This window comes from Cyprinus carpio, chromosome A8, assembly GCF_018340385.1.
Source record: "Cyprinus carpio isolate SPL01 chromosome A8, ASM1834038v1, whole genome shotgun sequence".
NCBI lineage: Eukaryota > Metazoa > Chordata > Actinopteri > Cypriniformes > Cyprinidae > Cyprinus > Cyprinus carpio.
This window is the reverse complement of record NC_056579.1, coordinates 12,909,758-13,031,111: the sequence shown is the minus strand read 5'-3', so window position 1 is coordinate 13,031,111 and position 121,354 is coordinate 12,909,758. Positions and strand designations below refer to the sequence as shown.

General features: G+C 36.8%; 7 protein-coding genes across 15 annotated transcripts; all 7 read right to left on the bottom strand.

Moving 5' to 3' along the window:
• Window positions 1-17,026: 17,026 nt before the first annotated feature.
• Window positions 17,027-29,225, bottom strand: LOC109095384 (acylamino-acid-releasing enzyme-like). 4 transcript variants are annotated; one of them, XM_042762327.1, is made up of 27 exons: window positions 29,142-29,224; window positions 28,928-29,030; window positions 28,535-28,706; window positions 27,990-28,309; window positions 27,482-27,548; window positions 26,370-26,764; window positions 25,880-26,012; window positions 25,641-25,767; window positions 25,456-25,531; window positions 25,302-25,377; window positions 24,830-24,960; window positions 24,589-24,723; window positions 24,341-24,432; window positions 24,133-24,170; window positions 23,620-23,741; window positions 22,400-22,460; window positions 22,189-22,283; window positions 21,964-22,033; window positions 21,741-21,826; window positions 21,510-21,648; window positions 21,336-21,419; window positions 21,177-21,257; window positions 20,998-21,086; window positions 20,728-20,921; window positions 20,513-20,615; window positions 19,984-20,090; window positions 17,027-19,693 (listed from the first exon to the last, which is right to left on the bottom strand). In XM_042762327.1, exons 2-27 carry the CDS (start codon window positions 28,958-28,960, stop codon window positions 19,591-19,593), a joined length of 3,129 nt encoding a protein of 1,042 aa, XP_042618261.1. In that variant the 5' UTR covers window positions 28,961-29,030; window positions 29,142-29,224; the 3' UTR covers window positions 17,027-19,590. The 4 variants fall into 4 exon arrangements, with proteins under 4 accessions (XP_042618261.1, XP_042618263.1, XP_042618262.1 ...); XM_042762329.1 differs by lacking the exon at window positions 28,928-29,030 and having other exon boundaries at window positions 29,142-29,225; XM_042762328.1 differs by lacking the exon at window positions 29,142-29,224 and having other exon boundaries at window positions 28,928-29,098.
• Window positions 29,226-29,542: 317 nt separating this feature from the next.
• Window positions 29,543-40,992, bottom strand: LOC109095385 (interferon-related developmental regulator 2-like). Of its 2 annotated transcripts, XM_042762347.1 has the most exons (13): window positions 40,331-40,992; window positions 36,155-36,214; window positions 34,196-34,309; window positions 33,984-34,065; window positions 33,756-33,880; window positions 32,970-33,127; window positions 32,820-32,873; window positions 32,550-32,728; window positions 31,700-31,808; window positions 31,490-31,624; window positions 31,186-31,314; window positions 30,606-30,698; window positions 29,543-30,434 (listed from the first exon to the last, which is right to left on the bottom strand). In XM_042762347.1, exons 1-13 carry the CDS (start codon window positions 40,377-40,379, stop codon window positions 30,354-30,356), a joined length of 1,368 nt encoding a protein of 455 aa, XP_042618281.1. In that variant the 5' UTR covers window positions 40,380-40,992; the 3' UTR covers window positions 29,543-30,353. The 2 variants fall into 2 exon arrangements, with proteins under 2 accessions (XP_042618281.1, XP_042618282.1); XM_042762348.1 differs by lacking the exon at window positions 36,155-36,214 and having other exon boundaries at window positions 40,331-40,986.
• Window positions 40,993-41,762: 770 nt separating this feature from the next.
• On the bottom strand, window positions 41,763-46,110 carry LOC109094921 (aminomethyltransferase, mitochondrial-like). Its single transcript, XM_042762352.1, has 9 exons — window positions 45,818-46,110; window positions 44,503-44,670; window positions 44,229-44,309; window positions 44,001-44,132; window positions 43,656-43,734; window positions 43,348-43,493; window positions 42,446-42,626; window positions 42,221-42,376; window positions 41,763-42,114 (listed from the first exon to the last, which is right to left on the bottom strand). Exons 1-9 carry the CDS (start codon window positions 45,923-45,925, stop codon window positions 41,936-41,938), a joined length of 1,230 nt encoding a protein of 409 aa, XP_042618286.1. The 5' UTR covers window positions 45,926-46,110; the 3' UTR covers window positions 41,763-41,935.
• Window positions 46,111-51,406: 5,296 nt separating this feature from the next.
• LOC109095271 (hyaluronidase-1-like) lies at window positions 51,407-58,718 on the bottom strand. 4 transcript variants are annotated; one of them, XM_042762350.1, is made up of 4 exons: window positions 58,657-58,708; window positions 53,189-54,126; window positions 52,052-52,141; window positions 51,407-51,859 (listed from the first exon to the last, which is right to left on the bottom strand). In XM_042762350.1, exons 2-4 carry the CDS (start codon window positions 54,122-54,124, stop codon window positions 51,599-51,601), a joined length of 1,287 nt encoding a protein of 428 aa, XP_042618284.1. In that variant the 5' UTR covers window positions 54,125-54,126; window positions 58,657-58,708; the 3' UTR covers window positions 51,407-51,598. The 4 variants fall into 4 exon arrangements, 3 of the variants coding, with proteins under 3 accessions (XP_042618284.1, XP_042618283.1, XP_042618285.1); XM_042762349.1 differs by lacking the exon at window positions 58,657-58,708 and adding an exon at window positions 57,825-57,898; XM_042762351.1 differs by lacking the exon at window positions 58,657-58,708 and adding an exon at window positions 57,825-57,898 and having other exon boundaries at window positions 51,407-51,793.
• A 6,574-nt stretch (window positions 58,719-65,292) lies between these two features.
• LOC122145924 (cAMP-dependent protein kinase type II-alpha regulatory subunit-like) lies at window positions 65,293-84,134 on the bottom strand. The gene is made up of 6 exons (XM_042762364.1): window positions 82,636-84,134; window positions 68,962-68,996; window positions 68,286-68,422; window positions 67,051-67,157; window positions 65,598-65,751; window positions 65,293-65,396 (listed from the first exon to the last, which is right to left on the bottom strand). Exons 1-4 carry the CDS (start codon window positions 82,886-82,888, stop codon window positions 67,058-67,060), a joined length of 525 nt encoding a protein of 174 aa, XP_042618298.1. The 5' UTR covers window positions 82,889-84,134; the 3' UTR covers window positions 65,293-65,396; window positions 65,598-65,751; window positions 67,051-67,057.
• Window positions 84,135-86,337: 2,203 nt separating this feature from the next.
• LOC109095269 (monoglyceride lipase-like) lies at window positions 86,338-103,444 on the bottom strand. Of its 2 annotated transcripts, XM_019108961.2 has the most exons (8): window positions 103,246-103,444; window positions 101,796-101,940; window positions 94,281-94,387; window positions 93,326-93,462; window positions 91,041-91,151; window positions 90,111-90,200; window positions 89,469-89,684; window positions 86,338-88,364 (listed from the first exon to the last, which is right to left on the bottom strand). In XM_019108961.2, exons 2-8 carry the CDS (start codon window positions 101,918-101,920, stop codon window positions 88,248-88,250), a joined length of 903 nt encoding a protein of 300 aa, XP_018964506.1. In that variant the 5' UTR covers window positions 101,921-101,940; window positions 103,246-103,444; the 3' UTR covers window positions 86,338-88,247. The 2 variants fall into 2 exon arrangements, with proteins under 2 accessions (XP_018964506.1, XP_018964504.1); XM_019108959.2 differs by lacking the exon at window positions 103,246-103,444 and having other exon boundaries at window positions 101,796-102,552.
• A 2,021-nt stretch (window positions 103,445-105,465) lies between these two features.
• On the bottom strand, window positions 105,466-113,954 carry LOC109075794 (solute carrier family 26 member 6-like). The gene is made up of 19 exons (XM_042762340.1): window positions 113,452-113,954; window positions 112,586-112,725; window positions 112,360-112,470; window positions 111,877-112,052; window positions 111,635-111,799; window positions 111,258-111,410; window positions 110,973-111,055; window positions 110,691-110,838; window positions 109,940-110,053; window positions 109,709-109,786; window positions 109,469-109,564; window positions 109,185-109,291; window positions 108,743-108,812; window positions 107,234-107,326; window positions 106,879-107,019; window positions 106,554-106,778; window positions 106,417-106,471; window positions 105,882-106,000; window positions 105,466-105,734 (listed from the first exon to the last, which is right to left on the bottom strand). The coding sequence occupies exons 1-19, from the start codon at window positions 113,598-113,600 to the stop codon at window positions 105,711-105,713; spliced, it is 2,247 nt and encodes a 748-aa protein (XP_042618274.1). The 5' UTR covers window positions 113,601-113,954; the 3' UTR covers window positions 105,466-105,710.
• Between the last annotated feature and the right edge of the window lie 7,400 nt (window positions 113,955-121,354).

Here is a 121,354-nt window from a genome sequence, read left to right as displayed (position 1 = left end):
ATTCACACAGCAGCAAAGACTAGGATTAATCTGCCTTTACAGTATTGAACTGCCAGTCAAGATGGTTTGGCTTCTTATGAGAGTATATCACACACATTTTTACTACTGTAATTTCCCACGGGACCCTGCAGCGTCCTTCACGCTGTCTTGCTCTGTGTCACCCCACAGACACTGATCCTTTATTACAGGCCAGAATAATTCATTCTCTAGCCTGAAAAGACAGACAAAGAGAAGGAGGAGGAAAGAAAAGAGAGAAGTAGGACTAGTCTCTAAGGAGTGGTAGACATGGATCCTATGGAGAGTTTACTCTCGGCCAGACTAGCAAAAATCACAGGAAATCACACATAATGTTCTGATTCAACATCCCTTCAGCCCTTAGAGAATGAAGCTCTGAACTCACTGCAGCATCTTTCAGAATTTCTTGTGAGATTTGGCCAGGTCTAAGATTTTTCTCCTGACTAAAAATAAAGAAATAATTTTCACACAGCTATACTTAAAAATTTGAGGTGGGTAAGATGTTTTTGATAGGAGACCCCTATGTCTTTTTTTTTTTTTTTTTTTTGATCAAATAAATGCAGTCTTGGTAAACATAGAAGTCTCCTATCAAAAATATCTTACCCACCTCAAATTTAAGTATATCTGTGTGAAAATTATTTCTTTATTTTCAGGCATATTTATATTGAAATATTACAATTATTATTTTACAATTTAAAATAAATGTTTTCTATTTTAATATATTTTTATTCATGTGCTGGCAGACTTGTATTTTCAGCAGCCTTTACTCCAGTCTTCAGTGTCACATGATCCTTCAGATATCATTCTAATATATGCTGATTTGGTGCTTATGATTTTATTATTTAAAAAAGAAACAAATTAATTTATGGGTGAATCATCTAAATCTGTGTTCGTACTGTTACTGGGTTTCTACTGTAATAATGAATGTCATGTGCAATAGTTTTCCAGAAGCGTTTGGCAGGCAGATGTGTGGGTTTACACACCCACACAGTAGGAGAGAAAGAGATGGGGTGGAAGATGCAAAATAGGTCTATGTGTGTGTGTGTGTGTGTGTGTACTTAGCGATTGTGTTTCTGTTTTAGTTAATGGTCAAGTTCCGGATGAGTATTTACTTAATGCATACGCGTAATTCCCTAACTGATCCCCTGCAGAAGTCACTGCATGTGCTCAAACATCTCACACACTACACCTACACATACACACACTCCGTGTGTCAGTCAGTCAAATGTTGAAAGAAAGATGGAGAGAGGGATTTACATGAGAAAAGAAGGATTGGAAGATTACTGAGGATGGAGGGATAAGGGAGAGAAGGACAGGTTGTAATGAAACAAATCTCAATGACAAACGAGCATTCTCACTCACTCAGCACTCCCTTCTCAAAGCTTACAAACACATCATCATCATCACATACACACATACATACACACAACCATCCTCACACATCCTCCCTTCAGCAATCACATCTGAAAGAATGTATAAAACACATTCTTACTCCTGTGTGTGCTGCACACACTTGCACAGAAACCCCATAGTTCATAAAAACGTAATTCTGTAATAATATCTTACAGCCTCATAATTCTGTCTCTTTTGTGTTTGAGGAACATCTCATCTCACCTTGGGCCTGTACATCTGCTCCCAAGCTTTATTTAAACTAGGAAAGAACAGTTCATCTCACGGCTAGTTGAATAACATGAACACTTTTCTTTTTGGCCCATATCCTTTTTCCAGTTTTTTTTCCACACTAAATTCAATCTCAAACTCTCTGATTAAACCAGAGCTGGAATTAGACACCCTAGTTCTGGGTTATTTAGCTTCTTTGGAACATGATGAAATTTCTATGAAACACTATTGCTGAATTCTAATTCCAGTTTAAGATTACACAACAGCTGTTTGTCTTTCTCGGGCTAATTTCATAACTAGCATTTTATGTATTCTGAATAAACATTAATATTTTAACACTTTTTGCATACATTTGTACTGATTGAGTTAGAGGAATACCTTGAATTTACCTTTTATGTGTTTTCTTATTATTATTATTCTTTGTATTACGTTTAATACATGTCACATCCTTGGTAACAAAGTACACTTATAAAACTATGCCATAACTGCGGGACAGTCATAATTAAATGAATAAAAGAAAACATTAATATCAGTGTTATTCATCTAGCCATGATGGATGGATCGGGTCACGGGTTTCGAACAGTTTAAAGTAGAGAAAACTGCTGATTGCATATCATTAGTGTGGTTTGGGTTATAGAGCTCATGTATCTTGTGATTTAAGCTTTGGCCGCTGTGAGGACTTCCATCTGCATAACTTTGTCCAAACACAGCCAGATCACATCAGACAGGAACAAGCACACACAATGAGAATTGTGAATAACTCAACATCAACAATCTGTCTGCTCAAACCTCTCCACCTGAAAATGAAGAAAGCATATTCTCTATTCTGCACCCTTAGCCTCTTCGTATGTGTCCTATCACACAAATCCTTTGGCCAAAAACTCACACACCCATGTGCACGTACACATAAAGTACGTAGACAGACAAGAATGCAAGACATTTTTTTAGGGAAAAAATAAAAATCAACAACATACATACTTTCACGTACTTGTCAACATGGATTTAGCAGTGACTTAAAGAGCGAGCTTACTCCAACCTACCAAAATCCAAGCCAACAGATGTCACTTATGCTTAACATCTGACTTTTACAAATGAAACATGCTCTACCCATACATAGGGTAGCAAGGCGCTTTTGTGTCTACTGGCTTTATTCATTTTCCTCCCTCAAGAGTATTTAATTTCATCTCTCTTATAGTCCATTCATTTCTGCCCAGTCTGCAAATTCAAATTCAATGTGGTTAAAAAAGGGAAGACGTTCTCTTGCCTTCCAATTTTTCTTTCCATTCAAAATTATGAGTATTCCACAAACTCTACAGTTCATCCATCAATAAAATCACCCATCTACATAAATACCATGAAAACGCCATACAGAACAACATTGTTGTTGTCAATTAAAACTACTTAAAACAGTGCTATTTTTGGTAACTGAAATAAAGCTGAAATAAAATAAAATATAAAAATTAGAAAAAAACAATAAAAATAAAAAGTAGTCTTTTGCAACTAAATGAAATAAGTTTAGGTACTAAAATGAGTAAACCTAAAAAAAATAAAAAAATAAAGCTTAATACAAATATATATATTTAAAAAACTAACAAAATTACTAAGTAATATTAACATAAAAATGAAAATATAAAAATGAGAACACATTAAAAATCTAAAACTATAATAGTATATAAATAAAAATAACACTGATACAGACATGTTTTTATATTTTGAAATACCTTAGAGCAGGGCTTCCCAACCACATTCCTGCATTTTTTTTTTTGCTCATATCCCTTTCTCTCTCTCTTGTGATTTCTCATATAAACAAACAAATCAGTGAAGAATATATAAAATGATTGTGTCAGAGAGACAGAGAAATCCATTCAGCAAAATATGAAACAGTTTTGGAAAACAGGAAAAATATTGTTTTATATTTTACACATACCAGACCAGCAGCAGAACACTGTATATGTGCTCTATTTAGAGCTAGTGCTGTATCATGTTCTCAAAGACATAAAGCGCTCAATCAAACCACTGACCATCTAACAAAGCACACACAAAATCAGAGCCAGACTGCACCCAGGAGTGTATTTGGTGGATAAGAGTTGTAATTATAGGTAATTTTAGGCCTTCATTATATTATAATAAAATAATGCATGCGTAATTGCACACTGAGAGAGAGAAAATGTGCTAAGAAAGTAATTTCACTCTTTCCTTAAAATTGTATGTGGTGTGAAATGTCTGCCAACACCCACACACACACTTCACATAACACATTCCACAACACTATATCAAATTATGGTGAAATAACACATACTCATACCCATGAAATTCAAGCCCCTTCAAAAACTCACATCAGCCGTTCCGCATATTTTTTTTGCTCAATTTCAAAACCTGAGCTTCCTATGGAAGCAACATTTTAAGGCATCATTGGTGCACTCCTGAAATGTTTTAGCCAAATTCTTATGTCCCTGTATCCATGTATCCCTGTGTTTCTGTGGTGAATTCAGAATCCAAAAAATGGCAATTTAGAGAAATTACTGTTTATAAATAAACTTGCTTATTACAGTTTTGTTAGCTTAGCTACATGCTAACACTAAAGTTTCAATAAAAATGCAGATCTTTTCCTCTGCACTGTGATGTACCAAAGTGTAATGCATTATTAAAAAAGATAAATGTAGTACGAGGACTTGGTTCTACACATTGGTTTTTGTTTTGATTTTGAGATGTTACTCAAAATTGAAGGCAGGCTTTAAACTCATTTCTAAACTGAAGTGTGTTAAATCAGTCATTTAAGAGGTTTCACGAAGGTTAAGATGCTGCCTTAGAAGTCAGCAGTCTATGTGAGTAGTAGGCAGTGAGGCGGCACTCTAGGTTTTGAAACAGAGCTTTTGTGTAATCGCTGGAGCCTTTGTGGTTAAGTGTAGATTTATGTCGGTTTGGTTTGGCTTGGCAGCTCGCTTTCACCACAGTCAATCAGTCACACACACACTCACAGTGGGACATGAACACATGGTGGGCACATGCACTTGAAAGAATTGCATTTCAGCTCAATTCATCTTGATGATGGGGAAACAAAGAGAATGAAAGAGAGAGCAGTAGAGGGCAAAGGGACAAATGACATTGTTAAATGAAAGGTTTAATTTCCATGTAATTATTACTCATCCTGTGTGACTGCACTGGAGCCTTGCTGAGGCTGAACTGTGATTTATAGAGTGAGTGTGTGTATGCAAGTGTTGTAATTCAGTCTGGCATGAGTTTATCTCTGTGGTTTCTTCCAATCACAATCTAGCCCGGTAAAATGATTGGGGTCTGGGGGGGTGGGGTCAACAGCACAGCCATTGTCACAGTGACATGATGACTGATGTTATCGTGACATCATACAAAGAACAGAAGTGCATGGGAGAGGCACCTGCAATGACAGTGCAGCACATTCCACAGCCATCCTGTCTCCAATCTCGTTCACACACATCACTCACTCGACTAAAACCAACCTGAAAAATGAACAGAGTTTCATATAAACACATTAGGGAGCATTCCATCATACCGTACCCCCTTTACCGCTTCACATCTGTCTCTCTCTCTCTCTCTCTCTCTCTCTCACAAGGTTTCAGTTCTAAACCACTCTTATTTTTTCTTCTACCCTCTTTCATCGCTTTTGAAAAGCAATTTTATGGACATTACTGTACTGCACATAAATATATTCATCCCCCCCCCCCAAAAATGATTAAAAATAAATGGTTATTACAGTGTCAGTCCTTAGTTACATGTTAACATTAAAGTTGAGATGAAAGTGACATCTTTTCTGCTGCACTTTGATGTAACAAAGTGTAAACAGATTATTTAAAAAATATAAATGTAGGGCAAGGACTTGGTTCTTCAAATCAGTTGTTGATTTGAATTCAAATGGTACTCAAAAGAGAAAGCAGATGAACACAAGGTTGCTGGGATTTAAGTGGGCTTAATGATTGGGAAAGTCCCTGCATATGTTACCAGAAACAAGTCTGACATTTGCACTGGAAACATATAACAAATTATGTGATATAAATAATAATAATAATAATAATAATAATAATAATAATAATAAATTAAAAAGCATATAACAATAAAAAATGTGTAACTAAATAATTTTAAGTAAAAAATGAAAAAGAATGATGATTAAGTATTGTTATTAAATGCATGTGCCAACACATTAACTTTGGCAGCTTTTAAATATTAATTATCAGATGAATATCAGTGTTTTTAATAAGCTCATCTATACAGCTCATCATGGCCAGTCTGTTCTACCTATTGGGAGAGAGAACAAAAGAAGTTTTGATAAATGAAGTTAATAAATGTAACAAATTTGAAAAAAGAAAACATTTTATAACAAATAACTAGTGCTTCTCACTTGAAGTGAAATGAAATGTTATTTGCAACCCATTTTACTTCTGTAATGCGACATAATTCAGAGAAAAACAGGATATACAAAAAAATATAAGGCAGAACTGATTGGACAAACTCTAAAGCCATTCCAGAGGTGGGGCAAGTTATTACATTTTGATGAAAGATTACAAAGGCATTTTTCCTTTGAAAAAATGTACCGATGAATCATTCATAATAATACCTGTGGAGTGTATTAATAAAGTAAATATGGTCAACTTTGTATTTCATAATGTTTTATAGCTCGTTTTTAGTTCAATCAAAAATAAAAATTTGCCAGAAATGCATTAACTCTCAGGCCATCCAAGACACAGACTAGTTTGTTTCTTTATTGGAACAGATTTGGAGAAATTTAGCATTTCATCACTTGCTCACAATGTGTTTAACTTTAAGTCCATAACGCTTCTTCCAATCAAAAATCCTCTCACATTAAAATCCATCAACATATTTGTTTTGGACTGTTTTTGCTCAATCTGTGCATATTTCTCTTCTGACACGCTGACATTAATTGATGACTGAAGTCATGGATTATTTGTGGTTTATCATGTTTTTATCAGCTCTCATTCAGACTCTCATCCTGATGGCACCCATTGTAAGCAAGTGATGTAATGCTGAATTTCTCCAAAAAGAAGAAAAAAAAAAAAATTTACATCTTGGATGGCCTGAAAGTGAGGGTGAACATTTTTGGTGAACTTTCCCTTTAAACACACAAAAAAAACAACACTTCTCGTGTGAGGATTTCTCCGGTTTTTCTTCACACATGGCAAACATATGAGTGACCCCAAACATCCCTTTCTCCTCTCCTCCTCAACCTTTAGTCCTCTTTTTCCGCTCGGTCTCTAAATGAACTAGCTCTCACTCCCTGAGCGTTTCACTGTTTCCACAGCAGGTTGCCTATCAGACAGTGTGTGCTCAATGACCTGTCAGTTTGACCACCGTGACCCGCCCTCTGTAAACCCAAACCACCAATCACAGCTTTCTTGTTACATCTCTGTGAATCTGTCATCCTATTCTCTGTAAACCCTGTTGTCCCGATGATGATGTTTTATGGGGACATTCCATAGACATTATGATTTTTATACTGTATAAACTGTATTTTCTATCCCTTTACCTAACCCTACACCTAAACCTACCCCTCACACAAAACCTGCTATTTTAGATTTTCAAAAAACTACATTCTGTATGATTCAAAAGTTCAAAGTTTGACCTTCAGATGAACACAATGAAACACAATGGGGGAAAGCCTCTGTAAAGCTGAGAAAAATATCAAGATAGAAAAAAGACCCGGGACTGTGTTTCAAGGAATTAACTGATTTGATAAGAGAAACAATGTGCTCATTTTAAACAGAACCAATAGAATCTTTTATCAGCAATCAAAACACATTCACACGTTTTTTGTGGCCAACTATTTTCAAATAAAGGCCAAATCTCTTTCCCTTAAGCAACTCTATTGTATGACCGGATATTGACTTTACACAATCTCTCTAATGCACAAAGCTGGTCTCAATACAGCGTAAGAGAACCAGTGAAAAACAAATTAGATAAAACAGACAACAGGCCAAATCCAAACGATTAAATCCACAATAAGTCCAAACTCCTGTCACTAAATGTAAATATTAGAACACATACTATTACAAACAGGTGTTTAGCAGTCAGGAAGACTGTGTGTGTGTGTGTGTGTGTGTGTGTGTGTGTGTGTGTGTGTGTGTGTGTGTGTGTGTGTGTGTCTTCATGCTAGAATGGGGCCCTCTTGAAAGTTTAGTGGACCCTGAAATACTCAGTGGCCCCAAAGCAGTCATCATAGAGAAAAAAGACTCCCAAAATTACAAACTCCTGAGCCCAGTAACCCTGAGGAGAGCCACGAGCTGCAGGACCTCCATGAAGGAACTGGGCGTCTCCTTCCAGCTGAACAGAAAGCAGAGGGGGAGAGCAAAGAAAAGGAAAAACAGAAATGATCCACAAATAATGGTGAGGGAAAAGAGGGGATGAGAGATGGAGAGATGAAAGGAAAGACGGGAGGTGTGCTGAGTGAAGCTGTGAGCCATAGGATGTGGTTTCAAACGTCTGAATGAGAGAAATGAAGAGAAAGCAATGCTAACCAAGCAAGAAGGGATGACATCTCGTAGCAAGCAGTAATACAGTCCAGCTTTACCTATCTTCCTAACACCTTCCATCTGGCCATATTTCATCTCTCCCTGTAATCTCAGTTTCATCATGACAGTATCCTGTCACAGAATATGTTCTTAAAGTGAAAGTTCACCTAAAAATGAAACTTCTGTCATCATTTATTCACCTTCATGTTATTCTAAAACCAGTATGACTTATTTTCTTCTGTGGGACACAAAAGAAGAAAAGACATTCACCACAGAAGCACCAATGACCAACTGCAAAGTGAATTATTCGTTCGAATCTGATCTTTTCGATTAATCAGTTTGTCCAGTTCATCCTGGTCTGAATGATTAATTCACAAAATACACGGATCCAGTTCTTCTCACTGACTCAATGATTCGTTCACAGCAGTTACAGCTAGAACCATCATATGGCTTCAGAAGACTTGAAATACAGTATACCAGACTAGTAGATCGTGTACATGATACTTTTATGTTGTTTTGCATCCTTTTTGAAGCTTAAACACTTCAGTCGCCATTCATTGTAAATGCATGCAACCAGCTCAGTCTGGAAGAGAAAAAAAATGAAAATAGATTTGCAGCAACCTGGTGGTGAGTAAATCATGATAAAGATTATGTCATTAACATTTGTGAGTTATCTATCCCTTTTATTGAAGTAGGGTTCTATTTCTCTCTTGTAGACTGTGGCTAGCACTAGAATTTGCCGTCAAGATCAGATGGCACGCATGGATTGTAGTGCAGCAGGGCTGTGGAGCGCTGCCAAGCGGCATGTCTGTGATGTGGTCATGCACTGCTTATCCCAAAGCCCTAACAAAAACAAGCACGTAACTCATATTTCTCTGAAACGGGTGCTACGGTAACCCTGCTAATTAGCAGCATTCAAAGCTAATCTACAGAAATGCTTTAAAACTAACAAGCATAAAATAGAGAACCGGGCAAATTTACCCATGAATTCCTCTCCCACATAAACACATTTCAAACTATGTTATCCTTTATTTTCCATTACCAAATCCACAATCAGTCCAGCATTATCATCAGGTGTTTCTCCTCAAGACTGTACATTTGAAAAGTTAATATGACAGCTTGAATTACATGTATAAAAACAGGACTTTCTGTGACATTTTATAAGAAAAACATCCTGAAAGAGAGCAAGATCTTGGTTTTCAGGGTCATATAAATGACAAAAACATTCTAGTGCAGCCACTGTGCAGGTTTCTCTTTGTGAGGTTTGGTTAGCAGTGACTGAAACGCAGCTGTCAGTCTGCATGGAGAGGATCTTGTTTGTTTTGATGCCTTTTGTAAGACATTGCATTTTTTTATACTTTTCATCTTCAAAAAGATCTTTCTTCCTCACCATATTTCATGAGAACTGTGACTTGCTTAATAATTTGGAACAACCTCTTTAAGTAGGGTTTCCATTTACCTAAGAAGACCTGGCAAACCATTGAACATACCTGTCTGAGATTGATACCAGTTATCTAAAAAGATGTGACTCTTTATTGTACCAAAATCCTATTGATATATCACTTGCATAGTAATTTGGAACGCGGTGTATATACATACATATATTATATGTGTATATACCTTGTACTAAAATGCACTCTTTAGGGGTAAATAAGGTACAAAAGTGTACCTTCTGAAAAGGTACCTCCCTAATGACAGCTTTTGGACCTTTTTTTCTGAGAGTGTAGTATCAAATTGGTTTCCTGTACTGTTTTTCTACATGTCCCCTTTAAGATCCGCTGTCTGTTAGAAGCTCTGCAAGGATGCAGTGAGAGAGAGTTTCTCTCTTTGTACAAGGCTGGTTTGTGCTCTGCTTTTTGTGTTTGGAAAGGAGATGACAACTTGGACAACTCCAAGGTCAAGGATCATGACCCCCATCTCGAGTCAATGCGTGGTTTTAAAGACTCTCTGGCCCTCACATTCTCTGTATGACAGTAGAGTATGAAGCAAGTGTCTCTCTCTCACACACACGCATAATTAACCTGAATCCGACACCCACATTTTCAGCGCTGACAGAAAGACAAACCAGAGATGCATGAATTATGAGGATGCCAGCACATGTGATTCATGCATGGGTATGTAATATATGTGTGCTGTGCTATCTGAATCTGATTTCACAATGCAAACATGCTCAAACTAAAATGTTATCATCATGGAACTATTGATGCAAAGTCTATGTGGAAATAATTCGATTCCTTAAAACTCAGGTTTAAAGGGATAGTTTACCCAAAAATCAACATTGTTATCATTTACTCAACCTCATGTTGTTCCAAACCTGACTTTCTTTTTTCTGTTGAACACAAAAAGAGATTTACCGAATATTTAGTTAGGTGAATGCAATACAAAGGCAAAACATCATGACTAATTTCGATGCTTAATAAAGCACCCCAGAGTCTCGCACTTCATTTTCCAAGTGCTTTGGAATGGTTTTGGTGTAAAAACACTTGCTATATTTAATCAGTTTTAACAGAAAAATTCTCCTGTGCACACCCAATGTTTCGTACTCTAGTTCAGCAGATGAACTAGAAATTAATCTTTTCTTTTGTCATTTTAATGCTAGTTGGCAAACCAATGAAAATGAGCATTTCTTCAAGTCTTAAAACATTAAAATGATTTTCCTCACTGAATGAAAAAAATTCATTTTGTTCAAAAGTTTGTGGTTGGTAATATATTTAGATGCTTTTGAAAGAAGTGCATACTCAAAGCTGCATTTATTTGATAAAAAAAACAGTAACAATATTGTGAAATAGTAATACAATTTAAAATAATATTTTTCTATTTTTATATATTTTAAAGTGTAATTTAATCCTGTGATGGCAAAACTGAATTTTCGGAAGTTGTTATTCCAGTCTTCAGTGTCACGTGATTCTTTAGATATCATATTAATATGCTGATTTGATGCTTAAGAAACATTTCTTATTATCATCAAGGCTGAAAACAATTGTGTTGCGTCATCATTTTGTGGATGTAAATGGTTTTTCAAAACTCTCTCTAAAATATCAGTTTTCTAAAGTCTCCCCTCCAAACCCACAGCCCCCTGTGAATCTCTGCTATATGTTAAAGACCACAAATAGATGCCTAAGTGATGTTTGCCCTCAGTTTTTATTAAAAAGACAGAGAACACACACATACACAAAATAATTTTTTCCCTTTGAGCCCCACAACAAACAAGCCAAATGGTGATGTGAGAGTTGAGCAGAAAGAGAAAGAGATCAGCTTGTCAGATGTGCCGTCTCGCTTTTCTCTAGCTGGGATGAGCATGTAGTTATAGACAGTCTTTGTTAAGCTTCAAAAGCAGATAATTAAACCATTAACCATAAATCATTTGGGGCAAAGTATCACCTCTACATCCTCTTGTTCAGCCTTTTTCTTTTCACCCATCACCATTTTCCTTCCCTCTCTCTTGCTCCTCAGGAGGCGGCTAATTGAGAACACATTGGTTTGTCTTTTCTGTGGTTTTTCATTCTGCCTACTGATTTATTAGAGCGAGGGTCGCTTGACGGGGTGCTAAGTGAATTGATGGGTGTTAGCTGGTGATGGAAGGGGTGCAACTTTTTATGTTTGACCTTCTTTATGTTATCTACTGTTTTACTCCCCCCTAGCTGTCTTTTTCTCTGTCGTTCTCATCTTTGCGTAGTTTGGGTATAAGCTGCTGAAAGAAATGTGTTTTTGTGGGACAGCAGACATGATTGAGAGAGATGGGACCCTACTTAACAGGCACCAAGCCAAATCCAGATAAATCTATTTTCTTATAGTTTTATCATAGCTGACACCATACTGCAAACGCTGGCTGCCGGCTTTAACTTCACCCAGACACCCTGAAAGAGGTCATGTCATAATTTTTATTTACATTTATAATGTAAATAAGTTTAAGTATAACTTTCTTGCACCTAAAGCAGTAGTAATTTCCTTCATATATTCCAACCTCTCTCTGAACCGCAGAATTAAATTCCCTTTGCAGGTCAAATGAATATAGTTTGTGCTGCCAAATACTTTAATAACTCCTTTTGCAAAGCCTGTGACAAAACCACTAACTTTTCTCATTGAAATCCACACTGAGCTGTTTTTGAAGTCTAATTTCAATAAATGGTGTCTTGGTGGATTCAGAAAACTGTTTGAGTTCTTAGCAGAGGAAGACCTGAGATTATAAAGATTCTATTCAGAGAGTAACATTCCAGAACACACTTCAAGATTTCGGCACAACACCTCATCAGAGAGAGAGAGAGAATGATGGCCCCTCACTGATCAAGCAGCACAACATGGGCTGAGCCGATCGAGTGGGAGTGATGAAGGGCTGGAGAGGGTTTCATAATTTCAATTTTTTTTGGTATTGGAAAAACTGGCAGACTAAGAGGGATGGAGCGAATAAAAAAGAAAGGCTGCATGTGTATTCAAGGCTGCATTCAGTTAAGAACCTTTTGACCAGTGATGAACTGTGTACATTAGGTGGGTAGGTGTGTAGAATCAGGCTATAGAAACATACAGCACATGTGCAGTCTGACACTGACAGATAGCATTTAGAGAAGGAACAACCTTAGAAAGCCTCTGAGACCCTCTTCTAGTGAGCACTTTTCTGAATCATTCAGACATTCCAACACTGATATTTATACTCCTCCTAAAACAACAGAACTGCTACCGTTAAGCTTTACAAAACTGTAAGAACAACCAATCACCAACTACAACCCAAACTCCCATCTTACTTTATCACACAGCTGTCCTGCAGAGAGAGCGCAGCTGTGAAGTCTGGGAAATTTTAACCTGATAAACACTAGGATAGCTACTCATGCTATTTCTGTGATAACATGCTACATTTGCCAAAACAATGTAACAATGTACTAAACTAAAATATTTTAAATAGTATTAACAGTAATATTAAATATTATTTTAATATTATAAATAAACATTCTTAATTATCAAATAATAACATGCTTCTAACTAATGAGTAATTATATATAATAATAGTATTAGTAATAATAATAATAATAATATGTAAAAAATATATATATTTTTAGAAATAAAAAAAATCTAAATTATATTATAGATATAACCCATTTTTAAAATGTTTGTTACTAATTATTTTATATTTCAAATTGGATTTAAACTACAAAATAATCATATTCATTCCTGACAACTAGATGCCAGAAATGCTGTATCGCATGTTTTTTTAAAAAAATAAAAAAATAACACCAGAGTATGCTCTGTGCAGAATGCATTATACTAGTATTCTGTCAAAGCAAAGCCTTTATGTAAAAGACAGGATAATAAGCTGGGATACAAATTTCATGGCTAAAGTACATTATAATGTATATTGTATATTTAACTGTTTAAATGTGCCTCAGGGCTGAAATAAGCAGTGCTTTGACTTCACCAGTGTAAAGCAGCCACTCAATCTAACAGCTGTGGTCATTTAAATTAGGATTATGGTGTAATTCCTGCAGATCTGTGATCAGGAACATGTGGCAAACATTACAGCCGGTTCGTCGCTGTTTGTTACTGGCATCTGACTAAAGGGAGATTGCGTTCACACTCACTAGGACTGTTTATCAGCCTAAACATTTAAAATTGAACAAAGGACATGAACTTAAACAGTGTTTAAATATATGCAGAAAACTATAGGACAGAGTGACCGACAAAACATGTTGAGGGTGTCAAGAGCTCAAAAAATGCTGGATTAATATATGGAGCTTTGGTCAAAAACAGAAATACCAAAAAGTACCACCATTGTTTGTTTAGATTGTAAGACATCTGTAAATATGATGGGACATGAATATGGTAATCATTCACTGCAGTGGTATGTATCAACTAGCTCGACAGGGTAGTGATACATTTTGGTAGCCCAGCTGAAAGACTCAGTAGGCCCGGGACGTCGGGCTAGTGATTTTGTGAGCTCTGTAAATGCTCACATTTATTCCAATAATGTTTGGTTGACTGAACTTTATATGAGAACTATATACGAGTAATTTTTTTTTTTAAATACATCCTGTCGTCCCTGGTGCAAATAAATCTTGGGATAGTTTAGTCCACAATTGATCCCTTTGTTGTATCCTTCATGGACTTGGAAACGAAGGATACATTTCAAGGCTGCATTTGAAGATTTATCTATTTTTAATAATAGACAAGATTCAGTGTACTGTACATAGTATACTGGTATTCTATTCTGAACATAGTCCAGTTTTAAGTGAGCATGTACAAAATCAGACTCTGTTTAAGATTTTTTTTTCTTTGCTCACTGGTGAATTGCTGGATTTGTTGTTGCTTGCAGAACACACACACTGTTTCAGCACCCCGTCTCACCCTAATGCCCAGTCATAACACTCAAACGCTGAAAGGATATGTCAGTTCTTTGTAAGTGACCTAATATTCTTCAGCTCCATCACTCCCAAGAAACAACGGAGTTAAATGGCAAAACGGTGGAAGGGAGAAAATCATGGGGGACGGCAGAGAGGAGAGACTGGAATATATGGGTGTTGGTCATGTGTGTTTATCTGAGGGATGGAGGGAGAAAAGTGAAGCACAAGAGAGCGTGTTAAACACATTTCATCAAGTAAAGTGGTGACGCTATTAGCTTAAGTTGTTTGGTGACAGTTTTGCCCTTTTTACCCAGTTTACTCTCTGACCAATCACCTCCCCTGCCAGGGGCAGCTAATGGTCTCATCCATTACAGTGACAACTGAGCAGAGCGCTGCGGACCGGCCCATGAATGGAAGCATGAGGGAGGAAAAGTGAGAAGAATTAATGATTTTCAGTGGCATGCTAATTACCCCAAAAGTCAGTTAGCCTCCAGGCCCCTGAACACATAAACACAAACACACCCTTCAAGCCCTATGAGAGTATAGTAATGTTTTCAGGCTTGCACAAACTCATATCACACACATCCCTCACACTAAGCAGTATCGTATTTCCTATCCAACACACTAAATCACAAGCAGGTGAAAATGCATCTCCTCTACTCACTCTAATCCCATCCAGAGCCTTCTGTCTAAACACACTGATAACCACACACGAGCAACCCTTATATTTGTATATTCTTCCTTTAATGGGTATGACTGGTCTGTTATGTCCCTCCTTATTCAATCTTACCTCTATCTATTAACAATCTGTCTTTCTCTTGATTGGACTTCTACAGTCTTCTTTACCTTTTTGCTCATTTTTTCATGTGGTTATATAAGCAGAGACCTGGGGACTTATATAAACTTACATACTAAAACAAGATCCAAAACTACATGGCCCTGTGTGAAGAAGTGTTTGCCCCCTAAACCTAATATTTGGTTGGGCCACCCTTAGCATCAACAACTGTAAATCAAGCATTTGTGATAACTTGCAATGAGTCGGTTACAGCGCTGTGGAGGAATTTTGGTCCACTCATCTATGCAGAACTTCAACCATAATTCAGCCACATTGGAGGGTTCTCGAGCATGAACCCTCTTTTTAAGGTCATGCCACAACATCTCAGCAGGATTCAGGTCAGGACTTTGACTAGGCCACTCCAAAGTCTTCATTTTGTTTTTCTTCAGCCATTCAGAGGTGGACGGGTGTGTTTTGGATCATTGTCCTGCTGCAGAACCCAAGTTCGCTTCAGCTTGAGGTCACGAACAGATGGCCGGACATTCTCGTTCAGGATTTTTTGGTAAGCAGCAGAATTCATGTTTCCATTCATCACAGCAAGTCTTCCTGGTCCTGAAGCAGCAAAACAGCCCCAGACCATCACACTACCACCACCATATTTTACTGTCGGTATGATGTTCTTTTTCTGAAATGCGGTGTTACTTTTACGCCAGACCTTCCAAAAAGTTCAACTTTTGTCTCGTCAGTCCACAGAGTATTTTTCCAAAAGTCTTGGGGATCATCAAGATGTTTTCTGGCAAAACTGAGACGAGCCTTTATGTTCTTTTTGCTCAGCAGTGGTTTTCGTCTTGGAACTCTGCCATGCAGAGCATTTTTGTCCAGTCTCTTTCTTATAGTGGAGTCATGAACACTGACCTTAACTGAGGAAAGTGAGGCCTGCAGTTCTTTGGATGTTGTTGTGGGGTCTTTTGTGACCTCTTGGATGAGTCGTTGCTGTGCTTTTGGGGTAATTTTGGTTGGCCGGCCACTCCTGGTAAGGTTCTCCACTGTTCCATGTTTTTGCCATTCATGAATAATGGCTCTCACTGTGGTTCGTTGGAGTCCAAAAGCTTTAGAAATGGCTTTATAACCTTTTCCAGTCTGATAGATCTCAATTACTTTGTTTCTGAATTTCTTTGGATCTCGGCATGATGTCTAGCTTTTGAGGATCTTTTGGTCTACTTCACTTTGTCAGGCAGGTCCTATTTAAGAGATTTCTTGATTGCAAACAGGTGTGACAGTAATCAGATCTGGGTGTGGCTAGAGAAATTGAACTCAGGTGTGATAAACCAGTTTTAACGGGGGGGGGGGGGGTTAATACAAAATATAATATATAATACATGTATATATGTATATATGTATATCTGTATATATATGTGTGTGTGTGTATATGTATATATATATATCTTTATATATATGTGTGTGTGTGTGTGTGTGTGTGTGTATCTGCTGTGTGGAAATTCCAAAAATATTACAAATTGCTTTCGATAATTGAAATAAAAAAATAAATATTAAATAATGTGTTTATAAAATATTTGTTTAAGCTGTGAAAATGACCCGACCGCGATCCGACCCAATTAATTACAGCATCGTATAAATGACATTGTCACATATGATGCTCATAAGTTTCTTCATATTGTCACACCAAATCAGTAAAAGAAAAAAGATGGCACTATGAAAAATCTCCATGATTAGCCTGTTTTTGAGCTTCCTGCTTTTCCTTGCTTGAAAATTTCAGTCCATAGAAAGGATGACCTTAGCACACGTGTGGTTTTGTTTACAATTTTTGGTTAATTTACAAAAAAACCTCAACATTGTATTTTTGTCTGGACCAAGGCAAGTGAAATAGCGGACTTTCCTGTGAATACACCGGGGCCTTTTGGTGCGCACCCGGGTTTGATTGATGTCTGCTCGCAGAAAGTGATTCCTGCGTTCCTTTGAACCTTTTCATAGTCATTACCTAGTAACAGGGGTAAACAGCTACCACTCTGATGAAGCAAATGTTCCGTGGTTCAGAACCCAAAAAACACAATATGAACACAAACCAGTGGAGCCAGTGGGACGGGGGAGCAAACGAATTCAGGCTCGGAACAGGCACTCGAACCAAAAGTAAGAGCACCCTAAAACTAAAAATAGATATTATATTTAATTAATATATAAATATTTGAAATAACAAAAACAAAACAAAAAAAATGGCAAAGCCTTAAAATTAATAAAATTAAAATTAAAAGTGAAAATATAAAAATAAAGCTAATTCAAAATGTAATAATATAATATATAAATAATACTACAATAACTGCTTTGAATAGCTCATTGTTTAATATTTCAGACATCATAAAGTCTTTTGGCACCGGTGGCACTGAAATAACCTAGAAACTAGTGTATATGATGGACATTGACAGACATCCTATTGAAACAATGCAGAGCCAATCACATACGCATAGTCCAACAAATGATCTAACAGCCAATAAATCAAAAAGACATATGTGAAAATCTATGCTAAAAATGAAATTTGACTTGTTCTTTTGGGTGGGCACCCGTTTGGATAGACACTGTCCACTAGCCAAAGCAACACCCAGGTTTAGCACAACTTTGGGCCTGTGGTAAGCTGAGCCGGTTTGTGTTGTTTCCTTTTTCTGTTAAATAGGTGAAAACAAAACAGAGTAGAGCTGTTTATCAGTTTGAAGATCTTTAAAAAGGGATCAAAGAAAACAACTTATATAAGACTTGTAATATCCAAAAGCAACTGAGGCAACATGAACCAAAATATAACAAAAATGTCTGAAGGATGTAATTTATGCTGTATTATACTGCCAACTCAAATAAATTCACTGCTTCAAGCGGTGTCATATTTATGACCGTTGATTCAATGTACCCCAAGCCTATTGGTTCTTACCCAACTCCAAGCATTCTGGGAAAAAAATGCTTGAGCCATCAGATAACTTTTGTGTTTTCATTTAATGTGTCACATCAGAGCTCATGAGATCACCAAGGAAGCTGTGGCTCATTTTACCCCAGAGTGACCTTAAACATACTCAGATTTTTCTCCCTATCTGCTTCTGCTTTTTATCTGCTTTTCACCCACTGGCAATGATTTTCTGTTTTTTGGGTGTTTGTGTTTATTCTCAAATTCTGCCTTGCTCTTTAATCCTCCTTTATGAACATGTCGTCCAGCATCTAGGCAAACTGAGACAGAGAGTAAAGACTTTTAATGATATTTGACCTCCCTAAGACCCAGACACCTACACCAAACCCGATCAAGGGGTGAATAATACAGACCATTCTTTCTTTCTCTCTTAAACACACACACACAGTGGCAGTGGTCTCAGGTGACCTGTTGTATTCTACTTCTTTCTCTGTGGGTCATTAGCAATACAATCTTAACAGGGTATAAAGCAATCTGCCCCCTAAGACTGCCAGAATATTGAAAATCCACATGCTACAATTGGCCACAAAACACTAACTTAAAGCTGGCTGGTGTTCAACATGCCACAAATGGCAAACCAAAAGTTCATGACAGAAACACAAGAGCTGAATGAATCTGTCAAAGAGGATTTGGAGATTAAGTGCAAGGACAAAAATGCTGCTATAAACTATGAAACAAAGAAATCTTTGAGGTAAATACCTTTCTTAAGCGGCTGTAAGTGAAATGGACACAAAAGTCTTAGACATGTGAGCCGGTACAGCTGCCACTAAGGCTAGCATGCGCACCGGGATCTAAGTGCATAAACACTGGCCAAAATTAATGTCACACATTTCTGACTCGCATCATGTTTATAAATATGGAATGTTGAAGATCTCTATCGATACTTTTCACAGAAACTATAAAATAGGGTTTTGTATTTTTCTTCTACTTTCCACCCTAAATGTACTTTTTTCATAATAAAACTAATTTAAATCTACAAACAATCACCATGTATTTGTATTTAAATTCAAATAGATTTGATCAAAAAAAAAAAAAAAAAATGGCAAGACCATTACTGTCCATTAAAAACATAGTGAAGAGTAAACATCTCACAAAAGAGTTTGAATTTTCAGATACTGACTCTGAAAAGAGAAGTTCAGTATCACAGTACATGAGCTCTGATTCCTAAATCACTTCATCCTTTGGCATTTGACCCCTTATTATAGCAGTGCTGATTTAACATGGACAGGTCTGTCCTCTAGTGGAGAATGACCTGCATAACCTGTAGCTTCAGCTTCACTGCAACATTTATGGACATTTACAGTTTTGGCAAGAATGTCAATCACAACATGTGCAGACAAAAAAAAACATCTGATGAATATTTTATATGCATTTCTGAGAAATGCTGTGTCAGTTTAAATGTTCTTTAAACCACAGAACGATGTTGAGGAAGCAGTCAGACTGAGTGTTGACTTTAGACAGCGAGTGACCCTCATCACTGTACCACAATAACCTGAGAGACAGAAAAAGAGAGAGAAAGAGAGAGAGTGTTTGATAAAGACAGGAAAAAAGAAAGAGCAGGCTCTTTCTTTTTTCTTCTGAACACTTCATAGTCGACTTCTTTCAAAAAAAAAAAATTCTGATCCCAAACTATCATATTCTGCAAAAAGAAAAAGTTTATTATCCATTGACAAGGTTGTTGTAGATGCCATTAATGGCCAATATCAACAATATCAGCCTAGTGACTAATAATATCAGTATAATATGTGTGTTTATTAAATGCAGGTGTTTGTTTGTGTGTACCTGACAGGTGTGCTCCTGCTCTTGAGTGCTCTGTAGAGCTCCAGACCCTGGTGAGCTGATACCCTCCTGTCTCTCCCACCCAACATCAACAACACAGGAGCACGGATCTAAACACACAGGTACACAAACCATATTAAGCTCTACTATTTAGATATTAAGCTTATGCTACACAAAGAAATACTACATACTAATCACTATTCCTGTGTGTTTGTGTGCAAGTATAAGTTAGTGTGCACCTATCTGACCATGTTATGGGGACAAAGTTTTACCCAGAAGTGAGTTAAACCTAACAAAGCATTCCAACAGCTTTTGGGGATGTTCTAATTTGTAAAAAAAAGTATAAAATAAGTACAGGGTTTTATTTAATTGTAAAAATGTCGAAGTTTTTCTGTTAGGGTTAGGGTTCAGTATTCATAACTAGCTGTTTATAAAAATAGAAGTCTATGCAATGTACACATTTAGATTAGGTTAGTAAATGTGTGTGTGTGTGTGTGTGTGCGTGCATGTTTATGTATGTGTTTGTGTATACCTGTGCAGCATGTATTATAGGTGACTTCTCCAGCATGGAAATGAGGGACTGTGATGTGGGCAGCCGGTCAAAATCATACTGAAGCCCAACAGAGAAATATCTCCTGTAGGGACAGCATAAAAACATAACACCATTACAGTCACCTTCAGCCACTGCAAACACTTATTCATCTTTAATAACAGGGTTATTAACAAATGTAAATGTGAGTGCATTACCAATCTACAATATCACTGGTTCCAAGCAGTGTGGCTGCGTTGATCACAGGGTTTCTTGCCGCACATGCTCTGTAGAAATCTGGATACTGACCAACCAGGTGGCAGGCCAGAAAACCACCGTGAGACCCGCCCATCACTGCCACCCTATCAGGATCAAGGGTCGTCTCATTCTGCAAAGTCCACAACACTGCCCTCTGGACACGAAAAAATGACAAATGAACTAATGAAATACTCTCTCAATATGTGCACATTATTTGTGCATATACACACATGAACATCTTTGACATCCTGATTGCCAATGTTTCCAAGCAGAGACTCTATGCCATCTTGACCGAAACCTGTGGAGCCCCTGTAGTTCACTGTGACACACAAAATCATACCTTAAATCAGTGCTCGTTCTGTATTTTTTCTTGTGTGTGACAGAACTAGAATGCCACATAAACACTCACCCATCAGAACAGCAAATCCTAGTTTGGTTAAAGCAGCGGCTGTGGCGTTCCAGTCAGCAGCAAAATGAGCATGAGGACCACCTGCACAGACAAATACTTCACTGATCACTGGCGTCTGAGAGATAATGATGTCATGGACAAAAAAATGGTCAGCCTTACCATGTATATTTACCACTAGAGGAGTTTTCCTTCTCTCTGGAGGATTGTACGGCTTTAACAAAATTGCTCCAAAATTTAGTCCAGCTAAATAAGTAGAAAGGAGGAAAGAGTAAAATCACAAAGAAATATTGCTGGTAGCAGCTGTAAATCTGATGATACATCCATGTTACTCACAGAAATGATGGTTCTCCTCTTGAGAAGGGGGTGTGATCAACATGGGCTGCCAATCGAATCCCTCATACACATCTGCTCCGCCCACATTACAAAGTTGCATGTCCTCAGCCTGATCCACTGATGAGAGGAAGCCAACTTTCTACAGAAAACACACAGTGTTACATTTAATGCAGTTTCTTCAGTCAAAATTAATTATTAGAAAAAAGTGTGTGCATGTGTGCGTGGTTGTACAAGGCAAGGAGGTTGATTTGGAGATGAGCAGCTCATCACCATCAGGTCTTTTTGTATTGCCAACAGCTGCACACTTCCAAAATCATCTACCAAACCCAAACACACAGAATTAATGACTGTCACAACTGGCAAGAAACATGGTAAGGACGCTGACAGTAAAGTGACCAAATGGTCTTAGAATATCTTTCTTGAGCAGTCATGACATCATCCATATTTACACTACCTAGTCTTAGTGCATCCAGTCTGCACACTTGTGTTACTCTTTCTGTGGTTCTGTCAACTGAGAACACTGCCTAGAAGAACAGATAGTGCAAATCACAAAATCGTAACACTAAGAATCAGAAATACAGAATCCACACAGTGCAGACATGAGATACATCCAGGTTTTCTATGAAAGATATTTAACAGCATGCCATACATTTTTTTGTGTGTGTGTGTATTTGTTTACCTTATTGTTTTCACAGGCACTGCTGAAGAAGATTCTCTCATTGTCTGCAGACCAGCATTGAGACGGCAACGACTCGTATATACCAGCAAACTGACCTGTGAAGGGACATGACATCACACCTGAGCTCATTGTGAAAAGCGTATATAAATAAAAATGACTTCACGTCACTCTTTAATGTGTGTGCATGTGTGTTTTCATCCACAGCAAGTACCTTTTTCCGCTCTCCGGACCACATCTACTAAGACCGAAGTGCTTCTGTTCTTCATGTCATACTAAAAAACATGAAAAAAACAAAGTAGTCTAATAAATAGTCTGATTTGTAGTGAGTAAGATTAATCTTATTCAAATAAGTCTCTTATGCTCACCAAGGCTGCAATTGTTTGATTGAAAATACAGTAAAAAGAGTAAGATGAAATATTGTTTAAATTTAAAATAACTTTTTTATTTTAATATTTTTTTCAGTAGCCATTAGTCCAGTCTTAACTGTCACATGATCCTTCAGAAATCATTCTAACATGCTGATTTGGTGCTCAAGATACATTTCTTATTACTATTCATTTTAAAAAAAGTTGTGCTTCTTAATATTTTTGTGGAAACCATGATACATTTTTTTTCAGGATTCTTATTGAATAAAGAGTTCAAAAGAACAGCATTTGTTATATAGCATTTAGTTTATGATATATTAAAGGGATAGTTCACCCCAAAATGAAAATTCTGTCCTTAATTATTCACCCTCGTGTCATTCCAAACCCGTAAGACCTTCGTTCATCAGAACACAGTTTAAGATAGTTTTGATGAAATCTGCAAGCTTTCTGACCCTGCATAGAAAGCAACACAACTGACACATTCAAGGTCCAGAAAGGTAGTAAGGACATCATTTAAATAGTCCATGTGACAGCAGTGGGTCAACCGAAATTTTTAAAAGCTATGAGAATACTTTGTGCTCTAAGAAAACAAAAATAACGACTACACAAGAGTACCAAGACGCATATGTGTGATGCTGCTGACACAGGAGCCGGCGTTCTGACGTAGAACCCGGATGCGCTGCGACTTGTTTGCAAGCAGAATAAGGGACACGCATGCATTGTGGTGCTGTTGTGAATACGCATTGAAGACTGGCACGGAAGAGAAGAAACTGTTGAATAAAGTTGTTCTTTTTGTTTTCTTTGCACACAAAAAGCCTTCTTGTAGCTTCATAAAATTACAGTTGAACCACTGCTGTCACATGGACTATTTTAACGATGTCCTTACTACCTTTCTGGGCCTTGAAAGTGCAGGGTCAGAAAGCTCTTGGATTTCATCAAAAATATCTTAATTTGTGTTCTGAAGATGAACGAAGGTCTCACGGTTTTGGAACGACACGAGGGTGAGTAATTAAGGACAGAATTTTCATTTTTGGGTGAACCATCCCTTTAAGCTGTATGTTCTCACCAGCATCATTCTTAGGCATTGATGATGTGGTCCAAACACCTGTCCCTGCAAGTAGACGATCCAGCACGAGTCTGGACTCATTCGAGGGCTTGAAACAGACACGCCTTCAGCTGACAAGCACTCTGGCCAGGACAGGTCATATTGACAAAGAGAGGTTATAGGACCAAGAGTTCTAGTTTCACAAAACAGCATATAAGTCAAAGCCCAAAGAGTCAAGAAAAGGTACTTAAAAGGTGCTTAGACATAATCCCACCCATAAAAAAAAAACATAAAACCAAACCATATACTCGACATCACAGAAAATATACAAACTAAACTGAACTGAACTATAACATGACATCACTTAATTCAGTGATGAACTGCCTTTAACTGAAAATTGAGTGTTTACTATTGTCATTTTGCATTATTGAAAAACTATTTTCCTATTTAATACTGTAAAGTGCTTTGACACAATCTGTATTGTTAAAAGCACTATATAAATAAAGGTGACTTGACTTGACTAAAGATTCTTACCACAGTTCCCTTTCATATCCAGGTAGTAGAGAGCTGATCTGGAAAAAGAAAAATATCAGCAAAAATTTGTATTAAATATTTATCAGAATTCTCTGATATAAGCATTTTATTAAATAATAGCGCTTGATGGATTGTGGGATTATTACTGAATCAATATTTCGAAGGAAAAATTATAGCTGCCGAAGCTATCTTTAACTCCACCCCTCACCTACGATTAGAGCAGAATTTCAGGCCCAGTCTGAATGGCTCATTCCATTGGCCCACAAACACCACGCCCCTTCCATTAGGTGCCCACAGAGCTTAAGAAAGAATAAGGAGTGTTTTATAATTCAGTTAACATTTACAAAAACTGAATTTGAGATTGCTGATATAACATCTCCCATGTAAAGCCAGTATGGCATAACCTAATTGATTATCAATAAGACAAATGAGAATTGTAATATATATCTGACTCACCTGTCCTGGTGATACATGTGGAGGTACACCAGCATAAATGATAACTGCCTCTTTGTTGAGATCAGCTACACACAAGACTGGACAGCTTTTACCCATCAGACCTTCACCCCAGTCTTCAACATATATGTTCTTATCCTGAGAAATGCACACATGACTTCTTCAAAATCCTTGAACGCATATCTTCAAACGTCTAGCAATAACAGTAACTGTATGAAATTACACATGGGAGAAGACATTTCACCTGTTCTTCAAGCAACACAAGCCCACCATCCTCATTGGCTGATGAATGTGCTGATGGCTCCACCCTCTTTTTTTCAGCCACATAGAGCAACTTTTTTTCACATGGTGACCAGGCCAGACATGAAAACTGAGCTAATGATAAACAAAGAAACAAAGTACACACAATCAGACAGATATCCTTAAACTCTGATCAGGGCTCCAGACTTGAAAAAAGACCAAAGAGCCATTGGCTACTAACATGAATCAATAGTTTCCAAATTACAGAATGGCTCAATATAAATGTCTATCTTGAACTGCACTACTGTATCATTCAAAGGTTTGGGGTCGGTAACATTTGTAAATATTTTTGAAATAAGTCTCTCATGTTTACCAGCTCTGCATTTATTTGATCAAAAATACAGTTAAACAGTAATTTTGTGAAATATTATTACCATTTAAAATAACAGTTTTCAATTTCAAAAAGTGTTTCTTACCATCTTCGTACACTTTTCCATGTTTATTTAGAGCTGTAAGGTCCAAAGTTTTCTCCAGACCATTTTGGCCCCAAACCTACCAAATGAAAAAAAGAGGATTAAGAATCATACTTTAATAATTCAGTATTTAAATATCAAAGACATTAGCCATTACCTCCAAGTACTGATGTCCTGCTTCCTCCCGGATGACAGCGTGAACAGTCCCAGAAGGAGAATGGCAGCTGAGCAACCTGAAAGTGAGAATCGCATTTTAAAGATGGGTGAGTTGTTTACTTGTAGTCTTTCTTTTTATCTCTTGAGAATACATGAATATCTGCATATTGTTTATATATCTCTTACTCTTTCTCTATATGCGAGCTTGTTCCAGATGGCAGCACATGCTCAATTGTGTTGTGTTTACACAGTAGAGTCCATCTCTGAGAGAAACGCAGTTTCACCCCTCTCTCCAAATCACACTGACTCCAACCTACAGAGAAAGAGAGTTGAAAAGCAAGCACCATGGAGTCTTCATATAACTAAACTAAGTAAATAGTGAATACACCATAAAACCACATGACAGAACTCTCCAATAAACTTACGGGTCAATACGGTGATACAACGCGTCTCACTGACAGAGTCCACCAGCTCATCAGCGATCACAGAGGCAGAAATGGGCACTGGAAACCTGATACAGTGTCTGAACACATCTCTGATCTCACTCTCCATTGTAATCTGAAACCACAAAACATAACACTATGAGTCAACATAAACAAAAAACAAACATGAACCGGCCCTTCTTGTGGGGCTCACACTGTAAAAGCCCATTTTAGACACTTTACAGTCCACCGACTCATATGAACTTATATATGAATCATATATAGCCTATATAAACTACTGAAGTATATACTATCTCACGTACTATAGACTAGTGCACTGTAGTATTCATAAACTCTTAAAAATTATTTATTTTAATTTTAGATTAATTATTAGCTTTTATCAACTCATAAGCCTGATGCAGTTCCTTCATAAACCCTGCTCTATAACCAGTAATAAATCTGCAAAACCTCCCAAAGGATGAAATTCTCTCACCTTCTGTTGTTGTCGCAAAGGAAGTCTCTGTTGTTTTGGGTTTTTCCCCTGAGCAGAGGCAGGTTTCTCCTGGTTTGAAACTTCATCTGGGTGCTTCCTTCTTAAATGCACCTGCAGATTCTTCCTGTGCAGCATTAAACCACAGAACGGACACAGATCTTGTGCATCAGATCTGGATCTTTGTGGGATGGTGCTTTCAACAGATGTGTGTCCAGAGAACATCTCATTTACCAAAGTCTGTATGGCGACATCAGCCTCTGCAGAATTTGAGATGGTGGTCTCTGTGACATTATGATCCACTACAGAAAGATCTACCATTGAAGGATCTCCTTCATCCACTGGGGATATAGTTGGGTCCTCTGTTCTCACCTGCTTTTCAATAACCCCTCCTTCACCTGAGATTAAAGAGAGTAAAACTATCAAGCTCTCTGATCAGAGGACATCGATAAGCACAAGACTCATTATACATTACACACTGCATTTCATAGTCTTGTCGTCAGCCAGCCAGACTGACAGAGAATCAGGTGTTTGGCTGGAATACACTGCAAGACTTTTAGAATTCTGAACAGATTATAAAACACTAGGCAGACTTTGTAAATGTTTACATAGAATAACTGGAGATCATACAATAAATGACTGCGGACCACAAATTACCAGACTTTCGAGCCATTCTGAATGCAATAAATATTCGTGGCAACTAAAAACAATGTGTTCTAAAATTAACTCAAATTATCAAACTTGATTGAAATCCTGTGACTGGATGGAATGATAGTCTAAAGCCGGGGTCTCCAAACTTGGTCCTGCAGAGTTTAGCTCCAACTTGCCTCGACACATCTCCCTTGAAGTTTCTAGTATGCCTAGTAAGACCTTATTTAGCTGGTACAGGCGTGTTTAATTAGGGTTGGTTCTAAACTCTGCAGGACACTGGCTCTCCAGGACCGAGTTTGGAGACCCCTCGTCTAAAGTTTTGTCACTACGATCAAATAATGACTGAATAAAAATATGTTTAAATCTGTGCCTGATAGTACTTAGGTGATTTGTCATGCTGGGAATGAAAGGTCAAGTCAAGTAAATTGCATCATGCAGAATGTTTTCTGTTTGATGAGGCTCACCTGTGAAGTTTTGGTCTGCAGTCTCTGAATGACTGGGGCCCTGGCTCACTGTCTCCTCACTTACAGCCTGCAACAGCACAGGGCAAATAGAGTTGTGTATGTTTGTATCAATTTCCACAGCTTGTCAAAAAATATTGACAAAACAAGTCCCCAAAGATTCTTCCAGTCTTCAGTGTCACATGTTCCTTCAGAAATCATTCTAATATTCTGATTTGGTGCTCAAGAAACATTTATTATCATTATCAATGCCACAAACAGTTATGCTCCTTAATATTTTAGTGGAAGCTGATACATTTTTTTTTCAGGATTATTTAATTAATAGAATTATGAAAACAACAGCATTTAAATGAAATACAAAACTTTTCACACCATACTGTATTTGCTAAATAAAAGCATTATTTTATTAAAATATATATATTTTTTAATTATTTATAAAAAAAAAAAAATTACTAACCCCAAACTCTTAAATAGTAATGTATGTAGATACATAAAAAAGAAAAAAACTTACCCTTTTAGGGCACAAGTGTTGCTCAAAGTTTGCTTTTCTTCTCCTAATTTTCTGAGCACCTTCAGAGATCAGACTTCTGTGTCCCTCACTGACAGGCATCTCCTCAGTACTGCCAGCCTCAGACGCAGTCAGATGAAGATCTGGTGCAGGTAAACTCTCCTCTGATTTCAACTCTACAACTGTTACCTTGGGTTTTTTGCTCTCGCACATGGCCAGGTGTTTTAGAAAACCATCTTTCCTCATAAAAGTGGATGTGCAGCTGACGCAGTGAAAGTGTGGAGCAGTTCGGCACTTTAAATGACATTTAAAAATGAAGAACTCTAGTAAAAAAAAATAAAATAAAAAAAAGAGTAATAAGCAAAAGAGTCCTCTTTTAGAGATCCATGTAATACTAAGATTTACTTATGCTTCTATAAAATTCTATGCTTCAGTAAATATTAATACTTGAAGGAACAGAATAATCATGTATTCCTATGACTTAATTTCAAGTAAAATATATATATTTAAATGCTTGAGATTTCTTAAACGTATTATTTAGTACTTGCCCTTGTGCCGTATTGCTCTTCTTCTGTGACCCAGTAAATGTTTCAAACATTTGCTTTTGATGGTGGGTTTGAACATCTCAGGCCCACAGAAAGGACAGTGGTACAAGGAACAACAGTCCTTACATTTCTGAAGAGCTGGCTGCTCCTCTCCTCGCAAAATAGTTTTGTGTAGCTATGAAATAAAAAGGACAAAACATTTACACCTCAGAACACCTTGATGTGTCTCCTGATGATGGGCATTTCAGACAAGTGCTTTGCACCTAACTCTATCTGAATCTGCATTTAAAAAAAAAATAAACGTCAAAATCTTACAGTGTAATTTAAAGCAAAATAAATGTCATTATATGGGCAGGCCCAAAATATAATACGGGGGAAGGACAATGAATCCATTACAAGAGAGACGCTCTGTAATAACAGCTGATCCATTGGCGGACTCCTCCAGCCACGGGCCGATTAGCAGGTCTGCAGCTGGTCGCTTCATCAAACGGTCACTCACCTGTAGCGTTATAAGCGCTGTATTTTGGTAAGCTTGCTTATTCATTCCTGATACAATGTGAGTTAATAGATCTGCCCTTACTGCTAAGTATGCAGAAATTTTCAAATTTACCTTAGTATGTTGACTTGTATGGCTGAACATTTTAGCCAAACTTGTTAGGAGTCTGTTAGGTCTAAAATCTCGCGAGAGTACCCATGAAAGGAGACGTGTAAAAAGCTTTTCAAAATAAGAGTTAAAAAACATGTGCATGACCCTAATGTTAGATTACTTAAAATGAAATATAATAACAAACGAACTATATATATATGTGTATGTATGTATGTATATATATATATATATATATATATATATGCTTACACTCACTGTATGAACAACACATTTTTAATATGTAATCAAATACACAGACTGATAAGATTTGTAGAGCAATTCTAGTCATCACACACTTTCTTCATAATTAGTTTTTTCTCTTTCTACAAATACATCTACGCCTGTCAAAAAGACATCCAACACTGTTAAGGATAATTACATAATTTATTTAGTTTTTTCTTCCAAAACCCTGCTGCTGCATACAGTACTTTTGCTTCAAAGAAAATTCATGACATGGTGGTTTTTCATATTTAGAAAGAAATTCAAAAGAAATGTTGAAAGCATGATCTAAATGGGTAGACATGAGCTTGTGGTGAGGGTACATTGATGCAAGAACTTTATTTGACTGCATCACACTGAGCCAAAAAAACAAACAACAACCACAACCATGTATCACATCTTAATTCTACTCTAGAATTAAGATGTGGAACATGGTTGATTTAGTGCCAGTGAGAGAGGTTTACACTAACTCTGGCAAACTGCAGTCAAAGATGAATTTTCATTTGTTTGCATCATCAGATCATAGGCGCGTCAGCATAATCCATTTATAAAATGCTTATAGAAAAACTACAAAGAATTACGTTTTCTTGGCCTCTTTGTTTGTAGCAGAGCTGTAAAAAGTTAATGTTTCAATGATAAAAATTCTCTTTTGTCCCAAAAACACTTGAGGAGGTAAAACAGGTTTAAACAGAAAAGCTGAATACAGCCTTACAAGAGGTTGTTATAAAGATATAATATTTCATGTTTGTTTAATTGTAGGATTCCTAGCTTTCACACTGTGATGTTAAATAAAAACACAACACCGCATACACACGTGCACACACCCAGCCTTTCACACTCAGACAGTCACGCATGTCCATTGTCAAGTCTCTAGCTTGGCAGCATGTCAAACTATGATTTCAAGTGAGCCGAGGGGATTTTAAGGATGTAGTGTTTCTCTCTTTGTCGCCTTCATCCTCACATCACGTCGGCACGTTTGTCCCTCACTTTGTTCCTTAATTTAGTCCGAGCTTTGAATGCAGCAGAGTTAAACAGATGCTGTGAAGAGACAAACCAAAGTTGCATGAATATACACACAAAACCTTGATTTAATTTTTTGTCAGACAGCTCACAAAATCAGTTGAATCTGACTTCACTCTGCAAACTAAGACTTCTTGTTATGTCAGTCACCTTTCGTTATTTATTATAAGTGAAAAGGTTCAAGATTACCCTCTCTGTGCGGGAGATCCTGCTGGCTTTAACAGACGCATCCATGATGAGAGGAGGTCCAAGTCCAAAAATATCCCTCAATAAAGGATTAAACTACACAAATAGAAACAAAAACTCATTATAACAAACACTACAGAACAGTGGTTCTCAAACATGGAGTCAGGGCCGGTATGGGGGGGCTCAAAAAACATTAAAGGGTGCTTTAAGATGACTTTAAATTATTTAAAAACAAGCTAAAAATATATATAATGATATATAAGGTAGCCTTATTATGAATAAATGTGATTTGTAGTCCTGGAAATGTCACAAAAATTAGCAGAATTTTAAAATGCCATCAGTATTTTATAAAGAATATACATTTTTCTAGTAATGACAAGCTCTAAATTGTGTTAGAGTAGAAATTGAGAGCGAAAAATGGGATTCCTGAACATTCAGCTCTTGAAGCTTTTGAAATTCCAAAACTTACTATATACAGAAACTTTTACTACAAAGCACTGAATTTCTGATTTGTTTTAATTAGAATCAGAAGCTTGCATTTCAATTCTGATTTCGCTCAATATTGATTCATTTAGATACTCACCTGTAGGTGGTGTCTGACTCCAGACTCAAGCACTTCCTTAAAGGCATCATAAATCCTGTGGCGCATCCAGCCATCAATGTAGATGGCCTCAATCCCAAACTGGATCTTCTCCTCTGTGAAATCCTCATTCTGAAAATAGGAAGGAATGTTTGGTCTGATGTCGGTAAATCATAACCATCTAAGACAGTATTGGATCAACTCGGCTTATTAGCCCTGCGTGCAAAATTGCTATAAAATATTTGGATGTAATTTAATGACATGTTATATAAAAATAAAAAGGCATGAATTGTGGTTCTCCTTTCACCTCAATGTAGTGCAGCACCTCTCTGAAGATTGAGCGCTGTTTCCTGCGGTCATTTTTAGCACGATGTTTGTTTCCATCAGTCGCTAGGCTCTTTAGACTGTCACACAATGCATCGCAGTCCTCATACTCAAACTCCTGAAACACAACACACATTATGTACCCTGCCATCTTCCTGACATTCAAACTGATTCACCATTACACAACACACACCTGATCGATGTCCCGTCCCAGTTCATACAGCAGAGCGATGGTCTCTCCCACAGCAATCCTGAAGTTCACCTCACTGCTTTCTAAACACGCATGTAGACGTGGCAAGTGGCTAAAAGACAGACAAAGAGAAAGATCATTTTACAGACAAATAAGTCTATCTATTCAATCTGGGTGTTGTCACATGGCTTTTTTTTTCACCCTGATGAAAGCAATACATGTCTTGTATTCATTGTGGCTTAGATATCTGAACTGTTTTGGTGTGTGTCTTTGTAACAACAACGGTTCACTATAAGGGTGAAAAAGACAAGAAAAAAAGCAAATGTGAAATAACCACAACATGACATTCTTCAGTGCCTTAATATAAAATCTTAAAAGCAACTTACAAATGAGGAATAAAAAAGTGGCTCATCTTAAGGATGCAATGCAACGAGAGGTGCTGGCAATTTAAAGTGATAGTACTATAGTATAAGCTAGAACAGGGAGAGATTAAAAAAAAAAAAAAAAAGTGAGTGCATAGAAAAAGTGGTTTTGTTGTTGAAGTTCTTTTTGTTACTGAAGTTCAGCAAGGAGATATGGGTAGATTTGAGGGTCCAAACATTATCAAAACAAGTACTGGCTGTTCCTCAGTAAATGTGTTTATCTTGCATTTGCTTTTTTGTTGTCCTTTATCACCTTTATAGTGTGCAGACCCTTTTTTTTGGGGCATCTTTTGCCTATTTGGACTATTGTGGCTTATGCACCCACACTTTCTGTATATTTTGCAGTGAGTTTTTGGTAGAGTTTGAATTTTTTGTAACAAAAATTGGTTATTGTTAAGCTTGTAATGTGTTTTCTTGCGATTCAAACTCACTGGTTGAGAATGGTGTTAATGCGTGACGCAGGGCAGAGGGTGCAGAGCAGAGCCCACGACTGCAGGGCGGCGCTGTGGAGTGCAGGGGTCCCGGCTTTGACAGCGGGCAGAGTGCCATCACCCAGGGGATATGCACCCACAAACACACTCTCCAAATGTCCAAGAGATTTTATCAGGTCCTGAAAAAGACAGGAGGAAAAGACAGATGATACTTATACAAACATGCAGATCTATAAATATTCATATGCATTTTACAAGATCTGATCATACCTCTGCATCATCTGAGGCAGACACGTAGCAGCACATACCCAGAGCTCGAGCGCACTGACAAAAGGTGGAGATATAAGTAAACAATCCCATTTTATGTAGTCGAATGAATAAAAGTTTATAGACTTTATATATATTGAGGCATCGACTCACACTCTGTCGAGCGGACAGGCTGGCACAACTGTCAATCAAGATGGAGCTGAGGATGGGGCGGAGCATCTTGAAGCCCTCCTCACCTTCAACTCCGCCCCCGAGCTGCATGCACAAGAGAGCACACACTGTAGCTGCAGCGGCCTGCTCCTCTCCTCCACCTACACATAAAGACACTTTATCAAGTTAAACCCAGTTTATTTGCAAAGCGAGAGAAACCACAGATAACATGTCTACATCCAAGTGCAGCCTGGGATTTCTCCCCCTACTGCCCTCGATCAAGTTTTCTTTCTTATCCTTTATAGATGATAAATTTACAGTTTGCTTATGAATGAAGAGTGGTAGTTTTTTGATAGCTTAAAAGGGTAGGAGCACACAGACTAGCCTGTCTTTAGATCAAAACTATCTTTTGTGAATAAATAACACATATATGTGAAAAAAAAAACTAAGTACAAGCACTATAAGAAAGTAAAAAGGAAAAATACAAAATATATAATAATATAAAATATAATATAAATACCTTTTATCCTTTCAGTGCTTGTACTTTGTTTCTCACATGTATGGTTTACTTAAGAAGGAAACTAACAATTGATAACTATCTCTCTCTCTATGTATATAAAGCCAGAAGATTCACTTCAGTACTCATAGAAAACAAACACACATGTAGGATTGCAAAACCGGTCTCTGTGCCCTTAGTTTTAATAATGTCAAGAGTGTCCCATTGACCTTAACTTGAACTTTGACATAATGTGTGAACACAAAAATTCCACAAAAAGTCCTAATTCACACCTTTCCTCAAGCTCCTTTCCAGACAGTCACAGATTGTGAAATGTCTCTCTAACAGGAACTCATACAGCACTCTGGAAGAAAACCCCAAGCGCAGACTTTCTAGTGCAGCCAGACGGGTCTTAGCACTGAAAAACACAAAAGATAAGAGTGAAACAGCTGCAAAGTTCATTTAGTTTTCAGTAACTGTGTGTGCTTGCACTGCTCACTGTTGCGTCAACATATTGATACCTTTTATCCATCAGATTGTCGATGCATTGCTTCAGTTTGTCTTCTGTTTCTTCCTGAGCAGTTTGTTCATCCACCACCTCACCTGCACAGCACAGAGTCAGTGTATAGATGTTTTTTTTTTTTGCACTTGTATACTACTGGCAATATATATTTGTAATAATGTTTGTGCATGTATGATGTGATTTGAATGTCTCTGGTTTTTAATTGTGTACCTGTGCCCTCCTCTATGACTGACGCGCTCTCACTGGCGCTGCTGCAGTGACTGACAATATCCGACGCTAAATCATCATCACTCACACCAGACTCGCCTCTCACCCCATTTCTCCCTAAAACAGTGAGAGAGAGAGACATGAAGAGATACACAGTGAACATTAGTTTAATTAAATGAAGGATGGGAATGATCATAGGTTAGGCAGATGGGTGTGTCATAGTGTGATCATGTGTGTTTTAACTGTCCACAAAGTTCATATACCTAAACACCTCTGCTTGGACAAAGCCAGACGATTCACTTCAGTGCTCAGAGAAAACAAACACGCATGTAGGACTGCAAAACCAGTCTGTTAGTTTTAATAACTTTGACAGAAAGTGTGAACAGTCTTGACTATACAGAAAATCTAATAACCACATCTTTCACGCTAACACATACACTTCTCAGCAAACCAACAACTCAGAAACAGAGCTCTGATTTGGGTCAAAGTTCAGTGTGGCCTCTCTCAAACACACATATACACACAAACACACAAAAGCCCGCCTGTTTCCCATTGAGGTACCAGCAGACCTTTAGTTTAACATGAAAGTGTCAGTCTTAAAAACATGAGGATTTGTAAACGGCATGCTTAAAAATGAAAAATGTACTGAATAAAACAATTTCGATAATTAAATCCAGGAAGACAGATTAAAGTGTAGAAATATCCTCTGAGACTCTATCCTCTTTAAATCAATCACTGTCTCTCTGCACTGATCCACTCTGGATCATGAAACTACTGAATCAAATCTCTTCAGTGATCAGGTTAATCTCTAAAAGATAGGTCATGCAGTTCACACTCTTAAAAAGATTCAATCAAACATATTGAAACTATTACACTATATTTATTTGTGTTTCAAACAGCCTTACTAGAAATTGCCTAAAATGATGTTTGATTGAATACTGTAATAAATGCTTAAAATTCTGATCAGTTTCAAAAGCAGTTTAAATAAATATAAATAAAGACTAAAATGTTTGAAAACCTTTACCCAAAGCTTCGATCAACTGGTTCACTGATATGCAGATTTAAGCAAAAACACATTGAGAATAAAGTCAGAAGACTGTTTTAGAACTTAAACAAAAGGCCTCAAACTACGAGTTCATCAGTATCTCATCAATACGAATGTGACATTCCAATAGACTTTCAAATGGCAGTCTAACTGTTGTACCAATACATGCATCAGCATAACAAGACATGTCGGCAGGGATGCAATGGGAAGCAGCAGTGCATTTAGCAGAGGATGAATACCATGAATACCATGGTTGGGAATTTTTGAAAAATTAATCTGAGACAATCCACAGTAGCCTCAGACTTTGCAGAGTCAAAATGTGGATAGAAACAGTTAGTCCAAATATTTTTACTTGAGTTCCAGTACTTTCCAGAAGCCTCATCACTCAGTGGCGCTGAACTTGCAACAGACTGAACACAAGTGATTCCCAAGCAGCAGGGGGGACTTTTGCATTTAAATTCCACCATAAAAAGGTCAAATGACTACTTTTGTTAAACATCTCTGTTTCACTATGATTGCTCAAAGACCAATGAAAAAAACTTTAGCTGCCTCAGAGAAATAGCTGCTTGGTGAGAAAAAATAAAAGCATCTAATGATAATGATTTCCAGTATAATAGGAGTGAAAAGGAACACCTTTCTGGTTTGTACCAATGAAGATGTAGTTGACCTTTACTGATGGGGCTGTGGATGTACTTTTGACCAAAAAATGTTAGGAAACACTTGTCCAGAAGTCTGCTTTCACAAGAAAGCAGAAGTGATAGATGCTTCTGGGGCATTTTGGTTCTCAAGTCATGAAAGGCATTAGACAAATGAAAGATGATGTAAACAAATACACATGAATGGATATACACATGCTGCTTATTAAACATTAATGGGGTGAGAGACATGAGGTCACAAATAAGATCAGGTCATGCTACCTGCACGTGACAGGGCAGTCTTTGACAACTGCAGCTGAAGCACTTCCTGTCGAAGTGAGCCTGCTCACAGTGAACAGGAGGAAGAGAGAGATTAAACCAGTTCTTATCTGAGGTCAGTTTGACATTTCAAACATTTAACTGTAGGACAAGGCCAGCTGACAAGAACTGCTACTCTTCTTTCACTCTGAAGTTGCCTCAAATTACTTCTCAAATCTATCAAATGTTCATTCATTCCCATACATTGATTTATTTGTGGCGGCCCGCCACAATATTAAAACTGACCGCCACAAATAGATTTTCCAAAGGCTTTGACTTCGTTGAATAAACATGAGCACTGCACGTGTCAAAGTCAAAACCCGGTGCGGGTGTTTTTATATCACTGTATTTCTGAAGGAAACCATCTGTCTTCAGAAAATTATGGATGTCATTTTCAATTAATCATCACCATAACGTTAATTCATCACAAGCACATTTCATAACAGACTAAATCCATAAAAGATTACAACCATCACACGGAAACCTCTATCTGCTACTCCTGCTGGCAGAGAATGAATTTGCATATACTAAATAACAAAAATAATAAAGAGTGCAAGTCTGTGGGAAACACCACTTCTGTTATGAATATTATTCAATATTTTAATTTGAATGTTGGATTGAAATGAACGCTGTTATTAGAATATTTAATCGTTAGCATAAGTGCGGCTAACGCTAAAATAATGAACATTAGAATGAAGTTTCTTTATTAACTATTTAATGCTCCTATAACTTTTATTAGGGTAAAAAAAAGAGGGACATGATGATATTTACTATTTTTACACACCAGAGGCATTTAAATGAATTGTAAATCTAAAATATGCGTGTTAGAGAATGTACAAATATTTAACATTGTTTGTGTCATATCAGTGAGAAAAGCAGGCCTGGGCTTTTTTTTTTCTTCTTTTTTTTCAGCTAACTTAGTTGTTATTCTTGGCTTTAAAATTCAAAACCCTTTTAAAATTAAATATGTACACAGTTTGAAAGTATATTAAAAAATTTAATTAGCACGTTTTTGTGTTTTGCTTATCGTAAGCTGGTTTAAACTCTTTTTCCGGTAGGACATTCACACAAGTTCAATAAGATTTGAGAGTCATTCAGAGAAATAACTCTTCAGCACTCACCGCAGTCAGTCCTAACATTCATTCTGTAATTATTATTCGAAAAATAAAAACAGTATTCAAATTTTACTATGCGTTGCTTTGCTGGCCGTAGATGTAATTCCTAAGCACGCAAACTAAAAAGTCAGTTCTAACTAAATGCACTGGTTGGCGCCGTGGAGTAGGGCTGCACGATTAATCGAAATGGAATCGAAATCACGTTTCGACAGAAGCTGCGATTGTCATGCGTATCTTTCAGTGAAGCACAGTTCTGTGATCACCAGTAAATCTCCATCCGAAGGCAAGAGGGAGCTCTCGTGCTGAAACTCCAAATACGCCTCGCAGAAGAAACCCAGGAAATGCCTATAGCGGTAGCTGGATAAACAGAAGGTTTAACTGCTTTCATTGATTCAACGTGACTAATAAACGCAGGACTATGACAATATATGGTATATCTGAGTTCTTATTATTATAATTTTAATTAAAATAAAGTATATTAATAATGCAATGCCTTTATCACTGCTTAGAAAACTATGAAATATGTTGCGTGCCTTATTCTTTGTAAGAAGCCACATCCTCTCACAGAATTTATTTCAAACACTCGACTGATGTTATAAAGTGAGTTTAGAGAGAAAATGTGTTATTAAATGTGGTATTTTCACATGCTTTCAGATGGAGCAGCATTTACTACACAGAGCCATAGTTCACTGAGAAGCTATGCAAACAGCTGTCATTACCGCGAACAATTTCTTCAATTTCATAATCGTGCAATAAAATCGTCTGCAATTTTTTGCGTAACTTGTCAGTGAACTATGGCTCTGTGTAGTAAATGTTGCTTCATCTGAAAGCACGTGATGATGATTTACTGCTGATTACAGAACCGGCTTTAACAACAAAATACAATCAGATTCTATTAATCTTGCAGCCCTACTATGGAGCATGTTAACAAGTTATTGTTTTTGATTAGGGATGCACGATAAATATCGGTACAATATTTAATGCGCATCTCGTCAGTAAAGACGGTTCAGTAATCAGCGGTAAATCTCTAAACATGTGTGCTTTCACGTGGAGCAGCATTTACTACACAGGGGTGCGTTTCCCAAAACCGTAGTTGCTAAGTTAGCAACTTTGTTGGTTGCAATGCAATTTCTAAGTTGTTAACAGGTTAGCAACTATGGTTTTGGGGAAACGCACCCTAGAGCCGTTGTTCACTGTCAAGCTGCGCAAAACCAATATCATATTTTGCGCAGCTTGTCAGTGAACAATGGCTCTGTGTAACAAATGCTGCTCCATGTGAAAGCATGCACTTGTAGTGATTTACCGCTGATCACAGAACCAGCTTTACTGAAGAGATGCGCTTTAAATAACATGCCGATATTTATTGTGCATCCCTATTTTTGATCACAGAATGTCGTCTGCCTCACGAAGTTTGGAATTACTTTGATTAAAATTATCTTACTAAATTATCTTACAAAATGGAATTATTTTTGATCAAATCAATCAGTGAAAGTGAATTATCATATCATCACCACCACAATGAGAAATCACATGAATCAATGTAGCGCCATTTTGGCAATTCTGAGCAGTACGCAAGCGGTTTACGCTCTTCTGTATCAGCCGCGCCACAATGATATGTCTTTTTATGTGTATTTACACTTTGGTTTGAAAGCAAACAGCGCATCGGCGCCGCACGGCTGACTGTGAAGAGCTTATGCCATCTGTGTACTGCTCAGAATCGCCAAAATGGCTCTACGCTGATTTGGAGAGACACAGAGGAGAGCAACTGTTGAATAAAGTCATTATTTTTGTTTTCTTCGTGTACAAAAAGTGTTCTCGTCACTTCATAACGTTACGGTTGAATCACTGATGGCAGATGGACTTTTCTGATGATGCTTTTCATACTTTCCTGGACCTTGACTGTTATTTATTTGGCAGTCTATGGGACAGTCTCAAGCCTCCCTGTTTTCATCCAAAATATCTTAAATTGTGTTCTGAAGACGAACGAAGCTTTACAGGTTTAGAACGGCCAAGGGGTAATTGATTGACAAAATTTTCATTTTGGGATGGAGTAACCCTTTAACTATTAAAAAAATGCATTTCTTGTTAAACGTAATTTAAATAAACTTATATTCGAATATTCGTTTTTATGAGCCCATATATTCGAATACAATACTTTTTGAAAAATAGGTCCATCCCTAGTTTTTTTTTCTTTTTCCTCCATGCTTTAATTTTGCCACACTGCATGTGACATTAACTTATCAAAAACTTTTAATTGTGCTTTTAATCGTAAATTATTTTGCATTGAAACAAAGAGTTGAAATTTTAATCAATAACTTAATTAACATTACAGCTCGCGTGAGTAGTCCGGAAAGGCCCGGTTTTTGCGGCTCCGTGATACTTGGGCTAAATATACACGAGCAGGCATGAGCTTCACCTGTCATGCTGCAGACGGAATAACCCTGACAGTCAATCACTTTGCTTCTATCCTTACTGCTGAATTAAAAGGCAAACACGGTTTCTAAAATAATCATTGTTAAATATTTTGCTTATTATGCACAATTCAAGTTTTTAGAGCTGGCGCTTGAAACTGATATTAGGCTAACTGTAAACGGTGCCGAAATGGTTGCAGCCACATCATCAAGACCAAATAAAAGCTTGTAAAGAATAAGCCTCGTCAATTTCAAATCTTTTTTGCTTAAAATCCTAAAGGAAATAAGTTTCAGTTTCAGAAAACTTAGTTTTCAGCTGGGCAATCTGTCACCCAAACAAGCATGATATGTAACGATAGTCGTATTTTTAAATGTTACATTAATTAATCGATAATTTTGTGAGGTTTATGCTTAAAATAAAACATTCTTTACCAGTGTTTTAAAAACAATAGATTCACGTACCGACAAATGTTATGAAAACACGTTATTGCAATTATGCAAGTACATTGATCTTGCTTTAGGGATATGTTGAAAACAAACAAAAAAAATTGCTCGCTGATATTATCTCGCGTGACCATGTTTTATTTGTCTGTGACAGCGGGTGTTAAACTCACCCTTGCTCGAACTGTTCCCACCGCGTTTCCCCTTTTTGCTTCGTGGCATTCCGACAGCCGCTCCAAAACACCGAAGCTCAAAGGAGACAGATGATAGAGAACAAGAGACTGTGGTCAGTCAACAGTTTATCAACAATCCCAGCCGAGAAATCCTTCCAAGAGTATGAAAATACTGTGATATGTGCAGTTTGGCCCCACGATTCAGGCACCACCAGTGTAAGGTGCACCTCACACCGAAATCAAAATACTTAGAATGCAGTCTTAGTTTTAGTATTTATTATCTATGGTTGTCCCCAGGTAACCGATATCTAATACCAGGTTGCGATGGTAAATGTTTTTGGAAATGTTCGGGACGGAGGATCGTGCACGTTGCGGCTCCAGCTTCCACCATCTTCCCATTGGTAACGGCTTGCACACCCGGCACGCTCCTCCTCTACGGCTCAAATTACAGCAGAGCACTATGGGTAATGTAGTTCGCTGTATCACTCCAACCCAGGGCCTCTGCGAGAGACGTAAAATCGAGAACTACAGTTCCCACAATGATCAGCGATTCAGAAATGTTTGGATTGCACATTCTGCATAAAAAAAGTTACAGCTTTATAAACTTTTCTGTATGAAAACAATAAGGACGCTAAACAGAACTGTCAGTATACCGTGACTCTTATGGTTTTATGTTGCTAGTAGTTCTCATTAAGTGAGACGGTGGTACATGTGGCTATCCGTTTGTCAACACCATAAAACCCATTCACTCTTTAACAAGTTAATTATTCATAACAATACTTTTTACTACTTATTAACTTACCCAACTATTATTATTACTCATCTCATATATATATAATATATATTTATATATATAAATAAATGGAGGATAGGAGGGGTGCGGATGAGGTGGGGGACAACCAACCAAGTAAAAGTTTGTAAAATGATATAGAATAAATTAAATTATTCTACCACATTCAAAAAAGAAACAAAAATAGAAATGTTCTTTCAAACCGAAACACTTCACAGTGATGTGTTCTAAACTTAATGACATTAATAATACTACAGCATGACATCCTACTCAAGAGAAATTAAGCACTTTTCTAATATAGTTTATCTCATTCAGATTGGCTTTGTTAATTATTTTATCATTGTACATCATAAAGCTATGACACTGAAACAGTACACTGGCGTAAAATGAGCCAGATGTGTGGCAAACTTATTAAAGGAATCTTAGTCAGTAGTCTTTAAAACAGATGTCACCTTCCCACACTTAAACTAACATTTTAAGTGCTCTGTTAGACACACACACACAAACAGCAAGTGGTCCTTTCCCACATTCTGAAATTCCATTTGATTTGAATTTCTGTTGAAGTGGCCAAAATGTTGTGCAATTATTACAGAATGTCCTGGAATGTAATTTAAATGGAAGTAAATTATCGTTGTGTTTAAAGTTTGCATTATGGAATGCTCAACATTGGCGTGTGTCTCAGGCTTTGCGTAATCTCTAATGTTGGTCTCCATTCCAGCGGCAATCCAGTGGCAGTGACCTCCACTGCTAAATACTACCAGACAGGTCTTCAACAGACCCTCTTGTAAACACAGATGGTTTCATGATCAGTAGGTCTACTGGCCCATGTAGTACTTGGTGGGCACGAATGGCATCTTGCTGACCACTGCTGGTACTGCTTTCTTCCTCACTTCCACCTTGATTGATGTGCCCACTTTACTGAAGCCAGCTTCCACGTAGCCCATGGCAACATTTTGTTTGAGGCAGGGGGAGGGGCATCCACTGGTGACCTCACCTAAAATAATGTGGGCGGGAAAGAAAATCATACAGGTTCAGAATGACATATCAGTGAATAAATGATGATTTTAAACTATTCCTTTAAACACAAATGCGTTTGTTACCTATAACCCTGCCGTCAGATGACAGGACTGGTGTGTGCTGTCTGACAGGTGGTCCAGTGGAGATCAGTCCCACTCTCTTTCTCTGAGTCTTCGCCTTTATTTGTGGAACAATGATGTCAGCACCGGGAAAATCTTGTGCCTGTCGACGACGCTTACCTTAACACACACAAATACATTAGCATTCAATAAACATGCATGGGATATGATAATAAAGTCTTGACGCACCTATAGTCCAAACAAGACTTGCTTCCACAGGTGTGGTGGTCTCATCAATGTCGTTGCCATAGAGACAAAGTCCCGCCTCCAGCCTGAGACTGTCTCTGGCACCGAGACCAGCGAGTTTCACTTCACTATCGGCTAACAACTTTTCAGTCAGGGAGACAACGTCGCCACTTGGTACTGAGATCTGAATAAATCATAAATAAATACAAGAACATAAACTTTACAGACGTCAAAAAAAAAAAAAAGGGGTTTAAAACTAACTAGTTTAGTTAATTTTGTTATTAGATAATAGATTATTCTATCAGAAATATCTAACCGTTCTTATACTGTAAAAAAAAGGGAGAAAGAGAGAGATTTGTGCCTCTAATGATTTTTAATAGTCATAAGACACAAAAGTTTGTAGTCTAAGATTTTCAATGTTTTTAAAAGAAAGTCTCTTATAATCCCCAAGGCTGCATTAATTTGATTAAAATACAGTAAAAACAGTAATGTTGTGAACAATTATTACAATTTAAAATAACTGTTTTCTATTTATTCCTGGGATGCAAAGCTGAATATTCAGCAGTCATTATTCTAGTCTTCAGTGTCACATGATCCTTCAGAAATCATTCCATAATATGCTGATTTGGGCCTCAAGAAACATTACTTTTATTATCAATGTTGAAAACAGTTGAACTGGAATTATTATAATTTTTTTTTTTTTTTTTTGATGAATAGAAACTTTAAACAAACAGCATTCATTTGAAATAGAAATCTTTTGTAACATTATAAATGTCTCTACTGTCACTTTTGACCAGTTGAACGCATCGTTGTTAAATAAAAGTATTAATTTATTTAAAAACTTTTGAACAATAGTAAATAATTTCAGTATAGTTGTCATACAGTCAGATGAAGATCACACCCACCTCAACTCCATCCTCCCCTGTATATCCGCAGCGCGTGACCCTGCAGCCCTGAATGCCAAACACTGGGGTCAAAACACTGGTCATAAAGGTCAACTTCCTGAGGTCATCACCCACACCTTTCTGCAGAACCTGGGCCATTGATGGGCCTGCATACAACATGAATAAACATATAATCAATGCCGAATCAAATGCCCCCAAAATGAACATAATGCATTTAAATAACACAAATACACCAATGTATTCTAAAAATATAAAACGGGAATGTGGGCAGTATTACAATGCAAGTATACCACAGACCCATGACTTACCCTGCAGAGCAATAAGACTTTCTTCCATGAACTCCAAATCTACATCATGACCTGCTGCTTTAAACTCCTGCAGTCTGGCCTACAAGCAAACAAACATACATTTGAGCAAACACGTGTAAGCAAATTAATTTATACAAATACAAATTATAAATAGACTGACTGCATTAAAAAAATTGAAAAAAAAAAAAATGGAAATGAAAAATGTTAAGGAAATTTGACGCCCCCCTTGTGGTGTTTAAGGGGGTTAATATTTTCACAGTCATTATACAAAAATATTTGAATGCCCTGATCAACCAATCAGAATCAAGTAAATGAATATGTTTACTGATCATTAACTGTACTGGCCTGCATATGAGCAGAGTCTTTGTCCGCACAGCCAGCATTGGAGACAACGTACAGGTAACCCTGATCTGTCTTGGTCACTATCAGATCATCCATGATTCCTCCTTTAGTGTTTGTGAAGAGGGAGAGAGTGCCCTAGAAGGGGGAAAAAAAAGTCTAAAGATTGCTTTTGCTTTTTTTTACTCAAGTTGACAATTATTAGAACTGTGTGTGTCTGCGTGTGTGTGTTACCTGGTTGTCTTTTAGTTCAGCAATGTCTCCAACAATCAGAGACTCTATGAACTTCACTCTGTCTCTACCATAGACTTTAGTCTATGTGGAGAAAACAGCAAATATTCATTAGACACACTTCAAACTGCTGTCTCAAAATAACAAACAGCCAATATTGCAGGTTAAATGTGGCATTTTAAGCTGATGTTTTACTTAATTTTTAAAACATGTATTAGCTCAAAACAAACCATATGAATTGTTCTACATACAGTACATTAAATGTCTACACACTGACCTGCAGCATGTGACTGACGTCGAAGATGGAGCAGTGCTGGCGTGTGTGCATGTGTGAGTTAATGTGACTGTCTTTGTACTGCACAGGCATACTCCATCCTGCAAACTCCACCATCTTACCACCCTGAGCCCTGTGGAATTCATATAGCGGGGTCTTCTTGAGCGCCACCTAGACACAGAGAAAAATCAATGCAAATAAACCTGTTGGATAAAGTTAATATTTATAGAATACAGTTAATAATATAGTTAGAAGAATTATTACAGTAACACAGCATAGTATAAAATTTGTAGTGTGTTATTAAATCAGCTTAAGATACTGTGACCTTTGACCTCAAGAGCTGGATCCTACCTACGAGTCTGCCCAGTTTTACCTCACATTAGGCCACATTAGCTATTTACAGTTTACGAAACCAGTCCAAAGTCAGCTAAGCAGTTTGAATGAGACACTAAAACACTATCTGATCCACAGAGTAAGTGTGTGCTTGAGGCTTTATCTTTATAACATTATTACATTAGGTAATACATCACATGCTCAAACTGGAAAATTCAAGAGAATTCAGTGCCTTGTGACTACCAGTGATTCAGTCTAATTATCTTATCACTGTTACTGGCATTATTACGCATGGGGTTTCATAAGATCATATTAATTGAGAGATTGCATGGAATATAGCATTAAGTTTTAATTCATTTGTCACACCACAAGAACCATTGAAAATGAACTAACAATTAAAAAAGTTCAACTTCGCTTACAGATTCATGTTTTAAGTTAAAAATGCTCATAGACGTATAACTCATAATCTGTGCGACTCGAGTGTCGTCTGCGTTTGATGACGTTACAGGGTTTCCGAATGAACACATTTTGCTATGTGAAGTGAACTTTTACAAACAGTGTGTTGGGACAAAGACTATAGTTTGGGATCAGTGAACACTGCGTAGGGAGCCTATGAATCGGACCACAGCTTGTGTGTTTCAGTGATTCACACAGTCCAAGCCGCGAGGACTCTGTACGGATGGACGCTCTCGCGCTCTTCATTAGCGCAGCAGCTCGAGCGGACAGCACAGCAGATGCCCGTGTTTCTCCTGCATGAACAACATCCTGAGCCATAACAGACCCCTAGAACGGCACTACATTCAAAATCACACACACTCAGTAGTCAGGGCATTATACTGAAATGCACCAAGTGCAAACTTTCCCTTCTCGAACTTTGCAGGAAATAAGACTTCTGTCAAGGTTTTACAAAAACTTCGGTTTATTTTAAGTTGTTTAACGTTTGCATAGCTTATTATGTTTTTAATGATCACAGTTCCGTGCATACCTCTGTGGAAGCTTGCCTGTACTGCCGCCCCGTTGCCCCCAGACCGACAGTTAGCGTTTCCCTTGGAAGTCGGTTACAGAGTGCGTTTGCAAAAGCCCGAGCAAGCATGTTGTTTTTCGTTCAGTTTCACACCAGTTGTTCAAAAGCCCAGCGCAGGCACTGTCAGCTAGTCTGGACTCGACACACTGCTTTCACTGGAAAACAAGCAAGTGAATTCAGAGAATCCTGGGAAATGTAGTTGGAATTCCTGTCGTACGCGTGCTGTTGAGCAGTTCCCCACAGCCGCTCTTATCTTCCGGTAAACGATGGCGCATAAAACACTTTCCTTTGAGACACGCAGCACAAAAATTAGGGATGTGTTTCGCGAGGAATATAACAATTCTTTTAGCACTTTTGAGGAATAAATATTTGGGTAAAAATGATTTTCCATTTATGCATTTGGCAGACGCTTTTATCCATTGTAATTATAAAAAGCTATAAAAATCACAGTTTTATCATTTACTGCCTCACTAGTCTGTTTAATACAAACAATATGATTTCATATTTCATCAGAAAAGAGCGAAAAAGAAACTCATAACCAATTCTTACAAAGGTGTGTTTACAGGAGACCTTTTAATGTATCTTTCAATACTTGGCCGCAGGGGTAACAATCATTTCAGAAGTGAGGGAACAGAAATGTCAAATATATTAATACCTTTTTGTTTGTTTGTTTTAACTTGTTTATTTATTATTTTATTTTTATTGTCTAATTGTCAGGTTTTTATTTATTTTTCTTCTCCCCTTACTTTTAATTGGCTAAGAAATCAAAAACACTGCTGGTGCTGGACAACCAATAACTTGTATTCTGTAATATTTTTCCTTTTTTCCCATAGTGGCAATTTTATGATTGGTTCATATACTACACTTATATATATATTCATTATTCAGATACTTTGTTTAGCCTATTACATGACTTGAAAGACACACATAAACCATATATTATAATCCCCCACGTATTCTACGCCCATGCTTGGCCCTGTACGTTAAATAGCACTATAGGCCTACTAAACAAACAAAAAAAGCTATATTTTTTATACTTTCATATAAAAAAAATTGAAAACAACAAATCTCATAATGTGAATCTTTAACTAGTCGTTTAATATAACAAGTTTAACTGCACTAATTTAATTTTCATGAACAAATAGTAACACTTTTTATTTTTACGGAGTGATTCGTCATAAGAGTTATTCGTTCGAGAACTACGCTGATCGTGTGCAGTTTTGATCCGCCAAAAGGAACCGATTCATACGAGTCATTAGTTCGAGAATCGATGTAACACATGATCTGAAAAAGGACCTGTTCTCGGTTCCCAGCGCTAGCTATCTTACAACACAATTTCGCTAAGTCTTTAAGAAAACGTACACTTTTTATGTTGTAGTTTTGCTATTACCCTAAAACAATTTAAGATAAAATGGATATATAAGAACTCATTCTTAGTATTAAGCTGCATATTAAGATATTTTCTTGCAATATAATATTTTGAATGCCCATATTACAATATACACAAGGTCAACATGTAACTGACTGATTGTTTGGTCCCAAATCTATAAATAACCGTTCTTCTCGTCCATGAGGCAGCAGCTATTTTGGGTCTGGGGTTTTGAGCTGTTTTTAGGGGTAGAGGTGCCAGGCGGACGAGACAGACATAGATCATTTCAGACCATTCAAATCACGGCGGTTTCTCTGGCTTTTCTTTCGTGTTTGTCAACAACACAACGAACCACAGACGTTTATTAGCGTTTGATGAAAACACAATCTGAGGGTAAGTCTACACGCGCACAGGCATCAGTTTACCACTAAGATATATCTAGCAGTTTTGAGTTAGTGTGCATATGTGGAGCATAGTAGAGACATAAAACGAGATCATCTTTGTTCAGTCTATTCAGCCAAAATTAATCGGAGAGTATTCACATGGGTTCTGTTTTTTTCTTTTCTTTTTTTTTCCTGTTTACTCTCTTAATCTGACATATATAAGAGCTGAATAGAGTTTTTTTGCGTGTGTGTCATTGTGAACAGCACCAAACAAACAAATGTCCATGTTTATTTAATCTCAAACATGGAACATTTAACATCACTGCTGTTTCCAGACCTAAACTGGTTTCACTCATGCATCGAAGTTGGCTAAATGTTTGAAATAAATATGGCTGTTCAAAAGCAACAGCACTATATCCCCAAACTTAGACAAATGCAACATATTTAACATTAGTAAAGCTGTGCTTTAACTGTAAAATGTAATGGCTTTCCCCTTAATTTAGCATCCAGTCATTAATGAATGGGGATGTGAATAGTTATTCATATAGATGTCTTTTGCTTTTGTTAGGAGTAATAGTTCACTCAAACTTATAATACTGCCTTTATATATTCACCATCATGTCATCTACTGTAGGACTTTTTCATAATGGAAATGCCAAAGGTGAAAATCTGAAGACCGTTTCCCTTGCTCTGTCCCATGGAATTACAGTGACTGAAATTTCAGTCCGTTTCTCACATTAAGGTAATCACATGACTTAAAAAGATTTGCAATATTTTGCAAAAGCCGCATGGACCACTTTCATGGTGTGTTTTTTTTTTTTATCCTTTTTTTAAGCGTAAAAGCTCCAGTCTCCATTCGTTGTAATTGCATGGAAAAGTGAGACCAGTGCAAAATTTATTTTGTGTTCTATGAGAGACGGAGAGTCATACACAAAAACAACATGAGGGAAGTGAACATTGATTTCTGAATATTTTTGAATCTTTGAATCAGGTTTTTATTCTCTGTCTGTCAGTGGTGGGAGTGATCATGAAGTCCACTCCTTCTCCTCCTCCAGCATTTGTTCGTGTCAGCGAGCGAGACCTGACAGAGATTGAGCTCCATTCCGTCGACTCGATCAATGACCTGCACCGCACACACTCTGAACAGCACAGCAAAGGTATGTCATCATGTCAGACAGTGTATGTATGACTTTAAAATCCTTACTAATTTCTATAAAACTCAAACCCACCTCTCACTGTCAGGTGTTCAGCCACCCCGTCCACCACCTCCGACCTCCAATGGGAACCTTCAGATGCAAGATCAAGGAGTTCTCTATCAAACAGGTCAACCAGTCAGAAGGCCCTGTGTGAGCAGACTGAATGACAAATGCACTTCCACTTGGCGGCACTATTTTTTAGCATGTGCAGCCATTATTGCGTTCCTCCTTACTCTCATTCTTGTCTTCAGTTTTTTAGGTGAGAAAATCTGTTTGTTAACGCTGAAATTATGAAATGAGTGTTTGAAGGCTAAACTAAAATAAATGTTTTGGCTTCAATACAAGTCAAGGTCCATTGACAGCTTTTGTAGCATAATCTTGGAATTTACACTATACAGAGCCCCTAAGGGGATATGGTGATTAAAAAAATAAATAAAAAAATCAGATGAGAGGAAATTACATTTCAATGCTTTTGTGTTCTCATAGTTGCGTTCCCAGTTGTTCTATTACAAATCCTTTGCATTTTCCCACAAAGGTGCGTTCCCCCAATAGAATTTTGTGTTCCGTTGCAAAACTGTTGTGCCGAGACTAACCTTGCCATCAAAAAAAAAATCTAAATAAACCTCCCTTTATCTAGAATAAATACATTTCTATGTATTTCTGTGCCTTACTTTGACTGCAGTTTTTGTTGTCGTTATTGTTTCTACTTTCTGTGGTAATCATCATTATTCCACTGATGCTGTCAACAGAGCTTTTTGAACATAATGATTCCAGAACATTAATTTAGAGAGCCTGTTGAATTGGTGTTTCATCAAATAACATGTTTTCTGTCGCTAACCCTCCAGTCCAGCAGGGCAGTGCTCTCCACACACTTTTGGAGATGGTGAAACAGAAACAGGAAACAACTGAAGAAATCTCCCAACTCTTACAAGAGCTGCACAAGCTGCACATCAACCTCACAGTGCAGCGACCATAACGACAAATCATTCGACACAGATCCACAAGAGAAACATTACTGCACTGTGACAACACTGAGAGAAGAGCACCGATTACTTCACATCAACGTGTGATTCTGTCTTAAAGGCTTCTATTACTTCAGAGGAATCCATTATCTTGCTCAAAAACATTCACTTAGCATGCTGATTTTTGTGCTGTGTAACTGGACAATAATGTATTAATTAATGGACTTTTTCACCAGTATTTTGTACACTTAAATGCTTACACACTAGTTGGCAACTTGCTATATTAGTTTCACTACAGCAAATGATAATAAAAAACAACACAAAAAAATATGAATAATCATACTTGTAATTATATTTGAATTGATTATCACGCTAACAAACATTAAATTGTAATGTAAAACATGCTTGATCAAGGGCTTGATCATGCTTTCACTATGGTGAGCAATTGTAAGTGATTGCAGAATGACTGTAAATAATTATATAGACCATAATATTCTATTTAATAAGAAAAAATGAATTTTTAAAACAATAATAAATATAACTGAAAATGTTCTCACATTTTGTGGATTCCTGGTTTTAATGTGAAAGGTTTATCCATGCACATTGTTACAAATAACAAAAATGTAATCTTTCATCAAAAATACAACTAGCTTCTTGAAATGACTTTCCTTTTCTGCTTGTCACTTAGGCTGTGGGGTTATAGAGTACAACAGTTAGGTCCGGAAGTAAAAATACTATTCATTTTCTCAACATGAGAATGATAACTTAAAAACCTTTCATGTCAGACTTACTATGAGCTATGAGGTTTAAATCTATATGCTTTTGCTAAAGTCGACAGACCACATTATTTCAACTTGGTTACAAACATTTTTGTAACCACTTTTTTTTTTTTTTTTTAATTGTGTTCAACAGCAGAATTTCTGCTGGAAAACGACATTACCCATGATTCTGCAAAGAAATCTCCACCAATCAGAGAATCGAATCAAGCAAATTATGATAAATTTTAAGTCTGTTATTTCTATCTTTTGTTATAGTGCGTCAGTAGGAAATATCAGTTTACATTTGCAAACATTCATTTTGCCATTAATTGTAACAATCCAAGGAGCCTGACAACAGCCAGCGCTGCACACAGAGATCTGATCTCACCATCATCCAGTCTGTCTGGAATAACATGAAGACACAGAACAAACGGAGACAAACTAAATCCAGAATAACTGGCAACGTCTCCAAAATGCTTCAAGAAGCTTACCTGCAAAGCTACCTGAAAAACTATGTGCAAGTGCACCAAGGACAAAAGCTGCTTTAAAAGCATAGGATGGTCACACCAAATGTTGAGTTAATTTAGTTAATAGTTAACTGATAAAGAAAATCTATTTATGACATTATTTTTGACAGCATCCTCATTTTAGAGCATTTTTACACAAGTACCTAAAACCTTTCACAGTACTGTAGCTTTGCAGGTAGGTTTCTTGAAGTATCTTGGAGACATTGCCTCAGTTTCTTCATGTCATTCCAGACAGACTGGATGATGGTGAGTTAGCTTTTTAGGCATTGTTTCAGCTAATCTTACTCAATTTTGATATTTAACATCTACTTTTCACCATCCAATCATTTTGTGATGGATAAACTCAACTGCCACATTTTTTTTAATCATGCAATATTCTGTTTAATTCAGAAAGGTCACATTACAAATACAATGGGTTGGAAGCAGAGTTTCACATTAACTTTAACATGTATTTGATTTGCTTTTATTGTTGTTGGATGAATCAAAGTCACTGTTATTAAGTGTGTGGTTTATAATAATATGTAAAATCAGAACAGCAAATAAGTTCTTAGGAAATTCTTTGTTCACAGTGTTCTCCACTCCATCCTTCAAAGCAGATACACTTAAACTTTGACCTCATGTCACTGAGAGGAAGAGCTTCATGGGTACCATGTAGAGGGATCATGTAACCTGAGTGAGGGTCCCGTCGAGCACACCGTCCCTGGGCGTTACACATTCTTTTACTGCAGTTCCTGACACCGATCTGCAGGGAGGAGACATATTCTCCTAATACTGAGCTGATGTAATCACGCAAGAGAGCGCACTGCCGCTGGAGAAAGACAGAAACATATATAACAGCTGCAGCAGTGAGTAAGAAGATGTGTGCTAAGTCTAATATCGAATATTAGGCATTTTCAGTTTGTGTACTGAAGGTGTTTGGATTTATATGGAACATTAGGTTCACGCACAAAGGTAAATCCAGACTATAAACCCTCACACACACACAGTTAGGCCTACTGACCTTAGACTTGGCAAAACTCAGCTCGCCCCACAACACAACTCCAGTGGCACCTAAAGCAGCACTCTCACCTAGTGTGTGCTCCAAATCCGTCTGAAAAGATACACACACACTAACACAAAAAAATTAACACATAAAAATCAAATCATCAAAAAAAAAACAACCATAAAAAAATCAATAAATTACATACAAAAAATAAAATAAATAAAATATAATTACTTAAAACCAAAATCTAAAATACCACAATTAATTAAAAATTGTCCAATATTAATATTCTAAATTTTTTTTTTATAAATAAACACACAAAAAAAATACATTAAAATTATATTATTATATTATATTATAGCCATTACTGATATAACTGATAATTATTTTAATGTTATGGCTGATGACATAAAATTGTCCAATATTAAAATTCTAAAAAAAAAAAACAATTATAAATAAACACTAAAAAGAAAAAAATTAAATTAAAATTATATTAATAAAATCTTAACAATATCTTGTGTTAATAATCACTTAAATATTAAATATTATAAACAAAATTAAAATTGTCCAATATTAAAATTCTAAAATATTTTGTGTGAATAAGTAAATAAATAAACACTGAAAACTAAAAATAATGCTTTTAAATGTTAGCTGAATTGAGCTATCAGCATTATAATAAAATACATTTTGAAATTAACTAAAGATTACATTTAGGAGTGGTGTTTTAATAAATATAAAACAATATTTTATTATTATTATTAAACAATATATATATTTAAAAAAAAACAAAAGGTTATTTTTTTTTTAAATTAACATTAATTGACTCTATTGCCCCCAGAATAAGGTTAGTTACCTTTACAGTAACCAAAAAAAAATGTACATTTAGTATGTACAGCAGCACTGTGTACTTAAAAATCCAGTGGCCAAGAATTTACATTATTGCATTCTTGAACTGATCAGGATTCTGTGCTGAAGAAGAACTAAATGCTTAAAAAAATGAGAATGAGGTGAGTCACCTATGGCTGTACTGGGCAAAAGCTCAAAACTAAACCCCTCCTCTTTCAATATCTATTCTATCATGATAAAACTGGAGCTCAGAACAAACACAATGTAAAACCCAGTATGGAAACTGTCAAAGGGCTCTTGTGTAGGTACCCGATTAAGAAAGGCCAATGTGTGTGTGAATGCCACTCTGGTGTAGGGGAAAACAGGAAGTGCTTCGGTGCCAGGTGAATGCTGGGATGCCACTCGGAGGGCCTCAAGTACACGGTGTCTCACCATGAGTTGAGCGTGTGTGTGTCCTGCCAGCTTACGCCACAAATAAATGCTGGGATACAAGGCGGTGGTGTGTTGCCATAAAAACGCCAGGTTATCATTCAGAATCTCTGTTCCATTGTGGCACTGCCCCGTGTATCCACTCTGTCCTTGGCCATGATTGTTATAGCAACTGGGAAACCCATAAAACCCCCATAATCCCTCTGGGAAGAGGCGGACACCTAGGCGTAGAGTCTCTTCCATAAATGTTCTTGCTGCTAATTCAAACTCCGCTTTCGCCTCAGATTTCACTTCCTCTTCTGACATATCTGGATGTTTCCACCTAACCAGCTTTTTTGAAAATTTCCGATATACAATTCCGGTCCCAAAGTTCCACATCCATACAGGCTGCCATGCTTCCCAATCTAGCACTGCTAATCCTCTGAATGTCTTTCTCAACACATCACTGATCTGCATCTCGGCCAATGAGAGGTGAGCATTCAGGGATCCTAGTTGAGGCAGGCCACCATTGACCTTTGAGCCCTGACGGTTGATGTAGGGGTAAAGGCCCAGACGGCGCTGATAAAATATGCTCATATTCTGACCCTGAAATCTCTCCTTTGAGTTATGTATGATGTTGAACTGGCGCAGTGGCAGGGAGACCCCGTATCGATGCTGACACCAAGATGTAGGTATATTCCAGATCACTGAAAAGCCACGCCTCCCAATGACAGACTCCACCCCCTCAACCATATTCTGAACAGAGTTGCTGAGAGACAAAATGATTGACAGGGCTAATGTGAGGAAGGGATGGTAAATAGATGATCTCAGAAGCATGCCTATGAAACACACACAAATTAGTGTCATTTATATCTGATGAAAAAAAAGCAAATAATCTAGAAAAAAAACTGTATGAAACTTTTTTTAGTTTAAGCAAGACAATAGGCTAAGCTCAACATGAATTTTCTATTATTCTGTCTATACCGGGGGAGTTGAAAGGATGTCCTGTGTTGTGAGTACAGTATTGTTCATATAAAACAGGTTTAAAGTATACCTATGGTTGCCTGATAACCATATCAGAGCAGATCCGCAGTGGTAATCATGGTAAGGTGTCTCATAAAGTGTTGAACATTTATTTTTATGTATACACTCAATAACTGATGTTCTATTCATTGTTAATCAAAAAATAAATACATTAGCAGTTTACCTTAAAAAAAAAAAAAAAAAAAAAAAAAACACTTTGTGGCCATTTACTAAAACCAACTAATCTAAAGATGTTTAAATTACATTTTTTGAAATGACGAAAAAATAAATGTTGACCAGTTACAGGTCATACTATACACTATACTTATACATTTATATATTTACATAAACTACTGTTCAACAGCTTGGGGTTAAAATGGGTGTTTCTTTTTGTTGTTTCTTTAATTAAAAAAATTAGGGACACTTGTTTTCAAAAAAGAAGCACATAATCTCAGCAGTGCCATTTGTTTTAGCGATAAACACATAATCTCAGCAGTGCCATTTGTTTTAGCGGGGTGTGATAAAAGAATCAATAGAAAGTTTTTATTTTGATGAAATCATATAAAAGCAGCACATAATCTCAGCAGTGCCATTTGTTTTAGCGGGGTGTGATAAAAGACATCCTTTCAATTATAATTTTTTTAATAAAAAGGAAATAATTAGCAGTTAAAACACAAAGTAAACATTGGTATTAAGGCACATTCAGATTCTCACAGTATTTTGAATCAATACAGTTCAAACAGTTCAGGTTTACGAAATCCTTCTTGTCCTGTAAACAATGTGTTTGTGTATCCCTGAATTATTACAGACTGAAGAAGTGTAGTATCTTGTCCTTGTGCTCAGATGGGCAAGCCCTCCTGGGCATCCAGAAGATGGGCAGCCCTCTGTTGTCGGTGTGACGGCAGAAGACTGGAGATAGTAGAGGAGGTGAGGAGCAGGAGACTGGAGAGTCTGGTAAGGACTGGAGCCAGGAGATGACGGAGGACAAGATGGAAGAGGTGGAGGAGCAGGAGGACTGGAGAGAGGAGGAGGTGGTGGAGGAGCAGGAGGACTGGAGATTGGAGGAGCAGGAGGACTTGAGAGTGGAGGAGGAGGTGGAGGAGCAGGAGGACTTGAGAGTGGAGGAGGAGGTGGAGGAGAGGACTGGAAAGAGAGGAGGGAGGTTGAGGAGCAGGAGAAAAAAGAGAAGGGGAGGAGGGAGGAGGAGGGATGGTGGAGGAGGAGGTGGAGGAGCAGAAGAACATGAGAATGAAGAAGTCTGTTACCGGAGGGAGGAGGTGGGTGGTAAATTAGCATCACTCTTCCTGCCTTCTGTACAGGTGATGCAGGATTGTTAAAATTAGCATCACTCTTCCTGCCTTCTTCCTCGTTCTCTGCGCTTCTACAGAACTTGTGCAGCACCTCCATGGGCATGAAGGAGGCCAGGGTCCCGACATTTTGGACAGGCTTGGACAGCACAAACCCTAGATGGGCATAGAAGTGCTGCTTATCATGGGTGGTAAGGCACAATCGGGTGCAGCCCCGTCCTTTGGCATACCGCTCAACACCCTCCATCAGGATACGCCCGTAACCCTTCCCTCGTAATGTGGTGCACACCACGACTGACTCCACAAACAGACTATGGCTCCCCAGAACGCGGGACAAGCGGGCATGGCCTATCAGCTTCTCGTCTTGAGTCTGTCTCTCCCCCTTCAGCAGCAGGAGACACACTGGATAGCTGTGGCTCGACTGACGGAGCGAGTGAATTCGCGCCCCCATGCTGCGCTGCCATTGGGTATTGAGTAATTCTGCACAACCTTCCACTAGCTCCCAGCGCTCGTGAAGAGGTTCAATTCGAATGACTTCACAGCTGATGTTGCCATCACACCTGCACACACGCCAAGGGCACGGGGTCAACAGGGGCCAGTAACAACACTTGACTGAATGGCTCAGACGTCATTTACGTAATGGTCTTCATTCATTTGGGATAGATTATTTTTTATTCAACCTCATGTTGTTCCAAACCTGTATGACTTTTTTCTTCTGTGGAACACAGCAGATATTCTGAAAATATTTCAATCTTCTTGTTTTTTTTTTGTTTTTTTTGTCAGTACAATGAAAGCCAATGAGGACCAATCATGTTGTTTTGGACCCCACTGACTCATTGTACAGAGAAAAACAGCTGAAACATTCTTCAAATGACCTTCTTTTGTGTTCCACAGAAGAAACAACTTTTTAGGTTTGGAACAACATCAGAGTAAGGTTAATTATGAAAGGATTTTCCTTTTAAAGGATTTAACTTCCATATTTTTTTTTCCCAGCCGTGAAGAACAAAGGTGGAGTATCCACTTGATTTCTTATAAATCTGCAGTTATTTCTGTAACGTGCTGCAACAGCTGTCAGCTGTTTACAACACTCAACAGTTTTCATCATCATCACTTCCACATGTCATTTTCATAGACAAAAGTTAGAATAATAAAAAGGTAGACTGACTTTGTAAGTAATTCACAGCACTGAAGCAACAAACACAAGCAAATAACAACAGCCTATTTCATTAGCAGTTTTCTTTTTTCTCATAACACATACAATTATTTTTTTTTATCTGTTGAAGTCAAAATAGCAGAGGAAGTCATGGTGTGAATGTGTGATTCCGCTGTTACACCACATGGACTTCATGCTAATGTAATATATATAATGTTTAAAACATTTTATATTGTTTTTATTACATTAAACCAAATAAATAATTCAAAAAAACACAACTAAACTAAAAATTAGACAAAACAACTATGAATTTCCTATGTATGAATCCAAGTGAATAATGCAAGAAACCCTAATTTGCATTTACTCTGCAATTCCTTCGCATTTCCTATGTATGAATGCAAAGTGAATGACTTTATTATAGTAGTCATCAGATATAGCTTTTCCAATGCACCTAGAGAGCAGGGTGGGCAATGGTCAATATGCTAACATATATATTTAGTACAGTAGTTTTGCATGACTGCAAAATGAGATGCACAGAAAATTGCTGAAATTAAACAAGCTTTCATTTTACACAATAGTTCACATTTCATTTTGCAATTTTGAATGTCAATAGCTTAGTACATCAAGGGAAGCAATGGTAGTTGACCAAGAGGACAAGGTTAACGGCCAAAAATATCAGTATACTGATTGATTTATTACTGGTTAATTATGAACGGAACAACACATATAAAAGTAACATGCATTTCTACTCTTTTCTAGCTTGCTTCCTAATATCATTTTCTAATAAATAACTGAATATTGTTGGCTTCCTCTTTTATAAGTAGCTTTGGATAAAAATGTCTGCTAATGCATAAAATGTAAAAATAAATTTTAGTTTCTTTGCTAAAAAATCAAAACACAGAACCCATGACTGGACTAAAGGATTTAAACCCAGGTTCAGTGCTCCGACATAAACCATAACCACAATCCATTGTAAATAAAAACATAAATCAACCAAAACTGTAAACACCAAAAAAAAAATGAGCAAAAGTGCAAATAAAACAACCAGCCTCACCTGCAGCCCTCAGAGAGACAGAACTGCCAGTTAATGTTTAAAAGTTGTGTCTCATGCAACTGAAGGTTAAGATCAGGAAACAAGACAGTTACCCCCTGACAACCCTTCTCTGTAAGCTCACTTTAACACTGGCCTGGGGTCAGTGTGGCTGTCTCTAGAATTAATTACTTTTATTTTGGTAGGTGTGAGAGCCTGGTTCTAGAATCAGTAATTAGAAGAAACCGAAACAGCTTTCACGACTTTACCAAGCCAAGTGTGAAATGTGATGAGAAGTGTGTGTGGGTTTTGAGAAGGCTGCAAACCCTAATAAGGAGATGAGTAAAGCTATTCAGAGCACTGCCATTTAACATGTTCATTGAATAATTTGATTGTCAATGTTTGTTTTTTCTTCTTACTCAGGTCAATTGGCCCCGCATTTTTTTTGGCTGAACCCAGTTGTTCATTCAAGACTGATCGTGCTGCACAGCCAGACAGAAACACGCATTGTCTCTGTCTCAAGCAAAACTCGAAACGAGCGAGTCTTCTTCAGTCAAAGGCCACGCGACTCTCTAACGGGTACTGAACAGAGTTTTGATTCAACATTTCTAAATACGGACAACAGCTTAATAACTATCATAAACGTGTTTGGTAAAACCGATTTTAATAAAGGCTTGAATCTTTAATCAACATTAGCAGCATGCCCACAAGAGCACAACACGACAGACCGCAAGTCAAAGAAGTGAACAGATGAACAAACACAGCAAGCGGTTATGATTCCCGTTCGATGCTTGTGGGAGACACATGCGTTTTATTTTAGATTAGCTAATATGAGAGCTTATCGGTGATAACCTACATGTTGATAACTTTATCGCTGTCACAGCAGATGTTTTGAATCTCCCTTTCTTTCTAGTGGAGCAAGATGAAACAGCGCGAGTCGATTTACTGCCACACTACTGGCCATGTTCACTACCATCCCCTCGTTGTACATTCTGGAAGTTACTGTAAAGCCTGCTGTGCTCCGCGGCATTAACACTGCATACGTCAATTTATATACAGTGGAAGATCAAATTTTAAAGAACCAATTTATGAATCTTGATTGCTTAATAGACTTGACAGCCCCCCCGCCACCCCCACCCGAACTATGTTAATCTCCATCGCTCAAAATGTGAAGACTAATGTTGACAAAATTTCCAAATGGCAATTTCACCCAAAAACCTTTATTTTTGACAGAGAAAACACATTGATCGCAGGTGAGGTAGGACTTTACAACAAGGTTTCTTAAGTAATGTTAGATTAGCCGTATTTAACTGACAAACATTTATCACAGTTATTTATTCATCTTTGTTAATGTTAGGTAATTTTTTTTGTAAAATACAGTGTTCAACCGTAGTTCATTGTAATTCACAGTGTATTGACTAATGTTAACAAGCACACCTTTTGATTTTAATTTAATGCATTAGTAATTGTTGTTATTAACATTAGATTAATAAATGCCGTTAGATCTGTGTTCAGCTTCATTATTCATGTGAACTAAAGTAGTTAACTAATGAACCTTATTGTAAAAGTGTTACCAAAGAAGATTACAAAATAAAAAATTTGGAAGGTTACAGCTGGTCAGAAATTAGGAAGTGTAAAAGCCCTTGCTTTGAGTGACTTCAGCACATCTGCAGCCACAGTATCTACTATATTCTCAACACTGTGCTGGTGTGATCTCAGTCCATTTCTTCTTCCAGTCTCTTATAGACGCGTAGTAGTGGTTTCTTAGCCCATAACTTTGTTGAAGATTTTCAGATGGGTTTAGATCAGGACTTCTGGCACCGCCATTTATTTTTTAATTTCTTAGCTTAAAGGATCCTTTCCCCATTTTTTCAGTGTGACGGGGTCATTGTTCTTGCATGACAAATTGCCGGTTGATGGCGAGATGATGCAGGAAGGAACTACATGTTGCTGAAGAAGCGTTATGATAAACATTGCTTTCAACTGCCATGTATCTGTTACAAGAGGCCCAAAAAACTGCTGCTTCAGAAAAACATCCTCCAAACCATGACACCCATCTTCCAGCTTTCACTGACTTCTTTACGCAGTCAGGGTGCAGTCTTTCCCCAGTTTAAAGAGAAATGTTTTCCCATCAGGACCCAAATAAATTAACTTGCTGTTCTCACTAAAGTAGTGCAACTTTTTTGACCAGTTCTCCTCTCTCCACACAAACATGCTCCTCAGCAAAGGTGAGTTCAGCTATTTGTGGGGAGGCTTCATCACTGCAGAGTATACTTTCAGTCCGACTTCTATTAAAGCCTGCAGTGTTGAACCATTCTCCATCGAGAGTCTCCACATTGTGCTGTCTTCTCACTCATTTGTCTTATGCAGACAGCAGCCTTTTTGGGGAACTTGAATGAATTAGTGTCATTGTAATTTCTAGAAACTACAGATTCAGAATGATCACGCTTCTCTTGCAGATGGCTGCAAGCGTCATCCTTTTTGCCTTTGTGCTAGGACAAACCTCCTGTCACGGGTTTCAGTCACCTTAGAGTGGCCCGGCCATTACTGCAATCTCATATATTTTCATTTCATATTCATGGGTTTTATCATATAATAAAGAAAATTAAGCACCAGGTGCCGATTAAACACCAATAACTTGGAGGTATCTGTAAGTGTTCGCTAATTTTAGCATCAGAGTTCTTTTTCAAATATCCATTTTAATCTCGCGTTCTTTATATCGTGCTACAGTATATATTGAATTTATGAAAATATGCTTTTAAAAAACTGTATCTTCTATCCGCACCCCCAGTTAGGATAACTTCAAAATAAAGGACTTAGCAGGGACATTGGAAATTTTAGGAAATTATAGGTTGTTTTCTAATTCTGTTCTCCACTGTATATATATGCATTTTGCATATAAGATATGGGTGTTATCCCCATCCGACCCCACCCTTCACAATTATTGCTTGTTTATCACTGTTAACACCTGCTACAAACTTTACGACAGAAATCAAACATTCAAAAAAAAAAAAAAAAACATTATGCCACAATACTGTAAAAACAGTTACTTTAAAGGTTTACAAAATCCCGTGCATATTAAACTGCATAGTAAACGTTACTACGTGATTCTTGGGTTGTCATGATTTCAACACTTGACAAAACAGTTTAGATGTGACGTAACAATTTAAACAGACTTACATAACTAACTCTTAAAAATATCCAACACACAGAATAATAAACATAAATCGTTCCTCAGAAAAGTGATCATGTTCTGGAAAATAATTACATGTGTTCCAAGTTATTTGTTAGGAACCTTATATCAATTTAGCAGTGGCTTGCTGTGAGACTTTATCAAGCTGTTGGACATTCAATTATACGTACAGAGCATTATAAGTACACTCCATCTGAAACTTAAAATTCAGCAAAATTTCTCTATACAACAAAATACCTATTATAGAGGTTTCCTGTAAATATAATGTTCCCAGCAAAGTGATCAAGTACCAAATAGAAGTATGTCAATATTAATTAGGACCAACCCGACCACCTATAAATAATGATAAAATGTTTGTTCTCAAAAAAAACAGTTACAAAAACTACATTAAAAAAAGGCCAATTTCTGATCAACAAGTATGTTGAACCAACAAATTTTAGTTTATATGAAATATGCGGCATATAGGGCCATTTAAATCATTCCTTAATGCTTGGAAAACAATTGAAACCAACCATATTTTCAGCGAGCTGCATTCTCTTGCACAAATTAGGACATGGTTCAGAAGGAAACCAATCAGTGTTTATGGAAATATTAGCAAATGTAAATCGAGAAAATTCAAAATGAATTGTGACAAGAGAATTTGCTAAAAGAACAGGAAAATGCCAAGCAAGTGTTGAGATCTGGCAAAATCTGATAAGAGTAATGGTTTCAAAAATTAAAAAAAAAAAAATGTAAAATATTTTTACTCTCCGGTAACTGTAGGGAATAGTAAATGATAATGAAGGCACATTTCCTTCAACATTTTTCCCCCCCAATGTAATATAACTACCATAATAGTGGCAATGATACCATTAAGAGTCTATTTCTCAAACTTTTTAGAAAGAATCTCAGCAGAACTCATTTTGATAACCAAATGATACCAGTGGTCAGGATTGCAAAGATTATTTTACATGACTTTAGTTTTTTTAATGTCTAGCTGGATGTTTCTTTAACTTTCCACGTCTCATAGGTACTAGGGTGTCAGTACAGTGATGTGGAGCTTAAGCTTTACTCAAATCTAGGAGGGAACAACGATGCATTATTAATTCAAATCCAAAATGGAAAAAAACGTAACTTCACTTGAAAACAATAATATAATGCCCCACCCAAAACACAATAAAGGAAACAGTGTATCCAAAACATATCACAAGACGCCTGGCACAGTGACCCATTGTGTAAGGAATGAAATGCATTTTGAACACTTACTGTATAAACCACCACACTCTCTCCCCGAAAAAGAAAGAAAAAATTAATCCAAATAAAAGCAGGTACATCCTGATTTATCCAAAGTGTATTAAAAGTGACAATTGTAAATGCTGAAAACTAGCCAATCCTTTGCAGATTTTAACCAACTAATGCCCTAAAGAAAAAAATAATAAGACACGATGTCAAACACTTACAAATGGTGTCTTCATTCAAAAGATTTACAAACACAAACTGATACCTGACATTTTAAATGGCACTGTTCCTTTAATTACAGACGCGCAACTCCAACCACACACACAGGTTATAAACCTTAGCAACATAAGAGTCCCAGCAAGGTTACCAAATGTCATGCTTTATTTATTTTCAGGACGACTCATGCAGACAGGACCTAAAAGGGAAACATTCCGCACTAGATTGGCGCCGGTGCATCCTCCCAATTCGGGGCCGGTGCTTTAACAAGGAGTCAACCCGTCAACAAAAATAATAATAATTACTAACACTTGATCAAATTAACACCATGTGGAAGTTAACTGAGAAAAAATCGGTCACTGTGGATACTACCAAAAACTTTTATCCTCCAACCAGCCAGGGAAAGGAAACAGAGGTCATATTTAAAACAAGTTTACAAACAATTTTGAACATTATCATAAAATGCTCCTAACAAAACGTGCATTTATTTTGTACTTGTCGTGTTTTTGGCTTTTTTATTTCATGAACCTCTAACCTTTTTCTTGTTTCAAAGCATAAAACTTCTTCAGATCTTGTTCTGTAATTTCTTTGTTGTTGACTTGCAAGTGACCATGAGAAAGGATGGGTCCTTGGCTGGGAATTTTGGTTCTGTACAGAAATGAATGATGTGTGTACAGTGTGTTCTGTGTGTGTGCGTATGTCCTTCCAGGCTGTGGTTGGTTCAGGGTCACAGAAGTTGAGCTGTGTAATGTTTCTATTCGTACTGAGCAGCTGACGCAGTGACATTCAGGCGTCTGTGTTTGTGAGGTATGATTGGAGGAGTAGTGATTTGAGTTAGTGATTGGCCAGAAGAATGAGTGCACATAAAAAGGGAATGTGTGCCTACAAAAGGTTTTAGGAAGTGTATAACCGTGTTGTGTTGTATAGTGTGTGTGTGTGTGTAGTATGTACGTAAGCGACCGGTCACCAGTCTGTCTCAGTCCACTCCAGGTCCACACTAGATCCAAACAGAGCCACCAGCTGATCATCATAGGGGCAAATATTTCCTCTTCATGATCTCTTGCAGGGCCACCAGCAAAGCGCTCAAAGGCTTGTTACGTCGATCACTGAAACCACAAACATGTGTTGGCAGCTATGGCACACATTTCATTTCAAAGCAAAAAAATTAAGCTAGACGGACTCAGAGATACTTACCCAAGCATTTGACGTCACCTATAGCATAGGCTGAGGCAGCACGTGGTTTATTAGTGACGAGAGCAAGTTCTCCGAAATTAATGCCCTCTATCTGCAGCGAGTGATCTCCACCTCAGCATTATCCTGTCTGTCTGCTTTTGTCTAAAAATAGTGTAAAATGACATTTTGGCATTACAGTTGGGGCGAGGGGTTAAATTTTTTTAACAGTCTTTCTGCACCGCTACAATTGTTAAGTATTATAATTACTAAAATAACGATGCACCAAACATAAGCGATGGTTAAGTTAAAACTCTAAGATTCTCCAACATTTTTGAGGAAAAAACACTATATATGAATGGCTTGTCTCTGGCATTTTAATCTGGGACAGAAAGTAATTTAATAAAAAAAAGAAAATCGTTTTTTTAGCAACATTTAAGGAATTTAAAGGTATAATTTCACAATGAAAGACAGGGAAAAAGAAAGATACTACGGAACTGGCACTTTACTCTATCATCAATCTTCACCTCTCACTGACTCTACAATCGGAGAAGCCAATCAGCATATCGCCCTGGTGATAGAGCAGCCCTATCTAGTCATGATTAATGATACAAGTAGCATCAATCAAGAGTCCCTGATCTTCAGTGCAGCACGCTGCTCTATTATTACAATGCTATAATTACACCTGCTGTGTGTCTGTTGGCTCTTTCAGACATGCTGTACTGCTCTAAGTGTGTAAGAGCTAAAACAGAGGCTATTCTAGATTCTCAATGGCAATTTCATTCACTGACTCAAACTAGATTACGGTAAAATGTGTTTATGTATAGAGGTAATGTACAGTGGCATTAGATAACAATATGGACAGTTTATGGGAATTTTTCAAAATACTTTTAATTACATGTACTGGGTGATGTTTTAGTGTATGTATGAAATAATTTTTATTTTGTAAAGCACGTTTTTGTTTTGTTTCAAAACATTTTAAAGAAAAATCTTAATTTTAATATTCAGTTCTACATTTAATAGTTTAGGCCTGGGGGATAATGTACATTTAGTGACAATATAAACAATCATTAAAATTTGTTCTAAATGATTTAGACATTTTATATGTCCACATATAACTTTATGTGAGTGTACTGTCTGAAATTTAAATGAGTTATTAATTTTTTATTATGACAGGTTTTTTAGAAGAGAGTAACAAAAGATGGAGGTTATCATAATAATTACTTTGAACATGTTCCATGACAACAGTGTCACAGTACTTTGTCTTAATTTTGAATACCATATCTTTTATTTTAACTTTAAAAACCATTAAAAATTATTTTGAAGTTTTGTTTGAAAGGTGTAGTCTTTGACTAAAATTAACTTTATTTTAAAGACTATGTTGTTGTCGTCCAATGAAATTCATACACTTTTCATTTCCTACTTTCTGTGACAACTGTAAAGCTCACCTGCATAATAATACGCTCTCCATCCTGAAATGATTTTTACACCAGCACATCAACAATCTTCATCCTTTCAGATAACTATTAGATAGAAAGATGGGGTAAGTATTTGATCATTTCATTAGCAGTCTAATAATGCAACAGTGTTCCTCTACTCATCTTAAAGTTTTTCTTCAATGTTGCCTGATACTCTTTCACAGAACCACTTAAAAACGTTTGGCAAATCAGAATAAATGTTCAATAATTTTCTCACCTCTAGTGATTTGAGCAGTGGGACAGGACTCAATGAAGGTTTCATACATCCTTTCTCTTCTTCGCATTGTTCTTCACTACTAGTCTACGGAACGTTGCCCGATCCTGAAACAAACATACAGTTAGTATCTGTAATAATTCTTATGACACACTTACTTTCAGTCTTCATAATTGTTGTAAGTAGAATGAAAGCCAAATTGCTGTTCTGTGAAAATGTTTTAACTACATGTCCACAAGGCGGTGCTGTTACAGAGCGCTTCCTCAGCAGGGTCTGCTGTCAGCTCACTTGCTCTCTCACACACTCACCAGTCCCCAGAGGGCTCCATCTTCCTTGGCAATGATGGTTGCAGCCCGTGGAGTGTTGTACATGAGGGCCAGTTCTCCGAAACTGCCCTTATTATCATACTGACCCACGCAGCAGCCCACACCATCCTTCTGTACCACGATATCATACACACCCCTGCAAATGGACAAAAACATATATTCAGTTAGGCTCTGTGGTGGCGATTATATTGTTACTATTCTGATATCCTGACCTATAGGTATTGACATTCAATATGAGGAATATTATTATGGTTTGTGATAAACGACTAATTGAAATTCACATAAATTGTTACCAGAAACCTCAGTTCCTTTAATGAATCCAAATTGAATCACATCATGATTAGGGCTGCTATAATCAATAAAAATCACTAAAGCAAATAACTGAATGGCAATATCAAATAATTGGGTCTGTGCACAATAAACATACACCACTTTGCTGTAGTGAAAAAAGCCCACTTCATAGATTATAACTATATATAGTTTTGCATGGTCAGGTTGCCAGGTGAAGCACAGCTCCATGTGTTTGAGAGGTGCTTTTCATCTGGACATAGGATATTATATTACTGATATAATGTAAGATTAACAAAATACTACTGTTAAATTCAAATCTGGATGTTATAAATTCAAAATAATGTTTCCAATTTGAAAAACAAACTCTCCTAACACCAAGCCACTGGTTATTGTTATGATAAAAACAATAATAGTTACTGGACATCAAATGTAGCTTTTAATTTAATTATGTAATTTAATTACATGTGCATACAGTATGTAGTGCAAGTTAAATTATTTTTTTATAAAGAAAAAGTAACAAAGTATACAGTAGCAGTAAATGCATTTGTGAAAAGTGAAAGTGAAAGTCGTGACATTTGCCAAAGTATGGTAACCCATACTCAGAATTGGTGCTCTGCATTTAACCCATCCAACTGCACAACACACAGCAGTGAGAACTATATCCAGCGCCCGGGGAGCAACTGGAGCAGTGGGCAGCTATATCCAGCGCCCGGGGAGCAACTGGGGGGTTGAGTGCCTTGCTCAAGCGCACTTCAGCCATGAGTATTGAGGGGGGAAGAGAGCGCTGTTCATTCACTACCCACCCACCTACAACTCCTGCCAGCACCGAGACTTGAACCTGTGATTACCTGTGACCTGTGTTTACAAGTCCAATTCTCTAACCATTAGGCCACAGCTGTCCCATTTATTGTTAGAAATAGAGCATTGGCCAAAATGTGCACACTTTTTACATGAAATGCTGGGACTAAAAAATGGGATTTTTTTTTTTTTTTTTTTTAATTTGAATCAGTAAAAACAACTGATAGGTTAATCAATTTTCAAAAATAGGTGACTGTTAAACTGTTATTAACCAGCCCTGCTGTACAAGAGTATCACAGACACAGACCGGCAGAACATAAAAACAGTTTTTAAAAAATATATATACCTCTCGATTACATAAAAGTTATCTCCATCTTCTCCCTGATCAATAACGTGCTCTTGTGGCTGCACAAGAACCTCAAACATGGCGTCCAGCACCTCTGAAAACTGCTCCTGTACCAGAGAGAGACAAAAAGTCTGATGAAGGAAATGCGTTTCTGGATCATACAGTACATATTTAGCATCCACTGTAGGGATATATGCAAAACTACATATTTTTTAAAAAGCAGGCACATTTCTTAGGGTTCACTGCTAAACAGAGTGCAGCAGAACAGAGTGGTTTCAACTTTTTTTTTTTATCTTGACACGCCATCTTAAAAAACTCAAGACTCATTGGTGCAAGATGCTGAATGAAGATGAGGAAAAAACCAAAACGGCAACATGCAATGCAATACATGCATTGATGTTCACAGTGACATTTCAAAAATAGTGTAGAATGAATGTGACAGAACAGTCCTTTGATAGACATAAAAAAAAGGTAAAATATTTAACTTATTTCACACAAAACTACCACTGTCATTTTTTTAATATTTATGGTTGAGGATTGTGAATTACAGAAGTTTTTAACGGAGAAAAATTTAAAAACGATAAATATCCTCAAAACAGGTTTTAGCACACTGATGGTTACCATGACTTTCAGTATGTAAAAGTTGCATCTTTTAATTCACTCCATTGAAAGCACCACAGCTAAAACATTATATAAACATAAAACTAAAGCCTAGTCAACATCACTAATTGACCCTGTTATTTGCTGGTGACAAGCCAAACAGAATATATAATTATATATATAAAATATTGCTATCATAACATCATTAATGTAATTTGTAATGATATTTACATAATATTACATAACATACAATAATATTTATATTTGACAATGGTACAAATTCAAAGTAATGCAAATATTTCCACTTTTGAAACTCAATTACATGTTCTTGTTAACATTCAAATACTTCACAGAACGTTTATGTCTACTGACCAGAGCACAACTTAGTCATGCTATATGACATCAGCAGAAAATAATGCAAATCAGTTCAAGTAACAATGTGTTAAAAAAACAATATGTTCCTCTAAAATGATGAACTAACAATGGCAGGGTGCTTAGGCACATGTGATCGGTCACACATGCAAACCGAACCTGACTGACTCGCTGGCCTGCACAGAGTCCAGGAGTGATACAACCTGGATGACGTCTGTTTACAGTTTTATAGCCCTCATATCTGCGTGTGTGAGTGTGCGTACCTGATCAAGAGCCTTGAACAGCAGAATGTCCCTGCAGGCCTCCTGTAATCTACAGCGCTGCTCGTCTGTTTTTGGATGGACAACTCTCGGCTCAGAATCTTCCTCATCATCATCAGGGTTAAAGGCCTCCGCACACACTATGAAAATAAATTATTATTTACTTGACAGTCACAAACAAAGCAACAAGGACGTGAATCAAAAAAATTCTTAAAACAGGTTTTAAAACTTTTTTGACAGAGACTTTTATATGTTCAAAGAAAATAGAAAGCACTTTCTATTCATCAAGAATCCTGAAATACAACGCATCACAGGTTTTACAAAAAATATTAAGCAGCATAATTATTTTTTCAATACATAAATATTTTAATCTAAAAACTCTAGACAGGATGTTCACTTTTTGAAAAAAACTGTTCTTCTCAATGAGTTAAAACATGTCTTTCATATGATGATGTGGGACTCTAAAAATCCCACTTTAAAGGAATGAATATGTTTAAAGAGGGGATTTTTTTTTACTGGAACACAATTGAAAGGAGGACAATGACTGGGCATCTGGCGGCGTAATTACTATAAAACAAACACGAGGGGAAATGACGGAAAGGCAGAGCACTTATCTGACACACACACGCTTTAAAGTTTAAACCACATGATTAGTGCAATGACGTCAAACAGAACTCACCCGACACTCTCCGGTTAAATCTGCTGGGGGAGGAGCTGTGGAGCGAAAGAAAGAAAAGACAGAGAGAGTTAATGATGGTTCAAATTCTGAGAGAAGCTGCATACTCACAGACAATGTTAACAATCAAATTCAGTCTCCAAATCTCACATGTGCCCTTCAGTAACCGTGTGGGTGTGTTAAAATTCGGTTAGGTCAGTCAAAAGGCCTGTCCTACAGGCTGCACCAGTTTTCAAGAGATTGCATTTATGTGTGTACGATCACAGCTGAGTGCACTAGCACGACTCTCAGGAGCCCTGCAGGTTTGCACATACTCCTCATCCTCCTCTCTCATGGCGCTGTTACAATCCATCAGTCCATTAACTCTTTGGTGTAAAACTAGCAATAATGTTTCTAACATACACACTCCCTTTTAGAAGTTCTGCTCATAACCAACACCTCCAACAGATTTTCAAAGACCAAACGCATCATCATGTTTGAGCACATTCTTACAGTAATTAACCTGCAACACAATACGCACATTTTGTAACGCATGGCATAGGCTACATGCTCATGTTAAATGCCATTGAATTGTGTCTATTCACACATAAGCTTTCAGATCTACACCTCTTCGCAAATTACTTAACACTGTGTGTGTATGTTGCCTATACAAGGCGGCGTAATACATGGATGTGTTGTGAGAGCACTCAAAGAAATGAGTGTGGAGAGTGCACGAGCACGTGAAGTATCGTGAGATGGGGCACTTCAACCTCATGTGTAGGGGATATCAAGTGGCCAAAGTTGCCATGACAACAAAAATACAAGGAAGACCTCCTCATCTCTATAACAACTATCCCCCCAAATACACACCCACTCACTCTCTCTTGGCAACCACAGAAAGAGAGAGGGGAAAAAAAAAAAAGAGAAGAAGAAGCACAGACAGTGACACAGGAAGGAAGAAAAAAGGGAAAGGAAAATGGGTGAGAGCAATATTTCTAAGAATACACAAGTCGATCCATTTTGAAATCATAAAGGGATAGCTCACATGAAAACCAAAGGGTTGTTATCATTTATCATAAGTTTCATAGAAGCAGGCCACATGACTTGTCTACTAGTCTCCTGAAGTAATGATAGCTGTCTGTGTGTGGGGAACAGACATGAAATTTAAAACGTTATTTACTGAAAATCTTTCCCTCCTCCATGCTTCTCATATTTCAATTTTTTAAGCTAAAAAACACAAAAACAAAAAACTTGTAGTATGGCTTCAGAAGAGACGCAATACAGCGCACAAGTCAAACCGACTACTTCTACGCTACTTGCATCCACTTTTCTTGTTTTTGACAACAATGGCTAAGCCATTGTTTTAAATATTGCGTTTATTAGACACTAACATTTTAACATAAATTTGTCATTTTATTCAGCAATGATGCCTTAAATTGTTTAAAAGTTACAGTAAAGACAATAATATTGTTACAAAAAGATTTTTTTTTTTTTAAATAAATGCCATTCTTTTTGAACTTTTCTATTCAAAATAAATAAAAAATATTAAGCAGCACAACTGATTTCAACATTAATAAGAAATGTTCCTTGTGCACCAGATCAACATATTAGAATGATTTCTGAAGGATCATGTGACAGTGAAACATGGTATAATGGCTGCTGAAAATTCAACTTTGCCATCACAGGAATAAACAACATTTTGAAATATATTTATTCCATAAAATATTTTCAAAAACATTTTAAACTATTGTACCAACCCCAAACTTTTGAATAGTAGTCTAGGTATGTCAAAATCTTAATGTAGCTAAAACGAATGTTTTTGATAATTAAAAATATATATAAAAAAAAAAAACTGCAAAGCCATTTCAGCATGTAATTTGCCTTAAAGGGTAAACCAGCTAAACACATGACATCCAGTTAGTCTCATCCTCAGACGTCATGCCCACGGACCGTTAGCTAAATGTCTGATGCATATGGCACGCAAAAGTGGAAACACTTCAGGAGTTTCAAAGTCGTCATCGGATTGGTTGAATTATACAGGATTTCCAGGAGACGTGTGTGTCGCGTTCTTTAACGTTCCACCTGGAAACAAAGATGCTGTGACGTTAAACCCCCTCACAAAAGAAGAAAGCCATCGTGTCTACAACTGTAACGATGAGCGCAGTTTAAAAGTATGTGAAATATTTAAAGTTCGCGGCACAGAATCTTTAAAATACGAGAGTTTTACACATCAGTCTGTTATTGTGGCGACATTTCCACATCTCGAAATGTGATGCTGAGACGAAACAAACTGTGATTGGTTTTTTGACATGTCGGTCAAATGGCCTTATGGGCGGGGCCTTGGCCAATGAAAGCTGCCAAGGATTCCAGACCTTCAGCCTTCAGCCTGAAGGTCTGGCTAAGCGAGACTAACACCCAGCTAACACATTCATGCTTTAATGGCAATAATTTAGGCCCATTAAGGCCCACTATGATTTTCTTGTCTGTATATGGTTTAAGACCCTCCTTCAATGTAAGTCAATGGGATTTTTTGCCCATGCTTAGGCTTTCGGTCAGCAAGCCATATCATCTGAGGTATCATTTACGGCCAAAGTACAAACATGCCAGCATTTAATACTTTAGGTTTAAGAGTTTGTTAAAATAACTTTTAAGTACGAGCAACTGTAACTACAAACAACAGTAACTTGTGAAATGCAAAACTTAAGCACTGTTCTGTCTGTCTTCTTATCTATCTCCATGTCATTCTAGATATCCTCATGCACCCAAAGCCTTATCATTCTCTCTCAATGCTGGCAAATATTAGCCAGAAGGGGAGAGAGACCAGTAATTTTAAATTTCATTTTAAAACGCATAACTTTTAGCTACGATAACGCCTGTCGTTTACACTACTCCGGCGTTTTCGACCCTCAGAAACAGAGACTTTCGAAACCACTGCAGACTAGGGCTGTGCGATTAATCGAAAATCGAATTGAAATCGCGATTTGAGATGTTGCGATTTGCTAATCGCAAAAGCCTGCGATGTGGACGCGATATTACTCTGTTCCAGAGCATATCATGACTGCCAGCCTTGAGTGACAGTCTTACTAACCAATAGAGTGAGCTCACCTCCGTTCTCCCCAATCAACACTGCTCTAGCCAACTGCGTAAACGCCCACCATTAATAAAAAAAAAAAAAGAAAGAAAGAAAGTGGGAGAGAGACAGAGTGAGATTATGGCGTCTACAGGGTCAGATCAATAGTTAGGCAAATTAAAACTAAAGAAAAAATGTTATGTAACTTAAGCTTCGAAACGACACACAATGAACAAAAAAGGTAACTTGCAAGAGCTGCATCACTGCATATCAAGAGCATTTCTTATTGCATGTTTGCTATTCCCAATTCAGATCGCACACACAGTCTGTATCTCTGAATGCTTCTCATACTCGCTCCTCTCTTACCCACGTGGTGCGAACCCCATGTCACGGACGAGCCGTTCACACTTGCCGCACTCTCGCAGCCTGTTTCGTAATGCTCTGTTATATTCGCGCGCGGCCCTGCACCGCAAATCTCCACGAGCGCATCTGGCAGTATGGATGAGGCTTGATGGACGTGCGCAACCTGCATCGACTCGTGCCTGGCTCTGTGTTTAAATGAATGTAAATTCAGTCTAACTGCTTGCTAATTTCACTTGGAAGAAATGAAACATTAAGCACATTTTCCACGTGTTCTTAAAATCCCAAATACAATATAACATATGTAATACTTTAATAATTGACTAAAGAAATACAGTTCTTTATTTATAAAAAATAATCAAATCTTTCCAGTGAAATGCAGTAATTAAGTTAATTCTGTAAAAGTAGTTATACTATTATAATCTTGCCTGCTGAAAAAAAAAAAAAAAAATGTAAAAAATATATAGAACCCCTCTCAAAAACAATTGAAAATTGAATGGATTTCAGGGTTATAATGGGAATTGTTTTGGTTTTAATGTAAACTATAATGGTGTCTATTTGATGGATTCTATTGGTGGGATGTAATATGGCAGATGGAAACCAATAGAACAACAATAATTTCTATTGGAATAAAGCCAAAAACAAAAAGGAATTTTGTAATGGTTTAATGGAAACTAAGAATTTTTTTTTCTCTTCAGCAGGGTAATGATACTCATACTGTGATGCACATTATTGACAATATTGAGCTGAAGCTTGACTTTGCAAATTTAAAATCGCAAATCAAATCGCAATATCTGTCAAAAAAATCAAAATTAGATATTTTCCCCATATCGCACAGCCCTACTGCAGACCCAGTTTGAGTTTGAAAGTCTGGGGTTGCTTTTGAACAGACCAAAACTGAGACTTTTGAAAACGATGGCATGGCTGCTAACATTTGGTCTGCGTATCCTTGATAAACGTGTAAACAATAACATTATGCTCATTGTTGTACCTGCATGAATGTTCATGTGACATGCATTTTCAGTTGTGTTACGAACTAGTGAGATGGTATGACTAAAATCCATTATCATGTGAGAGTCACCATCTAAACTACAAACACTTGCGTGCTTTCTCTCACACAACATGCATAAACAACCATACTAAACAAGATAATGGGCACATACATATACTAATACGCATACAGGTACTCAAACCCGTCAGCCATTAAGGGTTTTCTATAAATGTTGAAAGCTTTCTATAAATGTTGATAAAAGTTTTTTTTTAATGATTTTTGAAAATAGTATCTTAGTTATGCTCACCACGGCTGCATTTATTAATCAAAAATAAGGTTGTACAACTTTTTTATATAAAAAATTGTATATATTTCAAAATGTAATTTATTTCTCTGGTGGCAAAGCTGAATTTTCAAAACTTATCAGTCCAATCCTCAGTATCACATGATCCATCAGAAATCATTCTAATTTGATTATTTGGTGCTCATGAAATACTCTTGAGCACCAAAGCAGCATATTATTATCATCAATGCTGAAAAACAGTTGTGCTGCTTAATATTTTTTTGCGGAAGCCGTGATTCTTTGATTAATCATTTGTAATATCAAGAATGTATTCACGGTTAGTGTTCAAACACCATTTTTTTGCAAGGCCATACAAAGGCTACGTTCACACTGCAGGGCTTAATGCTCAATTCCGATTTTTTGAAAAAATTCGATTTTTTTGCAAGGTCGTTCACATTTTCATTTAAATGCGACCTTTTGTGATCTCCTGTGTGAACGTGAAATGACCCAGAAGTGACCCGCATGCGCAGAAGAGTACTCAACGGCCAACGACGTCACTCATTGTTTGCGGAAGTAGCTAACGTTAAACATGGATGTCAACAACAGTGTAGGCAACAGCGGAGCTCTTTTTGCAATATTAAAGTTATTTTCCCAACGGAGCCAGCACAATTACAATCTTCTCGTTTTAAGAAGAAAATTAAAAAGAAGGAGGAGAGCAAGGTTCTTGGCCATGGCGTTTTTGTGGAGCAGTGTTAGCAACGTCGGTACAGAGAAACGTGTGGGTGCAGAGTCGCAGCCAGGAGTGGTGAGATACTGATGGTGAGTGGCTTTTTTTCTTCTCGTTCCCGCCTACTTCAACGCAGAATTATGACGTTTGTAGCGTATCAATGACGTATGAGTCGGATACATGTGGCCTGGCCGTTCAGACGGAGGTCGCGCATTTCAAAAGATTGGATACATATCAGATTCAGGACCACATACCCAAGTGGCCTGGGTCACATTTGAAAAGATCGGATCTGTGTCGTTCAGACTGTCATGAAAAGATCAGATACAGGTCGCATAGGGGCAAAAAAATCGGAATTGGGTCGTTCAGCCTGCAGTGTGAACGTAGCCTAATAGAAGTAGGGCTGTGCGATATTACTATATATATATCGGATGGACAAAATAAAAAGTCTATCATTTCATATTATGCTCTATTGCTTATTTCCTGGTGTTCCAAAATACACTGTTTACAGTAATACTTTTTTTATCATTTGGATGACTGCGATCTTTACATGCCACCACGGGGCGTGAAGCAGAGACAAAACCAGGTGGAGAACGACCAGCCAGGACAAAACGAGGAGCTCGTTCCTAATTGAGGGACTGCATCTGTAGCATGGACACGCGTTTTAAAGCACTGCAATTTTAAACAACCAATTTTAAGCCATTGAAACACAAAACAACAGAGCTATATGCATGTGCCCGTCTCTGTTTCTGTGTGAGAGTAGCTGGCATTTTTTGCTGCTTTATTGGCTTTGAACGATTACATAAACACACTTAACGTTATATGCGTCAGAATCTCTGTCTTAGCAAGTATCCTCATAAACACAATGATTTAGGTCTTAAGAGAGAGTAAACAGCTGAAAAAGAAAACTCAGACGACTTCGGTCTTAAAGGGGAAGCTATCCAATATTCGTCCTGTCTGCCATTCATATTAAACAGAAAATCTCTCACTCCTCTTGACTAAATCACTTTTGTAACTTTAATAAGAAGAAATTAAATAATAATAATAATATTTTATTTATATATTATATATATATATATATATATATATATATATATATATATATATATATATATTTATATATATACATATACATATATATATATATATATATATATATACACATATATATATATATATATATATATATATATATATATACACATATATATATATATATATATATATATATATATATATATATATATATATATGTGTATATATATATATACATATATATATACACACACATACATACATACATACATAATAAATGTGTTAATTATATCTATCTATCTATCTATCTATCTATCTATCTATCGATAGACCGATATAATTTACAGTGAAGACTAATTAATTTACACAATGTATGTAGCATTTCTTATTGTTTCTTTTTGTCCTATTGCTTGCAATTACTTATCCTTATTTCAGCACTGACTGTTTATTTATCCTCAGTGAACTTGTTTTTTTTTTTTGTCTCTTTTTAGGCATGAAAATTCTATGGTATCAAAGATTTTAATATCATAAAAACCTTTTTAAAAGAAAAAACAACTATATTGTTATATATATCGTTATCGTGATATCAAATCACTCACATCGTGATATAATCACATCGCCCACCCCTAAATAAAAGCATTAATTTCATTAAAAAAAAAAAAAAAAAAAAAAAAGTGTACAAAGTAATAGTGTACATGACATTATTAACAGATATTTTTACATTTATTTTACTTTTTTTTTTTTGAAAAAACAAATTATTATTTTTTGAAAAAACCTAATATATAATACAAAAATAAAATAAATCAATAATAACATACATAAGTATTTAGAATTTACTATTTACGTCATTGTATTACAAATATTTTATAATGCAAGTATTTTACACATTACTTACACAAAATTCAGCACAAAATATTTGATGTGGGTCAAAACAATGTGGGTTCGTACATTTCTGAGCCCACAAAATTTGGGCATACTTATCAGTCAATACTACAATCTCAAATTAACTGTTCAATGGCTAACTCATACACATTTGCAAAAGCACAAAATAGACTACACAATGTAACACTATCATACAAATTCAAGCACCCTGGTTTCTAACTCAGCAATGTGGCAATGTGTTTTCATTAATATTTCATGCTCATCAGGGGTTTTAGGAGGTTTGGATAACAAAATCAAAATCCCACTATGCTACAGAGCCAGCTGTATTTTCTCTCTCTCACCCTTCCTGCTGTAAACAATCAATCTTGATGTATCAATGTCTCCCTTTTCCTTCATTCTCTAAAAACTTTGTCTATCTTTCTACAGCGCTCCATTTCTCCTTCTCTTTCCCTTTAGCCCTTATAAGGTAGTGTGGATCTGTCTAGCTCTGTGCCTATGAATTTAACCCCTTACTAGTGGCCAGAGGGTTACTTAGAGTAAGAAAGCATGAATGACATCTACAATACCAGGGATCAACAGAGATAGCTATTTACTCAAAATATACCCATTTCATTCACTTTCAAATTTACAAAAGCATATGTGAGCATTCAGTGGTGCTAAAACATCTGCAAAAGTGTGTTTTTGTGCATGATATGAATATTAGAGGCAAGGTCAGCACTGGCTCTGATTAGACAAGGCCATCCGTTTGTTTAATCTGCACCTTGACTGGACAAGGTGACTGTCTGTTCGCAAAATCGCTAGCCCGACGTCCCGGGGCTATTGTGTCATCCAGTCGGGCTACCAAAATGCATTTGACTGAACTGACTGACTGAATTACCTGGTGAATACTCTCATCAAAAACAACAAAATGCAGATGTGCGTACAAATGTAAGATATTCATTTCACAGTGTAAACTGCTTCAGTGATTTTAATGGTTTTTATAATGGTTTATAATGGCAGTTTTTGAGAGTGCCTGAACTCTGGCTATACTGAATGAAAATGTTTTTATTTGATAATATAATTGTTCTTTAAAAGGATAGTTCACCCCAAAAAATGAAAATTTTATGTTTATCTGTTTTAGACGCAAATGCGCTCAGGACAATTCGGACATTGCGGTGAATCAGAGGTAAAAAACGATATAAATACTGTTAAGTTTCTTGAAAAGACTAATCGTTTTGTGTCTTTACACATTAATGTATCGTCACGAGCCACAGGGTTTAATTTGATTTTGTTTGTGTATGTTTTTGACTCTCAAAGCTGTGATTCCCATCCACTTACATTATATGACTGAGAGACTACAACAGAGTTAAAAATCTTTGTTTGGTGTTCTACTGAAGAAACAAAGTCACCTACATCTTGGATGCCCTGGGGGTAAGCAGATAAACATAAATTTTTCATTTTTGGGTGAACTATCCCTTTAACTAGTAACTTACAATATTGTTATTAAATTCACATTAAATGCAAAGTCAGTCGTATTAAAAATATTTTATGGCATGACACTCTTATCTAGTACTTAAAGGGATACTCCATCCCAAAATGAAAATTTTGTCATTATTCAATTACCCCCAAGTCGTTCAGTATAAAATTGGCAAGAATAAAAGGAAGAAATACTTATTCTTCAGGTATTTGAATAACATCACTGAACTCTTTTACTTGTTCTACCTCACATGTTTTTAATAGTTGTTAAATATTGTTTATCTGCTTGTTCTACCTCACCTGTTTTTACTATTTGTTAAATATAGTTTTTTCCAATAAATCCAATAAGTCCAATAAATGTTCCTTTTTTAAATTGAGACTTGTAACATTTGGTATCATTATTGTGTGATTTTTATGATGTAAATTGAGTGAGCAAAAGCACTATCGGCTCCAAATATTGGCTCAAGAAAATCGGCAGCCCGTATCGGTCATCGACTAAGGCTGATGAAAAAAAATAGTTTTCGGCATCAGCACTAAAAAATCCATATCGGTCGATCCCTACTTGACACTGTTATTTATTTGGCAGTCTATGGCACAGTCTCAAGCCTACCGGTTTTCATCTAAAATATCTTAAATTGTGTTCCGAAAACGAACCAAGCTTTTACGTAAAGTGATTAATGACAAAATTTTAATTTTGCGGTGGAGTAACCCTTTAAGTAAAAAGCCAGGTTTTTATGTGTAGTTAATAGACACTATTAATCTACTTTGCCCGTCACCATTTATTGATCAAATAACAATCTATAAAGGTGCAAAACACATTTACTTAAGCTACACATATTTGAGAATCGAGATATTTCCTATTATAGTTAACATGTTTGAAAGGTTTCGAATAAACAGAAAAAAAAACAAAAAAACAAGCTTATATCAGATCAGTTATACAGTGTTATCATGGCTGCTGTGTGTCATATTTTATACCATTGTTGGTATTTGTTTTGAAAATATTTTTGATTGATGTGTTTTTGTCTCCTTTACAATATTCTACATTAAAAATAATGTTTTTTTTTTTTTTATTCTGGCTACTTTAATTTTGGGCTACCAAAATCTGAAGAGTGCCTGCCCAAAGGCTACTAGGGATTTTGAAATTTTGCGAGCCCTGTAACTCCTCTCTGATTGGCTGATACGGTATTATGTGGTGCTAGCTGAAGATCAAGGCACATCCAATCAAAGTGTACACCTGGCAATAGGAACCCTCCTATCCCAGTAACCTCCTCTACTTGATCCACCACCACTAATCAGACTGACCTGCAAACATCTTGTGTATGGTGTTGTCTATTAACATGCATAAAAAGGGGATTCGAACAATGCTTCTCGCTCTGCTGAGTGGGAAAAAGAGAGCAAATTAAAGATTAGATTTAATTGGAGACTAAAATAATGTAGGCAACAATGAAAATATTGTGCAGGGTTTCCACATCCTGCTTAGCCTTTGGCCTTACCCATGATGCCTTGAGAAAAAACAGTTCTGGTGTACTTCTCTAAGGGTGGGTGGATTTATGCCATAAGTGTAATACAGCAATCTGAACTCTTAAAGCCATGTAACTCCATCTTAACTTACTTTCTACCAGGGCAGCAATCAAAATGCAGAAATAATGTGATAAAGTCTATGACCAGCTACTGAGATAATAACACTTCATAAGCTCTTACGACCACGTTATAATGCTGCTTCTGAAATCAATGACCAGGGTGGGGTAGTTTGTCACCCTCTTGCTGATAGATATATAAAGAGGAAGTGCTAAAGTCCAGACTGTTATCAGAAACCTCAAACATGAAGAATAAGAAATATAGACACACCCAGGCACAAAAAAAACACACTAACAATACACACAAAAAAAAGAAAACAGGTACTGAAGCATTTTGTCTGTTAGGCAAACATCTAGTTTGCATGTGCATTCCTATTATGTGACAGGTCCTGTAATGAAGACAAAAACGTATTATTTTAGTCAATTATTTCATTCTAAACAAAGATTAAGACTGAGTGTAAAAAAGTGCAGGAAAAAAAAAAGCTCTTATTTTTCACATCTTATAGTGAAAACAGTGAACAATAAAAAAAGTTCAGTAAATCGAAACCAGACCAACCAGTTAGGTCAATGTGTACATATATGTATATATTTTTCTTTTATGGTAGCTATTTTAACACTAAATATTTAGACACTTTTTTGTTATTTAACTGCAAAAACATGGTTTTTGACTCAGTGAAGGTCATACAAACCTTCTAAGCTAAACCACATCATGGTTATGATGAAAAGCTAACCGCCTGAAAAAAATACAGTTCTCTTTTTCAAGGTTTAGTTCTGTATATTCCCATAATGTGAAAAGGGTTCACAGTCACTAATGAGTTTCTAATGATGGAATAACAATATTACAACTTGACAACAAGCAACCCAACAGTGAAGAGGAGAACAAACAGGTTCTTTGACTCGCTGTTAAGAGTATTTGCAGGTGGCTGTGTTGTGTGAGTAGAGACTCTGAGTCCATAAAACAGCAGACTGCTCTGTTCCACTCTATTTATCTTACTTAAAACAAAGAGTACTCTCTCCTCCACACAGAGGACCTAAAACACACAAAGCTATGAACTGGCATTATACTTCAGTTCATTTCACTTCAATTTTCAATAGATCTTTTCTAATAGTAACTAAAATGTATAAAGATATTTAAAGTTTTTTTTTTTTTTTTTTTTTTATTATAGATATAGGACGTAAATTGTCTGTAAAAGCCACAGGCCAGTCAGAAATGCTTGCTGTCTGTCAATAATGTTGCACATTCAGGTTTGGGGTTTGTAGAGAAGCCATGTCGTGAAGGGGTGGTGGCGTTCTAATTCAGCATCTAAGTCTAGCGCAAGTAAGAAAAACATCTGAAACTACTTACAGCAATTCTCTGATTCTACTCTTTTCCCAATCATGCATCTAAATTCTCACGGAAAGCAACAACACTGGAGTATGCAAGCCTGGAAGAGCAGTCAAATTTATCCAAACTTCCTGCATGATACATTGCCAGTTCTATATTGATGATGTGTAGAAGTTTTCTTGACAGTATGACGCAAAGTAAGAAGGATCAAGGTGGGATGGTCCTTAATGCTTCAGCCGTGCCCCAGCATGCTTTGGATTCCTCAGTTCACTGAAGCTCAGCTGTGGAACAACACGTCTCTCACGCAGAACCCATCCTGCCCTTTTTTCCTCCATTCTCTTCTGCATGCTGTTTTATGTTGTTATTCTGATTGGATATGCTGACGAGCAAATTACCTGATTCACATGAGCTGTATGAATACGAATTTGAAATATGAATATATTCTCAGAAATAGCATATCTGCCATCTTAGCACTGTCCTTTCACCCAGTTGTTCTCTGGCCAATGATGTACCAACAACAACTGTGAGAATGATCTACACGGGTGCTGTCAAATAAAAACAACTTTCTTTGTTACTACACTTGCACTAGAAAGAGCGCAAGTCAGCTCACATTTCCACCCTTTTTTAAATTCTCAACTTTACGAATCTAACAGCTCCTCAACTTCCCATGACATTATGGTATATCAAACTTGCTGAACCCCTCAGAGTCTCAGTGGAAGCAGTTAGGGCCCTATGAAATCTGTTTAATTTTCCCCAAAATCTGTTAAATTTTTTCCTTTTTTTCCATTTTAATTTTTCTAGATTACATTTTAAATTAAAAATATTAATTAACAGCTCCTCATCTCCCCATGACATTATGGGATATGTAACTGGCTACACACGTCAGAATCTCAGTGGATGCAGACAGTGTTTCACTCAATACTGTTTGCCTAATAAATTCATTTGTTTTTCTAACATTTGATTACAAATTGTGTCACTTATACTTGGATAAAACAGCTTGAATATAAACATTCGTGTAAATGTAATTACTGTTACAAATTCAGACATAGCAATCATATATGACATGACATACCTCTTTTTGCATACCATATAGCAGCGAAGTATGCATATTAGAACGTGAGAGGAGACTGATGTACCTGCTCAAATCAGAACTACTGAAAGTGCACATAATCTGTGTGATCTGAGATCAGATTTAGCACACAGATAGGACTTCCCCACTCCATTTAGCAAAAGGTTGTGAAAACAATTACAGAAATAAATATTAAAAAGAATCATCGTAAACAAGCCATAATCCAGAAACAGGCAGGCATTGCATATTATGCGGCTTGGTGAAATATGATTAAGAGATTTGGGCAGGTGTAGCAATCCTTCTATCCATTTCCGCACCTCTTCCTAACTTTCCTCCAAGGACGATATTTCTCTCAATGGATAAATTCACAATTGCTGACTTAAGAAATGTCTGCCAGTAAATTCAGCTTGGTTTCCACTAGGAAAGCGCAGCTGTTCGCTCTGCACTACATGAAAGGAAAGAGGCGCTGCTTTGATGTGCGCGAGCACACCTCTCCCCATTATGAAAAATCCCTGTTTAGCATTCTCAATGGCCAGACCGCATCCATTCATACAAGCAATTCATACAGCACGAATGGGCTAACATAGCCAGCCCGATCACACAAACACTACAATCCGTCTCTATTCAAAAACGGAATTGCATAAATATGAATGCAATCCATTAAGCGTGCATACTAGCTCTTTTTAATTCTGCATACACCGCGGGAAACTGGGGATGCCACTTGTCACTCTGTCAATCAAGCGCATGGATGGGAGCTCAATCGAGTGCCATGGAAACAGCCTAGAAAAGGCTGTTCCTCACGTTACCCATCACAAGGGAAATCTGACACCCTTGTTAGCCGTACAAACACGCTGTCCATTAAAATAAACAGCAATATCGTCTCTTTTACAGGCTTTGTAATAAGCGCATTTAATAAAGAAGCACTCACGCTCAAAATCTGAGTCATCGTCCTCGTCATCCTCGTCGCCGTTAGACTCCGTCTGCATCGGTTCGCCATCAAACATCACTCCTTTCCCCCCGGTTTTGGCGGCGGTCCCGGACCCGTCCTGGCTTCTGGTGTCCCGCAGGCGGGTGAAATACTGCACGGCAAACTCCACCAGGTCCGGCGGCCTCTGGCGCAACACCTCCACGGTGTAGCCTTGAAGCAGCTCCGTCAGACCGACTGGAATCTCAATACTCATCTCTAAACAGTAGTAGGGGGTTTGTGCAGATACCTGTTCTAAATGGCTCCTGAACTATGGTACAAAAATACAAATCAAGTCTTTCCCGTATCAGTGCATGCAGCGGGGTTGCAGCACAAGAAAGCTCACGAGGGACTTAGTTAATTTTGGTAGCAAAGGTCAGCTGAAACCAGCCCAACACATAAGACTCTTCGGGTTTTTTTTCCCCAAGGTGGGAATTAATCAGGCCGAGTAGTAGATTATAAAGGCTGACAGCTCTGTTTCCTCTTGCTGCTCAACAGATCTCTTGGCAAGGATGCTGTACTGTGCGTTGAATCAGTGACTTTAAATTGAAATCGCTCCCCAATTGTGTCGTGTGGTACAAAGTACGCGATGAATAGCAGTCAAAAGGTACAGTTAACAAGATTAGATGCTGATTAAACCCAGGCTGAGAGTTAGCGATGCAGCTAAGTTATCTGAGTTAGCAGACGAGGCCTTGCCTTTGCACAGAGTGTTTAGTATATGCGACGTTTTGTTGTCTAATACCTTAATAACGGGTATGCACGAGAGAATAAGCCAGTCGCGTGAATGAATAAACTTAATATAACGTACGTAAATTCAGAGAACTGTTGATAAACTGTATGACAGCTCCGTCTGTCTATATCACCAGCGCACGGGTCCCGTCTCTCTTCTCAGTTTTTTATTTTTTTTTTCTCCTAGGATTCCCTGTTTTGTTGGTCGTTGTAAACACGGCAGGTGTTTTAGAGGAGTGTGGGTAACGGGCTCTACCCGGGAGGTAGCTGTGTCGTCGCCGGGGGCTCGAGAAGGAGCGAGGCCGCGCCGGGGTGAATGTGCAGGCGGCCCGGCGCTGACAGGGACACCGGGTGAACCGGACAGAAGGGAGACAGAACAGGCCTTCTGGTCTTCTGAAATAGGGACAAGTGTCAGCTGCCACCGGAAAGCACGAAACAGCACCCACGGAGACGACTACACCGGCACTCGCGCGCCTCCAAGCACGAAACTGCTACGAAAACCCTTGGTAAACTCCAACCTTTAAGAGTTGCAGATATTCGCGTCGCCTGTCGTTGTCAGAGCCGCGGTCCGGTATGGATATGTGTCTGGACGTCGAGTAAAACAAATTTCGCCATGTATGAGCTGAAATTTTCTCGTTTTTTCCTCTGTAAGAACAGACCGTTGGTGTCTTTTCACGAGGCGCACACTCTCTCCGTCCCCGCGCGAGCCGCCGAGCCTTGGGGGCGGGGTCATAGAGTTCGAGAGCGAGCCAGAACGTCAAGTCCTGATGGACGTCGGAATTGACCAATCGCAGAGTAGCATGAGACAGTAGCCCCACCCCTTTGAAGAGAGTGTGCGAGGAAGCAGATGAAGATGAGTTGATCGCCGAGGCTGTAGTAGGGGGCTCAGGGCCAAATTCAGATCTCAAGCAGAGCTGGGTGCTGAGAAATAAACGGAAACACTCTCTCAAAAATACAAGTAAGGGAATAAGTATAGCAAAAGCCCTACGGTGGAGCTGTCTTACACGACACCTCCATATGAGACTTATCGAGTCATGACTTATATAAATGCGTTGTATATGCAACCATGAAACGTAAATGATTAACTTTTATGATCAAAAATAAAAGCTGATTAATTGATTTTGGGCTGCTTTGAAAGCACAAAAGCAAGGCTACAATCTTAACCGTCCATTCCTAGAAGGGCTCCAAGGAACAAATGATCTTAGATGTACAACTCACGAAACACATTTACGCCAAAAGAGAAGGAGTTCCCTGTCAGTAAATATAGAGCAGTTGATCTATTCTCGGGTCTTCATTCAGGTCGCAGGTAAAGCCGTTGCCATGGCCACACAGAACCTACCTTTAAATCCTCCAGTCATTTTCCTCGAGGTACCCCTTGCGCCCCCTGCCGGGTAAAAATAGCTCATCTAATCTTAAAGAGATATTTCACCCCATAACGAAAAGTGTCACCATTTAATCATCAACATATTGTTTCAAACCTGATTTTCTTCTTCTTGTTGTTCTTCTTCTTCTGTGGAACACACATTTATTGTACTGAAAATAGGTGTAAGTGAATGGTGACTTTCATTTTATCATTTTTTTAATCATATACTCTTCATAATATGAATAAAGCAATATTAAGGAAAATTTTGAAAATAGTGTTGTGTTAGGGCAGAACTCTCAGAAAAGAGGTATGTTGGTCATCCACAAAAATCGACACATTCTTTGCATGGCTTATTTTTGGATGGTTATTACTTATACGGGGAAGTCGTGGCCTAGTCGTTAGAGAGTTTGACTCCTAACCCTAAGGTTGTGGGTTAGAGTCTCGGGCCGGCAATACCACGACTGAGGTGCCCTTGATCAAGGCACCGAACCCCCAACTGCTCCCCAGGCGCCGCAGCATAAATGGCTGCCCACTGCTCCGGGCGTGTGTTCACTGCTGTGTTCACTGCTGTGTGCGCACTTTGGATGGGTTAAATGCAGAGCACGAATTCTGAGTATGGGTCACCATACTTGGCTGTATGTCACGTCACTTTATTCAATGTTTTGGCAACTAAACATAAAAATACAGAAACAAAAAAAAAAATATAAACAAAACATAAACAACAAAAAGACCAATAAAATAAATTATTAAAAGCTATATAGACACAAACTAACAAGTGATAAAAACATAGATATATATATATATATATATATATATATATATATATATATATATATATATATATATATATATATAAAAAATAGGAGTAATAATAAAAAAAAAAAATAATAATAATATATACTGTATGTATGTATGCATGTTTGTACCAAGAGCTCCCAAAAAAAAAAAAAAAAAAAAAAAATTCCTTGTGTGTTTGCACACACTTGGTAAATAAAGCTCATTCTGATCATTTGAGAGAAAAAGTCAGTTACCTCTAGGCCTCCCTGACAGTTTAAAGACTAAAAGCACAAGCCTGTTGCCTTGTAGAAACTGGGACAGAGGTGCACCAAGGGAAACATGCCCACTGGAATAACAGATGTGTGATTTTCTAGAACAAATCAGAGTGCAGTTTAGTTTTTATGGTTACTAAAAAAGATCCTTATAATGTATTTTCACTGGAGACTATATAAACTATTTTTCCAGGCATAATTATTTCTGGCACTGGCAAACCACAAATCTCTGTTGCACTGGATAGAAAGGGTTCTAGGGGATTTTTGGTGCTTAATCATAACTCATGACCATATGGTCCAAGTCATGGCACATCACTGGGGTGGGATCATCTGTTAATATTCATTAACACACAATGAATAAAAGGCACACTGTTAAAGGCACACAATCAATAAATCAATCAATCAATAAAATAAAATAAAATAATAAATATAAACATAGAAGACATTTCTCAGACAGGGGAGCAAAGGTAAAATCCATTGTGTTGGGATCAGTCTGAAGAATAAAAAATCCACAGAAACTACTTATTATTTAGCATTTAAATTTTATTATTTTATAGACTTTATAATTCAGAGACTGTAAAATTGCCATACTGAGAATTATTTAAATCACATTATAGCTTTAATTTCTGTGTTTAATAAATTACAGTATTCGTGCAAGAATTCAGAACTCTTTTATATATTAAATGTGCCATTCACTAGGACAGTGCAACTGTAGGAGAGGATTTTTGATGCCATAGTAAAGGCAAGCAACTCAAATGGACAATTCTAATCCAAATGAATTCATTATTGCCTAATGTAAAGATAATGTCCTTGAGAATATTAGCCGCTCCTCCAATCACAGTGCTCCTAGTACTTCCACTTTAGGAAGATTTTATAACAGTTACAGAAACAGTCAAAGTCACAGAGGATTATCGCTGATAAAGATTGAGTTATTCTACAATTTCTCATAAGATGTGTTACATACAGTACATTTCATTTACAAGTGATTCATTTCAAATGATTGAGAGACAATATACTTAATAAAATGCCTATGTGTGAAACAAACATCCAAACTATAGTTTCTCTCTACATATTCTCTCAACAAACATGCACACTATTTACAATCTTGTGCTGGACATTTCATTTCTGCTCACATCACAGATAGCAGTATTATTACTAACTGATCTAAATCCGAGAGCTCAATGACAGTCTATAAAATTAAACTAAAGAAAGTTTTTGCTTGTTGCTTCCATTAAAAATATGGCACATTTAGTAAAACCTTCACTGACCTATATTCAATCATAAAAAAACCTTGGAGGATTACAGACGAATCTCTGTAACAAAACTCTCCTTTGTCTGAATCAAAAGAGTCACATTAAATATTAAGCTGGTGTGAATGACTGACCTTTTACAATTTCATGTTGTTTTAGAGCTACAAACCCCATGCATACCCTGAGGTCACAATGAGGTCAAAAGCTACTGTGAACATATTATAATTTCAACAGTAACATATTTATTATTAATAAAGTAGTCAAAGTAACGAAATGCTTGTAAAAATAAAAGAATACGATATTAAAATTCCAGAGCCCATAATAAAGTATCAGCTGTAAATAGGTTTCATTAAGTAAATCCAGCCGCAGAACAGCCACTTCCCTGTTTACTCCAAAGAATGGAACAGTCCGAGGTGTTTGAAACAGTCAAACCACAAAAGGAAATTTCTAACAGACAAAAAAAACCTTTCCAGTTCTCCTTATTGTGGGTATATATAGTGTATATATGGGAATCTGTGGGATCTCCTGCATAGATGTGTCTGTAGAGATCGTCTAATTGATCTCTTCAAGTGCAATGTTAAATTTGCCAAGCAGACATTTTGCTCTCTGAATGTCTTAAAGCTTGCATATCATTGCTCTCTTGTTGATTTTGATTGCTTCCATTGTCCTCATTTATAAGTCGCTTTGGATAAAAGCGTCTGCTAAATGTAAATGTATTTTCATTGTGTAGTTTCAGTTTGTTTTTCTGCCAGGCCATAAGCAATATAATGTTGAGTTGCCTTGGCAACTGAGCTGACAGCAGAATGCAGTACTGCTTTTGTCCAGCGGGGGCAGCACTGCATCTCTTATGAGCAGTGGACATCACAAAGAACAAATTGCAGCTACATTCAATTACCATGGCAACACAAAAGAGAGCTCAGCACCAGGGCAACCGGTTGCATTATATTTCTCATGATGATTGCTTTTCAGGGAATATAAACTCCCACAGAACACTTACTGGGCATATTAAAGCTTAATTGGACCTCTAGGTCAAAGGTCACTTACTAGTGACCTCTTATCGCCTAGGTAAATTAGATTGAGGGTAGTTTTGTTGGCATGTAGTGCAGTCAGACATCTCTTTGTCATAGAGATGAAAGATTGGGTAGAGGGCAGGGCTTAGGCAACTGTGTATGCGGTGATTGACAGCTAAGACTCATGAGGGCTGGGGAGTCTCTCCAGGATCCAAGTGCTCACCTCCTTTAAGACAGACTCAACTGTTTCAGGTAAGTCATGATGTAGGGCATGGTAAGCTTTTTCATACACCTGTTTGTCACAAAAACACACAGATCTGTGGGTTAGGAAGGAATACACTGTACAAAATTATTGTAATATTAACTGTTAAAGACAGTAAAAATACTACAGTTAATAACTTGTTAAAACAGGACGTTCCCTTAGTACATACAGGGAAAAACAGTTTCATGTAACTTACATTTCATGTAATTTTACAGTAAAATACTGTTAAATGTATTTTGGAAGTGTTTGTTACTATATGTTAAAGGTACAAAACATTTTAGTAGCAGAGTGGTCTATATAATTCACAGAAAAGTGCTGATGGATTTAACGTTACTTGTTTAAAATATGTCATTTTTTGTTGTTGTTATTTTGTAATTTATGATTTTAAACTGCAGTTTGTTCCGTATATACTGTATATTTACATTGTTTACTGTATTTTTACAGAATTATTCCAGCAACCACAGCTGCTGGCTTTTCCTGTAAAAATGACAGGATTTCTTTCTTTCTTTCTTTCTGTCTTTCTTTCTTTCTTTTACAGTGTATGCATGAATATTGGTGGGGGTCTATTACATGTGTTTTTATTCAGAGTACTGCATGAATGTGCATCTGGATCAGGTTATCCTGTGATCTCCAGGACATCTACTGGCACAACAACAGCTCAGATCATATTCACAAGTCAAGCCTTGAGTTCATATCTCACCCAAAAATAAAAATGCTGTCATCATTTACTCACCGTCATGTTTTTCCAAACCTGTATGACTTCTGCAGGACACAAAAGACATTTTGAAGAATGTTTCAGCAATTTTTGTTTATCAGATTCTTACTAGGCATACTAGAAACTTGCAGGCAGGTGTGTTGAGGCAAGTTGGAGCTAAACTCTGCAGGACGGTGACCCTTCAGGACTGAGTTTGGACACCCCTTATATAATGAAAGTCAACAGGGTCCAAAACAACTTTGGACCTCAATGATTTTCATTGCATGGACCCAAAAACAAACAAACACTGAAACATTTTTCAAAATATATTCTTTTGTGTTCCAGAAAAGAAGAAAGTCATACAGTTTTGGATTGAGCAAATGCTGACAGAATGCTAATTTTTGCATTTTTTGTCCCATGTTTATGCATGTTTGATTCACCTTCAGTTTTTTATCACTACTCTTGGTCTCATTATACATTAGATGAGAGCCTCCGATGTCACAAAGCTTGTCGGCGTCGCCATGGAGAATAAAGAAGGGCCATGTAATGTTGGGTAACTCTCTCTTGATGCGAGCTGCCGCATCCATCAGCTGCACTCCGAACGAGACACGCAGCCCTCCGTGATAATTTAGTTTATCTGTGTCATATGCCTCCACCTAATGGACATATGGAGATTATGTAGGATTACAAACATGATCCTAATAAGTAAATCTTTGCTTAAGACAACACTCAGTAAACAGGGTAAAATAAACCTGAGGTTTTGAACAATTACAATTAAATCTGTTTGACTGTAAGATGTTTATTTTGTCTACTATGGCTGAATAAATGGGACCAGCTGTTTCTGTGGACATAGTGTTTCAGGGCCAAGATATGAAGAAAATTACATTCATATGTTATCACTAGGTATATGCTTTACTCTGAAAGAGTAAGTTTAATGTATAACTACTGTTTTAACAGCAAACACAAACAACGCTGCCAGATTGTCTATTTAGGCCTATTCAAACACTAATTGTCATTGTGAAATTTACGCATATATACATTGCCTGACTTCTACAGAAGACCTTTGACATACATTCCTGTACCTGTTTGGGATCCCGTGAGATCCATTTTGATTCGATTGAACCAAGAGAGAGATTGGGAGTCAAGCGGTTTAGAATTTTTGCCAGGAAAACCTGCAAAGAAACCAAAAACCCACAAACACTGACAATTTACTACAGAGAACTGAACATTTCTGTTGAATCAGTTACTGAATGACGGAATTTACATATTTGTTTATTTAATTTACACATTTAAAAAACATTAAAGAAACATTCTCAAATTTACAAATTAAACAGCTAACAAAAATAACAATGTTCACATATTGGATAAACAGGCAGTAGCCCTGGACTTAATCCACACCTTAAATGTATGAATGTTATTGCTTTAGATAAAATACTGATCCATAAATGGCATTTCATACAGTACAGCCTCATGTTTCAGTTGTGGTGGATATTAAAGGGGTTCTATTATGCTTTTTCACTTTTTGAAGTTTAGTCAGTGTGTATGTTTGGGCATAAAAAAGTTACAAAGTTACAAATCTCAAAGTCCAATCCAAAGGGCTCCCCGATTGCCCGCAATTAATATAGGCTTACAGTATAAATACTTAGTGATATAACTGTGAGAGAAAGTACTGAAATATATATTTTCATTCCATTTCGTATTTATTCCACTCTGATATGTCTTGCAATATCAGTGCGTGCAAAGGATCCTGTTCAATATCCTCGGGCTCTGAAACCAGCTCAAATTGATATGGTAATATTGACACCATCCTTAACTATGCCAGAGCAGACTGAACTTGCTGCTTTGGCAAGGGGTGACGCAGTACTGAAACACTGTCTAAGTTGTTCGCCAATCACAATGCACTGAGACAGCTAACCAATCACTTCACATTTTGTTTTTCGGAAGGCAGGCCTTCATCAAACCCGAAACTAATCAAGCTGCTAGTCCCTATAGCATGTTCTGTGACTTCTTACCTTGAAAGGTGTTGCAGATTCAGCATTCATTTGGACCATGGGGGCTATGAGAACCACACCTGCAAAATCCTGCGGCCTCTCACATGCGGTCAGAATGGAAATGCCCCCTCCCTGTAGTAAAACAAGACTGCTTTGTTAAGACAAATAATTATTATATTAATTGTGATTACTTTCTATTAACACAAGAGTTTTCAAACTAGGGTACAGGAATGTATTTTATGATATTATGGTTTAATTCTGCTTTGTTAAGACAAATCATAAATTATTAGATTAACTGTGATTATTTTATTTTATTGACATCCTTAGTTTTTAACAATAAGAAAAAAAAAACTGCATATAGTTTTGTCAGGGGGGACATGATATTATATTTACATTTAACAGTACTCTAAAAGTTGTTCACTGTAAATATAATATAAAGGCCAATTATTTAATTTTGTAAACAGCATGTTGTTTTTATAACATCATGCTTCATTTTTGGGTTTTGTATACATTGAAATATATAGCTGTCTTTATATTTTAGGAAGGGCATTCATTGCAAGCTGAACATCATATTTTGGTGTCCTTTGTATCAAAAAGTTTACAAACCCTGCATTAATATTCTGTTGGTTAAACACTGGATGAAAAATAATCTACAATACTCTTAATTTGACAATAAACATGTTTTCCATCCTCACATGAGTATATATGAGTGAGAAACCCCTAATCTGTAATTTTCTGATGCTCTGCTCCTCTGGTTTCTTTATCTTGTTTCTATTACTATCCTATCTATGAATATTCATGAGTAGAGGCCAGGATTCAAAAGAGGTGGAGAGATTAAAGAACAGTTCCCACCACATTTCTAAGAGACTCCAATTACGCACACACACAAACACTTAGAGCAGACATACAAACCCAAACACACACTCAGCTGAGACACACTTCAAATGCACACTAACTCTAGAAGCTTCATCAAGAAAATAGGTGGTCTGCTTTGATTTGATTATATAAGGTAATTGCTTTTTAATTTGCAATTTTTACATCCCTGGGAGTAACTGGGAATAAAGTTTCAAACGCACAACCTACACACAGATAATTACACTTACATAAGCTTGCATCTGTACGTGCCTTTCCTTCATACACACACAGAGATCATTATATGATACTGATTGTTTTCATCTGTAAACATGTGACAGGAAAGCAAATGTTTATTCAGCCAGTAGCTTCAGTTCCTCAGGTCTCAGGAAGTGATAATTACAAGGATACATATTCCCACGACTGGAAGTAACAAGACAAACCTAACTGGAAATTTCTTTTACAGGAAGCATTGTGTAAAAACATTTCATTTTCCATATTTCTTATTAAAGACTGTATTTATATAAGGACCAAACAGCCTGGTATTACATAAGATACTTAATTAGAGAGTGGAACTGTATATAAAGGATTTCTTCACCAGGACACCTGTGCGGTGGGATATTTATACCATACAACTATCTCAGAAAAATCCCAACTTTGCGATAGTGATGTTCCACAGAAATACAGTGCAGACACATCCAGACACATTTCTAGTCTTTAGGGTCCATGAAGCTTTTTGAGTATGCAGCTGGAACTCTTGAGCAAAAAACAAAGGAAAAGAGCTTCCAGTTGGATTTTTTGTTTACATTCAGTCATGCAAATTTGGGTTTAACACATACTGAACACTGGAAATGCAACAAAGCAAAAGCAAATGGTCTTCCTGTGGCCTCCATCCCATGAGTCACAGACAGTTCAAAATAGTTTACTTTATCTTTTCCAACAGTTGTAAATAGCTTGGAATAGCTATTAAACAGAGCGTTAAATATTAGCATAGAAATTTTCCCTCCAAAAATATTAACATCTTCTGTGACTTGTCTGATTCTCAGAAAGAATTTTAATATAAATATAGGAAACATGTAAATATGAATGAGACATTTGCACACTTGTTGGTGGCTGCCAAAAACAGAGCTGCATGAAGGCATGAATTCAATACAACACAAATCAATATGTAAAATAAAATATTAAAATACCCCAAAATTTTGATCACATGCTTAACTATGCAAAAAGTTCCTGCTGGTTAGGGAAATACAAGTATGGTCTCTTTCTCTTACATTAACGTATATTCACTCTCACTCACAGTCATAGCTTTTACAATGAAAATGTAGGATTATTTGTCATCTAATCTTGAGAATCATTGTTCTTGGTGTGAACAGGCATATAAAAGGCATTTGACCTCTGTTTGCTTATGGAAAAACACAACAAACTGATTTCAAAATCTATTGACGGTGTCCTACCATTGAGTGTCCGATGATGAACACTGGCAGATTGGGGTACTGGCCCTTCATGATGTCAATGTGCTGGAGGACATCTCTGATGTAAATCTGAAAGTTTTTGATAGCCATCCTCTCACCTTCACTCTGGCCATGACCAACTGAGACAGAAAGAGAAAGAGAATTATACTCCAAACATTTGTTTACCCCAACTCGTGTCTTTGTATATGACCTTTCCTTTTAAACAGGAGTTAAAAGAGGACTGTCACTCACAACACCATGCCAACAGCTCACAAATAGCTAAGGAAATTTTGGCAAACAGCTGATATGTTATTTAGTCAAGAAAATTAACATAAAATGAATAATTGAACAAACAAATAGAACAGAACAGAACAGAACAGAATAGAATTGAAATTTCAAAAAGCATGTGGTATACAGACATACTGAAAGGTGAGACTGTATGTTAGAGGAGGAGGGAGACAGAAAGAAAGAAACAGATAGAGAGGGACTGATTGTAGGGGTTTCTGTTTGTTGTATTTCAACAGAACCAATTACTCACACCGAGACACCAGACAGTCAAATCACACACTCACACAACCCCAACTGCTCATCACAAGGCGGCTTGCTGTCTCTCTGTGTAAATCATTAGTTACAATGGAACTGCCATAAAACTGCTTTAACACCTGCTATTTTCTATATTCTCTACATGTTTCATTTAATTTTCTACATGTTCTTAACTCCATCCCCCACTCTAAACCCAGAATGTCCATGCCCACAACATCTGTTATTAATGACAGTAAAATGGGTGGAGGAATTACAAGGAATCATATGTGGGAGTAAATACATTTTTCACCCCACCCTCTCACAGCCTCATAAAGAGCATGCCCTCCTACACCACCCAAACACTGCTGCACTGTTGCTAACCCACAAATCTCTGTGTTAGGGATTTTAGCCTGTTGATTAGGAGTCTGCCACTCACCGTGATCGTGGGCGAACACCAGAATACCATGCTGGGTCAGGCTGTGAGCAATGTCAGCATAACCCCCACAGTGCTCTCCTGCTCCATGGGCAACAAACACCAGCGCCCTGGTGGAGGAAAACACAGATTATTGATTTGGGAAGGGAATTGTAAAGAACTGAACAAATCTGGTTCTGATTCCTTTTAACAATTCCAGTTCCTGAATGGTTTCATTAACAATTTATTTATTACTTATAAGAAAGAAATGAATGAAATTTTGTTTCCAAATAAGGAAATCATTTCAATACAACATACATTTACAACTGTGTATTTATACAGACTTTTCAAAGTCTATTTGACATAAAAGCAATCCTATTAAACAACAATACTAAACAAACCAAAATGTGGTAACATGTTTTATTTATTTATTTGCTAAAATACTACTGACAAAACTGTGCTAAAACTGTCAACTGTAACTACATGTTGTCATATGAACAACCTGTCAGTAACAACATAACAATCAAAAATAGTTCTGTGTTTCAATCCTCACTTGACTATTTTTGAGTCAATTGTCATTTCAGATTTGGGCATTTCGAATTGGGACTACATTGGTTTCTCTGAATGTTTTTGATTCTCTAAAAATAACCGAATAACTGGATTTATTCCTTCGGTAATTGATCTACACTGGTCCCATTGTCTCAACTATCTGACACAGACAACACTGAATTTTTATTTAACTGTTTACGATATAGCATAAATAAAACAAATAGCAAATGCGTAGTGTATAAGCTAAAGGTATCAGGCTAATCGGGTATCTGTATGCTATGCTTGTAAGTTGACTAAAACAGACATTAAAGGCCATTAATGTAGTTTAAAGACATATTATAACGTGATGTGATAGGAATTGTAATCAGGCACTAAAGAAAGTACCCATTAAAAGTTCTTTGAGCAAATGGGATTGCCTGAAGTCCTAATGGGGACCCGATTTCTCATGAAAACTAGTGCAGGAAACTTTGTCAAAAGGTTTTCGGTTTGCATTGGAAAATTCATGTGCAATTGTTAACAGAAGCGAAAGTCATTCGGTTCTAGTATTTTAAAACCGATATTACTGAGAACCGTTTCTCAACACATGCGAAATACAGACACACCCTACTAACAGTCTCCTACCAGAATAACAAGATGTGCTCATTAGTAGCATACACACTAAAACCCATAAAAAAATTAGGCAGAAGGAGACAGAAAAAGAGATATGGGGAATAGCTTTATTAGATCTAAACTTGTGCAGATTTGTTGACCTCAATGCAACCTCTAATCAGTAACAAAAAGAGTCATTGTAAATGTATAATGGGCTCACATGGTCTCAAAGGACCGAGAGTGTGCATCTTTACTTCTATTTGGAGAAACTGCTAATCGTTCTATCCATCTCTCTGTCATATACAGAAATGTATTTACTAAAAAGTCTCAATCTATGAGCTGGTAACCTGGTGTAAGAAAAAATGGAAGTGTTTGTGTGTGTGTTTGTGGTTATGATCATCCTTAGATCAAAAAGCTTTTGTCCTTAAACCCTGAGAATGGAGTTTGCGAGGCAGACAGAGAGACTACTGTGTGTGTTTTCTAGAGTGTGTGTGTGTGTGTGTGTGTGTGTGTGCGTGCATGTCTTTGGAATTACAAAAACAGATCTAAAGTATAGTTAAACTACAATGTAACAAGCATCAAGGGCAGAGTGGAGATAAACAGAACTGAAAAAACTGGCGCCTGTACAATCTGGGCTATACTTGTGAGGGACAAATTTGTGTGTTTAATTTGGAATTGCACTGACAGCTGTATAAATATCCATGTTTGGTAGTAGAATTCTTCTCCAAATGCCATTAGACACAAGAGAATGAACCATGCTGACCAGCATGACCCAATTTATCGGACTGTGTTTCAGTACTTTGCATGGGTTCAATTCCCAGATTATCTACTGAGCGATCTGTCAATCATTACTGGGGTCATACAATGGGCTACTGTGGTCTTTTCAACTTTCACCCACTTTCTGTTTCGCTGGCTGCATCTGGTGGCATCAGCACTGGACATGTGCAATGTAAGCGACTGTAAAAGGACATTGTGAGATGATGTCTGGGCTGTAAGCAAAGTAGTTCTGTTAAATGTTAAACCAAGCAGTGAAGTGGTGAACTCAGTGTAAACAGTTTGACTCTTCAGCTGCTCACGTCTGTCATGCCATTTCTTTTAAGTGGAAGTTCAACTTTCAGCAGACAACCTTACTACATTCATGTTTACTTTCAAAAGTAGGTTTGGGTTAGAAGTCGAGCGAGTGAGTGCTTGGGAGGTCCACAACCAATTTAAGAGAAAAAATTATTTTACAAAATGTACTTTCAGGACTGTCATTGGTAACATGTTCACTTAACATGTTAACATGTCAGATATTAATGAAATATGTTTAACGTAAAGATTTTTTGTACACATTTACCAAAATTGCTAGCATTACTATTTAATTCTGCTTTTAAAAAGACTGAAATTATGAAGATTAATTTTAGTGTATTGACAGTAAGAAATTGTTTTTCTGAATCTAGTTTTATGAAGTCAGAAGACAAAGACTGATTTTTACTTTTTTTGTAACAATTGTTATATTTTGTTTTATTATGATATCACCTTTATATTAGTAATAATACTTTTGGATTGTTTTATATATTAATATTTTCCTCATACAGTATAAACAGTTTTTTATACATAAAATATACACATGCCTTTATATTTTAGGAAGAAAAGGATCATATTTGGGTTTGAAAACCCCTGATTTAGACTATATAAAATATCTACACTAAACGTGTAATCTTGTCAGGTGGGATTCAAATTTGGGTTATTTGGGTTCATTCAGATAATGTTACATAACACTACTACAAAAAAAAAAAAAAAAAAAAAAAAAAAAAAAAACATACATATTGGATAAGTTTATTGTAGCAGGATGCATAGCATTCAGTAATTTCCATGTCCTACAGCCCTAAGCTGAGATGCTTCTAAACATCTAGTAAACATACCCACAGAACCTTCAAACGATCAAACACAGGCTAAATATTTCACCATAAATAGAATGACAGAGTGCAGCAGAGGGGATCCTGGTAGCGTTGCTTCAGATGTTTGATATAAACATGTCTGATGCCTGCATAACCTTCGTGTTAGCTGCTCTGAATCTTTCATATTCAGTTACATGGGAAGCTACATCTTCCATTTCCCAAAACAAAATATTTGTAGTTTTATGACAGATCACTGAAGATCACATGGTTTTGTGGTTTATCAATTTACTCTTATTATATACACACATGAACATGTACACACACACACACACACACTTGTCATATACACTGTAGTTGACAAGCATTAGAGATCAAATTAGTCTGAGAGAGGGGAAGAGGTGGTAACTATGGTAACGGCATGCTCTCCTGGGCCGCACTATGGCCACTTCAGGGTGAATAGTTGACGGAAAAATAACAGCTCTGTAACAGTATGCATAGAGAATTTGACATGCTTGACATGACACCCACACAAACACTGCCTATCTTACAGGGGTTTTTTTAAAGCTTACACACAGTTTTTTTTTTAACTATGGCTCCATTTCTGAAAACTCTACACACAAAACCACAAAACACACACACAACATGCAAACCATCACACGTATCTTGCAAAAGCAAACACTTCATTCAAAACTGTTTTAACTCTTCTAAAAATTGCATTTTTGCATATAGTAACTCTACACAAAAACATAAAATAATTAGCCACATACACGCTAAACTACACACAGATGTGAAAAATGTAAAACACTACTCTCGTGTGTCTTTCGCTTGTTCAGTGTGCAGTGGAGTGTACAGGGTTTTGTTACAGTACTCGCACATACATGCATATACACATACGCTGTATATACAGTATGTATGTACAACTGATGAAGTTTACAGTTATGCAACTGAACTAATCAATACTGAACTGACTTAAGCTGTATAATGACACTATTCACTTGTTAAAGTTGCTTTACAGCAACTCTAACAAGTGAGCATGATTTCACAACATGTTCCTGGATCAACATCCTTGTTGATCCTGGAACAACATTCCAATCAACCAATCAGATTTGAGATATAACTTTTCAGGAAATATCTGTTTTAGGCTTACAATCAGGGTTAGGTGCATTTAAACCATTGTTAATCAGCTATCATTTCCCACTGATTTTGGGAATAAATTATGTGTAGGGTTAGGTTTAGGGGTAAGGATTGGGTTAAGTCTATATTTTTGGACAATAATGTTGATCCAGGATTATCAAAAGATGTTGATCCAGGAAAAATGTCTTACTTGGCAAAATCACGGAGACCATATATATATATATATATATATAAAAATATATATATATATATATATATATATATATATATATATATATATATATTAATATATATATATATATATATATATATATATATATATATATATTGTGGAGGAGATTTCATTTTTATCTGAAATATTATTATTAGTAGGAGTAGTATTTGTTTACTGTACTAAAGAGTGTTCATTAGACTGTCTCTGAGTGCTTCAGTTCGGTCATCTATGCTTGAGTTTTTGATGAGCTGGGAGATAACAGGAAATCTGTTTATTATGTGTGTTTGTGTGCAAGACAAGTGTGAGATGAGAAATGCTATTTTATACCTAGCTTCTTAGAAGAGGCTTTGAAAAGAAACGTACATTCTATGAAAATAAAAAAGTTCATTATTTTGTGTATTTGGAGTAACAGAATATGTTGACATGCTTTAATGTCCAAAAAACACATTATTTTTCAAATACTGTACATTATTGTAGGTCCTCTATGCCCCACCTTTCTTAAACGCACCATTTTCTACAAAGTCCCTTCTTCTGACAAGCGCAGTCTGCTCTGATTGGTCAACAATTGGCCAGTGCATTGTGATTGGCCGAACACCACAAGCACTCGTCGGAAATGTAATGCCCCTTTCCATAATCGCGAGCTTCATCTTTCAAAATAAATGTTAAGACAGTTATTAATGTCCTTAGTTTTACCATCAGTTCAAGCCCGAAAGGGAAACAGAGTTGCGTGACAGACACAGTGATAAAGCATGTATGTGTTTGCAGTACACAAGCCACGGACGGTTAAGACAGCTGAACCAACCCAGCCACCCACACAACCCCCAAAACTCCCACACACACACACACAAACAAACACAAAAAACAAAAACAAAACATAGCAACAGCAAATACTTAAAATAATAACAAAACATAGGCTACTTACAGTAGCTGATTCAGAAGCGCCAGATTTGTAGCAAAGTCAGAATTACCTCCTCTCCTAGGTTCACAAAACGGTCGTCCATAAAATGTGTTGCTGTTCTGTTGTAAGTAATCTTAAAGATTTCTAAATGCATCTACTTTCGGAAGGCCAAATAATGTGCTTTTGCTTTCGCCTAGATACACACAGCATCTCCCTGACATGGCTGCTTCAAAACTAACTGCGGTTACTGAAACCATGCCTTCTTTCTTTGTGTGAACATTTGGGTGGCATTATGCAAATATTTCCACATAGTGACGTAGAGATGTGGGGGCATGTTTGAATGAACCGCTTAAGAGGGGCGTGGCAGAGTCTTAACTTTGATAAAGAATATCTCTTTGGATTTGAGACTTTAGTCTTTGCAACTTTACAGATCTTCTTCATGCAGAAGCAAGAGCTTATAACACTCCAAAGAGAAAGGAAAAATTGAAATTGCATCATATGACCCCTTTAAATACTTAGAAATGCATCTGGGGGACATAGTTGGACACCTTAAATGGACACATATCTTGAGTATCCATTATGATTGGATGAGATAGAAGAATCCTGATTTGATTGGGGTATAAATATTCATCAGTGCGCCATTTAAATGGCAGTGTTTCCCAAATGAAACAAAAAGAGCTGTTATTTTTAAATGACATGTGTAATGTAGAGAACTGTGTTTAGAGTTTTGCAAAAATTTGTTTTACAATAGCAAACTGAGTTTAAAGCATGTAATGTGCTTGTAGTTTTGCAGGCTTGGCCTAAAGATTAGGTATATAAGTGAATGGTTTCACCGAGTGGGCCTCAACTACCACTTTAAGTGTCTACGCAATTTTTAAAAACTGTAATGTAGATGGAAGCATCTGACAAACCCACTAAAAAATTTGACATTTTTAAATGACTAAGGAGAACCACAGCTGATGACACTATAGTAAAAAAAGTGTAGCAGATCTGTACTGTGAGAGTGTGTGTCTATGAGTGGACATAAAGGGGCCATGAGCAGGGGCTTTCTACTCATGAAAACCAAGACATTCCTTTCATCGTTCTCCGCATAGATACTGAGTGGACCCAGTTCTCATTCACTTTAACTTTTAGTAATTCAGGACAGAATATTGTAGTCATTTAACAAGATAATGTTTATAAGAAACTGGCTTTATATCACTTGAAAACTATTGTAAGTGAAAGCAGGCCCTGCCTGTAAGATATAAATTCTCTCAAAAATAAACGATTACTATGTTGGCTAATTTGCACAGCATGGGATGTCAACTGGGCAGCGCCCATGAGAAGCCGGATAGCTGAGTGTAAAATAAAACAGTTTTTTGTAGAAGATTGGTCACATCCAGCACATCCAGTGTGTTTCACAAACACATCTTTTAAAGAATCATTCAAAAAGACTCATCATACATCCAAATATGCCTACTTTCTCACTAAACAGACAAGTATTATGTCACAAATATTCTTGAAAAAGTAGGCAAAATGTACCCAGAGGACCTACTACTTCCGAAAATATCCAGACATGGACACTTTACTATCCCATGAGGCTTCAGAAGAGATGCTGTGAATCATGGCAGTGAAGCAATTTAGGATGCAGCATCAGCAAATGGAGATAACAATCTGAATCCTTCATTGAATTCTCTTAAGTTATCATTTTAAGTTTTGGGGAGGGTGTTTTTCATGAAATATAAATTAGAAACATTACTCACTTGTTCATACTGTATGACAAGATTAATTTTTTTATTAATTATTATTATAAATTATTTTTGTTTGTAATAAACATTAAAACATACTGCATTCTTTATTGAGTTTATATGTGGAATAATTTCTTAAGTAGTACATTTACATATTCCTAACTTTAAAAACAGGATTTTACAAGAAACTTCCCTCGTCTATTTCTTCACTCAGCTTAGACATCATGTGATGGACCAACAGTGTGCAAAAAAGACAAAAGAGAACCTCGCAGAAAACCGCAGATCGACCCACTGTTAACGTTTACCGCAAATATGAACCTGTTCTGTTATAGCCTTTGTAGTTATGAATGCGTGTCGCGTTTTAAAGTAATATAATAGAAAGTAATTGAAAGGCAGACTCTTCAAAGTGGGCTAAAAACAGGCTGCGTAAGGAAACATCCGCAAACAGCCTCTCGTCCTTCTCTACTGGAGGCTGCAACGGGAAGATCTTTCGCTTATCCCAAGAGGCCTGACCTGTGTCTGTTTTGCATATGAATGTCTCGCACTTACTTTGGCTGACTGTCGGGCTCCCAGTAACGGCAGAACAGGTGCAGTCCGTCGACGTTAACGATGTGCGGCAGGTCGGTGTAAGGGACACCTTGTGGTGACAGACGATTCCCCTCGGGTTCCGGCATGTCCCCGCAGAGAGCTGAGACTGAAATAAACAGACGGAGCGTTGTCAGAAGCTCGCTGCTGTACCAGTATGAAACAGCAGCGACTAACAGGCAGGTGGCTAGCATAGTATGCATTCCGGGAATTTCATTCATCTGGTTCAGCGCAACGTACAGCGACCGGCAGAATGTTTTAAATGACAGTCGCTTACGTCAGAGCGGACCGGAGAGAGATAACACTGTGACTGTCCTGAGCAGCATGTACACAAGCACGCGCGCGCCTTTAAACGGACCGATGATTCAAAGAGAGTCTATTGTCAGCGCATTGAGCAGTTTCCAACAGGCAGGAACAAAACGCGTGCACTGTGGGACTGTTTATGACTGTCAGCATGCCAAGTGGGAGACAGTGAGAGAAGCTGCCAATGCATCGACCTGCCAATTATTTGAGCCCAATCCTTTTATTTGGGTCGATAGAGAATCGAGGCCAGCACTGACTGATTTATTTAGACTGTTATAGGCACAGTTAAGCGGTCCATTCTCTCAATCCGGAGAAACACTGAATGACAGGACACACATTTAGATGTTTTCATGCATTAGCCTACATCTTACATAGTTCTCGACAAAAAGCTGTTTTTGTTTACGACAGATAAAGAATATTATGTTTGCATTACCAAAATGCAGAATTGATTATTAATTTTACACAATAATAACTAACAATTATTACACTGTAACAAAAATAAGAACGTTAATTGTCTATAATATTTTTTCATTGTCTATGTGTTTGTCTAACTGTTAAGTTTAAAATGCAATGCCTTTTTCAACTGAGAGTTAAAAAAATAATCCGTAAAAAAGCCAGCAAATCGATTATCGGTCTACAATCTATTAATGATAATTAACAATAGGCTATTTATTAAAGCCGTTTTATTTATGCAATGCTAATTGTCTTTTTTTTTAGATTTATTTTCACATGTCTATACTTCTTTAAAATGCTATGCATGGCTGACTAAGTGTCGGTATCCGTAAAAAATGTCACCAAACGGGTCTGCTTTTTAAGTGCCTTATTCGTTCTAGTTTTTATTATCTGTAGCCTACGCATAACAAAGATAGCCTAAATAGTCATACCTTAAAGAGTGAAGAACTATTAAATGATATAAAACAAATCTGATTTCTGTCCTTAATATGTAAACACGCCGTTTCTTTAAAGAACGTGAATTCCCGTGACTCGGTGCGCTTGTCTGGCTTATATGTCTGTAATCAGTGCTTGGCAAAGGTGATTCCCCATTATTTAGGCTAATACAGAATCATATTTACTACATATTAAACAACAACAAATTCAACCAACCACCTACCTGAACCTGCTACAGACTGAATGCTGGAGACAGAAATCAAGTCAACTTTTCGAGTCAGTGGTCCGGTATCGGAGCCGGTCGTTGACAGCGGCGCTCGGTCTGCTGCTGTTTCTCGCACTGGGCTCAGCTCTGATCCGCTCACACACAGATGCTGAGCGGCCGCCTGATGGGTGGAGAAAGATTGAAAGTGGAGCTGTGTGAGAAACCGCCAACACACACACACACACACACATACATACGGAACTCTCTCTCTCTCTCTCTCTCTCTCTCTCTCTCTCTCTCTCTCTCTCTCTCTCTCTCTCAATCAGATTCAAGTAGCTTTATTGGCATGGTAAAAAAAAGTATCTTTATATTGCCAAAGCATATAAATGTTTACATTTAACACAAAATATACATAAGGATAGAAGTATATAGCATATAGAGTCTATATATCTGTATACAGTAAAACGAAAGTACTAATAAAATTCTAATAAAGAGACGGGAGAAGGACTGGATCCTGTCATGTCAGTTTATGTGTGTTGTACAGTGTTTTCATCCGGATGTGACTTGTGGTTCTGTTCTAGGACTTGACGTATCTTGCAGCTTTGTCCTTTTGTTGTATCTGGTTGAAGTCTTTGTGCTGTTTTGTGAATTGGGGGAAGAATGTTTCCCTAATTTGTGTATAATTAGGGGATGTTGTTAAAAAGTGCAGTTCTGTTTCCACTTCATGTTGTGTGCGGTGTGGACACAATCTGTCTTCTTTTGGTAGCCAGGTCTGTCTGTGTCGCCTGTCTGTATAGTGAGGTTATGGTCACAGAGTCTGCACATGGTCAGGACCTTTCTTAGTTTAGGGTCTGCCACTGTGTTTAGGTATTCTGACAATTTATATTCTCTCTCTCTGTCTCTCTCCTTTTACATTCGTTTCAACTGAATGAGACTGATTAAACTCATTCATCTTCATATGTCAACTGTCTGTCTTTCAATAAGTTGAGATAAGCTTATGACTAATGCTGTTCACTTGCAATACTAATGAAATGTCTGTAACATATTTTTTATTTACATTTTATGTGCACACAGTATGTCAATTGCACCTGTGCTTTTGTCACAGGAAAGATATAATCTGTTCTTGAAACAATATGCTGGTACAGTAGTTGGGCGGGTTCTAGATGGTCTTTTCCTGTTGGGATTATGCTGGAATTACCAGCTTTTCTGAAACTTGTTAAGGGAAGACCATTTACATAAAGTAACTATTTAACTTTCTGAATGTGTCTACATACAGGAAAACAGCACCCATCAAATGAAAATAACCTATGTAATTTAATTTTAAATATCACTGAGATGCTTATCAGCACTTCAGACTGAACATAAAAAAGAGGAATAAGAGAATTTTTTGGATTAAATATTTTCACAGATAACTGGTAATCTAACATGGCAGATAGGCCTAAAAACAATTCACCACAAGAATAAGAAAACAACTTTATTTAAGTTAGAATGATCGTAAATACACTTGCATACAAAGTTCACAAGCACCATTCATAGCTTATACACACTTAAATACATAAACTGATTTTGTTTTAATGGTGGGGTCATAAAGATTTTTAAAATGTTTTTAAAAGAAGTCTCTTATGTTCACCAAGGCTGCGTGTTTTTTTTTTTTTTTAAATCACAAATACAGTTAAAACTGTAATACTGTGAAATATTATTACATTTTAAAATAACTTTCCTATTTAAATTTTTTTTCCCTAAATTTATTCCAATTAATTTACTCATGTGAAAGCAAAGCATAATTTTCAGCAGCCATTACTCCAGTCTTTAGTGTCACATGATCCTTCAAAAATCATTCTAATATGCTGATTTGATGCTAAAAAAAAAAAAAAAAAAAAAAAAATGTTATAAATGTTGAAAAGAGTTGTGCAGCTTAATATTTTTAATAAACAAAAGTACAAAAATTCCAAAAAAAATTCATCAATAAAAACATTAAAACAACAGCTATTATTTGACAGAAATCTTTTGTAACATTTTAAATGTCTTTACTGACACTTTTGATCAATTAAAAAAAATTACTGTTTACTTTTGTACTGTAGTGTATATTGCTAAAACTGGAACTTTCCAGGAGTCTGATTATATTGTGAAAACTGGGTTTACATTCTTGTGTCATATTTCAGTGTCATCATGTACCTGGAACTCTACGGTGTCACAACCTGGAATAACCTGTCACTTAGATGTTTCACAGCTATAGTGAAATGTAAAAAAAAAAAAAAAAAAAAAAATTGATTTACATTTTACTTGCCTTCCACAATAAAATTCTTCAGCAGATCCATTTTAAGATATTTCACATTCAAAAGAGTCTCTGTTTATTATTTCAAAAAAGCTAATTATTAATCGAAACATCTCCTTAACTTATTCTTCTCTATGATGAAATACACAATAAATAACAATCCAGCTTTATGTTCCGTAGCGTTCTGTATCAGGTTTGGTATTTGGATTTACAAATGTGTTCCTTGCATAACCTGTAAAAGTAGAAAGGCAAGAAATGATGTTTATTCATGCATGCTTGTTTCGAAATACTGTCTGGGCCACCAACACTCAACATATGTCTTATTAAGATTAGGGAACCTCTGATATGTATGTCTATGTGAGATAAGGATGTACTGTACCTCCTTGCTGTTTCCTTGTTGACTGTAAAGAACAGCATCATGTACTGATGAGAAGAGAATCGATTTAGTTACTTTCTCATTGAAGAAATCACCCTTCTCCATACTCTCTACAACACCTCCTGAAACAGAGAGATATTACAAATAGTGCTGACAAACAGATCCATCTTGGCTGCGCACTCAGATGGGATTCCACATCAACAAACACAACAAAAGGAACATGTGACATGGAAGAGTACACTTTTAAAAATAAAGGTTCCTTTTTGGCATTGATGGTTCCATATGAAGAACCTTTAACATCCATGCAAACTTTCCATTACACAAAAGGTTCTTTATAGTGAAAAAAGTTTTTTTTTTTTTTACATCATTAAAATGTTCTTCACTCTAAGAAAAAAATGGTTCTTCTAAGAACAGTTCAAAGAAAGATTCTTTGGGGAACCCAGAATGGTTCTTCTATAGAATCACTGCAAAAACACCCTTTTGAAACCTGTATTCTTAAAATGTAGTCAAAACTTATTGGAATGTACTGGTCACTCACTCTGGCAGCCACATAAGTACACCTGTACACCAGCTTCTCCGTAATCTTTATAGATCTGTCATTAAACAAAGGGTTTTAAAAGGTTAAAACACGTTACATGTTCAATAAATTGCTAATGGGTACAGATTGTGTCTCACATTGCGTAGAGTCTTCACCCCAACTGTATCCAGGAAGTTGACTGGGCTTAGGTCAAGAATGATTGCCTGTGGGAGCGTGGAGTCAGGGTCAGGCCCCACCTCCACAGTAGCCACATCCTTTGATTCTTTGACTGACAACTTATTCACATCCCCATTTGCCTCTGCATGTGACAACTCTGGCTCTTCCCCACTGTCATCTGTTTCCGAAAACTGTGGTTCCTCCCCCTGGTTAAAAGCAGAGACCACTGACTCAGTCAGAATACACAAACACTTATTTTCTCATTTACTGTATTTCCATACACACACAGTCTCTTCAAATGCAGACCTTAGCAGCTTTATCAGCAGCTTCTTTAGCTCTTTTCTTGGCCTCTTTCTTTGCTTTCTTTGCAGCTTTCTTTTCTTTTCTGAGTCTCTTTGCTTCCAGTTTTTTCTTGTGTGAAAGAAGTTTAGCCACATCTACTCCAGTCTGCACAAACACAAACATTGATTTTTTACTGCATGAATGTCCTGACCTGTGCATGTGTTGTATGTAGCTTGTTTGGGCTAATCACACAGTGAATGTTTATGCTAGAGCTATGTTTGGTTTAGTAGATTAATGTCTTGTGATTGTTCTTTATGCAAATGTGTGTGAATGAATATGTATGAGAGTATATGTGTGCATAGTGTTTGTGTGTGTCTACCTTCTCATAGAGCGCATCAATGTACATTTCAGCATTGGCAAAGTACAATGTTGCAGATGAACGGAAGATCATTATACCAGGAATCTCCTTCACCTGTAAGTGTGCAAAAAGTACAGAGAAATTATACTCAAAATAACATAAAATAATAATAATAATACTTTTTCATCCAATTTAATGATGAAATCAAGAATTTCTAAATACTTTTCAAAATAATTGCACAAACTTTGTAAAGCAATATTTGCAATTACAGTTTTTTCAGTGCTCAAATTATCAAAGTTATTCACAACTGCAAATACAAATGAACCAAATTAAATGTAATGTGTTCAAATTTATCAGAAGAAAGTTGGGAATAGTTGTTCATTGACTAAATGTTTATCACTTGAGTAATTTTTATTCATTACTAAAACATTTTGATAAAGGTCAAAGACTGTGTTGTGGCCAAATACATTTTACATCAAAATCTAAAAAAGGCATAGTTAAGTGTACAGTTTCAATAGCAATACAACAAACTGCACACATAACACATATAAGATACTTCATAAATACTATTTATAACTAGATCTCGCTTACAGCTTACAGTCATGTTATACACTCATTCAAACACACCCCAGAACTGTTAAGCAAATAGTAACCACCACAATAACACCAAAACAAGTGAAAAAAACATGTCTTTGCAAAGCTACGTGACACTGATTTATCAGATTATCTAAGATATGGTTGCATGGAAGGTGTTTCTGGAAGTATGCTGTAATTCAGGTTTTAAATCATGGGTGACAGGATGTTTCAAAAGTACATAAAACAACAGAAATGTAAAGATGAATTATACCTTTAAAGGGATAGATCACCCAAAATGGAAAATTTTATGTTTATCTGCTTACCCCCAGGGCATCCAAGATGTAGGTGACATTGTTCTTCAGTAGAACACAATTGGAGATTTTAAAATGAAACCACCTATCTCTCAAATGGAGCACTGATACTCTATCTACACTCTCAATTAGGCGTGTCAATGGTCCATTTGAGAAATAGGTGGTGGAAATGTACTTATAAGTCTGCGATCCGCCATAAAGCAAAAAGAAGACGCCTGCTGAGAATGCGCTCAAGAGAGTTCTAACAGTTCAGACATTGAGTGAATCAGAGGTAAAAAACCCCCGATATAAATACTGTTCAGTTTCTTGCACAGACCAATCGTTTAGTGTTTTTACAGATCAGTGTATCGTCATGAGCCGCAGGGTTTAATTTGGTTTTGTTTGTGTATGTTTTTTCTTAGTTATATTGTATGTTTTAGCCGTGATTCCTACATCTTGGATGCCCTCTGGGTAAGCAGATAAACATCAAATTTTCATATTTGGGTGAAATATCCCTTTAACTCCATCTGAATCATTTGATCTGATAAATTGTGTAACACCTTTGATGTGTGAAATATAACTATCAAAACTAAAAAATCATTTGAATACAGTAAACATGCATAAATTGTTATAATGGTGTGGGTGGTGGTCTTTTCATGGTCACCTGATGGTAGTCCTCTACAGGTCTGTAGATGTCAGTGCCAGGAACCTGGCCAAGAATAGAGTATTTTGGTCTGTTGTAGTGAGAAGAAACAGGTAGAGAAGAAGAAATGAGTCAAAACAAGGAGGGACAGATGGTGAATTCTTATGCCAGCTGTTGAAATGATGCTGTCAAGAACAGGGATTTCAGCCACTAAACCAGTGGTACATATGGCCAATCAAATGGAGCTCAAAAGAAAATGCAATCTGACGTTCATCACTGAAGATCTCTTGGGATCTTCAGCAGTGTAAATTAAAACATGAGACCGCATGCAGAACTAGTTTTACAAACGTTGCACATGTATGTGGTTTCGTCATTTAAGGCTCAGGACTATGGGGAAATGGTGCATGTGTCACAGTGCATTTGTTAATTATTTAGCTTTGTGTATGTGGTTTCTGTCACTCACAGCTGAGTTCTGAAGACGACAGTGAGGATGGAGAAGGCGATAGATGCAGCCAGTCCCAGATCAGGATTTAACAACACTGTCAAGATCATAGTCATCACCCACACTACCTAAACACACAAACAACAGAGAGAATAACATCTAAACTGTCCCTTTTTTTTCTGTCACACTATTCACTCTCCCCATTCTCAGTCATTTTTTTGTTTGTTTATGTATAGGTCTATTTTTAATGTGTTGCATAAGATTAGCTTTTTTAATGAAACCCCCTCCTTCTTGTTCTCTCTCACCATATCCACTTTGTTGGTCCTCCAGAGAGAGCAGATGTCTCCAAACTGCTTCATCATTCCATGCAGGTTTACATAGATTATAGCAGCCAGCACAGCCTAAAGAAGCCAGCACACACGTGCACAATATGTCTATATATATTTGTAAATGGACACATTATCATATTCATTAATTCAGCACAGATACTCTTATCTTATGAATATTAAAGCCAGCCCACACAAGGGCTGATTCAGGGTACTAACCTTTGGCAGCTCCTCAAAGAGCTCTCCAATCTTTAACAAGATCACCAGAATTACCACAGCAGAAATGGCTCCAGCCACCTGAGAGAATGACAGAGAGAGGTTTCAGTTTGAACTTTCAAAAAAAAAAAAAACTATAATCTAAGGAACTCACCATCCATCTATCCAGAACTAGCAAACAAAAGAATGGTGGTAAAGGTTGTATGTCAGACTGCAGTTTGCTGAAGTTCTCACCTGTGACTTCCCCCCTGTGCTGACCTGCACCATGCTGCGAGACATAGAGCAGCTTATAGCAAAGCAATTGAATAAACCTCCAATGGCGTTAGACAGACCCAGTGCGATGAGCTCCTGGTCCAGAGAACAGACAGTATGAGAAAAACACAAGATGTTCAAACAAAAATGTTTTTTGATTTGGATCAATGACTTTCAGCAACTTAGCAAAATAACAAAAAAGATGTGCCTCTGTGGGAAAATTGGGTTTAACTGCCAACTGGATTTAAATGTAAGAACTAAAATTCCAAGAAAATATTGTGAACATAAACCCATATTAAACTATGCTATTTGTTTTATGTTGACACTAAATTTGACTTTAAAAGTGAAAAAATATATATTAGCCATTACTCCTTTTGTGTTGCATGATCCTTCAGAAGACATTCTAAAATTGAACCAGAAGTGTTTAGACACCACACAAACCAGACAAATCATGTGATTTATACTGAGGGGGACTCCCGGGGACTGCTTGCTTAGGGCCCCCAAAACTCTTAACACACCCCTGCATGGTACATTTGTGCTGCTTAATATTTTTTTCAGGATTCTTTGATGAATATAAAGAATACCATTCACTGGAAACAGATATTTTTGTGACAATTTAAAAGTCCTTACTGTCACTGTTGATCAATTTGATGTGTGCATATATATTTGTGTATATAAATATATATACACATTCAATAAAAATCATCTTTTACAGGCATTTAAAGTCACTTACCTGGTTACTGTCGACTTTGTAGGCATATTTGAGGGCAAAAATTCTACCCAGTGAGATAGCAATACCATAACCAACAACAGCCAGTGCAAAAGCATCACCGACCATTGAACCCAATAGTGAGACAGCAGGCGCCACAGGAGCCTGCAGACTAAGATGTGAAGAAGAGATGCAGATGAGTATTTGCACCTGAAGATGTATTATGATGCTGCAGTTGTGTTTTGTAGCTGTAACCATTACCACGTTATACACATACTATGTTGCATAGTTGTGTGTTGGACTCACCCTGATGGAATTTGTCCAACCACTTCAACACCATATTCAGTCTTCAAATCCATCTGCCATGACACCACAGTAGCGACAATAATCTATACACAAAAATAAGATGAAAGCTATAAGAAACAATATGTTACATTACCTCTAAACAGAAAGAGCAAGCAAAACTGATGGAATTTTAGGAAGAGTGAAAAACTATAATTACATTTTATTGTAAAGTATGCATGTATATCCACAGTTAGTTGAGTAAATATGAATGTGCATGTGTGTGTTTAACTGTATGAAGTAACTTACAGTGATCAGCTCAACAGGAATCGGAACAGGGATTTTGCGAGCTGCCAAGGCACTAAGTTCCTTTGCAGCGACCAGACCTAAGATGGTTACAATGCTAACTACCAGAGTACCAATATTAGTCTTTCCGAGCAATGCACAAATCTCTATGACTGTCTGGAGAGAGAAAGAAAAATAAATAAATAAAAAAATAAATAGAGAAAACACTATTAAATGTAGCTTGTTGAGTGCAAATAATAACCCCAACCACTAGGGGGCATTAAACACAAATTACACATAGGTGTGATTATCCATCCTTATCTGTGGCCTTTTACACACCGCTTCAGGATAGTCCTTAATAAAGTGTTTGGGACTGTGTGTGTGTTTGTGTTCATACTCACATATATAAGAGACAAAGGTCCACTGTACCGCTGTGGACTGATCCCAAAGGAATATTTGAGCTGGGAGACAATAACGTGAATGGCGGCCGCCGTTGTATAAGCTCTCACCAATGGCTCTGAGAGATACGTCACCACAAAACCGAACCGAACCAAACCAAGGAGTAACTACACACACAGACAACACACAAACACTTAGTCACATGCACAACGTCAAAGCCACATACACTTACAAATGAACCTACCTGGAATATGCCAGATAAGAAAGTCACAGTGGCCGCGATCTTGACCCTCTCCGCATCACGGCCGATGATGTCCAAGGTGGTGCTGTTGGTGTCATTGCCTGGTATCATGAAGTCTGAGTCTGGAGCCAAACGCTCTGTCACGCTGCCAATCATAACGCTCATAACTGCGTATGTACCTGTAGACAGAGAGATTAGAAAGTAAACCTTTAAGATGTGAAGATCATCAGTGAATTACACAAAGCTATTGAATGACTTCAGAAGACTTGGAATACAGCACAAGAGTCATGGGACTATTTTTATGATGCTTTCTGGAGCATGAACTGTTGTTGTATAGAAAAGATTTATGTGATTTTTTTGTGTGTGTTCCATGGGAACAGATTTAGAATGAAACGAGGGAGAGTAAATGATGACAGAACATTCATTTTTGTGTAAACGATACCTTTAGGAACAACAGAAACCAAAGGGAAGTGTTTGTGTACTCACCCACAGAGATGTGTTTGGATGTTCCAAATATAAAGTAGATGAGAATGGGGTAGAAGGAGGAATACAGACCAAAAACAGGAGGGACCGCAGCCAGCAAAGCATACGCCATACCTGCACACACAAAACACATTCCAAGTTGAATGCTTGTTTGTGTTTTTGTTTAGGTCTGTCTTAAGTAATGTGTGTTTTTTTTGGTAATACAGGTGTGCATGTGCTTGTGTTGGACCTTGTGGCAGGTGCATGATTCCCACACTGATTCCTGATATTAGATCTCCAATAGCATTTTCTCGAAATGGGTATCGTGGCAGCCATGTCAGGAGAGGAACAAATGATAGGAAACAGCTCTTAAATCTAGGGCCTGTACACCTGATGAACAAAGAAAAATAGAAAATTATGAAACAGAGAAGAACAAAATAACTGCCTTTTTTTTTACATTATAATTAATAATATGTGTGTGTGTGTGTGTGTGTGTGTGTGTGTGTGTGTGTGTGTGTGTGTGTGTGTGTGTGTGTGTGTGTGTGTGTGTGTGTGTGTGTGTGTTTTAAAGTGTGAGAGATGTTGTTGCATCCATTAAAGCACAATATGCTATTTGGATCATTCTCAATTCATGCTGGACAACCCAATCATGAGGTCTGACACAAAATTGTGGAGTTCATGTTGTTAAGTTTAAGATTATTGGAGTATGTTTTACAAGAAAATTCTATTTCAGTCTTTGAACTTAAAATGTCATTTAATTCAGTGTTCATTTTAAATATCTTTAAAAATATACTTAAAAATTACTTTCTTTTTTTTTTTTTTTTTTTTTTCACAGTACACTTTTCTTTTTTTTTTTTTTTTTTTTTTTTTTTTTTTTTTAGCTATAACTAATACTGCTTCCAAAATAAGGACAAACCAAATACTGATATTTTTTTTTTCAATTAAACTTTTCTCTTGAATTATGATGATGATGATATAAATTGTAAATAAATAAATTATTTAATTAATTAAATTAGAAAAATGCCAAACAGGAGCATTTTCACTTAAATGTGCAACCTATAGTTCAGTTCTCAAGCAGTAAAATATTCAAATCAAAGAAAGGCCATATTGACACACCTGACAGCATCTCTGAGTTTTTCTTTTGTTGAAATTTTGAAATCCGATTTCTCAGCAACTTGGTCGACACTGAGCTCATCCAGTACATCTCTCTGAATCTGATATGGCACCCTTTTCCTGAGATCTCTGACATTCATCTCTTCCTCCATTTTGAATCCTCTCTCAATCTTAAATGTGAAATTGAAAATTTATAAAATAATTCTTCTCACATTCACTGTTCAGATCACGTCCATTGCATAGATCCCAAAATGTATGTCCTCACAATGAAAATTCAATACTTAATTTCCATGCAAACAGGGCCAGAACAATTCTGAAGGATGTTCTGCAGTTATTCGAAGTGAGAGCTCCACAGGTCTGCTGCTTGTGCAGTGAAGCTCTGGACAGCAATGGATTAATTAACGTCCCTGGCCCTTTTCTTCTATCACAGTTTGTTAATGTGTATCCTGCCCTTTCCGATATCCGTCTGATCCATTCACACACTCACTGATAGAATTCTAATGTGTTCATATGGGGAGCAAAGTCCCAAAAAGAGAGGAGGGGGGGTTCTTCAGAGTCAATGTTGGAAACTTTCACACAAGAAACCTACCCCACCTTATCTCGCCTGATTAGATAGGAAACATGTTCATTCTGCAAAACCGAGTGCTTTTGTATGAGTGAATTGTGAACAGCAGATCTTTGAAATCATATCTCTGCTACGAGATCTCTGAGGTGATTGCTTGATCCAGTGTAGTAGAGACATCTTTATCTGATAATATAAAGATCTATATACAAAATTGTAATTATGACTAGATATGCATACATTAACTATAGTTTGGGGACAAACACTGTCTAAAAATGAGGTAATACTGACAAAACATTCCTTTAGCGAAATTTGGGAACATCCTCTATTGGAGTTCCATTTCATTTGACCCGAAAATATAAAAAAGATTTGGGGTTAGTCTGTCATTATGATCAGTTTTATACAATAGAAGCTTATGGTATATGTATGTGAGAGACATGAGCTTATTAAATATTAATGTGGCCCCTCCCCAACACCTGCCTAGAGAACAAAGTCTCTTCTAATGACATTTATGGTCCAATTCACTGGGGGTACAAGAACATTTCAGCAATGCATGTGTGTGAACTTCATGCATACTAACCGAACTGTACAGAGCTGGTGCAGTTTGGCTGTTGTCATTCGGCCTTTTGTGATTCTGTTGGATTTTATGTTGTTTGTGTTGACCGGTGTGGAATAATTATTTTCCATGCTATTCATGTTCCTATATGTTGTAACTGTGTACATAGATTATTTATTGTACTACATATTTAATTTATTTTACAACATCACCAAACCAAATTTGTCTGTAACATGAAATATATGTTAATATAGAAAATGACATATGCACAGACCTGCATAGCATAATGTTTTGAAGACTCTTCATATTTGAGCAACAATAACTAAAATTTTGATTTAAAAACAGAACAAATCAACAAGCACACACACACACACACACACACACACACAGGTCCTTCTCAAAAAATTAGCATATTGTAAAAAAAAGTTCATTATCACAACATTGTAAAAAAGAGTTCACATAAGTCTCTTCTAAAAATTACCACATTTATGGTCCAATATAGTCTGATTGGGTTGCAAGAACAACTTCAGCAATATTCACTTTTATGTGAAATTTGGCATACAGCTCATGAAACCCAAAATTCCTATCTCAAAAAAGATTATCTTTTCATTCCGACCAATAAAAGAAAAGTGTTTTTAGTCACCTTCAAATAATTATGTCAGTTATGCACTCAATACTTGGGTCGGGAAGCTCCTGCAGAAAGATGACTGTTGCGTCATGGAGGCAATCAGCCTTGGCCTGCTGAGTTGTTATGGAGGCCCAGGATGCTTCGATTCTCCAGAGTGTTGGGTCTTGCGTCTCTCAACTTTCTCTTCACAATATCCCACAGATTCTCTATTTCAGAGATCAGGATCAGTTGGCAGGCCAACATGTATACCATGTCATAAACCATTTACCCAGTGGTTTTTGGCATTGTGATGGACTGAGTGCCAATAAAATCTATTTCCATGCTTTTCATGGAAGCATGAAGTGCTCCAAATCTCCTGATTGTAACTGCATTGACCCTGCCCTTGATAAAATACACAGTGGAGAAACACCAGCAGCTGACAGTATGGGAACACCCCAGACCATGTACTACATATGGACTTAAGGCATTTTGGGCATTTTTCTCCCCAACAGACTCTGGCAACCTTGACCGAATGACATGCAAAATTTTGCTTTCTGTAAGTACTTTGGACCACTGAGCAACAGTCCATGCTGCTTCTCTGTAGCCCAGGTCAGGCGCTTCTAGGTTCAAAACACGCCTGGGCACGGTGGCTCTGGATGTTTCTACTCCAGACAGTCCACTGCTTCCGCAGGTCCCCCAAGGTCTGGAATCGGTCCTTCCTCCACAATCTTCCTCATCTGGTCATTTCGAGTTGTGCAAGCGTTTTAACCACACTTTTTCCTTCCCACAGACACTGTCGATACAGCATTCTGGGAACAGCCTATTCGTATTCAGAAATTTCTTTCTGTGTACTTCTACCCTCGTGGTCGCTTGAGGGTGTCAGGGATGGCCTTCTGGACAAGCAGGTCGGCAGTCTTACCCATGATTGCAGTTTTGAGTAATGAACCAGGCTGGGAGTTTTTAAAAGCCTCAGGAATTTTTTGCAGGTGTTTAGAGTTAAGCATGATTACAATACACGTTTACACAACCTTTCTCGCCATGATATGCTACACACAGGAATTTTGGGGTTTTCATGAGCATGCCAAAACATCAGTATTAAAACAATACACCTGACAATAAACTTTCAGTTGGTCTGTTTTCACAATCAAACTATATATAAAGTTTAATTTTCATAAATACATTATGGAAAATATAACTTTTATCACAATAGGATTTATTTTAAAAAGTACCTGTATATACAAAGGTACAAGCTGACATAAGTCATTGTCAGGGTTTATTTTAATATTCAATAGCTGATAAACAATTATCTGTAGCCACACATCACCTTAAAATCCAGATAAATGCACAAAGTTGCTCCAAATCATTAAATCAGAATTGGAAATTCTTATATTCCTTTTCCATTCTATCTTGAAGTGTCACTTCTAAAGCTCGGTAGAGTTTTTTTTTTTTTTTTTTATAAGGTTTGCAAGTTCATGTATTTGCTGAGTTCATCGTTCAGGAAGTGAGGTCATTAAAGGTCACAGCTCTGAAACGTGTGCCTGTGTTCTCGCGTAATTGAATTAGAACAGAAAACGCTTTTGAATTACAGTGAACTACAACAGCATACAAACACAAAGAGCAAAAATGCCAAAAATAACAAAGAGACAGAGATACAACATCATTTAAGCACACACACACACACACACACACACACACACACACACACACACACACACACTCCTGTAGCCTCTGGTAGTGTAGGATTGCATGATGCACTGAAGGGAAAAATAAAGAAAGAGACAGAAAATCTGGAACAAAACCATGATTCTTCATCTGAGATAGTAAACCATATAGAGACAAACACACAAGAGATACAGTAAATAAATGAATACATTAAATATATAAAATAACAGTTCTTGAGGATGAACTGTCGTCATGTTACATATTAATATAAAACACCCCAGATCATGACGCTACATTTGAGACTGTAGCTGTGCATGTGAGATGCTTAACCTGGACATGCAGCACAGAAAAACAAGGTCTGCGTTTTCTTAAATTTCTTAAGTACCTGTGACCCTGAGAGAGTGGTAAGACATGCATGTTTGCATTTAAACACAATCACGTGACAAGCAGAATTTAAAAAGCCATTTATTGGTTAGCAGTTAATGAGAGCCAGTAACAGGTAACCTATTTCCGTTCATCTCTGGTCAAATATCAACACTTCTACGTGTGGGTACATGTGTGTGTTCTGTGACACTAACTGATTTAAATAAGCCCATGGCCACTGACTCCATGAAGGTGACTCCATTTACTGTGTGGTCTGGGTGGGAATTGTGCTATAATAATCCCATTCATTATATACACTAAAAACTTTAAAAGAGACAGATATGTAGATGTTTGTGAAATATGTTTTCTCTGTTTTGGAGGAATGAGCATTGTTAAATTATATCACATTGCATCATTACTTTAGGTTAGGAGTAGCTATATAATTTTATCAGTTGTTTATTATTCATTCAGCAATACATAGGCCTATTATGCTATAGTTTTCATTAATAACCATTGCTATATGATAACTTTGTCTAGTGCTCCTGTGAATGTTGCTGGCACGACTTTGTGAAAATTTAGCTACAATATGAAATACCATAGAAGTAACATACTTGTTCTACAGATCTCTGCACTAGTGTTATATGCTACTGTTTCGATAGCATTAATAACATTTTTGACAGATAGTATCATGATGTTTTTTTTGATTTTGCTTTTGCATTTGCCTTACCATATGAATGTGGTATCCTGTCAGCAATAACATATCTGTGGGCTCTTTTGTTAACTATCAGTTTAAGTTCTGGCAGTGTTGCCAGATATTGCTATGAAAACAAATAAAAATAAATAAAAAAAAATATCCTCCTATAGTCACTAATGGTCAACAAACTCTCTGTTTAGTCTGTTTTCAGGAAGGCTACAACTTTGAAGTTCAGCATATTGTTTCATAAATGCAAACAATTAAATATTGAAATTTAAACTTAATTTAGTTGTTTTTATGTTGTTATGAGTTAAAATGAGTTAACTTTAAGAAAAAAAATATGACTGTCTGTAAAAGGACATTATTAAATTAGTTTTTAAATTATTATTTGTTTCACATGGGTTTGAATCAGATTCAGTCAGATGGTCATTTTACACTCAGATGGTTCATCTTACCCACTGACCCGACTCGGGTCAACTTACCCCAAACCTGGGGCAAACTGAGCCATGGGAACACTTTTTTATAAGAAGCCATATTTTTTAGTACCCTTTGTCATAGATACATTCTGGTCATTAAAAATGATAGGAATACTTTTATTGGTATAGGATAGGATAGGATAGGATAGGATAGGATAGATACTTTTATTATATTGCTGCATCATTTTCCCTTATCTTGAGGACCACATTAGTAAAAATTGGCTAATCTTACCCCACTCTCCCCTATAAGTATTATACATTTAATTCAATATTTTACAGCATAAATCTATATTATATACTAATAAACAACTAATTTAGAACATTTATACTACATTTCATTCACTATTTATAGGCCTACTATTAAAATGATTTTAATAAAATATGATGTGTTATAGATTACTAGTATCAAGACAAATGATTATAATGGGAAATATACTTAATTACAAGAATTAAAGTGTGAGAAACTGCTAAATATTCTAGGCTATATGATGATTTACCTGCTGGCTTGTTGGAGCTTTGTATTCATGTTTGTAATGTTGAACTGTCTTTAGCAGCCTCCCTAAAGTCTTTCTCTCTGTGTCTTCTTTTTTTGTGAAGGCATTTTTTATTTTTTGTCTACAAAGTGTGCCAACAACAGCAAATTTGGTGTTATCTATATTAGATCTGATCAGGTACAATAATTTGATTAGACATTCTAATTCTAAGGACATGGATATTTTGTACAACACTTTAAGAAGGCCGAGTCATTACCAACAAAAACAAACAAACTACCAACTAATTACTAATTCAGCGGCTCAACCATGTAGATCGTAATGCATCTACCTGGTGGTAATGGAACGAGCTTCGGGGACTGTGGTCTCCTCTCCACTCTCCAGAGAGCAGCACACAGATTGAGTGATGGTGCGGAGCAGGAGGGAAAGATTAGCGAAATCAGCGGCTCTTTAGTGGAGCAGTAACAGACAGCTTGAGCTGGGGTGATGTTGAGATTGGCAACACAGCCAACTAAGCCAAAGAGGCAAAAGCTCCATCCACCCTACCAACCTCTCCACACGGCCGATCACCCCCCTGCGTAAGAGACTTGAAAACATTTAAAAAAAACACTCACACACACAAAAATAAAATGCTGAAAAAAGATTAATTATTTTAAACTTTTGACTGGTAGTATGTTGTTGGTAATTTATGGTCATTACCTGGTTTAGGTTGTTGATTCACATGTAAACAGGGAGTGGATTGTTATGCTTGTTCCACATGTTGTGCATGTACGTGCATGTGCATGTAACTGTAACATGAGGTTGTTTTATTAACCAGAAATAGCAGGTGTTCACACCTGAGTTTGTGCACCTGTACTCTCCTGCACTGTGCTGCGAGACATGGATCCGCTTACTGGAAAGCACTGGAACATCCAGCCAATAGAGTTGCACAGTCCCATAGCCAACAGCTCCTATAGGAGGAAGAGACCATTCATGTTCGGATTAAGGGAATGCTACAAAGTGGGTGTTTATACTAGTCTTTTTGGGAGGTTGCAGGGAAATAATTCTGGAAGTTACATAAATTGCTTGTTACCTGGTCGCAGTGAAAGGGCTCCCCATGTTTATCAGCAAACATCATGCCCAATGAAGCTTGAAAACCATAGCCCACCACTGCCAATGCAAGAGCTGTCAATAATAGCTTCTGAGCAACAGAAAATGATGGAAGGGAGGGAGGTGAGAGAATTAGAGGTAATCAACGATAGAGAAAATGGGACAAAAGGAGAGAGAGAATTTGTTTTAGCACCTAAAAACTTCTTGCTAATTGGTTTTGTAAAGAAAATCCAACACTCTGCTGACCCAATTGGTATGGGTCCAACAATCTGTATTCCATACTGCTGACAGAAATGCATACTGCATACAAAAGACAGATCAAACTGCACTGATGACAGAGTTGCAAAGATAATCTAGGAAAATGAAGAAAGAATAACTGTTGCACAGAAATTTCTTGTCAAACTGAAACTATCCATTATAAGTCAGCTTTACTAACGTTAATGTCAAATAAATAAAAAACATTCTCATTAATTAAAACAAAAATATAAACTAACACAATGGCAAAACTACTATTAACTAAAATTAATTAAAAACGCCCACAAATTGTATTTTTTATTTTTTATATTATAAAACTTGAAAGCTGCCTGTATTAAATGTAATGTCTTAAACACTAGACGGCGTAATCTGAAAACATAAAATTAAAAAAAACAAAAAAACAAATTGTGTGTGCACCAGTACCAACAACCAACCATAGATTAGGAAATCGAGTGCTCCAGCATGAATTCACCATCTTTCCACCAACAAGTATCACCAGGGAGACAAAGGACACTAACAGTGCATATGTACATTTAACATCTGAAATGAACACAGATATGAAACACACAGTGCTCATTCTCACCCAGAACACAGAAAAAATGCCTCTGTGTCTGACCATGGAGATGCCCAACAGTAAAGGCAGATGGTAAATAGTCATTAAATAATGTTTCATATATGCTTGAACTTTTTTATTGTTTATTTTTTTTTTTTTTATATATATTTTTATTGTTTATTTTATTATATATTTATTCTTCATTTAATTTTAATTATTTATTTAATTTGTTGTTATTTTATATAGACTTATATTTTATTTTATATTCACTTTATGTAATTGTATATTTTATACTTCATTTTATTTTACATTTTGTTTTATTTTAATAAATAGATTTATTTAATATATTGTTATTTTATATATATTTTGTTACATGTAATACTTCATTTTATTTTACATTTTAATTATATATATTATTTATTATTTTATTATTATAACACATTTTAATTGATATTTTTTTGTTTATTTTTGGGACTCATTATTGTTATTTCATAATTATTTTATATATATTGTAGACTTTTATTTTGTATTTTGTACTTATCATTTGATTATTATTTCAGTTTTAACTATTCATATTTTATGTTCTTTATAAATAACA

Excerpts from the sequence above, each read along its gene's own strand:
- LOC109095269 (XM_019108959.2), bottom strand. The coding sequence starts at position 102,052 with ATGAATGAAATTCCCGGAATGCATACTATGCTAGCCACCTGCCTGTTA. Across the intron at positions 94,388-101,795 it reads GAGCCCGACAGTCAGCCAAA|GGCGCTGGTGTTTGTTGCCC; the intron begins GTAAGTGCGAGA and ends TTCCTCCACCAG. Across the intron at positions 90,201-91,040 it reads AATCTGCAACACCTTTCAAG|GTTTTCCTGGCAAAAATTCT; the intron begins GTAAGAAGTCAC and ends GTTTCTTTGCAG.
- LOC109094921 (XM_042762352.1), bottom strand. The coding sequence starts at position 45,925 with ATGCTTGCTCGGGCTTTTGCAAACGCACTCTGTAACCGACTTCCAAGG. Across the intron at positions 44,133-44,228 it reads CTGAACTAAAAGACAACCAG|GGCACTCTCTCCCTCTTCAC; the intron begins GTAACACACACA and ends TCCCCCTTCTAG. Across the intron at positions 42,377-42,445 it reads AAGTCTTGTTTGGACTATAG|GTAAGCGTCGTCGACAGGCA; the intron begins GTGCGTCAAGAC and ends GTGTGTGTTAAG.
- LOC109095271 (XM_042762350.1), bottom strand. The coding sequence starts at position 54,124 with ATGCTTCTGAGATCATCTATTTACCATCCCTTCCTCACATTAGCCCTG. Across the intron at positions 52,142-53,188 it reads CATTGGCCTTTCTTAATCGG|ACGGATTTGGAGCACACACT; the intron begins GTACCTACACAA and ends GTATCTTTTCAG. Across the intron at positions 51,860-52,051 it reads TGAGTTTTGCCAAGTCTAAG|CGGCAGTGCGCTCTCTTGCG; the intron begins GTCAGTAGGCCT and ends GTCTTTCTCCAG.
- LOC109095384 (XM_042762327.1), bottom strand. The coding sequence starts at position 28,960 with ATGGATCAGCTGTTATTACAGAGCGTCTCTCTT. Across the intron at positions 22,034-22,188 it reads GTGCCTGTGAAAACAATAAG|GCAGTGTTCTCAGTTGACAG; the intron begins GTAAACAAATAC and ends CTGTTCTTCTAG. Across the intron at positions 20,922-20,997 it reads AGGATGTCAAAGATGTTCAT|AGGGCAGTGTTGTGGACTTT; the intron begins GTGTGTATATGC and ends TTTCGTGTCCAG.
- LOC122145924 (XM_042762364.1), bottom strand. The coding sequence starts at position 82,888 with ATGAGTATTGAGATTCCAGTCGGTCTGACGGAGCTGCTTCAAGGCTAC. Across the intron at positions 68,997-82,635 it reads CGATGACTCAGATTTTGAGC|CTCCTCCCCCAGCAGATTTA; the intron begins GTGAGTGCTTCT and ends TTCGCTCCACAG. Across the intron at positions 67,158-68,285 it reads TGTTCAAGGCTCTTGATCAG|GAGCAGTTTTCAGAGGTGCT; the intron begins GTACGCACACTC and ends TCTCTGGTACAG.
- LOC109095385 (XM_042762347.1), bottom strand. The coding sequence starts at position 40,379 with ATGCCACGAAGCAAAAAGGGGAAACGCGGTGGGAACAGTTCGAGCAAG. Across the intron at positions 34,310-36,154 it reads GACTGCCCTGTCACGTGCAG|GGAGAAATGGGGTGAGAGGC; the intron begins GTAGCATGACCT and ends TCACTGTTTTAG. Across the intron at positions 34,066-34,195 it reads AGTCATAGAGGAGGGCACAG|GTGAGGTGGTGGATGAACAA; the intron begins GTACACAATTAA and ends TGTGCTGTGCAG.
- LOC109075794 (XM_042762340.1), bottom strand. The coding sequence starts at position 113,600 with ATGGAGGAAGAGATGAATGTCAGAGATCTCAGGAAAAGGGTGCCATAT. Across the intron at positions 109,787-109,939 it reads GCACAGGGGGGAAGTCACAG|GTGGCTGGAGCCATTTCTGC; the intron begins GTGAGAACTTCA and ends TCATTCTCTCAG. Across the intron at positions 107,020-107,233 it reads TTGATGCGCTCTATGAGAAG|ACTGGAGTAGATGTGGCTAA; the intron begins GTAGACACACAC and ends GTGTTTGTGCAG.